This window comes from Oncorhynchus mykiss, chromosome 28 (assembly GCF_013265735.2).
Source record: "Oncorhynchus mykiss isolate Arlee chromosome 28, USDA_OmykA_1.1, whole genome shotgun sequence".
Lineage (NCBI taxonomy): Eukaryota > Metazoa > Chordata > Actinopteri > Salmoniformes > Salmonidae > Oncorhynchus > Oncorhynchus mykiss.
Window position 1 is genome coordinate 27,858,718 of NC_048592.1, and position 105,887 is coordinate 27,964,604.

The 105,887-nt window shown below is 43.4% G+C and overlaps 7 protein-coding genes and 5 non-coding genes across 25 annotated transcripts; 9 read left to right on the forward strand and 3 right to left on the reverse strand.

The window, feature by feature from the left end:
- Positions 1 to 27,660: 27,660 nt before the first annotated feature.
- cryz (crystallin, zeta (quinone reductase)) lies at positions 27,661 to 31,411 on the forward strand. 2 transcript variants are annotated; one of them, XM_036966720.1, is made up of 9 exons: positions 27,661 to 27,796; positions 28,078 to 28,188; positions 28,387 to 28,539; positions 28,797 to 28,960; positions 29,298 to 29,349; positions 29,497 to 29,685; positions 29,964 to 30,065; positions 30,171 to 30,266; positions 30,941 to 31,411. In XM_036966720.1, the coding sequence occupies exons 1-9, from the start codon at positions 27,794 to 27,796 to the stop codon at positions 31,100 to 31,102; spliced, it is 1,032 nt and encodes a 343-aa protein (XP_036822615.1). In that variant the 5' UTR covers positions 27,661 to 27,793; the 3' UTR covers positions 31,103 to 31,411. The 2 variants fall into 2 exon arrangements, with proteins under 2 accessions (XP_036822615.1, XP_036822616.1); XM_036966721.1 differs by having other exon boundaries at positions 29,536 to 29,685.
- A 15,412-nt stretch (positions 31,412 to 46,823) lies between these two features.
- On the forward strand, positions 46,824 to 50,503 carry fam151a (family with sequence similarity 151 member A). 2 transcript variants are annotated; one of them, XM_021589681.2, is made up of 8 exons: positions 46,824 to 47,147; positions 47,423 to 47,575; positions 47,862 to 48,011; positions 48,219 to 48,381; positions 48,579 to 48,803; positions 48,931 to 49,070; positions 49,445 to 49,579; positions 49,765 to 50,503. In XM_021589681.2, the coding sequence occupies exons 1-8, from the start codon at positions 46,982 to 46,984 to the stop codon at positions 50,388 to 50,390; spliced, it is 1,758 nt and encodes a 585-aa protein (XP_021445356.2). In that variant the 5' UTR covers positions 46,824 to 46,981; the 3' UTR covers positions 50,391 to 50,503. The 2 variants fall into 2 exon arrangements, with proteins under 2 accessions (XP_021445356.2, XP_021445357.2); XM_021589682.2 differs by having other exon boundaries at positions 47,030 to 47,147; positions 47,427 to 47,575.
- Positions 50,497 to 65,665, reverse strand: LOC110508834 (acyl-coenzyme A thioesterase 11-like). Of its 6 annotated transcripts, XM_021589678.2 has the most exons (17): positions 65,527 to 65,662; positions 64,684 to 64,792; positions 60,068 to 60,262; positions 57,241 to 57,310; positions 56,958 to 57,018; positions 56,723 to 56,824; positions 56,421 to 56,610; positions 54,328 to 54,481; positions 53,596 to 53,715; positions 53,196 to 53,334; positions 52,978 to 53,033; positions 52,798 to 52,864; positions 52,342 to 52,425; positions 52,018 to 52,151; positions 51,685 to 51,849; positions 51,429 to 51,555; positions 50,497 to 51,294 (listed from the first exon to the last, which is right to left on the reverse strand). In XM_021589678.2, exons 3-17 carry the CDS (start codon positions 60,231 to 60,233, stop codon positions 51,112 to 51,114), a joined length of 1,818 nt encoding a protein of 605 aa, XP_021445353.2. In that variant the 5' UTR covers positions 60,234 to 60,262; positions 64,684 to 64,792; positions 65,527 to 65,662; the 3' UTR covers positions 50,497 to 51,111. The 6 variants fall into 6 exon arrangements, with proteins under 6 accessions (XP_021445353.2, XP_021445354.2, XP_021445352.2 ...); XM_021589679.2 differs by lacking the exon at positions 64,684 to 64,792 and having other exon boundaries at positions 56,421 to 56,556; positions 65,527 to 65,665; XM_021589677.2 differs by lacking the exon at positions 64,684 to 64,792 and having other exon boundaries at positions 65,527 to 65,665.
- mrpl37 (mitochondrial ribosomal protein L37) lies at positions 65,050 to 71,379 on the reverse strand. Its single transcript, XM_021589683.2, has 7 exons — positions 70,869 to 71,379; positions 70,501 to 70,684; positions 70,188 to 70,303; positions 69,694 to 69,879; positions 69,413 to 69,567; positions 66,355 to 66,558; positions 65,050 to 66,142 (listed from the first exon to the last, which is right to left on the reverse strand). Exons 1-7 carry the CDS (start codon positions 71,248 to 71,250, stop codon positions 66,065 to 66,067), a joined length of 1,305 nt encoding a protein of 434 aa, XP_021445358.1. The 5' UTR covers positions 71,251 to 71,379; the 3' UTR covers positions 65,050 to 66,064.
- Positions 71,380 to 74,491: 3,112 nt separating this feature from the next.
- Positions 74,492 to 79,095, reverse strand: LOC110508837 (piggyBac transposable element-derived protein 4). 3 transcript variants are annotated; one of them, XM_021589685.2, is made up of 5 exons: positions 79,006 to 79,095; positions 78,227 to 78,323; positions 77,954 to 78,088; positions 77,310 to 77,648; positions 74,492 to 77,096 (listed from the first exon to the last, which is right to left on the reverse strand). In XM_021589685.2, exons 2-5 carry the CDS (start codon positions 78,298 to 78,300, stop codon positions 75,104 to 75,106), a joined length of 2,541 nt encoding a protein of 846 aa, XP_021445360.2. In that variant the 5' UTR covers positions 78,301 to 78,323; positions 79,006 to 79,095; the 3' UTR covers positions 74,492 to 75,103. The 3 variants fall into 3 exon arrangements, with proteins under 3 accessions (XP_021445360.2, XP_021445359.2, XP_021445361.2); XM_021589684.2 differs by having other exon boundaries at positions 78,723 to 79,006; XM_021589686.2 differs by lacking the exon at positions 79,006 to 79,095 and adding an exon at positions 78,826 to 78,993.
- A 24-nt stretch (positions 79,096 to 79,119) lies between these two features.
- LOC110508839 (calreticulin) lies at positions 79,120 to 86,029 on the forward strand. 4 transcript variants are annotated; one of them, XM_036965965.1, is made up of 15 exons: positions 79,120 to 79,219; positions 79,662 to 79,725; positions 79,899 to 79,945; positions 80,119 to 80,183; positions 80,384 to 80,449; positions 80,633 to 80,700; positions 80,876 to 82,192; positions 82,542 to 82,643; positions 82,974 to 83,177; positions 83,320 to 83,414; positions 83,497 to 83,706; positions 83,955 to 84,068; positions 84,234 to 84,377; positions 84,590 to 84,682; positions 85,045 to 86,029. In XM_036965965.1, exons 7-15 carry the CDS (start codon positions 82,105 to 82,107, stop codon positions 85,267 to 85,269), a joined length of 1,275 nt encoding a protein of 424 aa, XP_036821860.1. In that variant the 5' UTR covers positions 79,120 to 79,219; positions 79,662 to 79,725; positions 79,899 to 79,945; positions 80,119 to 80,183; positions 80,384 to 80,449; positions 80,633 to 80,700; positions 80,876 to 82,104; the 3' UTR covers positions 85,270 to 86,029. The 4 variants fall into 4 exon arrangements, with proteins under 4 accessions (XP_036821860.1, XP_036821861.1, XP_036821863.1 ...); XM_036965966.1 differs by having other exon boundaries at positions 80,884 to 82,192; XM_036965968.1 differs by lacking the exon at positions 80,633 to 80,700 and having other exon boundaries at positions 80,884 to 82,192.
- On the forward strand, positions 79,514 to 79,593 carry LOC118944901. Its single transcript, XR_005040305.1, has one exon. It is a non-coding gene; the product is annotated as a small nucleolar RNA SNORD74 (small nucleolar RNA).
- On the forward strand, positions 79,765 to 79,835 carry LOC118944908. Its single transcript, XR_005040312.1, has one exon. It is a non-coding gene; the product is annotated as a small nucleolar RNA SNORD75 (small nucleolar RNA).
- On the forward strand, positions 80,229 to 80,312 carry LOC118944903. Its single transcript, XR_005040307.1, has one exon. It is a non-coding gene; the product is annotated as a small nucleolar RNA snR60/Z15/Z230/Z193/J17 (small nucleolar RNA).
- LOC118944902 lies at positions 80,489 to 80,573 on the forward strand. Its single transcript, XR_005040306.1, has one exon. It is a non-coding gene; the product is annotated as a small nucleolar RNA snR60/Z15/Z230/Z193/J17 (small nucleolar RNA).
- LOC118944900 lies at positions 80,737 to 80,809 on the forward strand. Its single transcript, XR_005040304.1, has one exon. It is a non-coding gene; the product is annotated as a small nucleolar RNA SNORD47 (small nucleolar RNA).
- A 339-nt stretch (positions 86,030 to 86,368) lies between the features above and the next one.
- Positions 86,369 to 103,202, forward strand: LOC110508840. 2 transcript variants are annotated; one of them, XM_036965963.1, is made up of 10 exons: positions 86,369 to 86,721; positions 88,194 to 88,251; positions 97,187 to 97,348; positions 97,715 to 97,912; positions 99,245 to 99,436; positions 99,534 to 99,626; positions 100,112 to 100,247; positions 100,505 to 100,552; positions 100,663 to 102,287; positions 102,732 to 103,202. In XM_036965963.1, the coding sequence occupies exons 1-10, from the start codon at positions 86,660 to 86,662 to the stop codon at positions 102,789 to 102,791; spliced, it is 2,634 nt and encodes an 877-aa protein (XP_036821858.1). In that variant the 5' UTR covers positions 86,369 to 86,659; the 3' UTR covers positions 102,792 to 103,202. The 2 variants fall into 2 exon arrangements, with proteins under 2 accessions (XP_036821858.1, XP_036821859.1); XM_036965964.1 differs by having other exon boundaries at positions 100,115 to 100,247.
- Positions 103,203 to 105,887: the final 2,685 nt, after the last annotated feature.

Genomic DNA, 105,887 nt, shown 5'->3' on the forward strand with positions numbered 1-105,887 from the left:
TGCATAGAGTTGATCAGGCTGTTGATTGTGGCCTGTGGAATGTTGTCCCACTCCTCTTCAATGGTTGTGCTAAGTTGCTGGATGTTGGTGGGAACTGGAACACGCTGTCGTACATGTCGATCCAGAGCATCCCAAACGTGCTCAATGGGGGACATGTCTGGTGAGTATGCAGGCCATGGAAGAACTTGGACATTGTTAGCTTCCAGGAATTATGTACAGATCCTTGCGACATGGGGCGGATAAATGGCACGACTATGGGCCTCAGAATCTCGTCACGGTATATCTGTGCATTCAAATTGCCATCGATAAAATGCAATTGTGTTCGTTGTCCATAGGTTATGCCTGCCCATACCATAACCCCACGGCCACCATGGGTAACTCTGTTCACAACGTTGACATCAGAAAACCGCTCACCCATATGACGCCATACACATGGTCAACGGTTGTGAGGCCAATTGGACGTACTGCCAAATTCTCTAAAACAACATTTGAGTCTGCTTATAGTAGAGACATTTACATTCAATAATCTGGTAACAGCTCTGGTGGACTTTCCTGCAGTCATTATGCCAATTGCCTGCTCCCTCAAAGCTTGAGACATCTGTGGCATTGTGTGACAAAACTGCACATTTTAGAGTGGCCTTTTATTGGGGATAGGTGACTGCAGCCCAGGAGTGAATGATGGAACTCAGGAGTGATTGACGGAGCTGGCTAGCACCGGAACAATCGATGTTTGCTCCGGAATCGACGAAAGCCGACTGTCACACGGATAGCAGCTAGCTAGCTGTGAGATCCGGGTATGAATGTCCAGAGAGCAGTTGAAATCCAGGGACATGGAGAGAAAAATTGGTCCGGTATGTTCCGCTCCGAGCCGCGCTGCGCCGTACAAAACTGGCGATAGATTTTCGAGCTAAAGGATAGCTGATGACCACAAACCGTGGTTAGCTGAATACTAACGATTTGCCAGTAAAGAAGCTAACTAGCTTCTGATTAGCTTCTGATTCACGCAGTCTCCTCTGAACAGTTGATGTTGAGATGTGTCTGTTACTTGAACTCTGTGAAACATTTATTTCGGCTGCAATCTGAAGTGCAGTTAACTCTTATGAACTTGGCAGTCCTCATGAGAGCCAGTTTGATCATAGTGCTTGATGGTTTTTACGACTGCACTTGAAGAAACTTTCAAAGTTCTTCAAATTTTCCGGATTGACTGACCTTCATGTCTTAAAGTAATGATGGACTGTTGTTTCTCTTTGCTTATTTGAGCTGTTCTTGCCATAATATGGACCTGGTCTTGTACCAAATAGGGCTATCTTCTGTATACCACCCCTACCTTGTCACAACACATCTGAGTGGCTCAAACGTATTAAGAAGGAAAGAACTTCCACAAATTAACTTTTAACAAGGCACACCTGTTAATTGAAATATATTCCAGGTCACTACCTCATGAAGCTGGTTGAGAGGATGTCAAGAGTGTGCAAAGCTGTCATCAAGGCAAAGGGTGGCTATTTTGAAGAATATCAAATATAAAAATATATATATTTTGATTTGTTTAACACTTTTTTGTTTACTACATGATTCCATATGTGTTATTTCATAATAGTGAAGACATAAAACTATTCTACAATGTAGAAAATAGTAAAAATAAAGAAATACCTTTGAATGAGTAGATGTGTCCAAGCTCTTGACTGGTACTATATATACAAAAGTATGTGGACACACCTTAAAATTAATGATTCGGCTATTTCAGCCACACCAGGTGTTTAAATCAAGCACATAACCATGCAATCTCCATAGACAAACATTGGCAGTAGAATGGCCTTACTGAAGAGCACAGACTTTCAATGTGGCACCGTCATAGGATTCCATCCCTCCAAGTCAGTTCGTCAAATTTCTGCCCTGCTAGAGCTGCCGCAGTCAACTGTAAGTGCTGTTATTGTGAAGTGGAAGCGTCTCGGATCAAAAACGTCTCACAGAACGGAACCGCAGTGTGCTGAAGTGCGTAGCATGTACAAATCGTCTTTCCTCGGTTGCAACACTCACTACCAAGTTCCAAACTGCCTCTGGAAGCAAGGTCAGCACAAGAACTCTTCGTCAGGAGCTTCATGAAATGGGTTTCCATGGCCAAACAGCCACACACAAGCCTAAGATGATCATGCACAATGCCAAGCGTCGGCTGGAGTGGTGTAGAGCTCGCCACCATTGGAGTAGATGAAACGTGTTCTCTGACAGTCTGACAGACGAATCTGGGTTTGGCAGATGCCAGAAGAACACTACTTGCCCCAATGCATAGTGCCATCTGTAAAGTTTGGTGGAGGAGGAATAATGGCTGTTTTTCATGGTTCGGTCTAGGCCCCTTAGTTCCAGTGAATGGAAATCTTAACACTACAGCATATAAGGACATTCTAGACGATTCTGTGCTTCCAACTTTGTGGCAACAGTTTGGGGAAGGCCCTTTCCTGTTTCAGCAAGCCTATGCCCCAGTTCCCAAAGCAAGGTCCATACAGAAATAGTTTGTTGAGATCGGTGTGTAAGAACTGGAGAATTTCATTAAAACAACAACAGCGTAAGCTAGGCCTAATATAGTTCACTTAATAAAAATAAATAAAAACATGGGCTCACTTGCGCCTCGCTCCAGTTGTTGCCAGTCACTAGGCTACTTCAGATGCCAACCTACCTCAGTAGGCTAAATGTTGAAGCTGTCAAGGAATTGCAATGTCTTGTTGCAGCCAAGGACCCATCACTAACATTAACATTAGAGCAAAGGAAAGAGCGATGTTTTAGCTAAAATAGATGGAGTTGTCTTTGACAAGGCAGGAACTTGTAAAAAATGATGTGGTTTAATCAAAAAGGCTACCAACCAGAGAGCAGGACAAGTGGCCTGAAGCAGCATAGCTGCTCTACTCCTAACAACTTTACCTTCAAGCCCAATTTTTTGTTTATTTAACTAAACCTGTGCCTGAGGTGAAGAGTGAAATAAAAATGTATTGACCTATGCAGTACTGCCACTCAGGTTTTATTTTATTCTTCATGTTCATGTTGTAAATGTTAATGTGTTGTAAATGTTCATATGTGCGCAGTGCTCAGATTTATGCAGGAGCTGTGCTGAGCAGACCATCCTGCTGTGGTTTCTGTCTTCATCCTCCAGCGTCAGCCGAGTCAACCTCTAGTGGACTAGTACTGTAACGTGAGCGCTGGGAGTCGGGAACCAAGTTCAGGCATCATTTAATAAACAAATGAACAAAACAAGAAACACAAACAGTAAGGAAACTGACTCAGAAACAATGACGCCTGGGGAAGGAAGGGAGTGACATATATAGGGCAGGTAATCAAGGAGGTGATGGAGTCCTGTTGAGTCTGATGATGCGCAGGTGTGCGCCATAACGAGCAGCCTGGTGACCTAGAAGCCGGAGAGGGATCACACATGACAAGTACAAATAATCGCGGGACGATCTTGAGCGTTTGAAGCTATGGATGTTTACAAATGATATTAAAGACAACAAAATGGTCAGAGTGTTTCTGTGATTGATGCTGAAACAGATGGACTATTAAAGAATCTGATCACACCTGATACACTAAGTACGTTGCCCTATGACGAACAGAAACTAGTGTTGCTAGCTCACTACAAACCAAAACCACTGGTAATTTTAGGGAAAGCAAAAGTGGCTCAATCAGTAAATGCAGTGAATAAAAATGCTAAAAGATTTCCCAGGAGTGTAAAAGGGACAATTCAACAGCAGCAATGACAATTGAGAGAAAAAGAATCCAAGGCAAAAAAAAAGACAAAAGAATGCTGGTCAGCAACCATGCTACAGGAGTGGAGGAAAACATTCTGCTCGTGATTGCAAATTCAAAAATGAGAAATGCCATGTCTGTTCTGAAGTTGGATACATAACCCATGCATGTAGGAACCGCAGAGCAGGACAGACACAGCATGTTGATACTGCTGAGAGCAATGACAAGAGTAATGACGATGATTCAGAGTTGTTTGGGGTGTATTTAATTAACACTAATTCCAATGGGAAAAGGGGGCATTACAGTGAATGTCAAAGAAAACGCAGTTACAGCTGACTGCCTACTCAGGTGAAAAAATCCCTTTGGGCATGTTAAAGTGCCAGTGCAGTACAGGAAATAAAGAGACTTTGCCGTTGATAATTGTTAAAGGAGACAGACATGCACTGATGGGCCATAACTGGCTAGTGGAAATACAGTTGAACATCTTTTCATTGGAAAGGGCTGTGACAGACACAGACTGGCAGTCAAAGCTGTACTACAGCGCCATCAGGTAGTGTTTTCGGGAAGGGACACATTTCATAAAAGATTTCCAAGCAAAGATCAGAACACGTGCTGACGCTCATCACATTTTTCAGAAGGCAAGACCAGTGCCATACGCATTGAACAAGCAGTGGACAAAGAGTTGGATATGCTCGAGGAGACAAAGATCAACACCAAAGTCGAAAGGAGTGACCGGGCGCGCCAACAGTCATCGTTCCAAGGAGTGACAAATCCCTTGGTTATGTGGCGCTTGTAAGGTCACCATTAACCAGAGCGTGGAAGAGAAGACTTACCCCTTACCAAACACGGGGGACTTGTTCACTACACTAGCTTTAGGAACATCATTCAGCAAATTGGATCTCTCGCACACCTACCAGCAGTTCCAGTTGGACACAGTTTCTGAGAAATATCTGACAATCAACACTGTGGGTTGTACAGGTATCATCACCTCAGCTATAGTGTCTCAAGTGCTCCTTCAATCTGTCAGTCGGTCATGGACCAGATCCTACAAGGAATCGAACATGTCACCCGTTTCCTGGATGACATCCTCATCACGGCTGGTTCTAAGGTGGAACACCTGAAAAAGCTGTATGAAGTGCTCAAACGTCTGAAGAAGTACGGGGTACGAGTGAAACTCAAAGTGCACACTTTTACAAAACACCTTGGAGTACTTGGGTCATCAGATTGACAAGGAAGGACTGCATCACACAGACGGAAAAGTTGCAGCCATCATCAAAACACCCAAGCCAACCAACGTAACAGAACTTTAGTCGTTCCTAGGCCTGCTAAACTATTATGACAGATTCCTATCAAACCTGTCAATCTTGCTCCAGCCGTTGCACAAACTGTTGAGAAGAAGGTTGTAGTTGTTCTGCCGCATGCGACGCAGCGTTTGAGAAAAGCAAACAGCTGTTTCTACAGAGTAATGTCCTGGTGCACTGCGACACCCAAAGACCTGAGACTTGCATGCAACGCATCAACATATGTTGTGGGCGGCATGGTCTCCCACATCATGGACAATGGAGAAGAAAAACCCATTGCATTTGCTTCATGGATGCTATCAGACGCAGAAAATAATTACACCCAGATTGAAGAAGATTCAAGAAGTTCAAGAAATACCTATAAGGAGAAAGTTCACATTAATAACAAATCACAAGCCTTTGCTGGCTATCTTGGGACCCAATGGGTGGCCAAGTCACGTGACAGATGAAGACACGAGTTGTCTGAAGATCAAGGCTGTGCACTCTGGGGTTTGCGAGTGATCATACCCCTATCACACAGATAGAGACTGCTGCAGGACTTTTACCATGAACATCCTGGCATCTGTCGGATGAAGGCCTTAGCCCGTAGCTATATCTGGTGGCCAGGATTGGACAGTGACATAGAGAAGAAAGTACAGAGTTGTCAAATCTGCCAAGCAGTACAGAAGATGCCAGTTGTCTCACCACCTCATGTTTGGAGATACCCCAAAAAGGTGTGGCAGAGAATTCACATCGACTTCGCTGTAAAGGACAATAAGTACTTTTCAGTGATTGACAGCCATTCAAAGGGGTTGGAAGTTTTTCACATGACATCATCAAACGTAATTGAAAAGCTACAAAGCCTGTTTGCAGCCTACGGATTGTGCAAAGAAATCGTCTCTGATAATGGACCCCAGTTGGTCTATTCCGATTTCAAAATGAGTGGTCAACCCCAGAGGACATCCCCGATATCCCACGGACAGCTCTAGTCCTGACTGCTCACCAACGTTCCCAGAAAGCAACCTCAGCCCAAGTCAAGTTGCGCAACCAGCACTTGAAAGGTACCAAATCCAGATCCAGTAAACTCAAGGAGTGCCATAACGTAGACTGTGGAGCTTACAGTGCATTCAAAAACCTTCACTTTTCCACATTTTGTTGCGTTGCACCTTATTTTGAAATGTATGAAAATAAATAATTGAATCAATCTACAAACAATGCCCCACAATAACAAAGCAAAAACAGTTAAAAATGTATATATATTTTGGCAAAAGCAGAAATACCTTATTAACAGAAGTTCAGACCCTTTGCTATTAGACTCGAAATTGAGCTCAGGAGCATCCTGTTTCCATTTATCATGCTTGAGATGTTTCTACAACTTGATTGGAGTTCACTTGTGGTGATTGATTGGACATGACTTGGAAAGGTACACACCTGTCTATTTAAGGTCCCACAGTTGACAGTGCATGTCAGAGTAAAAACCAAGCCATGAGGTTGAAGGAATTGTCCGCAGAGCTCCGAGACAGGATTGTGTTGAGGAACAGATCTGGGGAAGGGTACCAAAAAATTCTGCAGCATTGAAGGTCCCCAAGAACATAGTAGCCTCCATCATTCTTAAATGAAAGAAGTTTGGAACCACCAAGCCGCTTCCTAGAGCCGGCCAAACTGAGCAATTGGGGGAGAAGGGCCTTGGTCAGGGAGGTAAACAAGAACCTGATGGTCACTCTGACAGAGCTCCAGAGTTCCTCTGTGGAGATAGGGAACCTTCCAGAAGGACAAACATCTCTGCAGCACTCCACTAATCAGGTCCTTATGGTAGAGTAGCCAGACAGAGGCCACTCCTCAGTAAAAGGCACATGACAGCCCACTTGAAGTTTGCCAAAAGGCACCTAAAGGACTCTCAGACCAAGAGAAACAAGATTCTCTTGACTGATGAAACGAGGATAGAACTATTTGGCCTGAAAGCCAAGCGTCACGTCTTGAGGAAACCAGACTCCGCTCATCACCTGGCCAATACCATCCATACGGTGAAGCATGGTGGTGGCAGCATTATGCTGTGGGGATGTTTTTCAGTGGCAGGGACAGAGAGATCCTTGATAAAAACCTGCTCCAGAGCGCTCGGGACCTCAGACTGGGCTGAAGGCTCACCTTCCAACAGGACAACAACCCTAAGCACACAACCAAGACAACGCAGTAGTGGCTTCTGGACAAGTCTCTCAATGTCCTTGAGTGGACCAGCCAGAGCCTGGACTTGAACCAGATCGAACATCTCTGGAGAGACCTGAAAATAGGTGTACAGCAACGCTCCCCATCCAACCTGACGGAGCTTGAGAGGATCTGCAGAGAAGAATGGGAGAAACTCCCCAAATACAGGTGTGCCAAGCTTGTAGTGTCATACCCAAGAAGACTCGAGGCTGTAATCGCTGCCAAAGGTGCTTCAACAAAGTACTGAACAGTTGTGTAAATATGATATTTCAGTTTTTTATTTGTAATAAATTTGCAAAGATTTCAAAAAAACTGTTTTTGCTTTGTCATTATTGGGTTTTGTGTGTAGATTGATGAGGGGAAAAAAATTATTTAATACATTTTAGAATAAGGTTTTAAAGTAACAACATGTGGAAAAAGTGTAATAGATTTGTCTATTAACATGGTAATATGCTTAGATACAATTATCACTTACCTGATTGGTTAATCCTGTGACCTATTAACTTTGATACTTTGATAGAACGTGCTGCCTCAAACATGCCCCTGTGTGGTACTACCATGTTTTGGATTAGTAAAGTTACTAAATGGAGCTCCCCTCTCCTTTCCAGTTATTAGTAGTTATTCTATATATTATAAAACCTAAAATACTACAATAGTAAAACTGCAAAACATTTGGCAAAGAAATGTACTTTATGTCCTGAATACAAAGCGTTATGTCACTGAATACCACTCTTCATATTTTCAAGCATAGTGGTGGCTGCATCATGTTATGGCAAGGACTAGGGTTTTTTTAGGATAAAAATAAATGGAATAGTGCTAAGCACAGGCAAAATCCGAGAGGAAAACCTGGTCCAGTCTGCATTCCAAGAGACACTGGGAAACAAATTCACCTTTCAGCAGGAAAATAACCTAAAACACAAGGCCAAATATACACTGGAGTTGCTTACCAAGATGACATTGAATGTTCCTGAGTGGCCTAGTTACAGTTTTGACTTAAATTGACTTGAAAATCTATTGCAAGACTTGAAAATGGCTGAAGAATTGTTTTAATAATGATGTGCAAATATTTTACAATCCAGGTGTGCAAAGCTCTTAGAGACTTACCCAAAAAAGACTCACAGCTGTAATTTCTGCCAAAGGTGATTATAACATGTATTGACTACTTATGTAAATGAGATATTTAATTTGCATAAACAAATGTGCATAAATAAATGAAGGGGGTTGAATACTTTCTGAAGGCACTGTAAGTCTTCACATTGCAGTGACTTTGATATAGCCAAAGTTCACAGTTCAACGCGCATGCACATGTGATTCTGTTGCTTACTCCGAACTGTGAGAAATATTTATTTTAGTATGAAAAAACTTTCATCTCATTTATCATGAGCTGCCATCTGTCTAAACAGTTTTGGGGAAGGGTGGCACGTCTGGACATGAGCACAGGAGCTGGCTCCCAGCAGAATGTTGGTTAGCTGTCAGAAAGGGATCATTTCTCTCCAGGACTCTTCTCAGATTCAAGGAGGCAGAGTGTTAAAATAGATAGAATTATAGAATTTATTTTTCAAAAGTGGTGATGTCACCAGACAGTCCAAAACTCTATCCCACCAAAAACCGCTTTCAAAACGCTCTTACACGAAAATGGCATTACAATAATTTATCACAATTTCACAGTATTATTCCAACCAAGTGTGGAAATAAAATCAGCAAAAAAAGAAACATCCCTTTTTCAGGACCCTATCTTTCAAAGATAATTTGTAAAAATCCAAATAACTTCACAGATCTTCATTGTAAAGGGTTTAAACACTGTTTCCCATGCTGGTTCAATGAACCATAAACAATTCATGAACATGCACCTGTGGAACGGTCATTAAGACACTAACAGCTTACAGACGGTAGGCAATTAAGGTCACAGTTATGAAAACTTAGGACACTAGAAGCCTTTCTACTGACTCTGAAAAACAGCAAAATAAAGATGCCCAGGGTCCCTGCTCATCTGTGTGAACGTGCCTTAGGCATGCTGCAAGGAGCCATGAGGACTGCAGATGCGGCCAGGGCAATAAATTGCAATGTCCGTACCGTGAAACGCCTTAGACAGAGCTACAGGGAGACAGGACGGACAGCTGATCGTCCTCGCAGTGGCAGACCATGTGTAACAACACCTGCACAGGATCGGTACATCTGAACATCACACCTGTGGGACAGGTACTGGATGACAACAACAACTGCTGGAGTTACACCGGGAACGCACAATCCCTCCATCAGTGCTCAGACTGTCCGCAATAGGCTGAGAGAGGCTGGACTGAGGGCTTGTAGGCCTGTTGTAAGGCAGGTCCTCACCAGACATCACCGGCAACAACGTCGCCTATGGGCACAAACCTACCGTCGCTGGACCAGACAGGACTGGCAAAAAGTGCTCTTCACTGACAAGTTGCGGTTTTGTCTCACCAGGGGTGGAGGATCGTCATGGTCTGGGGCGGTTTGTCACAGCATCATCGGACTGAGCTTGTTGTCATTGCAGGCAATCTGAACGCTGTGCATTACAGGGAAGACATCCTCCTCCCTCATGTGGTACCCTTCCTGCAGGCTCATCCTGACATGACCCTCCAGCATGACAATGCCACCAGCCACACTGCTCGTTCTGTGCGTGATTTCCTGCAAGACAGGAATGTCAGTGTTCTTCCATGGCCAGCGAAAAGCTCATTGAGCACGTATGGGATGGCTAGGGCCATTCCCCCCCAGAAATATCTGGGAACTTGCAGGTGCCTTGGTGGAAGAGTGGGGTAACATCTCACAGCAAGAACTGGAAAATCTGGTGCAGTCCATGAGGAGGAGATGCACTGCAGTACTTAATGCAGCTGGTGACCACACCAGATACTGACTGTTACCTTTGATTTTGAACCCCCTTTGTTCAGGGACACATTATTCCATTTCTGTTAGTCACATGTTTGTGGAACTGGTTAAGTTTATGTCTCAGTTGTTGAATCTTCTTATGTTCATACAAATATTTACAAATGTTTGCTGAAAATAAACGCATTTGACAGTGAGAGGACGTTTCTTTTCTTTCTGAGTTTATATATCAAACACAGAAAAATCATGTTTTTGACCTCACTGGGCCTTGAAGTATTATTGCTGCAAATTAATTAAAGTAAACCAAACTGTTGTTCATGAATTACTTACACAGCTTTCTGCAGATGGCAGGTTCACTGAATAGAAATCAGAGAAAACAACTAATCCACAAATTGACTATAAAGTGACGAATTGTAACATTGACTGGTTTAACATGCACCAGTTTTATTTACTGTTGTCATGGTATAGCAATGCACGTCTTATTGAAAAGCAGGGATGGGACCGAGTTACAATTTTGCAAGTCCTAAGCAAGTCTCAAGATTCGAGTCTCGAATCAAGTCTCAAGTAATAATGGGCAAGTCTCAAGTAAAGTCCACAGCTCAACTCACAAGTCCCTAATTTTGCGTTTCCAGTCCTCAAGTCAATGGTTAAATGTGTCATGCCAATTTCAGAGGAGGCACCACAGAGTTTTAATCTGCTAATCTGCTAATCTAACTGTGATTAATTAATAGTCGTTTTTACATGGGCAATGGTGGGAGTGGGACCAGATTTATATTTCAGCAGACCCTCTTATCCAGAGCAATTTACAGGAGCAATTAGGCGTAGCTGCCTTTGCTCAATCAATCAATTGTATTTATAAAACCCTTTTTACATCAGCTGATGTCACAACGAGCTATACAGAAACCCAGCCTAAAACAAGCAATGCAGAAAGGCACAGAGAGATTTTCCACCTAGTCAGCTCGGAGAGTTGAAACATTGACCTTTCAGTTACTGGCCCAATGCTCTTAACCGCTGGGCTACCAGCCCCCTAGATATACAGCTATTTTCTAAACAGGTCACATATAGACATTCTGGAAAAACTCCTGGCCCTAGGGAGGAAACCCTGTCAAACTGCAGCAACCTTATACTTGTCAATATTAATTATATTTTAAAACTAGACTTTCCTTTACACAGTCACAATTTGACAATATAACTCACAAGGCTGAGCTTGCATCATATAGGCCTATGCAACTGCAATTAAAAAGCAACTCACACAGTCTATTTATGTAATCCGTATCGTTGTGTTGTCGGATTAATTTCTGTTAATAATATCATTGAAAAGATCAAGGTAGCCTACTCAGCCAGACGCAGTTTAAATATAGCCTAAACCAAATTTGATCACGTTCATATTTTCTCCAAACACAAATAAATAGGCTACATAACATTACCACTTCATTCACCCTGGCCAGTGGGCAAGTGGGGACAGGGCGTTATCAGTAGCCTAGTTGATCAGGCTGAGAAATCGTCTTGTTTTCTTCCCAAACAGTTTAGTGTATGCTGCTGTAATATTTTTGTGAAGAGTTCTTGCTTGAGTATATCGGGAATGATGTGTTATCAAGTTTGCTACATGAATACCGGAGGACAGTGGAGCAGTGCACACTTTGCTAGATGACGTGCTTTGTGCCCTGCCTGCGCAACCTGTGATTTCCGTGAATCTGATTGGTCAAGAAACAGAACAGAACGCAAAGAACCTGCAGCACTCCGATATGAAGCACATATAGGCTTACATAGTGTGCGAGATGAAAAACAAGTCTTTCGAGTTATACAGCACAAGTCCAAGTTAAGTCACAAGTCATAGATACTCAAGTCGAAGTCAAGTGGCAAGTACTTTTTCTTTTTGCCAAGTCAAAATTTGAGACTCGAATAGTACTCCAGTCCAAGTCACATGACTCGATTCCACATCTCTGTTGAAAAGACTCAAACCAGGACCAGGTTTTCTTCCCTCTGAAAAAGACTCTGTGCAGTGGAGTGGGTCAAAAACATATTTTCTAACCCCTCATGACAACACATGGTAACCTCTGACCCTCTAGCCTGCGATCCTGTTCATCCATACACCTTCAGAGTCAACAGCAGCGTAGACAAACACAAACACCCTGGATATCTGTGTGTTCGTATTAATGGGTGTATCTGTCAATGTGTGTGCCTGAGAGTTTGCAGATATAGTCAAGAGGGTCTTCAAGTTCACCATGTAAAAAATTGCAGATAGACTCAAACAACTAACACACACATACCTGAAAGTACAAGCACAAACCCTGTACTTTAATCATATTAAATAGGCTACTCCATATGCTTTTGATCAGATTGGTCAATGTGAGTAATGATATAAGTCGTCTGGGCAACTGTAAAAATAGTCGACACAAAGACTTCCGAGTTGTGTTTAACTGACATTGTCCCCACTCCCGTTGACTGATGCTTTTGTTCAAGCAGCCATACACCCAAAACATTATTTGTGAGTAACCCAGAGGTTTACCCGATTATCTCAGTTTGTTTAGACCATTTGCCAGGCCTGAAATAGCCTGTCACTTAGCACCTGCTATTTACCAATTTCCTTCAATAGCGTGCCGGCAAACATTACTCCCTAGCTGCCGGGACAGACCAACGTAAAACAGGACAAAAATACAAAAACAAGATTTTACTGGCGTTACTCCATTTCAGAAATCAGAGAAAGCAGAATGACATGTCAAAGAGAGTCAGAGAGAGATGGGGGGAGTGAGAAAGAGACAGAGAATGAATGGACAAGAAAGACAAATTGACCTCCCTTCAAAGACATTCCTCTCCCACTGTTATGAGTTTATGAGTGATGAGGACTTAAGAGGAAAGCAGTTTAAGATATGATATGATAAACAAACAGTAACAGTGCATGAGCTTAAAAGATTACTGTGGGCACAATGGAAAGCATAACAAAGTTCTTAGGATGTGCCTTTTGAGCTTTTTCGTTTCTCGTAAGACAAGTGCATTAATCAATAAAATGACAGAAAGCACTTTGAAGCTACCCCTTAAAAATCAACACTTAAATTTGCTTGCAAGAGTAAATCCTGCTTTTGATGGATTATTAAGAGTGTATTTGAACACAGATTTGTAAATACATAGTTTTGTCTGTGTTAGAATTCTTTACTGGATCAATTTTAGTCCTTCTTAGCGAAGCACAGTCGGCATAACACAATCATGCACAACTACAGTGGCTACTGGGAAGCACAGTCGGCATACACAATCATGCACAATTACAGGAGCTATTGGGAAGCACAGTCACCATACACAATCATGCACAATTACAGGAGCTATTGGGAAGCACAGTCGGCATACACAATCATGCACAATTACAGGAGCTATTGGGAAGCACAGTCACCATACACAATCATGCACAATTACAGGAGCTATTGGGAAGCACAGTCACCATACACAATCATGCACAATTACAGGAGCTATTGGGAAGCACAGTCGGCATACACAATCATGCACAACTATAGTAGCTACTGAAAGTTGATCTTTGTTGAACTTTCACTGTTAGGATTTGTTTTTAAACACAGGTCTGTCCTATGAGGTATTTTTTTACGCATAGGAGCAGACACACACACAACACCACTCTATCACCAGCTGAGTCAAGGCAGGGATCTGTGTGTCTGAGTGTTGTCTGAGCAGTATGTCATCACACAACTCTCTGGAGAGCTCCTAAAGGTCTCCAAACAGTGGCATCTTCCTCACTGAGACTCACTTTATGTCAGTAACAGTGACTATTCCAAGACCTGTGGTAACATGAAGCCATGAAGCATTTTCCATCTGGTTTAGTCTGGGGCCTCCTGGCAGTTAGAAGATATAAAAAGCCTAGCGTGCCTGGCTCTCTTTCTGCCTCGTTCTGCCCCATGGAGATGAATGGCTGCTATCAGTGGATCCATCTGGCAACATGGCACTCCGCTCCCCATGCTTTCATCCCCACTCACAGGCCTGACAGCCACAGCCACCCGGCTTGCCAACAACAAGGACCTGCCAATCAGATCTTCCCCTGCTGCAATAACACTACTCTCTAGGCCAATCACATCGCTGGCCCTGTGGGAAACAACATGGAACTGTAGCATCCGTGCAGTTCTACAGTGCTGTAGCGATGTTTGGTTCTATCAGTAATGGTGATGCTGAGTGGACTGTAGGTGGAGTAAATGGGTGGTATACTGTAGATGTACTGTGTGGGGCCTCATAGTTGTAGGTAGCTTACCACTGTAGCTACATAGGTATTTCAATTCCATCTTTATTTATCCATATTGTATTCTCATTGAGCTAAAATCTATTTTGCTAAAGAGAATAGGTATGTTCCCCTCTGTTGCCTACTGTACTGTATGTACTGTACTAGCCTATATTGTGTAACACACCCATTCACTTAGCAGAAAACAGGCATATACAGTATGACCACTTGGATCTAGAGGCCTGTAGAGACCTGCAAGTTCTGTTAATTTGGATAATTTGATTAGTCTCCTCACCACAAAACAATTGTCACATCACTCATTGAAATCAAAGCTGTTAGTTGATTGAGTACACATTAAAAGTATATTACTTACTTATGTGTGCAATAAAGTGCATCCACCACAACTCCTCCTTCCCTCAAAATAATTTGGCATGATGACTTCACAATGTTTTGCTTTCATCAATATAATAATCTACAGTGTCTACAGTGCATTATTTGGTGAATAGTCAAGTCTACATGAAAAGCAACATCAGAGACTCTTTGTGTCTGTAAGGTCGGAATGACGGAAGGCCTAAACAGGTTTAAATAAACATCTTCACAGAGCTCCGGCATGCTGTTTAGCCTCGGTGAGTTGGTGTGTTGCTTTTGGAAGGATGACTGACTGACTTTCTTCAGCAATTAAGGATTTAAGCCAAGACGATTTAAACGTGTAGAAAAATGGGTGGATTTTGATAAGCCAGGTCGAAATAAAGTAAACTATTGTATTGATGTTGGTTAGTATTCTTACTTCCTTTATAAATCAGATGAGTCCGCAACTTCAAATACAGTTTGTTTTATTTATTTTTCCCCATAATTGAATTGAAAGAAAAGTTGTTTTTTTAAATTAGGATATTTTTTACATTTTGGATGGAATACCTTTATTCTGAATGAATTTCTTAAAGATATTCCAATTATTTCTGCCTGCTTTCACTAATTAGGGCTGTTTTTGGGTGAGCATTATGTAAAAAGTTGTAAATATTCCAAACTGGGAACGCTAACCGCTAACCCAACCTCTGACTTCATATTACAATGTTCTATCTACCCCCTTGATAGCTCTGATCAATTCAATAGTTGTTGATAATGGTCAACCTGCTGTTGATTTAGTTTTCTACATCTATCTCTCTACTTCCCATGTAATTGCTTCCTTTAGGCATTTCTAAATGAAGGTAAATGGAGACGAAGTCAGCTCAGCTGCTCTACTCTCTTCACCTCTATGCATGTACCCTCACCAAACCTCCATCCCCTCATCATTCCATTCCTCCTTCTCTGCCACCCCCTCTCCTCTATGTATCCCCTCAACACTCCTCTCTTCCTTCTCCCTCTCTTTAACCACTTCAGAGGGCTCCAGGAAATGACAGGGGAGCTGAATAACTACTGCTGGCCCACCGGCAAACAGGGAAAACAGCACCCTTCAAGAGAGGAGTGGGCTGGAGGAGAAGGTCAATTGGTAAAAGGTAAATTGACTAGGGCCCTGATAGAGACAGAAGTCCAAAGCTTATCATTTGACCACACAGGAACAGGTAGGGAAGAACAACTGGAATGGTAGTCAGTAACAGGCCACTTGTAAAGATCCATGCAGGAGCCTGGCCAACATTAGAAACTTGCAAATGTCAAGATACAAAACGGATGATATGTCTATTCTCATTTAGACATATACCATTCTAGTAAACTATGTGTATTTACTAATATTACTATATTTTACTGTACCACCACACCAGAGGTCACTGTACTAAATGGGAGCAATTTAGGTAACTAATAGTCTGGAGTGGACAGCATGTCCTTATTCAGGGCACTAAGATGGGCCGCCCTCAACCCAAATGAGTTCCAAAGCCCAGGAAAAGGCCAATTCATCCTGATGATGTCATTTCCACTAGTTACCAGCAACTTGCAGCCGGCCCTGCATGTGTCGGCCGGCTGAATAGAAAGTATCCGTCATTCACCGGCTGATTAATGAACTCCAGATGTGCCCGTCCTCCGATGTCAGGGCTCCCCGCCCCCTCGCTTTGTTGTGATAATGATACAGTACCCAGAGCACAACTGTTCATTTTATTTTCCGTCCATTTTCTCCAGGAGTGTAGCCGTGCAAGTCAGGGAGCCTAGGTTTGGGCTGCCTCCCGACAGCTGAGATGAAAGCAATGTTGAAGTATTCTACTTTCTCTGTTCAGTTTAATTCATTCATTCATACCACACACACACACACACAAGTGGAGGCTGCTGAGGGGAGGACGGCTCAAAATAATGGCTGGAATGGAGTGAATGGAATGGCATCTTCAATCGATCGCTGCCCACACCTACCCACCCGTCCAGCATCACTACTCTGGACGGTTCTGACTTAGAATATGTGGACAACTAAAAATACCTAGGTGTCTGGTTAGACTGTAAACTCTCCTTCCCCAGACTTACATTAAGCATCTCCATTCCAAAATGAAATTTAGAATCGGCTTCCAATTTCGCAACAAATCATCCTTCACTCATGCTGCCAAACATACCCCCGTAAAACTGACTATCCTACCGATCCTTGATTTCGGCAATGACATTTACAAAATAGCCTCCAACACTCTACTCAGCAAATTGGATGCAGTCTATCACAGTGCCATCCGTTTTGTCACCAAAGCCCCATATACTACCCACCACTGCGACCTGTATGCTCTCATTGGCTGGCCCTCGCTTCATATCTGTCGCCAAACCCACTGGCTCCAGGTCATCTATAAGTCGTTGCTAGGTAAATCCCTGCCTTATCTCAGCTCACTGGTCACCATATCAGCACCCACCCGCAGCACGCTCTCCAGCAGGTATATTTCACTGGTCACACCCAAAGCCAATTCCTCCTTCTGCTGCCTTTCCTTCCAGTTCTCTGCTGCCAATGACTTGAAAGACCTGCAAAAATCACTGAAGCTGGATACTCATACCTCCCTCACTAGCTTTAAGCACCAGCTGTCAGAGCAGCTAACAGATCACTGCACCTGTAAATAGCCCATCTGTAAATAGCCCATCCAACTACCTCATCACCATGTTGTTATTTATTTTGCTCCTTTGCACCCCAGTACCGCTACTTGCACACTCATCTTCTGCACATCCATCACCCCAGTGTTTAATGCTATACTAATAATTTTGCCACTATGGCCTATTTATTGCCTCACCCCCCTTATCCTACCTCATTTGCACCCACTGTATATAGACTTTTTTGTATTATTGATTGTATGTTTGTTTATTCCATGTATAACTGTGTTGTTGTTGTTTGTGTCACACTGCTTTGCTTTATCTTGGCCAGGTCGCAGTTGTAAATGAGAACTTGTTTTCAACTAGCCTACCTGGTTGAATAAAGGTTAAAAACAAACAAAAAACAAACATGGAAACCATGTGTTTTATGTATTTGATACCATTCCACTTATTCCGCTTCAGTCATTACCACGAGCCCGTCCTCCCCAATTAAGGTGCCACCAACCTCCTGTGCCACACACACTACCTCAGACATGGTTGTAATTGTAAACGGCTGCTGGTAGCTCTACTGTAAGCCGTGAGGTGGAGGGACCACCACGGGCCACTCATGTAGGCAATTCATAAAAATCATAGCTGTCAGGATCAAACGAGAGACACTTCCTGTTTGGGTCAGGTGACAACTTAAGGCATGCCGCGAGGAGGGTGGCTCTGTCTGAAGGGGACTGAGTAGGTAGAAGAAGTCGCCCCTAACCACTGATACTAGGGTCAGGTATTTTTCAACATCCTAAAGTTTAACTTTAGGATTGGAGTAGAGACATCTGATCCTAGCTTTGTGGTTAAGGGCGACTACTACTGTACGTCTAGCAAGTCAAACCCTGAACCTCACCCTAACCTTGACCCTCTGAAGCTCTGTAATTTACCTAGCAGACTAAAGTCCACTCCGTGGTGAAGGAAGTTTCTGATGACTCCACCAACGGAGTGGAGCAGAGACCAGGCATTGTGAAATCTAGCTCCGACTACATCGATTCACCCAAGGTCAATACTTTAAAAATATATATATTATGAAATGCCTGCCTTGTACCTATGTTTGTCCTCTGTAGTTGCGTGCCTTTCTTTGTTTGCTTAAATCCATACTTTTTCTATAAATGTAAATCAAATACAACCATCAACTGTTTGCTTATTACTGTTGCTCTAAGATGGCAGCTCAGCACAAATGTGCATGTGCCAATTGAATCTCAACAAGGAAACAGTTGGGTAGGGTAGGGTAGGGTTAGACATAATGGGTAGGGTAGGGTTAGACATAATGGGTAGGGTAGGGTTAGGCATAATGGGTAAGGTAGGGTTAGGCATAATGGGTAGGGTAGGGTTAGGCATAATGGGTAGGGTAGGGTTAGACATAATGGGTAGGGTAGGGTTAGACATAATGGGTAGGGTAAGGTTAGACATAATGTATAGGGTAGGGTTAGGCATAATGGGTAGGGTAGGGTGGGGTTAGACATAATGGGTAGGGTAGCGTTAGACATAATGTGTAGGGTAGGGTTAGACATAATGTGTAGGGTAGGGTTAGACATAATGGGTAGGAGAGGGTAGGGTTAGACATAATGGGTAGGAGAGGGTAGGGTTAGACATAATGGGTAGGGTAGGGTTAGGCATAATGGGTAGGTTAGGGTAGGGTTAGACATAATGGGTAGGGTAGGGTAGGGTTAGACATAATGGGTAGGGTAGGGTAGGGTAGGGTTAGACATAATGGGTAGGGTTAGGCATAACCCTACCCTTCAATTATGATCAAAAAGCACATTTTGTTTTCATTTATTTTTATGATATAGCCAATTTTTACTTTATGGCTGTGGTAACTAGTGACAACCGTGTTGAGGCTGATACAAGAGATGGTGGCCAAACAATCTCCCCCAAGGAGGTCGACAACACACACACTCACTCAAACACCACCCTCATCCTTTAGAGATAAGACTTGATGTGCCGTTCCCAAAACATAAAACGAAGCAAATCCTTCACTTTTTTAGGTTGTTTGTTAAAATGGTTCTGGAGGCTGGGGAAGCCAAACACATTCACATCTCTACACAAACAGAACTAGCTCATTTTTACATCACAAGCTGACCTCATAATGTTCCAGTGTTGACCTTTGATGAGATCCAGTCTTGATGCCAAGCCTAATGTAGAAGTACCACTGCTTGACTATCAGCTGCTCAACTCTCTTGACCCTTACCTGTGTGACTCTCTAATATTGACTTAAGTCAATCTGCTCCATTCAAAAATCTTATACATTTGACATAAAAACATTCACCTGTGGTATTGAAATGAGAGCTAATCGGGTGCGTGCATGGAAGGAACCAATTCTCTGCTCTACTCCACTTTAGGGGGCCCTAAGCGAGATTTGGTAGGGGGGCCCCTCCATCTCGCGGCAAAACGTTTTAGTTGACGGTGGAGAGAATTTTTTTGCTTTAAAGTTAATTTCCAGCAATTCCGCACATTTTGCCATGGGTGGAGAGATCTTTTTGCAGTTTTATAACTAATTTCATGCAATTCTACAATTCTAATTTTGCCATGGGGTGGAGCAATATTTGCAATTCTACACATTTACACATGACTTATGCCATGTTAATATGATATCTGAGTGAGAATGACTAACAAAATCAATGGGGGCCCACTGGAAGTCAGGGTCCCTGGGCATGTGCCCTACGTGCCTGGTCGGTATTCGGCCATGATTAATACAAGTTTAGACAGCTGTCTAGGCTAACTGCCAATTAAAAAATTGTTAGCTGACATGACTAATGGGGTGACTGTCAGTGACTGACATAAAAGAACAACAAATATATTTTTTTATTTTAAATTGGGGCGAGCACCCCCTACCGGCCGGGGGCCCTAAGCGACCTATTATGTTGCTTATGCCTAGGGCCAGCCCTGGAAGGAACAATGATAATTCTATATGCCCTTTGAAGTACCAGGCAATTTTCTCTCTTTTCTATGAGGGCCAATTTCTGTCAGACAAAGGGGGAGGAGATTTTCCAACTAAGGTCAGATTGACAGTAAGAGCAGTAATTACTTGGTGACTGAGGAGCAGTCTCCGCTATCCAATCAGCCACTGAAGGGACGTCCAGCAATCCAACCACCCGGCGTAGAGACACACTGCCAATCCTAATCTCTCACAACGAGCCACCCTGGACCTACAAGGCTCTATCAGTAAAGGGTGCATGCTGAATAATGATGCATGCAGGTGTCTACAATTTCCCCCTCGGTTAAAATCAATTACAGGTTATTTGTCTTATCCACCTTGAGGTCTGTGGCCAGCCAAGTGTTTATACTGCAGCATGCAGATTAAAAGGCACTCTAGCCTCCTCTTGAGGCCAAGTACAAACATGGAAGCTGCAGTGTGACCCATATCATACAGCTCTCTGCAGATTAGCAAAACACCCTCTAACATGTTAGTCATTTAGCAGATGCTCTTATCCAAGAGCAATTAGGGTTAAGCGCCTTGCTCAAGGGCACATCAACAGATTTTTCACCTAGTTGGCTCAGGGATTCGAACCAGGAACCTTTCGGTTATTAGCCCCACACTAGGCTATCTGCTGCCCCAAGCATGTTATCCACATTTTCTGAAACACTACCAAGGAAAATTTATTCAGACAGGTGGGCTATTAAGTTAGGCAGGGGGGGGGGGGGGGAGAACACCAAAATAATAGTAGGTGAAACACTGAACCGTAACTGGCCTTTGGCATCAAAATGTTCTATTGAAATATCTGTGTAACACTAGGGGAAACCCTGAAGTGAAGCTGGGCCTCCTGGTGGTTCAAAGCGGAGCCGGTGCAGTTCCTCCTGGTTAATGAGGCGGGTCTCCCTAATGAAGCATGCAAGAACCAAACGAGCCTGTACAGAACCTGACTGAATGGGTTCTGATCCGCAGGAAATGGGCTCTTAACCGCATGCCATATCCCCATCAGAGCCACTGTCAGAGATGAAAAAGGTGCTTGGTGGTCCATTGATGTATTTCCCCATAGTAATAATGAGTACTAACATCTCTCTCTTCACAGGCAAAGAGACCATCAGAGAGCAGCTGACTGTACTCAAATACAAAGCACGAATACATACACACATGGATGTGTGTGTTCTCCTGCACGCTTTGAGACAATATGGTGGGTGGTCTAAGCTAAAACAGATGAGGGAGTTGCACTGGAGGCAAAAGCAAAACACAAATGTGCACTTTGTTTTGTTACACAGGTGCCAGTTATCAAAAATGAAAGGGGTGGATTATTTAGTGAGATTAGATTTACAGTGAATTTACATCAAGGAAAAATAAGCCTTTGTCTTATGGCTAGGTTTGTGACTGACCTTGTCATAGACTTTCACTGTGGTTGGTAATGGACCTTTAAACTTCCTTCTGCTTTAGTCCACGAAAAACACCATAGTTGTATACACTCCACTCTTTGCTCTGTCTAGACTATAGAACAGAGGATTTCAACTCTTAAAGACAATTCATGGTTGATCCGAAATGTGGTTGGAGGGAGTGAAGCAATTGCGGAGGCCAAATTGAGCTCCGTACTGCATAGCCGTGCACCAAATTGAGCTCCGTACTGCATAGCCGTGCACCAAATTGAGCTCCGTACTGCATAGCCGTGCACCAAATTGAGCTCCGTACTGCATAGCCGTGCACCTCCCACATTTTGTAACAACGCGGCAGGCGCCGTGTATCTCCGCATTGACATGATTGGTTGACAGTAGGTGGGGGCTGGAGGTCCTGTGCAAACACAAACTCACTTGCTTGACAATAGCTCTTCTCAACAGCTCTGTGCTGCTCCACGAAGCACAACAAGTATGAATGCCCTGACTTCCGCAGAGTCCGTATCAGAGGAGAAATCTGTATACAAACGACGGAAAAGACGACAGACACCTGCAAAGACAACAGAGACATTAATCCAGTTGAGCTAAAGGACTGCTTGGACAATAGTTGGGCTTTGAGGTTCAGCTGGTTGCAAATCAGACTGTTGGTACTCATAGAACCTGTTGATGAATGAAAAGCTTTTACTATAGAGAATCGTAGGCTTGAGTTTTGAGTCAAGTAAAATGTTTATGTCACATGCACAAGTACAGTCAAATGCCTTTCTTGCAAACTCAAAACCCAACAATTCAATAATCAATAACAATGTAATACTACAAAAAACACGAGAAATAAGAAGAAATATTAAGAATACAATAAGTAAGCAAGCATACTATACAGTGCATTCGGGAAAGTATTCAGACCCCTTGACATTTTCCACATTTTGTTACGTTACAGCCTTATTCTAAAATGGATTAAATGTTTTTTTCCCCCTAATCAATTGACACACAATACTCAATAAGACAAAGCAAAAACAAGTTGACATTTTTGCTAATCTATTTTAAATATATGTGATAGGTTATATCCTTCTTGTTTGGCCCTGTCCGGGGGTGTCCTCAGATGGGGCCACAGTGTCTCCTGACCCCTCCTGTCTCAGTCGCCAGTATTTATGCTGCAGTAGTTTATGTGTCGTGGGGCTGGGGTCAGTTTTTTATATCTGGAGTACTTATCCTGTCCTATTCGGTGTCCTGTGTGAATCTAAGTGTTCGTTCTCTAATTCTCTCCTTCTCTCTTTCTTTCTCTCTCTCTGAGGACCTGAGCCCTGGGACCATGCCCCAGGACTACCTGACATGATGACTCCTTGCTGTCCCCAGTCCACCTGGCCGTGCTGCTGCTCCAGTTTCAACTGTTCTGCCTTATTATTATTCGACCATGCTGGTCATTTATGAACATTTGAACATCTTGGCCATGTTCTGTTATAATCTCCACCCGGCACAGCCAGAAGAGGACTGGCCACCCCACATAGCCTGGTTCCTCTCTAGGTTTCTTCCTAGGTTTTGGCCTTTCTAGGGAGTTTTTCCTAGCCACCGTGCTTCTACACCTGCATTGCTTGCTGTTTGGGGTTTTAGGCTGGGTTTCTGTACAGCACTTTGAGATATCAGCTGATGTACGAAGGGCTATATAAATACATTTGATTTGATTTGATATATCACAATTTACATAAGTATTCAGACCCTTTACTCAGTACTTTCAGCTTTGGCACCGATTATAGCCTCGAATCTTCTTTGGTATGACACTACAAGCTTGGCACACCTGTATTTGGGGAGTTTCTCCCATTATTCTCTGTAGATCCTCTCAAGCTCTGTCAGGTTGGATGGGGCCATTCTACGCTGCACAGCTATTTTCAGGTCTCTCCAGAGATGTTAGATTGGGTTCAAGTCCGGGCTCTGGCTGGGCGACTCAAGGACATTCAGAAACTTGTCCCGATGCCACTCCTGCATTGTCTTGGCTGTGTGCTTAGGGCCGTTGTCCTGTTGCAAGGTGAACCTTCACCCCAGTCTGAAGTCCTGGGTGCTCTGGAGCAGGTTTTCACCAAGGATCTCGCTGTACTTTGCTCCATTCATCTTTCCCTCGATCCTGACTAGACTCCAAGTCCCTGCTGCTGAAAACATCCCCACAGCATGATGCTGCCACCACCATGCTTCACCGTAGGGATGGTGCCAAGTTTCCTCCAGACGTAACGCTTGGCATTCAGGCGAAAGAGGTTTTCATCTTGGTTACATCAGACCAGAGAATCTTGTTACTCTAAGCGGGCTGTCATGTGCCTTTTACTGAGGAGTGGCTTGCGTCTGGCCACTCTACCATAAAGGCCTGATTGGTGGAGTGCTGCAGAGATGGTTGTCCTTCTGAAAGGTTCTCCCATCTCCACAGAGGAACTCTGGAGAAACATCTCAAGGATGATCAATAGAAACAGGATGCACATGCGCTCAATTTCGAGTCTTATACCAAAGGGTCTGAACACTTACGTACATAACACGTTTCTGTTATTATTTGTTTATACATTTGCAAAAATTTCTATAACCTGTTTTTGATTTTTCTTTATGGGGTATTGTGTATAGATTGCTAGATTGATGAGGATTTTGTATTTTATTTAAACCATTTAAAAATAAGGCTGTAAAAAAATGTGGAAAATGTAAAGGGGTCTGAATACTTTCCGAACGCACTGTATGTGCATATTATGTGTGAGTGAGCAGATGATGGAGTGAGTGCATCTGTGAGTGTAGGGCTCTGTGAGTATGCATAGACAGTACAAAAATAAAAAGTCAATAAAGATACAAGGTTAACTCTGTGTAGCTATTTTGTTAGCTATTTATCAGTCTTATTGCTTGGGGATAGAAGCTGTTCAAGAGGCTGTTGCTGTCAGACATGCACCGGTACCGCTTGCCGTGCGTTAGCAGAGAGTCTGAGAACATTGAGGCCTGAGAAGATTTCAATTCCAATAAATTCAGAGCACTTTTTGGAAATCAAGTCATTAACTTAACTTGGATCACATTTTTAGACATTGATATATGGCTAGTTGCTGTTGCTGTAGCTGGTAATGGACAATTGACCTCTATTCGTTTGAGATTTTCTGATTGGCTATTTCCATCAGAAAATGCATGTAGTCCTCCACCAGCACAGAGAGAAAGAGGAAGAGAGAGGCCGAACTCCGCGGAAAATTTGTCTCCCTCCAACAGGTGGCGATTTTTTATTGTTTCGCCCACCAAGCAGAATTTTTGTATGGAGGTCAATGAGATTGTCAAATTTGGTCAACACAAAGATTAATAGGTTACTTGCTAAGTGAGGTTTATTTGATTGAATAGAAGTTTCGTAATGCTTAAGTTGTTACTGATATAAGTACGACACGTGACATCCTGGCAAATTTGAGAAAAAAACCAATTGTCTCGAGGTGGCTATGCATATTCATGGATGAGACTATTAGCATAAAATACAGGCGGTTGACGTCAATAACCCTAATCAAATATTTTTTTAAAGATTACAATAATGAGATGTAATCCACCAATCCAAAGAAAGGATAAGCGGCGCTAGAGAGCACGCCGTGCCACTTTGTGGACAACAACTCCCACTGTTATGGCGGAGAGACATGTATCTTGTCAGTATATCCATAATCTTTGACCAGGACCTGACATTTGTGGCTCAGTTGAACCTCCAGACCATGGATACTTTGGACTGCGTAGAGAGATATCACACTGAGAATGCACTCTGAATTAAACACAGAACCACCACTGTTATACACAAGCATATCAGTAAAGCACTTCATACAGAAAAATGAATACATGAAAAACAAACTAAATTACAAACCAATATGATATTTCCCTGATTGCTGACAGTTAATCCAGAGTTTCTAAAGCCAGAATTTATTGCCACAGTGTACTGTAAAATTAAACATCAGCAGGGTAGCCTAGTGGTTAGAGCATAGGACTAATAACTGAAAGGTTGCAAGTTCGAATCCCCGACCTGACAAGGTACAAATCTGTCATTCTGCCCCTGAACAGGCAGTTAACCCACTGTTCCTAGGCCGTCATTGAAAATAAGAATTTAAATAAAGGTAAAATAAATCAAACATGAACAATCACAGCAGTGTTTTTCTGGCAACAAATGGAGGTCAATCCAAATGTCATGGTACAGTAGTTTCAATATAAGCAAGGATACTAGTCTGGAGAGTTTGATATGTTCAATGAGAACTAGAGCAGGAGGGTGATCTGACTTCCCAGAAACTGGGCTTCATCAAGCTGTCTGCATTAGACATGAAGCACAATAGGCTCGTGTCTGAAATAATGCAAAAGCTAGCAAAAAGCACACCCCATGGGTGGGTATAATTTGTGGAAGTTTCAAAGGGAATCGTTCCAACAACTTCGTAGAGGTTCGTCACTTCGTCACAAGGTTGCCAACAAACAACGCATCCAAAGATGTATAGCGGCAGAATAAAATACCGGGTAGGGAGTGCAATATTTCATTATGTTTTTCACTCACCACATTTATTCAAGGACAAACATTAAGAATAAGCTACGTGGCGAGTTGATGCCTATTCAGCAGCTAGGTGAATTGATCATGCTACTTTGTATGCGTTGTTTGTTGGCAACCTTGTACTTCACGAAATTTTTGTTACAGATTCCTGTTGGAACATTCCACAAATTATACCCACCCTGTGAGATGTCCCTTCTTGCTAAAAATATATTTGTTTAGACATAGTTTTTTGGATTGGATACGTGTATTTTCCATCCCAGCTAACAGATTGAGAGTATATTACTCCGTACCGTCTATAATGTACATCGTAAACTAATGCCAGCTAGCATGCTTGACTAATCATTCTTCTGCTATGGTATATTGGGGATTACACAATGTAATGTGCATCCCGCCACCTACTATGCGGGATGGAAACAAGATTCCCAAAAAACTGAACCACAAAAAAAAAAAAAAAATCTCAAGAGGAATCAGGGGGTGGGTCTTCCACCTCTTGCAAGTTCTCAGATGTAAAAAATCCTTAAATCCCACAAACTTCTCTGCCGCAGCCACAATAATGTCCAGTTTCGTAGACTTCTTTGAGACTTGTGCAGTCCATTTTATAACTGTGGCAATGAACAGAACAAAATCCAAATTTTTAACACACAGGTTATCTTTTGTCTGGCAGCAAACATTTACTACAGGCTGTGGTGTATCCACTACCATATTTTCACTTGCTTCACTTGTTCTCTCAATTATTTTAAGGAGATTCAATTGACCACTAAATTTGGCCACCTTCACAGGGCACTCCATGAACTCAGGATAATAATCCCCACCACAATTGGAACACTGTCCGTCCTTCTACACACCATTCTTCAGTATACGCTGTTCGTCTGCACTTCACTTGAAACATGACCAAATCCTTTACAAGTCTTACAGCGGTCTGGAAACTATAGCTCTTACAGCGTATCTTACATAACCAAGCTTCACATGCATAGGTATTTGTTCTTTATCAAAAAACAACAGGACTTCCAGACTTTCTTATTATGCGCCATTCACCCAGCGGGTCAGGCGCGTTTTACAGCATGACATCACAATCAGAACACGATCAAAACGATTGGGAACTATTTCACGCTGGGGAGTTTTACATGACACCGGGCAACAACCGCACCAGGAATTTTGAACATGAACATCCATCGTCACCCCTGAGATGACTCCTTTTATGGATGCTCTACTCCAAAATTCAAAACTTCTGTTGTCCGGATTATTTTGAGGCCCACTGCAATCTTCCTCTGCTCCTCAGAAATATATTGAATCAAGATAAGACCACTCCTGGTAACTCTCACAGACTCCACTTTCCAAGCGCATACCTTACAATTTTCGACACTTCAAATGGGTTTCCCACACATGCATCCAAAGAAGATGCGATTCCTTATAATTCACACGTAACCTTCACTGGAATCTTGGACAATTTCATGTTTGTTCCTGTTTCGATACCACTATCCGTCGCCAAATTTGCCTGACGCGCTGCTTGATTCGAACTCAACATCCACTTCCTGCTTAATGTTTTGAATGAAGTGCAATATGTATCAAACGAGAAAAGCGTTTTACGGTGGCGGAGAGTGTCAAATTCGGATGTTTATAATGTCATGTTGTCGCCACCGTGCGGATAGTTATTTTGAGACAGAAACCACTGACAGCTTCCTTGCATAAATGGTGAGTCCGTTTCGACTTTTATTGCCTTGATATGAAGTTTATGCTAGTTGTATTTTAGGAGCATTATAGTATTTGTACTCAAATGTCCTGCTGAAGTGATAAGTTAGCTTGGTAACCAGACAGTGCAGTGGCTCGTTTGGTAACGTTAGCTAAGTTCGCTAATGCCACTGCACTGTCCAAAGTCCACAAGCCACTCGTGTGTCTACTAACGTTACTACTTGCCAGCTAATGTAAGCTGCATGTAAAGGTTTTAGTTAGTTAGCTACTCCATTTGTGTGCAGATGGCAACAACACCCAAGTTAATGAGAGCCATTCGAGTGAGTGAGTTTGGAGGACCTTCCGTTTTGAAACTCTGCTCCAACATACCTGTGCCAAATCCAGGTCAGAAACAGGTAAAAATCATAAAATGATTCAAAAACGTTAGTAACTTACTATTGCAAACTGTAAAGTGCAAAGGACAATGGATACCTTTTACATATATTGTATTGCACTTCTTTCTACCTGTAGCTGTTTTCTAAGTTGTATTATGTTACTTAATTATAGTTCTGCAGAAGGTTCTCTATGTATGAAACAGCCTGTGTGTTATCCAGGTGCTAATCCATGTGCATGCGTGTGGAGTGAACCCCGTGGAGACCTACATCCGCTCTGGGACCTATGCCAGGAAGCCCAGCCTGCCCTACACTCCAGGGACTGACGTGTCAGGGGTCGTGGAAGCTGTCGGAGACAGAGTCCAACTCTTACAGGTGCTGATCTTACTGTACCATCCATCCCTAGGCTATCAGTAACATTATGATCACTGATGGTATTTAGTAACTATTCGCATGCGGCATGTGAAGTTTGTGAGAAAGTAATTGCTTACCAACATTTTGCTTTGAACACTCCTTGATTATATAGACTGAAATACTATGAGTAGTCATTCTGTGAATGTATTCATATTGAGTTTGTGTATGACTATACCATTAGTGGCTGGAGTGGAAGTCTGGTCTATTTTACCTTTCAGGCTGGTGACCGTGTGTTCACCACCGCCACAGAGACAGGAGGGTATGCTGAATACACTGTCGTGTCTGAGGACTGTGTCCACCGCCTGCCAGACCCCTTAGACTACAAACAGGGAGCTGCCATTGGGATCCCCTACTGCACCGCATACAGAGCTCTCTTCCATAAGTAAGAGACCAGCATTTTTTTGTTTTGTTTAAGGAGAACGGAATTCTGAACAGGTTATTTTTATGACAAGATGGGCGCAGAAGCAGGGAGACAGGGTTTAAGTGCATAGGGCTCACCGGTCCTACACCAATGTTTTGGTTGAGTTCTTTGGATTTGACATGGTTAGACAGACTCAGCATCACAATCGATATGATGTTCAATTAAGTTGAGATTCACCGACTCTCCTGCAAAAGAAGACTTATTATTATCTGTATTTACTAATAAAGTCTTTGATTGTGGGGTCTGTACAGTATAATGAGTGATTGAGTCTTATTCTCCATTGTGTCTTATGCTCCAGAGCACATGCTAAAGCAGGCGAGACAGTACTCATCCATGGAGCCAGCGGTGGGGTAAGATCAATGCTCTCTTCTGTTTAATGTCTGAGCTATAGTTATTTTCCCCCATTTTCATTTAATAAAGATCAAATGAATCTAAATTGCCTTTATTGCACTGCTTAATGACAAGTATTATTGGGGGGTTGATTTACTAGGGCCCAGTGTTTGTGGCCTTTTCCTTGGTGGTGTGTATCTTTTCAGGTGGGGGTGGCAGCGTGTCAGATGGCCAGAGCCTTGGGTCTGAGGGTCCTGGGGACAGCAGGAACCGCAGAAGGACTGGAGCTGGTCCTAAGGAATGGAGCTCACCAGGCCTTCAACCACAAAGAGGAAGGATACACTAGCAAAATCATGGTAGGTGGGAAGGAGTCATAGTTGCGGTCTCCATAGACCTGAATACATTTTAAGGACATTTTGTGTATGACTCTGTGGGTGACTGCTATTATGTTCTACTTTGACACCGATTAGCTTCTAAACCGGGGGGGGGGGGGGTAAAATAAAACACTTGTTATTACAGATAAAAATATTCAAATTTCTAACATGTTAGCCTAGGATAAGTTAAGAACTGGGGTGATGCTTTTGTAAACACAGGCTGTCTTAATGAGTTATGTCTGGGCAATTGTTTTTTACAGGATGCTACCAAGGGGCAAGGGGTAAATGTGATTGTGGAGATGCTGTCTAATGTGAACCTCAGCAATGACCTGCAGATGCTGGCCTACGGGGGGAGAGTGACGGTCGGTATATGTGTCATTTATTTGAGACTTTTAGAGCCACTGTTTTGAATATGTATTGGTTATTCATTGTTAATTCTTACTCAGTTTTCCTCTTTTGCTGTTTAGGTTGTTGGCAGTAGAGGCCCCATTGAAATCAACCCTCGAGACACCATGGCCAAAGAGTCCAGCATCATTGGTGTTGCCTTACCCTGCGCTACTGTTGTAAGAGTCTAGATTCCTAGTATAATATGTAGGTTCAGGCAGTGGTCGTTCTATAAATCATACATTCTGTAGTGTAAATTATACTCTACCCTTCAAAAGTTTGGGATCACTTACAAATGTTCTTGTTTTTGAAAGAAAAGCACTTTATTTTTTTCCATTTGAAATAAAATCAACTTGATCAGAAATACATTGTAGACATTAATGTTGTAAATGACTATTGTAGCTGGAAAGGGCTGATTTTTTTAATGGAATATCTACATAGGCATACAGAGGCCCATTATCAGCAACCATCACTCCTGTGTTCCAGTGGCACGTTGTGTTAGCTAATCCAAGTTTATCATTTTAAAAGGCTAATTGATCATTAGAAAACCCTTTTGCAATTATGTTAGCACAGCTGAAAACTGTTGTGCTGATTTAAAGAAGCAATAAAACTGGCCTTCCTTAGACTAGTTTAGTATCTGGAGCATTAGCACTTGTGGGCTCGATTACAGGCTCAAAATGGCCAGAAACAAAGGACTTTCTTCTGAAACTCGTCAGTCTATTCTTGTTCTGAGAAATGAAGGTTATTCTTTTAATTAATGGACAAAAATGCATTTTTTTTTCTTCAAAAATAAGGACATTTCGAAGTGACCCCAAATTTTTGAACGTTAGCGTATCTTCTGTTGTCTCTACAGGAAGAGAAAGCTGAGTGTGCCGCGGCCCTGTTTGCAGGGATGGATGCTGGATGGCTGAAGCCTGCTGTAGGAAAACAGTACACCCTGGACATGGCCTCCCAGGCCCATATTGACATCATAGACTGCCCTGGGGCTTCTGGGAAGATGGTACTGACCATGTGAATGGAACAGCTGTAGGATTACTGTGAAATGTTACTGATTTACATTGGGATGAAATTATGATTACTTTACATGTGTTTCATGCATATGGGATTAAAATAGCTGAAAATCTTGCCACAGACAAAGATGGTGTGGCTCACTTTTGGTGATCTTTGTGATTAATCATGTGCATTTCTAAACCAAGTTGTTGTCATTTCAATGCATTGGGTCAACAATATTTTTTGTTGTTGTGAAATAACTAATTGAATGCCATTTTTGTAAAATATTACAAAGAGAATGCCTCCTTTTCCAGATTAAATAATAGCGTTGAAGTGTGCAGTCTTTTACCTCTGTCAAGCACAAGTTAAGTCAGGAGTGAGTGTGACATCGTCCCATCCGGTGCCATCTCAGGTAACAGCCCTGCGAACTGAGCATGCTCAGAGAAGCACAGGTAACCTTACCCAGCCTCTCCAATACGAACACAGACAGTTGACTGTGAAACAGTAGAAGTGACTACCGTAACCTGGGCTGGTCAACATCGAAATGTTGAAGCACAATGAGTGCTGATGTTATATTGGACTGGTTGTAGAGGTATTCACCTGTAATAGAGTCACAGCTGATATGTGGATGGTCATTGATGGTGTATGGTTGGATTGGTTGGATTCTCTGGTCCATTTAGGCCTGCAGGTAAGACTTGATCTGGATAATGTTTATTCTATGCACAGTTGAAGTCGGAAGTTTACATGCACTTAGGTTGGAGTCATTAACTTGTTTTTCAACCATTCCACAAATGTCTTGATAACAAACTATAGTTTTGGCAAATCGGTCAGGACATCTACTTTGTGCATGACACAAGTCCTTTCTCCAACAATTGTTTACAGACAGATTATTTCACTTATAATTTACTGTATCACAATTCAAGTGGGTCAGAAGTTTACATACACAAAGTTGACTGTGCCTTAATTAAACAGCTTGGAAAATTCCAGAAAATTTTGTCATGGCTTTAGAAGCTTCTGATAGACTAATTGACATAATTTGAGTCAATTGGAGGTGTACTTGCGCATGTATTTCAAGGCCTACCTTCAAACTCAGTGCCTCTTTGCTTGACATCATGGGAAAATCAAAAGAAATCAGCCAAGACCTCAAAACAAAAATGGTTGACCTCCACAAGTCTGATTCATCCTTGGGAGCAATTTCCAAACGCCGTAAGGTACCACGTTCATCTGTACTAACAATAGTACGCAAGTATAAACACCATGGGACCACTAAGCCTTCATACCGCTCAGGAAGGAAATGCGTTCTGTCTCCTAGAGATGAGCATACTTTGGTGAGAAAAGTGCAAATCAATCCCAGGACAACAACAAAGGACCTTGTGAAGCTGCTGGAGGAAACGGGTACAAAGGTATCTATATCCACAGTAAAACGAGTCTTATATCGACATAACCTGAAAGGCCGCTCAGCAAGGAAGAAGCCACTGCTCCAAAACCGGCATAAAAAAGCTAGACTACGGTTTGCAACTGCACATAGGGACAAAGATTGTACTTTTTGGAGAAATGTCGTCTGATGAAAAAAAAATAGAACTGTTTGGCCATAATGACCATCGTCACCATCCCAACCGTGAGGGACGGGAGTGGCAGCATCATGTTGTGGGGGTGCTTAGCTGCAGGAGGGACTGGTGCACTTCACAAAATAGATGGCATCATGAGGAAAGAAAATTATGTGGATATATTGAAGCAACATCTCAAAACATCAGTCAGGAAGTTTAAGCTTGGTCGCAAATGGGTCTTCCAAATGGACAATGACCCCAAGCATACTTCAAAAGTTGTGGCAAAATGGCTTAAGGACATCAAAGTCAAGGTATTGGAGTGGCCATCACAAAGCTCTGACCTCAACCCTATAGAAAATTTGTGGGCAGAACTGAAAAAGTGTGTGTGAGCAAGGAGGCCTACAAACCTGACTCAGTTACACCAGCTCTGTCAGGAGGAATGGGCCAAAATTCACCCAATGTATTGTGGGAAGCTTGTGGATGAGAACCCAAAACATTTGACCCATGTTAAACAATTTAAAGGAAATGCTACCAAATACTAATTGAGGGTATGTAAACTTCTGACCCACTGGGAATATGATGAAAGAAATAAAAGCTTAAATAAATAATTCTCTCTACTGTTATTCTGACATTTCACATTCTTAAAATGAAGTGGTGATCCTAACTGACCTAAGACAAATTTTTATTAGGATTAAATGTCAGGAATTGTGAAAGCCAAATACATTTTAAGCTCAGGTTAAGGTGTATGTAAACTTCTGACTTCAACTGTATGACTCAGATAAAAACTCATAGGTAACATGGGTGAACTGAAAAGACTCCAGGGGGGTCATCCTGCATGTTTCATTCATCTCCGATTGTTACCATTACTTTCCACCCAGTTTGTTTGGTCTCTTAGCAACACAAGCTAAATGAGCAAAGTACTAAGGCGATGTCCTTTACAAAATAGCCTCCAACAATCTACTCAGCAAATTGGATGCAGTCTATTACAGTGCCATCCGTTTTGTCACCAAAGCCCCATATACTACCCACCACTGGGAACTGTATGCTCTCATTGGCTGGCCCTCGCTTCATATTCGTTGTCAAACCCACTGGCTCCAGGTCATCTATAAGTCTTTACTAGGTAAAGCCCCGTCTTATCTCAGCTCACTGGTCACCATAGCAGCACCCACCCGTAGCATGCGCTCCAGCAGGTATATCTCACTGGTCACCCCAAAGCCAATTCGTCCTTTGGCTGCCTTTCCTTCCAGTTCTCTGCTACCAATGACTGGAACGAACTGCAAAAATCACTGAAGCTGGAGACTCATATCTCCCTCACTAGCTTTAAGCACCAGCTGTCAGAGCAGCTCACTGATCAACGCACCTGTACATAGCCCATCCAACTACCTCATCCCACATACTGTTATTTATTTAATTTATTTTGCTCCTTTGCACCCCAGTATCTCTACTTGCACATTCATCTTCTGCACATCTATCACTCCAGTGTTTAATTGCTATATTGAAATTATTTTGCCACTATGGCCTATTTATTGCCTTACCTCCCTTATCCTACCTCATTTGCACACAATGTATATAGATGTGTTATTGACTGTATGTTTGTTTATTCCATGTGTAACTCTGTGTTGTTGTATGTGTCGCACTGCTTTGCTTTATCTTGGCCAGGTCGCAGTTGTAAATGAGAACTTGTTCTCAACTAGCCTACCTGGATAAATAAAGGTGAAAATAATACAAATTGTTACTGAGCTGAATGTGTTTTTATTTTTTTTTAAGTAAAAAAATTAGACTATGGTTTTTATATCTGTAGGAGCAGTATGACCAGACATGGGAAGGAGTTGAGACAAGATGATGAGGCCCTGAGACCACTTACATGGGAGAGGCAACACACCATGCAGCCTGGCCAGTAACAAACCATGAGAAGTATGTCTACCGTAACATTTCAACACCGATTTGTCAATATTCAACACATGAAAGGTATATTCTCTCTACACATGCTGTTCAGGTATTGGATTAATGCTTCACAATATAGGTCTATTGAATGTGTGAACAGCTAATATATTAAATATACTTGACACGAAATGTTGATATACTGTACCATTCCCCTCCCAAGCTAACCAGCTGTGTGTGTCCCCCCTTGGTGAAACCCAGGTGTTCTCCTGATGCTGATGCTATCAATCACACATACCCAGAGCCTCTCCTCATGTCCAGCCTCCTGTGTGGTGTGTTCTGAAGATGCTGTCATCTGTTACAAGCTCTCCAACATCCTAGGTAAGAAGGAGCATTGACTGCCGAGTTGAGATTAAGAAATATCATCCTCTACTAATGATCTATGATAGCATTCATTTGAACAAGATTTGTTGGAATGTCTTGTTCCACACTAGCCTATGGCTATCATAAAGACGCTGACTCTTTGTGCCAACAACTATCTGTGTAGCCAGCCCTATTAAAGCAGTAATGATTGACAACCAGGTTTGTGTTTTCTTCCACCTCTAGAGGCCCCTGAGACCACCAAGGCCCTGATGCTGACCGACGGCACCATCATGTCCGTGGACCGCCACTTCCTGTCTGACATGTCCAGCATGACCGTGCTGTCCCTCAGCCACAACGCCATCACCACCATCACCCACGACGCCTTCCAGAACCTCACCGTCCTCCACACCCTCCTCCTGGACCACAACCACCTCTCCAGCCAGGCCCTGGGGAGGGACACTTTTTCCTGGCTGCCCAGGTTGGAGATCCTTAAGCTGGGGAACAACGCCCTCGGGGATGTCAATGGCTCCTGGTTCCATGCCACCGGGGCCCTGCGGACGCTGCAGCTGGAAGGGAACCGCCTCTCCAGGCTGGACGCCACCACCTTTGCCTTGGCAGACCTCCAGGGGCTGGAGACCTTGGATCTGTCCGATAATCTGATCACCTATCTGGGGAAGGATAGCTTCCGGGGCCTGCTGGGGCTGCGTAGTCTGGATCTGTCCAGGAATCAGCTCCGGAGCGCCCCGCCAGAGGTGTTTTCGTACCTATCGTGGATGTCTAGTCTGAACCTGGAACTAAACTGGTGGAACTGTACATGTGAGCTGAGGAAGCTGGCGTCTTTCCTCACCAGCTATATGGAGGCTCCGGATAAGGTCTTATCTGCTGTTGCTTTTTTTCTTGTTTTCTTTTTATACTTTGATTTATTGTATTCCTTTTTTTACCAATATGTTTTATTATTTTGAATTAGGGCTAACACATATTTTGGCTGCCTGCAAGTATTATAAGAAAGGTGCTTTATGGTATATGGTATATATGGTATATAAACTATATTGTATAAAAGGTGCTATGTAGATGTGTGTTGTTATCATTGTAACAGTATGATTACTATAATAACATTCTTGTTCAGGTACTGTTCAACGGGCGTAGGATGGTGTGTGTGAGTGCTGACAACCCGGCAGTGAAGACAGTGCTGGAGCTGACAGAGGCCGACTGTATTCCAACAAATCAGAACATCACAGTGCAGGTTGAGGCTAAGAACGCCATCTCCTCTCAGCGTTATACCAGAGACCTGGCTCTGGCTGCAGCCTTCTGCTTTGCTGGTCAGTACCTCAGAAACTAGATCCTCCATGGCCACTTTCTAGCCACACGTAACTTTTCTCTACTCAAATAGTGGTAAATATATGAAATTGTATCGGACAATGTGACTTCTGTATCATGCAACTCCGTAAAGTGTATCAACAATTAAAGTAAAGCGTGTTTTTATCATTTTATCCCCATACATAAAGCTTAGGTCAGTCGGCTGTAACACATAACTATGCTAATAATGTACAGGTGGGGTTGGACTCACCCTAGCTGTGGTGTACATCGTTTACTGCAAACTGGGGATGAACAAGAGCCTGGAGGTCTGGAGAGACAGGACTGGAGCTGAGGAGGATGAGAATGGGAGGACAGCTCCCACCCAAACAGTCACCCAGTGGGATCTCAGCAGGGAGAATGAGGCCCTACGTATGGCTCAAATGGGACTGGAAACCAAGCTGATCATTCCCAAAATCCACCTTCAGCCTTGGGACAGGGAGAGAGCCATGTTTGACCTGAGAATAGGCAAAGATGGTGGCCATTTTACATGCCCCCATTGTGGCCCTGCAGTCAGTGGGTCTGCAATGGAACAGGGGGTAGGAGAAGGACACTTGGGGGCAGCCCTGCACATGGTCAGACAAGGAGGCCAGCCCAACAAGATGGAGAGTCTGGCCATGACAGAGGAGAGCGATGAGAGGAAGAGACATGTGCCCCAACAAGCACTTATATCAAAGACAGAAGGTGAGCATGTTTTGAATCAATATTTCACTGCATAGACTGATTAGGATTATATCAGTGATGAGAATATAGGCAGACACACACACACACACACACTGCAGATGTCTAACTCTCTTTCCCTGTTGTCATTCACAGATCTAAGCGGTCAAAGGTCATTGGTCGGGCCACCACAGGGTCAGAGCAACCATATTCTTAGTCAGGAGGAGTTACTCTATCACCAGCAGAGTTTAAATATAAAAAGCCATGATGGTTCTAATGGCAACAACCAGCTATTGGGTGGCAGGAGTTACTATTCACCTGCACATGGAAACATGCCTACACATAAAAGTCTAAAAGATGAGATGGTAAGACCTGGAAATCACATAGGCCCTGACAACAGACCGTCAAAAATGGACTTCCAATCAGAGCATGGTAGAACTGTACCTGACTGTCAATACCAAACCGTCAGCTGTGTGAACTGTTACAGAACCTATGAGTATGGACAGCCAGGGGAGAAAGTCAGAGATGTATTGTATGACATCAGTGCAAGAGAATCTGCTGGGTATGATGGTTCTCCCAACCACAACCCACTTACAAGTCTAAACACCCGAAGGAGCATGAACTGCAACCAGTCTAATATGGATATCTATGCAAAGCATGCAAGCAAACAGAGGAGTGTGACTTTTGACTTGGAAAGATCTGGAGTGCATGTCGTTGATGTACAAAGGATGAACCATGACAGGGAAGATAAACATGACAGGATTAAAAGTTCTAGGAAAGTGGAAAATGGTGATAAACAGATCCTGAGCTATGAAAGCATTGGACGATCTGTGAGGAGTAATGGTCTTAAAAGAGAGGACCTCTCCAAAAGGCATAAACATAAAGCCCAGTCAGATGGTTTACTAAAAGTGAAGCTCAACCTTAACCCTCTTAAGAAAAGCAAGGTCCATCCAAGGAAAAACAGCCACAAGAGACTAGAACAGGGCGATAGAGAAAGAACTGACTCCAAGAACCGAAAACAACTGCAAATGACAGGTAAAGATGCCAAAGACACTAAAGAAAAAACAGACAAATCCAATAAAGGAAACTTGTCTCACAAAAACAAAGCCAATCAGTCATCCAAAAATAAATCTACCACCAGCAAGTCTAAAGAAACGGATGATAATGAAGATCAAGAGGAAGAAGATCCAGTGCCACAGGAAAACAATGCATCCTCCAAGCAAAAAAAGACAAACTCAAAATCAAAACATCAGGAGGGCTCGAATAGTGACCATTCCAAGAAGAGTAGAGCTGATCCAGATCAGAAAATCAACGTCACACAAAATAAAACTGGAGGAGAAACAGAGGTCTCTGGTGGAGTACCTATACCAAGTAATGTGAGTCCTTACCAGTCATACATCAACGGAGCGGGTGGGAGTTCAGTCAATGGGCAACAGGTGGAAGAATACAGAAATGGACAGGGCCAAGAACCGATCCCTGAGGTGCCCCAACACCCCGGTTACCTAGGCGATGGAGTGACTCTTCAGAGGACATTGAGTAGCCCACAACTGTCAGCAGCAAAGCCCCTCAAAGGAATGGAAAGGACTTCCAGTTACAGTAACCTTGCTGTCCAGGGAGGAAACTCTAAACTATTACAAAACACTGTTGCACCAAACACCATTTATGGTGGCAACTCACAGGCTCAAAGTCTGAGTAGACAAGGCAGTTTAGGTCTGCCATCTTTACTGACTAACATCCCACCCACATCCTCACTATATACAGACAATGCAAGGAGCTCACCTGTAAATCCACTGATTCAGCTGTTGTCACAGTCAGTTCGAGGCAACTCCAACCAGGGGGCCATGATTGGTTCTCAGCCAGGCCAGTTTCCAGTACCCCAAAGAGTGGGAGATCTCACTCTGCTTGCCCAGGGTCCTGGATCACTAAATGGGCAGAATATCTCTCAGCTTGCCCAGGGTCCTGGATCACTAAAGGGGCAGAATATGTCTCAGCTTGCCCAGGATCCTGGATCACTAAATGGGCAGAATATGTCTCAGCTTGCTCAGGGTCATGGATCACTAAATGGGCAGAATATCTCTCAGCTTGCCCAGGATCCTGGATCACTAAATGGGCAGAATATCTCTCAGCTTGCCCAGGGTCCTGGATCACTAAAGGGGCAGAATATGTCTCAGCTTGCCCAGGATCCTGGATCACTAAAGGGGCAGAATATCTCTCAGCTTGCCCAGGGTCCTGGATCACTAAAGGGGCAGAATATGTCTCAGCTTGCCCAGGATCCTGGATCACTAAATGGGCAGAATATGTCTCAGCTTGCTCAGGGTCCTGGATCACTAAATGGGCAGAATATGTCTCAGCTTGCTCAGGGTCCTGGATCACTAAATGGGCAGAATATCTCTCAGCTTGCCCAGGATCCTGGATCACTAAAGGGGCAGAATATCTCTCAGCTTGCCCAGGGTCCTGGATCACTAAAGGGGCAGAATATGTCTCAGCTTGCCCAGGATCCTGGATCACTAAATGGGCAGAATATCTCTCAGCTTGCTCAGGGTCCTGGATCACTAAATGGGCAGAATATGTCTCAGCTTGCTCAGGGTCCTGGATCACTAAATGGGCAGAATATGTCTCAGCTTGCTCAGGGTCCTGGATCACTAAATGGGCAGAATATCTCTCAGCTTGCCCAGGATCCTGGATCACTAAATGGGCAGAATATGTCTCAGCTTGCTCAGGGTCCTGGATCACTAAATGGGAAAAATATATCTCAGCTTGCCCAGGATCCTGGATCACTAAATGGGCAGAATATGTCTCAGCTTGATCAGGGTTCTAGTTCAGGTCCAGGCTCACTAAATGTAAAGAGTCTCTCCAACAACAACAGTATGAACCCCGCAGTTGCCCCTGTTCTACAGGAGTACCTGTCCTCAGCAGAAGGCTCACCCAGAAGGATTAGACTGGTGCTGCCTGAGAGAACCACTAACAGATCGCCAACTGCTCTGGAGAGGAAAATCCGATAATAAGTGGATTTGAATTGTCCAATTGGGTTTTCTTATGGACTCAAAAAAGGATGACTCAAAAATAACACTTAATCTTAATGCTCAAGTGAACTTAAAATGATCCTGTCTATGTCAGTCCTAAGCATCCCTCTTCATAGTGTACATGGAACTCAACCTGCCTCCCTATTGTTAATACCTGACTCAAAGCGTTCTAAACTATTTCATGTTTGTCAAGTGTGTGGCTTGGTAGGTGACTTACTTGTATTTTTATAAAGTCAATATAGCACAGGTTTGGGTTACAGTTGGCGCAGGGTAGACAGGTGGCAGTATGGGTTTAGTTTGAAACCCCGACTGACCCCTAATTGCACTCCATTGGGTTTAGGCTTACACAAGTTGACACTTCATTATAAGGCTCTGCATTAGAGCAATGGGCTCTAATTTCAGGTTAACGATGAATGAGTAGAACAATGTGGTGAAGTTTATGGAATACAAATTCTAAATGTTGACCTAGTAACCTCTCAGCCTTGGTTGTGTGTAAATAATGAAAAATGCAGTCTGCTGTTGTTACCAGCTTGCACCTGAGCCTAAAACTGTAACGACAAGAGTCACTTACACCATTGTTTACTTGGCCCACTAATAAGGCCTAGATTCAATCAGATCAAGCGTTAACCGGCGATATACAACACCCGACGCCCGCATAACTGATGTTGTGGGGGAAACGCTCTTTTCATTGCACTTCGATACCGAAGTGAGTTTTTCGTAGCAGTTTAGGAGGATTAATGTAGCAGGTTAAGATATATTTTTTGTCGGAGGAGTAACTGTGTTGGAGCTGTCAAATCGGTGAGCAGCTGCACTTGATCATTGTCACGAAGCTACACCCATTCCACTCGCGTTAGAAGTTCAGAACGAGAAAGTGTATATATGGTTGATTTTGCAAATACAGGCACGTTTGGATGTTATATGTTTTTGAAAATGAAACCACTTGAAACTGATTTTTATCTATCTGAATATTTTCTTCACTCTGTCTGGAAACAAGATCAACTAGTGGCTGAGACCACACTATTCAATGTCATTACCAACATGCCATAAAATGTGCTATTTTAGTTGAAAAGGAAATTGCAGTAATTGTTCCTAAGGTATTTCTATAACATTAAAAAAAAATGTGTCAGTTTTTAAAAAACTATTTTTGAAATTTTCTTAATTATATACATTCGTCATTGTCATGTCTAAATGTCCATATATGCCTTAATGATACTCACATGTTTTCACTACATCAAAATCAGAATATTTGACATCATTTCTAAAATAATCTTAAGAACAAGCATATAAGGTTCACTTTTGGGAAAAATCATCAATATCAATTGTAATTGAATACACCTTTTCCTCAAAAATATGTACCGTGATGGTAATGACTTAGTATTGTGGTAATGACAGAGTGTGATGGAAATGACATTTCATATAAAACAACTGATTAAAAAAATTACCATTAAACATTTTAATATCACAGTTGTACATGTTTAATTTGATTGAAGACATAGAACACACCATTCAAAACCTCAAAACACAAAGGTTACTTACCTCAAGAACTTAAAGCATCTTTTAGAAAACAAATTGGCTTTCAATGCAATATGCAGAAATACATGTACAAGGTTGGAAACACTGGTTGACATTAAACAAATTATTGTTCACTGGCTGCAGTCTATTAATTCAGACTCATGAGACAGGTGTATGCTCACTCAAGATTAGGTTTGGCCCTCAATGCTCTCTATTGCTTAACGAGATAGCAAATTTCCTCCCAGACTGCGCCATCAAGCATCATATGCCATTTTGTCACTGGATGAGGCTGAGGGACAAGCCCAAGCACATTCTCTGGTTGGTACCATACAATGTCCTCTCTCATTGTCCAAAATATTTGGTTGTTTCCCACACAACTCATCGTCTTGACTAGAGCACAGCTCTCTGCATCAACATCTTGTATAATACCAGGATAAGGGTCTTCATCATATTTCACAACATACCACATTCCAATCAGTCCCTCATGTACAGTTGAAGTCGGAAGTTTACATACACCTTAGCCAAATACATTTAAACTCAGTTTTTCACCATTCCTGACATCCTAGTAAAAATTCACTGGCTTAGGTCAGTTGGGATCACCACTTTATTTTAAGAATGTGAAATGTTAGAATAATAGTAGAGAGAATGATTTAGTTCAGCTTTTATTTCTTTCATCACATTCCCAGTGGGTCAGAAATGTACATATACACTCAATTAGTATTTGGTAGCATTGCCTTTATTTTTTATTTTGGGTCAAACGTTTAGGGTAGCCTTCCACAAGCTTCCCACGATAAATTGGGTGAATTTTGGCCCATTCCTCCTGACACAGTGGTGTAACTGAGTCAGGTTTGTAGGCCTCCTTGCTCGAACACGCTTTTTCAGTTCTGACCACAAAATTTCTATGGGATTGAGGTCAGGGCTTTGTGATGGCCACTCCAATACCTTGACTTTGTCCTTAAGCCATTTTGCCACAACTTTGGAAGTATGCTTGGGGTCATTGTTCATTTGGAAGACCCATTTGCGACCAAGCTTTAACTTCCTGACTGATGTCTTGAGATGTTGCTTCAATATATCCACATCATTTTCCATCCTCATGATACCATCTATTTTGTGAAGTGCACCAGTTCCTCCTGCAGCAAAGCACCCCCACAACATGATGCTGCCACCCCCGTGCTTCACGGTTGGGATGGTGTTCTTTGGCTTGCAAGCCGCCCCCTTTTTCCTCCAAACATAACGATGGTCATTATGGCCAAAAAGTTATATTTTTGTTTCATCAGACGAGGATTTCTCCAAAAAGTATGATCTTTGTCCCCATGTGCAGTTGCAAACCGTAGCCTAGCTTTTTTTATGCCGGTTTTGGAGCAGTGGCTTCTTCCTTGCTGAGCAGCCTTTCAGGTTATGTCAATATAGGACTCATTTTACTGTGGATATAGATACTTTTGTACCTGTTTCCTCCAGCATCTTCACAAGGTCCTTTGCTGTTGTCCTGGGATTGATTTGCACTTTTCGCACCAAAGTACGTTCATCTCTAGGAGACAGAACGCGTCTCCTTCCTGAGCGGTATGACAGCTGCGTGGTCCCATGGTGTTTATACTTGGGTACTATTGTTTGTTCAGATGAATGTGGTACCTTCAGGCATTTTGAAATTGCTCCCAAGGATTAACCAGACTTGTGGAGGTCTACAATTTTTGTTCTGAGGTCTTGGCTGATTTCTTTCGATTTTCCCATGATGTCAAGCAAAGAGGCACTGAGTTTGAAGGTAGGCCTTGAAATACAGTGGGGCAAAAACGTATTTAGTCAGCCACCAATTGTGAAAGTTCTTCCACTTAAAAAGATGAGAGGCCTGTACATTTTCCTCATAGGTACACTTCAACTATGACAGACAAAATGAGAAAAAAAAATCCAGAAAACCACATTGTAGGATTTTTTATGAATTTATTTGCAAATTATGGTGGAAAGTAAGTTATTTGGTCACCTAAAAACAAGCAAGATTTCTGGCTCTCACAGACCTGTAACTTCTTCTTTAAGAGGCTCCTCTGTCCTCCACTCGTTACCTGTATTAATGGCACCTGTTTGAACTTGTTATCAGTATAAAAGACACCTGTCCACAACCTCAAACAGTCACACTCCAAACTCCACTATGGCCAAGACCAAAGAGCTGTCATAGGACACCAGAAACAAAATTGTAGACCTGCACCAGGCTGGGAAGACTGAATCTGCAACAGGTAAGCAGCTTGGTTTGAAGAAATCAACTGTGGGAGCAATTATTAGGAAATGGAAGACATACAAGACCACTGATAATCTCCCTCGATCTGGGGCTCCACGCAACATCTCACCCCGTGGGGTCAAAATGATCACAAGAACGGTGAGCAAAAATCCCAGAACCACACGGGGGGACCTAGTGAATGACCTGCAGAGAGCTGGGACCAAAGTAACAAAGCCTACCATCAGTAACACACTACGCCGCCAGAGACTCAAATCCTGCAGTGCCAGACGTGTCCACCTGCTTAAGCCAGTACATGTCCAGGCCCGTCTGAAGTTTGCTAGAGAGCATTTGGATGATCCAGAAGAAGATTGGGAGAATGTCATATGGTCAGATGAAACCAAAATATAACTTTTTGGTTAAAAACTCAACTTGTCGTGTTTGGAGGGCAAAGAATGCTGAGTTGCATCCAAAGAACACCATACCTACTGTGAAGCATGGGGGTGGAAACATCATGCTTTGGGGCTGTTCCTCAAAGGGACCAGGACGACTGATCCGTGTAAAGGAAAGAATGAATGGGGCCATGTATCGTGAGATTTTGAGTGAAAAAGTCCTTCCATCAGCAAGGGCATTGAAGATGAAACATGGCTGGGTCTTTCTGCATGACAATGATCCCAAACACACCACCCAGGCAACGAAGGAGTGGCTTCGTAAGAAGCATTTCAAGGTCCTGGAGTGGCCTAGCCAATCTCCAGATCTCAACCCCATAGAACATCTTTGGAGGGAGTTGAAAGTCCGTGTTGCCCAGCAACAGCCCCAAAACATCACTGCTCTAGAGGAGATATGCATGGAGGAATGGGCCAAAATACCAGCAACAGTGTGTGAAAACCTTGTGAAGACTTACAGAAAACGTTTGACCTCTGTCATTGCCAACAAAGAGTATATAACAAAGTATTGAGATAAACTTTTGTTATTGACCAAATACTTACTTTCTGCCATAACATAGCCCAGTCCATGTGATCGAAGCAATCTTGAAGCGTGGAATCCGATTGGTCGGACCAGCGTTGAACAGACCTGAGCTTGGGCGTTTCCTGTTTTAGTTTCTGTCTACAGGCTGGGAGCAACAAAATGGAGTCGTGGTCAGATTTGCCAAAAGGAGGGTGGGGGAGGACTTTGTATGCGTCGCGGAAGTTAGAGTAACAATGATCCAGAGTGCTGCCAGCTCAAATCGCGCATTCGATATGCTGATACAATTTAGGGAGCCTTGTTTTCAGATTAGCTTTGTTAAAATCCCCAGCTACGATAAATGCAGCCTCAGGATATATGGTTTCTAGTTTACATAGAGTCCAGTGAAGTTCTTTCAGGGCCGTCGAGGTATCTGCTTGGGGGAGGGGATATACACGGCTGTGATTATAATTAAAGAGAATTCTCTTGGTAGATAATGTGGTTGGCATTTGATTGTAAGGAATTCTAGGTCAGGTGAACAAATGGACTTGAGTTCCTGTATGTTGTTATGATCACACACGTCTTGTTAATCATAAGGCATATACCTCCGCCCTTCTTCTTACCAGAGAGATGTTTGTTTCTGTCGGGTGGCTGTACCGATTCTGATAACATATCCCGAGTGAGCCATGTTTCTGTGAAACAGAGAATGTTACAATCTGATGTCCTTCTGGAAGGCAATCCTTGCTCGAATTTCATCTACCTTTTTGTCAAGAGACTGAACATTGGCGAGTAGTATACTCGGGAGCGGTGAGCAATGTGTCCGTCTACGGAGCCTGACCAGAAGACCGCTCCATCTGCCCCTTCTGTGGTGCTGTTGTTTTGGGTCACCTACTGGGATCAGATTCATTGTCCTGGGTGATGGTCCGAACAGAGGATCCGCTTCGGGAAAGTCGTATTCCTGGTTGTAATGTTGGTAAATTGACGTTGCTCTTATATCCAATAGTTCTTCCCAGCTGTATGTAATAATACTTAAGATTTCCTGAGGTAACCATGTAAGAAATAATACATAAACAAACAAAATACTGCATAAGAATGCGAAGCGAGGCGACCATCTCTGTCGGCTCCATCTTGCATCAATTATCAAGACTTTTTAAAGTATAATACGTACCAGAATGTCAAAAGTGTGGGTGTAAGAAAGGACGAAAACTGCTCAAAACAGTGAAATCCAGACATCAAATGCTTTATGAAGTAAATGTAAAAAAAGTTTACGGTTATTTTAGTCTCTACTATGTGGATGTTTGCTAAAGCAGATCTGATTGAATAGAGGCATAACTCTGTAAACTTCTGTGTTATATAACCATACCAAACGTAACATATCATTCTAATTTAATTCTATTTAATACGTTTAATATGATACATCTAGTCTATGAGACCAGGCTGGTTTAGCATGGTCAAAATACCCACTGGGCACAGATGTCTATTCCACGTCTATTCCACTTTGGTTCAACGTAATTTTGTTTGAATTACATGGATACAACGTTGATTCAACCAGTGTGTGCCCAGTGGGTATGCTGTTGGTGCAGTATGGAACTGTCTGTCCTTCACAGGATTCAGCAGTGAAGCACTGGGTCATGTTCATTAGGCACCAAATGGAAGAAAATGGATTGAAACAGAGAGGGATTACCTTGACTAGTCCAGTTAGAAACGTACATTTTTGTTTTACGTTGCAAAATATTTTTACGTTTTCTGTTGCATGCCATAATAAACACAACCCTGTTGTCTGGACAATAACAATGTTGTTCTGATTAACTGATAATGACATTAGAATACGATGTGCTGGACAATCAACTCCATATCACACCTGTAGTTATCAATAAATATCTTCAGATAAAAGTGTATAAATAATTAATCCATCAGTTTGAGAAATGTATTTGGTTGTAAATCATTAGGCCACCACACGTTTATCTTTTAAGTTCATCCTTGACCCGTGAAAAAACTATAGGCTAGTTCTCTCGGAATCCAAGGGTAGAGCGTCATAAGAATGAGATGAGAGAGGTAAGATACTGCCCTGTATTCTCTTTATCTGCTCTGTGAAATCACTGTGATCTCTGGTCCATAGATAACACTCATTGGCTGGACTGTGTAGGAAAGTAGAACACACACACACACACACACACACACACACACACACACACACACACACACACACACACACACACACACACACACACACACACACACACACACACACACACACACACACACACACACACAAACGTGTTCACTCATTATAAAACACTACACTTTCTCTCACTCGACAACAGTCCAACAGTCCTTGTCTGCCTGCCTGTCTGCACTGAATCTGACTGCACTTGTCACAGCTTTGAGATCTCATTGAGGAGGAAAAGTCAGAGAAAATGTATGAAGAAGGAAAGAAGAAAGAGGAAGAAGAGAATGAAGACCTGAGGAGATATTGTCGATACTTTACTAAAGAACAGTTGATCATGCTGTGTGTCTGTATTGCTCTGCTTGTGCTGCTTCTGGTCATCATCATCACCTCTGTTCTCCTGACTCAAAATGGAGGTAAATAAAAAAAATACAATCAACAGTTATTTACCTACTGATCCCAGAATACAAATTAATCAGCATAATAATCAATTGAAATATATAATCTGTTGATTTTAACACTTTCAATATTTTTGTTAATAATGTTGAAATGGCGTTTGTATCTACTGTAAACCATGTTACGCCTTACTTGTATCTTGATCACTATAACTGCAGTTTCCATATCGATAAGGGCTACAGGTTACGATAGCTAATCATCTGTGACGAGAAGATAACTGTTCCTGTGCCTACTGGTAGGGCATCTGAAACGATCCTGCCGTTCCCTACTGATGGAGACATGCTGGACTTCCTCGTCCAAACTGGAGACATCAGGGAGAGAGACGCGCTGTACGCCACCTGGTATCACCGTGCCAACAACAAGTCAGAGATGAACATAGCACTGCAAAGTAATTTAAAAAAATAAAAGATGCATTGTTCTCAGAATTCTATGAATTCTATGTAACCTTAGCAGGTATGGTACAGAAAGTGTCAACATTAAGTCTACATTTGACAGTGTACAGAGGGGATTTGCAGTAGCATTCACTTAGGACACACCGTAGCAAAACATTTCCCAATGGAAAATTAAAAAGAGTGTTTCTTATTGGACACATTCAGGTAGTCCCTCACTGTTTCAGTCCGTTTGAATCCGTTTGGTGGATAGTGAACACAACCCTGTTCTGTCCCCCTCTCTAGGTTCTATCATGGTTTTGGAGGCTGATGTGACTGTGCAGGGATACGCTACAGTCAACGTGACCACCATCCCCATCATGGCTCATCCTCCTGCTGTCTACAGTGACAACACTCTGGACCAGTGGCTGGATGCTGTGCTCCAGTCAAAGAAAGGTATCAAACCTAGCAATACGACTTCAGATATCAATTCAACTCTAAATATCAGTTAGAGCCTCGTGAAACAGTTTCTTCTGGTCCTTTAGTACCAATCTATAAAGTCAATCAATTATCCAAAAGGATCTAAGCTATGCATAATCACATGAAATCTGATGTGCTTTCGTATTACGTACAACATGTCTGTAATACAACTGACTCCTTCAGGCATAAAGCTGGACTTCAAATGCATCCAGGCGGTGACTCCCTCTCTGGGCATCCTGAGCATGAAGAACCAGACTAAAGGCATCAACCGGCCGGTGTGGCTGAACGCTGACATCCTCCCTGGGCCAAACGTCCCAGCCTTCTGGCCTGTCATCGACGGACCTGAGTGAGTAGCAAGGAAAGAGCAAATCGTATTAGCCAAATCTCAGACCTGCATGTTTTGCTTTATGCTTCAGCAAACTCATTTTACAATACAGATCAGTGCTTTATTGCATGTCACTGTCTGACTTGGAGATCTAACAGGATCTCAGAGTTTGAATCAGTCTCATACTAATTATACCCAACTTTCCTGTCTCCATGCAGGTTCTTGGCCATGATCCAGCAGAGTTTTCCAGACGTGACCATCTCTCCTGTATGGGCAGTTCTGTATCTGCCCCAGTTCCCAAACGTCACCTACACACAGGCCATGGTGGAGGACATGTACGCCATCATCAAAAATGTCCCTCAGACAGTTACCTTCCCCGTCCACGCGCTCATGGCCAAGAACGGATGGCCTCACATCAGCTGGTTACTCAGCCAGTCACCAAAGTAACTAGAACAGCTCCTATACAGTAATTGATCTAGTCGTGACTTTCATATCTTCCAATCACACTGATGAAGGTTACACTTGTCTGAATGGTGGACAATGAGATAAGCTGTCTGTCCCTGTGTACAGGTTCAGTCTGACTCTGTGGCAGAGCCAGGAAAAGAACCCCAGTGTGAATGACCTGCTGTTCGTCAGAGACAACACCAACCCTAAGCGAGTCTACTATGACATATATGAACCTGTCCTGTCCCAGTTTAAAGAAGCTGCCAGTAAGTCAAACCCTGTGAAACTCTCCTCTGGGACCCCCAGACGTTTCAGAATTTTGTTGTAGCTCTGAACTAGTTAACCCGATTCAGGATTAGTTGACATGTTGTGCTAGCTGTGCTAGCTCTGGAATAGATCAAACACATGGAGCAGCTGGGGGTCCCTGAGGAGAGTTTTGAGAACCATTTATGACTTATGTACAGTCATACGAATCATTATCATTAGCTTATTCATTATTAGTATTACCATTCTACATTCCTGTCTTGAAAATGTATTTCAAAATCATTTTCAACAACAACTAGTAAAAAACAAATGGTATTTCCAACCAGTCCATCCTGATATTAATGTAAACAGGACTGAGTTGTTTGTGTGATTGTAGAGCAAAGAGATCGGCAGAGGAGGTTCTACCCTGGAGGAGACCTGATTGACTATTTCCAGCCGAAATATAGAGATGGCTTGTACATCCAGTGGAACACAGTCACAGACAGAGCCTCACTGCTTTCTCTGCTGTCAGGTAGGAGTGATGATGATGATGATGATGAAGGGTGCGGGTGTAACCCAAAATGGCAACCTTAGAGAATTGCAATGATAGGTTTTATACAGATATTTTTGTTTTTTGTTCAGTGACATTCATACTGTCTAGAGTTGAATATTGAATACAGCGGTCAAATCTCCTGATGGATTCATAATCTGTTGCAGACAGTGCCAGTGGCATGCTCATCATTCCAGTAGGATCTGGTTCCGCCCAGCCTGGGGTCCCAGTGGTGGATGGCTCCCGTCCAGAGTTCCTTCTCCAGGACTCCCTGAACCTGGTTCTGGCCTCTCCAAAACCCTTTGGTATCTATTTAAGGATCCAGTCCCAGAGCCAGCTGGAACCCTCTCTCCACCTGCTCAGCTCAGCCTACCACAGCGACCTCCTGTACCGCCCCGTCTGGGTCAACATGGCTCTGTCCCATGGAGCCTTCCAGACCCAGGGCTACATCTCTGGGAGGGAGTTCCTCCACACAGTCAACCAGGTGTTCCCCTATGTGACCCTGGCCCCCAGCTGGCCTCTTGAAGTCCTGAGGGAGGGGTATAACAGGGCCATGGTGGATGACATGGAGGTTTTACTGAAGGAGGTGTGGCAGGCTGTGTCCCTGCAGGTGAGGGCGGAGCCACTGGGGAGATCTGTGGAGGGACAGAGAAGGATTCGGGAGGTGCAGTCAAGGTACTCACTTACAGTGGAGACCGGGATAGAAAGTGGGATTGATGAGGAGGCAGGACCACAGGCAATCATGGCCAACCTCTCTGGGAGCAAAGACAGAAGCTTGTTTTTTTATAACTGAGAACTACTGGTCTAAGATGTGAAGACCTCTTAAATGACAGTTTGCTACATTTTCATCTAATCTTTTGTTGTATTTAAAGTAAATAAAAACCAATGAAAAACAACCATTCAATTTAATTGTAATATATTTATTGTAAAATTGTTAGCAATAATTTTGTACAATCATCTTTGTAGTTTCAATTGTTTTATATATATATATAAATAACTTGAATGCCTGTAGTTTAAGATATGATATTCTTATCTTATGTGTAACTTGGCTGAAACATTTGAATGTCTCGTCATAAAAAACATCATAAAACACATCTGACATCAAATGCAGTGTTACTTTCTGTATTCTGAAAATACAGAGCTCTTCTCAGTAAAAAAAAACATCTCGTTAGTATTCATTCTCTGGAAAACTTAAAATACAATTTACATCTCATAATTTTCACATGTTATAATTGGAGATGCAAAACATTGTTAAAAACCATCAGCGCCCCAAAAATGTTTGCTGTAGATGCTCCTCTTTCATTAGCCTGGTCCCAGATATATTTTACGGTCATTGTCAATGGCCATAGGAGTTGGCAAGACAGCACAAACATATTTATGAACAGGCTCCTTACATTATTCAGTCTAATAAAAGAAGACTTGAACTTCATCAGATCATCTAATGGCAGTCTGTTAAATCCATCAGCACAATACTCATTGAGGGTGAGGGGGTCAGGTGTGGTGAGGATAGGGGATTACAGTAGTGTACTATTCAGTGTGGAGGAGGGTGGTTGGTCTTTGGGGGTAGGGTTGTCCCTGTTGTCCTGGAGGAAGGTACTACAGGTGCAGAAGGTGCTGTAGAAGCTGGAGGAGAGCCCGGCGATGTCTGTGGAGATGTAGGGCAGGACCTCGGGAGACGCCTGGTTGAAGTAGGAGATCTAGGAGGGCCGAGCAGGATAGGAGTTGTCCTCATCATTAAAGTTGCCATCGGTCATGGTCATTGTACCAGTGGTAATTCAAGAGACTAAACACATTGGGCAAACAATTTGTTACTGGTTGCACACTTTCTTACCTTGGATACAGTGTTGGAGACCTCCATGATGCTGAAGCCGGCACACAGCACCTCCCCTCTGTTGTAGCCCTCTGTAGGAGGGTGTGTGGGTAGAGTGACCGAACGCAGAGCAATAACATAAGGGTCCCTTGAAAATAAAAATAAAAATATTTCTATCACATTGTCTCTCTATTTGTCTTGTCTTGTCTGGTCTGGTCTGGCCTGCCTGTCTGCCTGCCCGTCAGTCAGTCTGCCCGCCCGTCAGTCTGCCACTCACCCGCTGTCACACGGTGGTCTCCTGGAGGCCAGGAGAATGAAGTCCTGGACCATCCCTCCCTGATTGGCTGAAGAGCTGCAACTGACCCCACCCCGGCATATGGAGGGAGTCACCACGCGGTACAGAAAGTCATCATCGTCCACCCTACGAATCAGCTCACACCTCCTACACAGGGAAAGTCATGAAATCAGGAGAAGCCAGTGACACAGACTATGCAGTGCGGGAGGCTGCTCTGTATACTCTTGAGGCCTTATACGCCACTTAAGAGAGCGTCCTGTGTTTGTGTGTGTGTCGGTCTGTCTGTCTGTGCATACAGATTCCCAAGATACCCACTCGTAGTTTGGATCCCACTCCACTCTCTTGCTGAGGTCAGAGAGCACCATGAAGGCCCTCTCAGCCGGGACGTCTGCCTCAAACTCAATCTTAAAACTCAACACCTGCTTCTGCTCCAGGGTATACAGGCTCACCTGTGGGCCAGAGGGGGATTACATAAGCCATGATTAGTCCTGAATTTAACATGAGCCCAGAGTATTTCCTAGTTTGGCACTGTGATCGAGAAAAACTCTGGTCCCTCGAGGCTATAGCCTGTGTCCCACAGTGGCTCCCTATCCATTATGCCTTGTGGATGGCCTAAATAAAAGTCTCAACCCAGCTCACCTTGTTTTTCTCAGAGTTTAACACCCAGTTGTTTCTGGTAGCCAGCATCTTCAAAGCAGACACGTTGTTGTAGCTCAGGTACACCTGCAGCCATTCAAAATGCATTCAAAGTTATTGTTCCCATTTGACACTTGTTCAGCTTCAAACACAGTAAGCACAATGTGTTCATTGGGAGAGTTAGACATGACATAGCACTTTAGCACTCACGCTATCACCTGGCGATACATTTTATAATTGATTTCAAGGCCCAAGTGATTGGACAGTCCATAAAATGTATGACCTTTGGTCTTACTCGTGACTAAGATGTGCTAATCATTCTAGATCAATCTTGGATCTTAATCAACATTTCAACTCTAACCTATGTACTATTCTAAACTGTTTCAACTGCTATGTTGAGTGAGAACCAGAGGGTGTATTCAGTACTGTTTGACGTTAAGGTCTCTCGTCGTCCTTTACCTGGTTGCTGAGGTCCCACGGTACAGATAAGGGCACCTCGGTCTGCTTGCAGGATATTATGTACTTCCTGAATGGACACACAGAAATCTGTTACAATATTCTATTGTGTGCACCACACACTTTGCAGGCTACATTGCAGTCACAATTAAAGTTACTCAGAGGAAGTATCCTTCTCTTCACCTGTCAAGTCGTATTTTCTTTCTAGCGATGGCCTCCTGATACCGTCTCCTTCCCTCCTGTCAGTGAAAGAGGTTAAATAAGACAGGAGGACCATACTATGAAATAGGCTCCTTAGGTAGTTACTGTTCATTAACTGCTAATATAAATCTAAATAGGAATGTATATAATTTTTAAATCTAATTTCACTCAAATTTGAATGAGAACTGGTTGACTCTGACCAGGGGTTCAGGTTGTATTTTTGGCAACGTGCAGGGCTTGCCATCCCTGTCGCAGACCTCAAAGGTCATGAAGGCGCTGTTGATGTGCCTCAGAGGCTCCTCCCCCTGATAGGCCTCTGCACACACGCCCACCTCCATGCTGCGACATCACAGGGACACATGACCATCTCAGGTCAACTCAACATTCCAATGTAAGTTAATGACTGAAATTTGAATTATCCAAGATTAATCAAACAATTACTCAATAAATCAAACAATTACTCAATAAATCAATCAATAATGTGAGCACAAGTTCTCCCGATCCTTATCACCATTGATTTGAAAGACTCAAATACAGAAAACTGTCACAGTCAAACCAATTTATAGCCTTGCTTTATAAAGTATATGATTTAAAGCTCACCTGTTCTTGAATGCGTTGTTTACGATGGCTTTGAGGACCAGCCGGTCGCCCACTTGTGAGGGACCCCTGAAATGGAACATGTCAATGCTCCGCAGGGTGGGGTGGGCGTTACACAGACGACTGGAGAGGAGGAGGAAGAGGTGGAGGAGGGAGGGGGAGGAAGAGGTGGAGGAGGGAGGGGGAAGAAGAGGAGGAGTGAGAAGAGGGAGCAGAGGAATGAGAGAAGGAGGAGGAAGATGAGAAGGATGAAGACGAAGATGTTACAATACGGTGTAATTACATTCTTATCACACTCTGCTTGTGTGGTGTTTTCTGTTCTTGTTTAACAGTGTGTGTGTCAAATTTTAATTTGTCACATGCGCCGAATACAACAAGTGTAGACCTTACCGTGAAATGCTTACTTACAGGCTTTAACCAACAGTGCAGTTCAGGAAGAGTTAAGAAAATATTTACTAAATAAACTAAAGTTAAAGAAGTAACAAGAAAATTACATAACAATAACAAGGCTATATACAGCGGGTACTGGTACAGAGTCAATATGCGGGGGTACAGGTTAGTCAAGGTCATTTGTAAAGTGACTAAGCATAGATAATAAACGGAGTAGCAGCAATGTAAAAACAGAGGGCGGCGGGGGGATTTTGGGTCAATGTAAATAGTCCGTTTGGGGTGGCCCGGTAGTCCGGGTGGCCATTTGATTTATTGTTCAGCAGTGTGTGTGTGTGTGGGGGGTACCTAGCAGCGATAGTAGCCACGTTCTCCATCCAGGCCATGATCTGTCCTCCGAACGTGTTGACCTGGTGGTTGGCATGAGGAGGGAGAACCAACTCTACACTCTCTACCTGCGTCCTCTCTGCTGGCACTGCCTTCTCAGCCTCCTGGACCTCCACTAGCACACACACATAAACACACAGGTCATTACAGCACCTGTCAGCACACAAACTCAACATTACTTACAGTGCATTTGGAAAGTATTCAGACCCCTTGACCTTTTCCACATTTTGTTAAGTTACAGCCTTATTCTAAACTGTGTTTTTTCCTTTCATCAATCTACACACAATACCCCATAATAACAAAGCAAAACAGGTTTTTAGAAATGTTTGCAAATGTATAAAAAATGGATAACTGAAATATCAGACTTACATAAGTACTCAGACCCTGTACTCAGTACTTTGTTGAAGCACCTTTGGCAGTGATTACAGCCTCAAGTCTTCTGGGGTATGACGCTACAAGCTTGACACACCTGTATTTGCAGAACCTCTCAAGCTTTGTCAGGTTGGAGAGTGTCGCTGCGCAGACATTTTCAGGTCTCTTCAGAGATGTTCGATTGGGTTCAAGTTTTGGCCCTAGCTGGGCCACTCAAGAACATTCAGAAACTTGTCCCGAAGCCACTTCTACATTGTCTTGGCTGTGTGCTTAGGGTCGTTGTCCTGTTAGAAGGTGAACCTTGGCCCCAGTCTGAGGTCCTGAGCGCTCTGGAGCAGGTTTTCATCAAGGATCTCTCTGTACTTTGCTCTGTTCATCTTTGTCTTAATCCTGACTAGTCTCCCAGTCCCTGCCGCTGTAAAACATCCCCCCCAGCATGATTCTGCCACCACCATGCTTCACTGTAGGGATGGTGCAAGGTTTCCTCGAGATGTGACACTTGGCATTTAGGCCAAAGAGTTCAATCTTGGTTTCATCAGACCAGAGAATCTTGTTTTTCATGCTCTAAGAGGCTTTAGGTGCCTTATGGCAAACTCCAAGCAGGCGGTCATGTGCTGTTTACTGAGGAGTGTCTTCCGTCTGGCCACTCTACCATAAAGACCTGATTGCTGGTGTGGTGCAGAGATGGTTGTCCTTCTGGAAGGTTCAACTATCTCCTCAGAGGAACTTTGGAACTCTGTCAGAGTGACCATTGGATTCTTGGTCACCTCCTTGACCATGGTCCTTCTCCCCCGATTGCTCAGTTTGGCCGGGGGGCCAGCTCTAGGAAGAGTGGTGGTGGTTCCAAACTTCTTCCATTTAAGAATGATGGAGGCCACTGTGTTCTTGGGGACCTTCAATGCTGCAGAAATGTTTTGGTACCCTTCCCAAGACGTGTGCCTAGACACAATCCTGTCTCAGAGCTCTACGGACAATTCCTTCAACCTCATTGCTTGTTTTTTGCTCTGACATGCACTGTCAACTGTGGGACCATATGTAGACAGGTGTGTGCCTTTCCAAATCATGTCCAATCAATTTAATTTACCACAGGTCGACTCCAATCAAGTTGTAGAAACATCTCAAGGATGATCAATGGAAGCAGGATGCACCTGAGCTCCATTTCGAGTCTTATAGCAAAGGGTCTGAATACTTATGTACATGTTATCTTTATTTAACTAGGCAAGTCAGTTAAGAACATATTCTTATTTACAATGATGGCCTACCACGGCCAACCCTAACCTGGACGACGCTGGGCCAATTGTATGCCGCTCTATGGGACTCCCAATCACGGCCGGTTGTGATACAGTCTGGAATCGAACTAGGGTCTGTAGTGACACCTCTAACACTGATATAGACCGCTGCGCCACTCAGGAGCAAATAAGCTACTTCTGTTTTTTTTGTTTTATAAAGTTGAAAAAAATTCTAAAAACCTGTTTTCGCTTTGTCATTATGGGGTATTGTGTGTAGATAAAAATACATTAATTTTGTCATCTTTAGAACAAGGCTGTAACCTAACAAATTGTGGAAAAAGTCAAAGGGTCTGAATACTTTCCGAATTCACTGTGGCATAAAGTGTCATACACCATTACAGGTCCAATAGTGATAATAGTCCTCTTGCAGAGGTCATTGCCACGGCGACTGACCTTGTTGAAAGGCCCTGTTGGTGAGCAGGTCCTTCATGATGTCAGCGTGGACCAGCCTCATCCTCCTCCTCTCAGCTGCTAGGCTGTGCTCCACCTGCTCCGCCTGAGTACGGGGGACCAACGGACGCAGCTGCACCTGTGGAGTGAACACACGCGCACACACAAACACACACACAAATGCACGCACGCACTCACCCACACACACACAGTCAACTCAACATTACTCAACATCAACTCTTACACACCATCTGTATCCTTTCATCCACGTTCTTCCACACACTATGTCCCCAATCAAATCTCACCTTTCCTCCCATAGTGCGCTGGGTGACAAACGTGGCAAATGCCTGACACACCCTCCAGTGGCTATCGCTGAACAGGTCCTCACAGTTCACCACGATGCCAACCTTGAGACACACACAAAGCATCACAAAGGATAAAAATCACAGGAATTCAACTATTTGTCCAGCCGGAAATCCATCCGTTAGGATAAAACTCTAGGTTTTATTAAGGTGTTATAGGGTTTGAACATGGCCTGACCTCCATGCTGGTGTTGAAAGCTCGGTTGACTTTGGCCTTGATGTTGACCACCTGTCCAACCCTGAAAAACACACACACCCATTTCCACTAGTGTATTATGTCAACCACACTAGGCATGGTAAAAATAACAAATCCAGAATCTAAGCTGTGGCTCCAGTTCTTTACTGTATGTCTAATGTGTAAGGGTATACCACACAGACCAAGGCTTCTTGTCAAAGAACAAAGTCCAGAACGACTTTGATGACTTATAATAAGGAAGGTGAATCAACACACAGACACTTACCCAATAGTGTGTTCAAAGTGGATGTCATCGACCGAGGCGGTGACACAAGGACACCCAGCATGCCTTTCAGCTGTTGTGAGTAAGAACACAGTGACTTGTCACTTTCTGTCGCCTAGAGGGTGTATGTACATAGCTACTTCAATTAGCTCGTACCCCTGCATACCAACTTGGTACTGATATTCCCTCTATATAGCCATGTTATTACCTCGTACCCCTGCATACCAACTTGGTACTGGTATTCCCTCTATATAGCCATGTTATTACTTCGTACCCCTGCATACCAACTTGGTACTGGTACTCCCTGTATATAACCATGTTATTACCTCATATCCCTGCACATCGACTCGATACTGGTACTCCCTGTATATAACCATGTTATTACCTTGTATCCCTGCATACCAACTTGGTACTGGTACTCCCTGTATATAACCATGTTATTACCTCATATCCCTGCACATCGACTCGATACTGGTACTCCCTGTATATAACCATGTTATTACCTCGTATCCCTGCATACCAACTCGGTACTGGTACTCCCTGTATATAACCATGTTATTACCTCGTATCCCTGCATACCAACTCGGTACTGGTACTCCCTGTATATAACCATGTTATTACCTCGTATCCCTGCATACCAACTCGGTACTGGTACTCCCTGTATATAACCATGTTATTACCTCGTATCCCTGCATACCAACTTGGTACTGGTACTCCCTGTATATAACCATGTTATTACCTCGTATCCCTGCATACCAACTCGGTACTGGTACTCCCTGTATATAACCATGTTATTACCTCGTATCCCTGCATACCAACTCGGTACTGGTACTCCCTGTATATAACCATGTTATTACCTCGTATCCCTGCATACCAACTTGGTACTGGTATTGCCTCTATATAGCCATGTTATTTTTACTCGTTATTGTTATTTTTTATTCACTGTGTATTGATTCCTCGTGTTACTATTTTATTTGAAAAAATAAGTTTTACCCCCTTTTTCTCCCCAATTTCGTGATATTACGATCTTGTCTCATTGCTGCATCTCCCCAACGGGGCTCGGGAGAGGTGAAGGTTGAGCCATGAGTCCTACAAAACATGACCCACCAAACCGCGCTTCTTAACACCCGCCCACTTAACCCGGAAGCCAGCCGCACCAATGTGTCGGAGGAAATTTTCACACCCTGGTCTGTTTCACCTTTCTTGTGCTTGCCTCCACCCCCCTCCAGGTGTCACCCATTTTCCCCATTATCCCCTGTGCATTTATACACCAACTACTTTGCAGACAGAGTTCAGTGTGTCGAATCGGAGGGCCTGTTGTCCGGACCTCTGGCAGTCTCTATGGGGGTAACACAGGGTTCAGTTCTCGGGCCAACTTTTCTCTGTATATATCAACGATGTGGCTCTTACTGCGGGTGATTCCCTGATCCACCTCTACGCAGACGACACCATTCAGTATACTTCTGGCCCTTCTTTGGACAGTGTTAACTAACCTCCAAACGAGCTTCAATGCAATCACAGCGCCATCCGTTTTGTTACCAAAGCCCCTTATACCACCCACCATTGCAACATGTATGCTCTAGTCGGCTGGCCCTCGCTACATATTCGCCGCCAGACCCACTGGCTCCAGGTCATCTATAAGTCTATGCTAGGTAAAGCTCCGCCTTATCTCAGCTCACTGGTCACGATAACAACACCCGCTCCAGCAGGTATATCTCACTGGTCATCACCGAAGCCAACACCTCCTTTGGCCGCCTTTCCTTCCAGTTCTCTGCTGCCAGTGACTGGAACGAATTGCAAAAATAGCTGAAGCTGGAGACTTATATTTCCCTCACTAACTTTAAACATCAGCTATCTGAGCAGCTAACCGATCGCTGCAGCTGAACATAGTCAATATGTAAATAGCCCACCCAATCTACCTACCTCATCCCCATATTGTTTTTATTTACTTTTCTGCTCTTTTGCACACCAGTATCACTACTTGCACATCATCATCTGCTCATCTATCACTCCAGTGTTAATGTGCTAAATTGTAATTACTTCGCTACTATGGCCTATTTATTGCCTTACCTCCTCACTTGATTTTCACACACTGTATATAGACTATTTTTTTTCTATTGTGTTGACTGTATGTTTGTTTATTCCATGTGTAACTCTGTGTTGTTGTTTGTGTCGCACTGCTTTGCTTTATCTTGGCCAGGTCGCAGTTGTAAATGAGAACTTGTTCTCAACTAGCCTACCTGGTTAAATACAGGTTAAATAAAAAAATACCTGTGTTTTCTGTTTGTCTGTTGCCAGTTCGTCTGGTCTCATCAAGCCCACCAGCGTGTTTTTTCCATACTCGGTTTTGACCATTCTGCCTGACCTGACACTGAGCCTGCCTGCAGCTTACGGACTCGGCCCTGTATTACCAACCTCTGCCTGCCCTTGACCTGTCATTTGCCTGTCCCCGGTTTTGTAAATAAACTTCTGTGGTTTGAACTGTCTGCATCTGGGTCTTATCCTTAGCTCTGATATAAACACTGTTCAATTGACAACCAAAGTCAGCCTTCAGGTACCCGGCCCGCTACTGCTCAACATTACAACACACTTAGCCTTGTGTGCGAAGTGTGTTGGTTCTAGTGAGTGTAAGAGTCAGTGTCACAAAATATTAGTGTTACATTGTGTTCATGTTTCATAGTGAAAAACTATGCCATCTCCGTCTATGCAAAGGCCTTACTGAACATGATGCGGGTGTGTATGAGATATCGTTCAATCCAAAACTGGATCAATAGGCCATTCCCACAAGCCCATTGTGAGTGAGAACACAGACACAGACAGACACACACACCTGAAAGACAGGCTGTAGAGTCCATCCATTTGAGCAGCTGACCCACACTGAGCTCCTGCCGGTGGTTGGCATGGCAGGGCATCACTATCTGGCTCTTCTTTACCTCTGTAAGGTTCCTGAACACCTCCTCCCCCTCCTCTGCCAACTCATCCTGTGGTCTGCTCATCTTAGGGTCTCAGATCTTATGTCTCCTCTCTAGGAAAGGTAATATAATGTTGGTCAATGAAAATGCATTTCATTTGAGTGACTTAGTGACCAACATGTTATCCATGCAAAATTCGGCTATAGAATAATAATTTTTTAGGAAGAATACAGAGCAATAGCAAAGAAAACTCTGTGGCAGTAGTCCTTGCCTGCCCCATGACATACCCAACCTCAAATCTACACAGGAGATGTGACAGATTATTGCACAGTGATTGCAAAAATCTTGTTCTGGTATAGGAGCTTCCCCTAACATAGCTGACTAAATAGCAACGCTAGTTCATTCTATTTTACAGCTTAAAGTACCGTCGTATAAAGTTAAGCAGCATATTTTCATATCAAGACTATAAGTGTATAGCTAAACTATCTGAGCTACCAGCATAAATGGGCATAGCTAAGTATCTCACCTCTACGATGATTCCACGTACGGAGTTGAGCGTAGACTATAATATTTTTAATGAACCTCCGACTCCGAGGCACCATGCAGTCAATACCGAAAACATTTCCATTCTAAAACCCTTACTGTGTACCTGTTTGTCCTCTGTAGATGCATGCCTTTCTTTGTTTGCTAAAATACCTACTTTTTAATAAAATGTTAATCAAATACAACCGCCGACTGTTTCACCTTGTTAAGATTCAATTGGCACATTTGCGATGAGTTGCCATCTTAGAGTAACAGCAATGAGGAAACAGTCGGTGGTTGTATTTGATTCATGTTTTATTAAAATGTATGGATTTCAGTAATCCAAGAAAGGCAACAGAGGACAAACATAGGCTTAAGAATTGACAGATTCTGGTCTGCACTCAAATAATTATTGTGGATTTGAGGTACTTGGCTAGAATGGAAGTTCACTCGGGGTGCCAGTTTGCTACCTACAGAGAAAAGTTCACTCCAAAGTACCAGTCTGGTCTCATAGGCTAGATGTAACATAGTAAACTAAAATCTGGGACACTCAAATTAGTATGATATACTATTAATACAAAAGTATGTGGACACCACCTTCAAATTAGTGGATTTGGCTGTTTCAGCCAGACCCGTTGCTGACAGATATAAGATCGAGCACACAGTAATGCAATCTCCATAGACAAACAATGGCAGTAGAACGGCCTTACTGAAGAGCTCCGTAACTTTCAACGTGGCATTATTGCCGCCTTTCCAACAAGTCGGTCCGTCAAATTTCTGCTCTGCTAGAGCTGCCCCGGTCAACTGTAAGTGCTGTTATTGTGAAGTAGAAAAGTCTAGGTGCAAAAGCAGCTCAGCCGCAAAGTGGTGGGCCACACAAGCTCACAAAACGGGACCACCGAGTGCTGAAGCGCGTAGTGCGCAAAAATTGTCTGTCCTCGGTTGCAACATTCACTACTGAGTTCCAAACGGCCTCTGGAAGCAACGTCAGCACAACAACTGTTCTTCGGGAGCTTCATGAAATGGGTCTCCATGGCCGAGCACCCGCACACAAGCCTCACAAGGCACAATACCAAGCGTCGGCTGAAGTGGTGTAAAGCTCGCCATTATTGGACTCTGGAGCAGTGGAAAAACGTTCTCTGGAGTGAAGAATCACGCTTCACCATCTGGAGACAAATCTGGGTTTTGAGGATGCCAGGAGAATGCTACCAGCCCCAATACATAGTACAAACTGCAAAGTTTGGTGGAGGAAGATAAATGGTCTGGGGCAGTTTTTCATGGTTCGGGCTAGGCCCCTTGTTTCCAGTGAAGAGAAATCTTAAGGAAACAGCATACAATGTCATTCTAGACCATTTTGTGCTTCCAAATTTGTGGCAACCGTTTGGGGAAGGCCCTTTCCTGTTCAGCATGAGAATGCCCCTGTGCACAAAGCGAGGTCCCATGCAGAAATGGTTTGTCGAGATTGGTGAGGAAGAACTTGACTGCCCTGCACAGAGCCCTGACCTCAACCCCATCAAACAACTTTGGGATGAATTGGAACACCAACTGCGAGCCAGGCCTAATCGACCCAACATCCGTGCCTGACCTCACTGACGCGCTGGTGGCTGAATGAAAGCAAGTCCCCGCAGCAATGTTCCAACATCTTATAGCAGCAAAGGGGGGAACCAACTCCATATTAATGCCCATGATTTTGGAATGAGATGTTCGACGAGCAGGTGTCCACATACTTTTGGTAGTGTATGTTGCATTCGCTGTGGTGACAGAAGACATAGGTTTACTTGAAAGGAGAAAATGAAAGGAGGATGGATGGGTTTTGTGTACAATTCAAACATCTAGCAACCCAAAGGTTGTGTGTTTGAATCTCAACTGAAAACTAGATCTTTCGCTAATTATAAACGTTGCAACTCCTTACTACGTTTTAGCTACTTGCAACTACTTAGTCTTAGGATGTTAGCTAACCCTTCCCTTAACTCTCTACTGCCCATCTTTTCCCTTAGGCAGCAAATACACTTTTTGGCCCTCACATCCCCCATATTACTATTTTCAAATTCCTACACATGAAAATATGTGATGACATGTCTGTAAACAATCCAATGAGGTGCAGAAGTTGGTATGATGCTTCAATTGGGGCAGGGGCCTTCGCAGAGCGATGTAAGCACATGGTCTGAGCAAAAGGTCAGATACATTTCATTATTTTGCATGTTTAATTAGAGATAACATGGCAATAAAAAAAATATGTACATTGTGTAGAAACCTCTAAAGAACCATATTTGATAGGTTTTTTTGTTTCCTCAGTGCAACGTTGTGCAGTTAGGCTACCATTTTTTTTTGCCTCAGGGCAACGTTGTGCAGTTTGGATACCTTTCAGGGCAAAATCATGCTCAATGAAAGATGTAAAATAATGTAAAATGATGGCCTTAGTCAATGTTTTTGCTAAAATATCCACTGACATTCACAGGCAATAGACACAGGGACTTTCTATAGGTGAAAGTAGTCTAATGGAGCATACTCTCTGATAGCGAGGACAATGACCCCTTTAGGACACTGACAGCGAGGAAGAATGGACCCCAGAATCCGGTGTGGCGTACAGCAGGTCAGCCACCAGGGGGAGACTCGTCAAGGCGTGGTGACAGACGCAGTGTACATCACGAGGCGATGGGTCCATCTGCTGGACGTGCCAGGTCTCGACGGGCTCTCCGGTCAGGACTAATTGGGGCTGATTGGGAGCTGGTGAGTAACCAAGGGCTGATTGCTCACCAGCTGTGCAAGGCCCATAAAGCTACCAGAAGGACAGCACACAAGGGGGAAGAAAAATCTGTCATTCTACCCCTGAACAAGGCTGTTACCCCACTGGCTGTCATTGTAAATAAGAATTTGTTCTTAACTGACTTGCCTAGATAAATAAAAAACCTTAACCCCTAACAATTAGTGTTTGCCTGGTCATTCCTACCATGCGGTGCCTTTTGGTCCTCAAGTTTTTCAGGAAAAGTATATATGTACCAGTCAGTAGTTTGGACGCACCTACTCATTCAAGGGTTTTTCTTTATTGTTACTATTTTCTACATTGTAATTGAAATGCATTCCAGATGACTACCTCATTAAGCTGGTTGAGAGAATTCCAAGAGTGTGCAAAGCTTTCAAGGTAAAGGGTGGCTACTTTGAAGAATCTCAAATATAAAATATATTTTGATTTGTTTAACATGTGTTTGGTTACTACATGATTCCATATGTGTTATTTCATAGCTTTGATGTCTTCACTATTATTCTACAATGTAGAATAATCTATGGATTTCATGTGACTGGGAATACAGATGTGCATCTGTTGGTCACAGATACCTTCAAAAAAAGGTTGGGATGTGGATCAGAAAACCAGTCAGTATCTGGTGTAACCACCATTTGTCTCATACAGCACAACCCATCTCCTTCGCATAGAGTTGTAGAATGTTGTTCCACTCCTCTTCGATGGCTGTGCGAAGTTGCTGGATATTGCCGGGAACTGGAACACGCTGTCGTACACATCGATCCAGAGCATCCCACACATGCTCAATATAATTGTGTACAGATCCTTGCGACATGGGGCCATGCATTATCATGCTGAAACATGAAGTGATGGTGGCACGACAATGGGCCTCAGGATCTCGTCACTGTATTTCTGTGGATTCAAATTGACATTGATAAAATCCAATTGTGTTCGTTGTCCGTAGTTTATGCCTGCTCATGCCATAACCCCACCACCACCATGGGGCATTCAGTTCACAACGCTGACATCAGCAAACCACTCGCACACACAACACTATACACGCTATCGTCTGCGCGGTACAGTTAAAATCGTGATTAATCCGTGAAGAGCACACTTCTCCAGCGTGCCAATGGCCAGCGAAGGTGAGCATTTGCCCACTGAAGTCGGTTACGACGCCTAACTGCAGTCAGGTCAAGACCCTGGTGCGGACGACGAGCATGCAGATGAGCTTTCCTGAGACCGTTTATGCAGAAATTATTAAATTGTGCAAACCCAGTTTCATCAGTTGTGGCTGGTCTCAGTCAATCCCACAAGTGAAGAAGCCAGATGTGGAGGTTATGGGCTGGCGTAGTTACATGTAGTCTGCAGTTGCGAGGACAAACTGATAAAAAAAAAGAAAAAAAAGTTTGAGGCTTATGGTAGGAAATTAGCATTCAATTATCTGGCAACAGCTCTTGTGGACACTCTTGTGGACATTCCTGCAGACATCTGTGGTATTGTGTTGTGTATCAAAACGGCACATTAAAGAGTGGCCTTTTATTGTCCCCAGCACAAGGTGCACCTGTGAATTGTTTACTAACATGGATGTAAACAAATTTGTGCAGAACATTTTAGAGTAATACGCCTTGTGTGTGTATGGAAAGTTTCTGGGATCTTTTATTTCAGCCCATGAAACATGCGACCAACACTTTGCATGTTGCGTTTCCATTTTTCTTCAGTGCATTTAATAGCTAATATTTTTCAGAAATTGATGAATAGCAGCCGGGGAAATGGTAAAAACGCCGACACACACTAAAAACAAAATGCATACAATTCACTTCGACATCCATGTATTTGCGTTTTTATAGTAAAGGACACCTAACTTGATATTTAAAGCCCTTCGGCATCCACATTTTACACTAAATAAGGTGATATTTCCTGGGGGCACCGGGCGATAGGAATGACCCAGGCATCTAGCTAATGTTAGCCACAACAAATTGGAAATCGTAACATATACGAAATGGATGGACATCCACAAATTAATATCATACCAGACCAAACGTAACAAATCAACACAATGGCAACAGAGCAGCGAGGACACAAAGAACGGTCTGGTGCTTTTGTCGATGAACTTACCTCAAAGTTATAACACGCACAGGAATATCGCATTGGGCTTTTTAGATTGTGCACTCTACCCATGTACAGTGTAGACTATCTCGGGCGCGTTTCAGCTTGTTATGACAGCGTGGTAGGACAAGGTGCAGCATGAAATGGCTACTGCTGCCAACACCACCTCCCACCCAAACCACATTTTAAGGCGGAAGGGATCATTTCAACAGCACATTTCATTGTGTGACATCTGTATCCATTTAATCAATTCTGGAAACAAATTACGCATCTCAAAATAATGAGTTTGTCATAATGACATACATAGCTACATTTCCACATTGCTATTTTGGTCATTTTCTTAAGCAATAAGAGATATGGATCACAATCCTCTTCTACAGATGTAATTCAAAACTGAGCCGAGGGTAGAGAAACGCAATGAAACGTTTGACTCTGATGAGCTAGAGTATCTAGGGTCACTTTTCAGATATTACAGTAATGCCAGTAGAAAAAGGAAGGTTATGAATAGTGGAACATTGTTGTTTTGGTGCCGTTTAATGTAGCTAGTTCACACAGCTCCATGCAGATAGAGGGACAGGAACTTCTGGAAGGTTTCAGGCTTGTACCCAGATAGACCTGGTGGAATCTGCAGGGGGAAAGCAGAGAGAACAAAACCTGGTCATATTGATGTTTGAAATACCATTTGTATAAAATCTAAGCTACTAAGTAAAATGGATTCCCTGTTACTATCCATTTCAGATGTGGGACCCTATAAAGGTGTACAGTGTATTTTATAACTGTTTGATTATATAACTTTTGAAAAGAGACAAAGAAAGAAAGAAACAAAGTATTTCTTACCTGCACCACCCTCTTCTTGATGAGGGGGCGCACCTTGGCGAAGTCGTACAGCAGCTGGTCATTCTCCACCCACACCTGGTTCTTGACCCCCTCGTCAGCCTGCAGGTCTGTGGTGTTGAGCTGGAACACCACATACTGGAACATCCGGCCGTTGGTGGCCACCGACTGGACCACTATGGGCTGCTCCAGCACCCCAGGCTTAGTCTGAAGGGAGGGGGAAGAGAGGTTAAACAATAGTGCTGAGCGTTTGGTTTTGGTTCAATTATATTTTAATCTTTTTTTTATGCACTATGCATTATGTGGGATGAATGCTGTAACACAGAATAAAACAATTAATACAATTTTCATGATGGTAGTGACTGCTTCGAATTGTATTGGTCACATACACATGGTTAGCAGACGTTAATGCAAGTGTAATCGAAATACTTGTGCTTCTGGTTCCAACAGTGCAGTAATATCTAACAATTCCCCAACAACTACCCAATACACACAATTCTAAAGGAGTGAATGAGAATATGTACATATAAATATACGGATGAGCGATGACCGAGCGGCATAGGAAAGGTGCAATAGATGGTATAAAATACAGTATATTCATATGATATGAGTAACGGAAGATATGTAAGCATTATTAAAGTGGCATTGTTTAAAGTGAATAGTGATCCATTTATTAAAGTGTCCAGTGATTGGGTCTCAATGTAGGCAGCAGCCTCTGAGTTAGTGATTGCTGTTTAGCAGTCTGATGGCATTGAGATAGAAGCTGTTTTTCAGTCTCTCGGTCCCAGCTTTGATGCACCTGTACTGACCTTGCCTTCTGGATGGTAGCAGTGTGAACAGGCAGTAGCTCGGGTGGTTGTTGTCCTTGATGATCTTTTTGTCCTTCCTGTGACATTGGGTGCTGTAGGTGTCATGGAGGGCAGGTAGTTTGCCCCCGGTGATGCACTGTTCAGACTGCACCACCCTCTGGAGAGCTTTGCGGTTGAGGGCGGTGCAGTTGCCGTACCAGGCTGTGATACAGCCCGACAGGATGCTCTCGATTGTGCATCTGTAAAAGTTTGTTGGGGTTTTGGGTGACAAGCAAAATCCCACAACTTTTGTGTCGTCTACAAACTTGATGATTGAGTTGGAGTCGTGCATGGGCACGCAGTCGTGGGTGAACAGGGAGTACAGGAGGGGGCTTAGCATGCACCCTTGTGGGGCCCCAGTGTTAAGGATCAGCAAAGTGGAGATGTTGCTTCCTACCTTCACCACCTGGGGGCAACCCTTCAGAAAGTCCAGGACCCAATATTGCACAGGGCAGGGTTGAGACCCAGGGCCTCCAGCTTGATGATGAGCTTACAGGGTAGTATGGTGTTGAATGCTGAGCTGTAGTCAATGAACAGCATTCTTACACAGGTCTTGTCCAGATGGGATAGGGCAGTGTGATGGCGATTGCATTGTCTGTGGACCTGTTGGGGCGGTATGCAAACTGAAGTTGGTCTAGGTGATATGATCCTTGACTAGTCTCTCAAATCACTTCATGATGACAGAAGTGAGTGCTACAGGGCGGTAGTCATTCAGTTCAGTTATCTTGCCGTCTTGGGTACAGGAACAATGGTGGCCATCTTGAAGCATGTGGGGACAGCAGACTGGGATAGGGAGAGATTGAATATGTCCGTAAACACACCAGCCAGCTGGTCTGTGCATGCTCTGAGGACGCGGCTAGGGATGCCGTCTGGGACAGCCTTGCGAGGGTTAACAACTTTAAATGTTTTACTCACGTCGGCCACTGAGGAGAGGGCGCAGTCCTTTTTAGCGAGCTGCGGCGGTGGCACTGTATTATCCTCAATGTAGGCAAATAAAGTGAATAATTTGTCTGGAAAAGTGACGTCGGTGTCCGTGACGTAGCTGGTTTACTTTTTGTAGTCGTGATTATCATAATTTATTCACATTACTTTAATAAAATATTTCAGTTCTGTATATTTGTTTTATTTGATGACTTTATTATTTATTTCCAAGTCATCATCTCTATAGAGCTGATGCCTACTGTGTGCTGTCTGAAATATGACTATTTTGTAGTTGTTCATAGTAAATAAGGCATACTTATATGACTCCTGAATACCAACTATCAATCATTTCGATAATGTATTTTCAGGTAGAGATACCTCACGAAGCAACAGCTGCTCTCTAGATCACCTCACGATCATGCATTCGGTCTCTTCTGTAGTAGGTGTAAAAGAAACAGACCGGACAAGATGTGCAATGAATTATGGTCATTGTCGGTAAACTGTGAAAAATATTGGCCTGTTGGAAACTCCCTACTACATTGCACAGTTAATCTCTAGAGAAACTGTGCAATGTGCGCATTGAGCTAACAAAAAAAACAGAATGAAATGGATTTCAAATAATTGAACAGACATCGGTCAATTGGTTGTTAAAACAGAGAAGAAAAATCACAGAAATGTAGGTTAATCGCTCAAGACTAGACACGTGACCCACATACAAAATCAGTGACGGGAGAAATCGGTGGAGGATGTGTTCATTGTTGCAGCTTAATTTCAATGAAAGTCACGTTTGCAATCATATTGTGTGGAACAATGCATGGGAACTCTGTCAGGGTGGAATAGTCCATTATTATGAACCAGTCCGTGGGTGATTAATGGCACTTGTTTCTACTAGTATAAGAAAAACTAGAATTGTATTAATATTGATATGAAATATATGTATGGAAATAAATTATTGATATTTTATGAATTATTTTTCGTCTGTATGAATTCATAAACTAAAGCAAGAGAGAATGAGAGCGATGAGCTGAGCAGCCCACGACAGCGGGTCTCGGGTTGGGGGGTCTCGAGCAGAGCATGGGGGGGGGGGCCTTGCTGATGTGAGGCCTGTCGCAATTGCCTCTTCTGCCAAATTGTAAGTCTGCCACCGTAAGCAACCATCAGATCTCTTTCCCATTCAATCACTTTTTATCATTTCTGTTACAAATGTGTAACTACTACCCCTGTGTAATAAAGTATTGGACATTATACCATTATGTAATTAATTTACGTGTAAGGTTACAAACAGCCTTTACCCCGTGGAGTGTGTGAGCACGAGCCAGGGCGTTCCCAAAGGCAAACATGATCATCTTAGCACGGAGCTGCTCAGGAAGGAGAGTGACAGGGGTGTCTCCTGCCTCCAGGAGGAAGAGGGTGTGGGCATGAGGGTAAGGGTAGTCGTCCTTGAAGCCTGAAGGAACAGAGGTTTTATTGTGAGTTCATTCCTGACCTGAATTCAACATTTCCATTGTTCTACATACAAATTGTATGGATCTGTAGCTGTAATGACTGGTTGATTGACAAACAGTAGTATTGCCTGTATGGTTCTGCTCCTCGTAGACCTGGACACTCTGCAGGTCGATGGTGGGAGAGATTGGGTAGAACGTCTCCAGGACATGGTCGGCCGTGCTCTGGACCTCCTCTTTCCCAGCAAGCACTGGGAGAGGGGCCATGCTGTTGAGCAGCAACCCATTCTGCCCTCGCACCTGGAACAAGTCTTCACCTGGAGGACAGGTGGCCAGGAAGAGTTGAGATAAAACAGCTAAGCTTTTAGTCAATGGTGTGTAGTAGTAGCCTATGTACTGTGGCTATCCTGTCTATCTCATAGATATTAAATAATGGGCCCTGGACACGTTACCTACTAGTGGGGCTTAGGGGTTGATTTTGGACTGGGTACAACTTGATGAGGAGATGGGCAATAGTGTTATTTCAGTAACACTAAAACAACAAATACATTCAAAGTCCAGTATAATACTGTATTTACCACTATTGCATAATGCTATTGAATGACATCAGGGGTCACGGGCCTACCTCTGCTCCATGTGGCAGCCAGACTGTATTTCTCTGCCAGGATCCTCCTGCCAAGCCCAGGATGACTGACCTGCAGGCTCCCACACAGGTGGATCAGGCTCCTCAGCAAAGCCACGCTAGAGACAAAGGACAGAAGAGAGATGCCACATGTCAGCACAGAGACAGTGGAATTAATGTTCAGAGACCCAAGCTGGCCCAGCCATGTATTTTATGATTCTGATGTGAATGAAAACCTGTGACACCAGTCAAAGACAATTATGGGTCATGGACTAGTTTGTTTGCGTTCATCTGAGTAGTGGTAGACTAGACTCACCAGAAATTGTCTCTGGACGGTCGTTCCTCTGTGGTGTCCCAGAAGCGAGCATGCCTGATGGCATTCTGAACTCGCTCATCCTGGTTTTCAATCTGATTGGCTTCATTCTCAGCCAATGACAGAACCTGGTCCGGAAGTCCATTTGTCAGCTTGGATTTAGTGAGCCACAGTGCTTGCCTGACACCTGTAACATAGGAATAAATATTAAAGAGAATACACACAATTGATTCATTAGATTTATTGATTTCTATATGTTGGCCTCCAATTTACATTTAGTGGCATCTCTTTTGTTGACTGATATCTTCCTTTTGTCTAATACAGGATCAATAATAGGAGCCAACAGTTTATAGAACTTTAATATAAAATACCTTCAAGTGCGTTTGTCCTTTGGTTAAATATGAAGCAAGACTTCTCTTTATGGAGTGGCATTTCTTCCTCTTTCGGCGCATAATAATGAGAGGGGTCGTTCCAGTCTCGCACCCAGGTAGGGAAAGAGGGCTTTGCCAACCCAGGGACATAGTGCATTCTATCGCCATAGGTAATGCGCTCGAGTCCGGGTATGTCCACCTTGACTCGCGGCTTTTTTCTCGGCGGTACCTTCGCACATAAACTGCAGGTGACATTGAAATATCGATGCCCGTGGACACTGCTCCCTCCATGTGTCGAGCTGATTCTTACTTCTTTCCAAAGCGTCGTTTTTGCAAGCAAAGGAGCTGCGGCCTTAAAACGTTGTGCAGTTTCTTTAAACATGTTGCTAAGTATTATTTATCTTTATAAATTAATAATTATCTAAAGCATCTTCTCGTTACACGTATCACCGTAGGGCGCCGCCATCTTTTTCACCAGCACTGAGGTTCAAAGCAATTGGTAAACGACCGGGGTGGTATACTACCGCCTCCAGCAGGATGGGAGTGGAACCCACATGCAAAATAGGCCTTGTCCAAAAATGAAAGCGTCCTTTTTCTACTTTCACAATACTTGGTGGTAGGAAAATGCATTTTGACAGGTGAGAAATAGTGTATTCGTTTATCTGTTCAATTATATCAAATATGTGAATACTTTGATGAGAAGTATGGCCTTTTCATATTTTTGGATGGAAATAGAGAACTTCATTTGATCTAAGTCTGGTGACATTGTACTGTCGGAATTGTCACATTTGATAAATGTAATTCCAGTCATGATGTCAAACACAATCAGAGTCATGTATGTTCATGTTCTTTAATTGAGATAACAAAAATTAAGATGATTTTTTATTTAACCTTTAGGTTAAGTTTGTATTATTTCATATAGATGGGCAAGGCTCAACCTAGTTTTTATGCTTTTTACAGACACACAATATCAGGAAATCAGGAAAAAATTACTGCTTCAGAACCATCTGTAACTTTTCAGACAAAAGTAACACTGATATCACAAAAATATAAACACAACATGCCACAATTTCAATGATTTTACTGAGTTACAGTTCATATAAAGAAATCAGTCAATTTAAATAAATAAATCAGGCCCTAATCTATGGATTTCACGACTGAGCAGGCCCACTTGGAAGCCAGGCCTACCCACTGGGGAGCCAGGCCTACCCACTGGGGAGCCAGGCCCACCCACTGGGGAGCCAGGCCTAGCCAATCAGAATGAATTTTTCCCTACAAAAGGGCTTTATTGCAGACATAAATACTCCTCAGTTTCATCAGCTGTCCAGGTAGCTGGTCTCTGACGATCCCGCAGGTGAAGAAGCCGAATGTGGAGGTCCTGGGCTGGTGTGGTTACACGTGGTCTGTGGTTATGAGACCGGTTGGACATACTGCCAATTCTCTAAAATGACATTGGAGGTGGCTTATGGTAGAGAAATTAGCGTTCAATTCTCTGGCAACAGAACATTCCTGCAGTCAGCATGTCAATTGCACACTTCCTCAAAACTTGAGACATCTCTGGCATTGTGTTGTGTGACAAAACTGCAGACTTTAGAGTGGCCTTTTATTGTCCCCTTACAATGTGCACCTGTGTAATGATCATGCTGTTTAATCAGCTACTTGATATGCCACAGCTGTCAGGTGGATGGATTATCTTGGCAAGGGAAAAATGCTCACTAACATGGATGTAAACAAATTTGTGCACACAATTTGAGAGAAATACGTTTTTTTGTGTATATGGAAAATGTATGTGATCTTTTATTTCAGCAAATAAAACATGGGACCAACACTTTACATGTTGTGTTTATAATATTGTTCAGTATAGTTCCGATTATGACAATGGAATGAATGATGGAATGACATAAATAAGGAGAACCCAATAAGAGTCTTCTTCAGATTGTTCACCTCCATACTGTACATCCCTGTTTTGTGCCAACAAGAGGTGGGAGGCAGAGATGACCAGGAGGGAACAGAAGGCAATGAAGGAGAGACTGAGTGATATAGAGAATTTTAGTGTACAAGGTAAGAACACAAAGGCAGACAATAATGAAAGAAAAAGAGGACAGAAAACATGGGGGAACCCAAATATGGAGAGTGTGCAGCGGGACAAAAAAAGGGTCCAGAGAAAGTGGGTGCCTGCTGTCCCTGTTCCTGTGCCAAATGGCAGGGCCATCGAGTGCAAGTCCAGGCCAAAACCAGACCTGACACCTGAGTATGGACTCGAGCCTAAGGCTGACCCAGCACCAAGGCACAGGGCTGACAAGGAAAACATAGAGCTGCTTGACATTGAGAATGAAGAGTGTGAGGATGAACAGTTGCCTCACAGGGGCAACAATAAGATTATGTCTTCCTCAAATTTGGAGGAAGCTCAGCATAAGTTTCAGAAGAAGGCTGAGGAGGCCAGGCATAGGGTCCAGACCAGGGCCAGGGAAAGTGATTGGCTGGGGGAACGAAAAAGTAAAAGTGAGAAATGAGAGAAAGATCGCAAGAACATACTGGAGGGAGGAGACTCAAAGTGATCAGTTCTACATTAACGGTGGAGTGATTTGCAGCCTTGCCCAGCGAGAGAAACAGAACTGGGCAAAACTGCTCAAGGGTGAGAAAGCAAGATGCAGGCCGGAAAGACGCTGGCAAGAGTGGGAGGAGATAGCCAGGAAGAAGAATACACTGAAGAGAAGCGAGAGAAATGGGCTCTGGTACAAGAAGTTGGAGAACAAACACAGCAGCCAGGGTAGTAATGAGGACAACTCGCTGCCTGAAGAAGCATCTGAGGCTGAAGCTGATGAAAGCTGCAATATGTAACTTTTTGGGCGACCTGTCCAAATTCACATAGAAATGTGAGTTATAAATCTGTCATTCTCATTTAAAGCAAGTCTAAAAAGCAGTAGATCTGTTCTGTGTTATTTCTATGCTTCCACTTAAGTTTTGTTTTTGTGTATTTTTCTTTCGGTTTTGTACACCAGCTTCAAACAGCTGAACATAATTATTGGTTATAGAAAATATATTTCATTGTGGTTTCGATTGTACAATGATTCTCTACACTATACTTGTTTTTTTGTTGAATAAACTTAAATTAGGTGAACTATTACAATTTTAGCAACCAGGAAATGCCAGAACAATTTCTGAATAGTGCATCTTTAACATACTGGCCCTGCTGCTGCCGAACTCAGCAGGAGGGCCAGATACAAATGTCTCTGGTACAGTTATGACACAGAGGAAACACTCCAAGGAGGCGAGGAGCAAGAGGGCGATAATCATTTGGATCAATACAAGAGTCAAAGAAGATGGTCTCAGGAGAACTGTGAGAAGTCCAGCTCCAGAATGGTCATGTGAAAGTTCTCTCTAATTAAATATTTGGAAGCCAATCATACTATTTGTGTCCCAACTGAATCAATGATATACTGTTCCTATCAGATTCTATTAATTGATCAGATACTATTCCCCCTAATATGGTACATTATTGGAGACATAAGATAATATGTCAAAACAAGACACCTAAAAAAAGAAACATAGTTCAATTAGTTGCGTACATTTCCAAATGTAATTTAATGAAACAATTAAATCAAATGGAAAGAATACAGAGGGAATGTTATAGATGTTTTTATTTATTAACCCAAACCCTGGTACCCAAAGCAGGCAAGCTGAGATGTTCCCAAAGTGGCAATTCCAAAGCATAAAGGTGAACAACAAATTCAGAATGATCTGAAACAATTTCCAAAATGATCAAAAAAAACAGTTGCTAATTCTCTAATGGACAGCAAAATGTCTTCCAATCTGTTTTTGTTCAGCAATTCCTGATATGTGATATAGAAATCATTGTTGAGCTTTTGGCAGTTATAGCAAGCCATGTGTTTACCGCACAAATCTATTGGCAACCATAAGCAAACATTTGTGGTGAACACATACATTTGAATAAAAAAAATAGATTTGTCATCACATCCACCGGATAGGTGCAGTGAAATCTGTTGATTTACAGGGGCAGCCATAGTAGTATGGCGCCCCTGGGGCAAATTAGGGTACAGTGCCTTGCTCAAAGGCACGTCGACAGATTTTTCACCTTGTCGGATCAGGTATTCAAACCAGCGACCTTTCGGTTACTGGCCCAATGTGTGACAATATATAGGCGCAACAATTCCCTATACATCCCACAAATTCAGAAATCCTGTAGGCCTAACCCCTGGAATGAAAATAAACTGTTAACTTGAATCTTGCTTGTCATTGTCTTTTTTCACATGCCATATTCTGAAGCAGTTCCTATCTGGTATTATGCAGAGTGCCACCTTGCAGGACTCGCACTGCCAAATGGTCTTGTGCTTACACAAATGACACTGCCTCCTTCCCTCAGAAGCTTTATTACACAACGCAACAGTGATGGGATCTTTTGTGGGCACAGGACAGCACAATAAACCAACTTCCACCTCTTCCTCTTCTTCACCCTGCTTTTCATCCTGTTTTTCACCATGCTTTTCACTCTGCATTTCCACTCGCTGTTCGCTCGGTTGTTCCTTCTGCTCCTCGTCCCTCTCCTCCTGAACATCCCCTTTCAGTGCAATGTCAGCAAGCTGCGAACAGAGCTTCTCCCTGAACTGTTTTTGGGCCATGGGCTTTGTGTTCTTAGTCACAGCCATGTCCTTGTGCATGAGCCAGCTGTTCACCACAGCAACATCTACAAAGTGATAGAAGAAGGTCTTGTACCACTTCATGGTTTTCTGGGCCACACTGTAGCATTTGATAAGGGAATCAGACAGGTCCACACCCCCCATATACTTGTTGTGGGACTTGATCGGCGCTGGGGCGGGTACAGGCTCTGTTGTCCAGGTGCCATCCTCTAACCTCTTGCGTCGTTGCACCTGCTCCTTTGCAAAGGCTTTATGGATGGTGGTACACATGATGACTGGTCGTGCGTCCATCCACTTGGTGAAGAGCAGCTCCCCGTCACGAAGCCAGCGGATGGTCCCTCTCTTTGCTCTGGGTGGCATACTGTTCTCTTGAACACCAGCAAGGCCCACACGGTTTTCACGTATGGTTCCACAAGCTCCTAATTTGTTCTTGTACAGGTCACGGAAGAGAGTTGTGCTGGTGAAATAATTATCAACGTAAATGTGGTACCCAGTGCCCAAGTGAGGGATATTCAACAGGTCAATGACAGCGTCATAGCTCTCCCCTTTGCCTGAAGCTGATGGATTTTTGCTCATAAAGACTTTGAAGTCGCACGTGTAGCCATTTCTTGAATCTGCTAAAACATACAGCTTGAATCCATACCTGTAGGACTTGGATTTAATGTATTGTTTGAGGCTGTGGCGAGCCTTGGAGTGCACCATGCGCTCATCAATGGAAAGGTTCTGGAATGGGTGGTAGAAGGCCCTGCATGCATCCAAAATCTGGTCTTTTAGAGGTTTGATTCTCATGAGCCGATCATAGTCTGCAGTCCCCTTCTTCTTGTCGTTTTCCTCATCCTCTGCTGGGTCACTCATGTGCAGTGAATAGGTGATTGCCCGAAATCTTGTCATAGTCATGACTGTACGGCAAAAAGGAATACCATACAACCTGTTCGGGACCCAGTAGTCTGATACAGTGTGCACATTCAGCAGACCCATATAGATTACAATGCTGAGGTAGTTGTACATTTCCTCCACAGATACAGGTTTAAATCCCTGTTCATGTCTTCTCTTGGCATTCTTGTTGGTGTTTGAGCAGAGAGTATCAACAATGTCATTACTGAAGAAGAGCTGGAAGAGCTCTAGAACAGTGTAGTTCTTTGAAGTGTCTAGCTGGGGTCCAGGAGTCCTAGCTGGTTCGAAGGGGAACAGTTTAGGCTCTTGGTCTGGTTCATCCTCAGTCTTCCACCTCCTCTCTGACCCAATGATAAGAGGTGTGGCTGCATGAGTGTTCCTTCTGGATTTGGCAGGGCTGGATAACCAGAGGGGAGAGGATGGAGGCCTGGCCTTCTTTTGCCCCTTTTTCTGTGTTCCTTTAGGGCTGGAAATGGTTTTTCTCTTTTTTGAAGCTCTGGTCTCTATGGCTTCTGTCTCAAAGGAAAAGGTGTCTTCATCCTCCTCACTGGACTCTGAAGCCTCAGTGGAGAGAGGGGAGGAACCCCTTACTCTGGGCTGTGAAGAGTCTGTCCCATTGGACGGGGAATCATTCCCGTCTACCGTCTCTGAATGTTCTGTCCAACCGTCTTCATCTCTGGAACGTATCAAAGACAAAAAAGGATAAGAGTGAGCAAAATCTGCTAATTGTGACATCCCTAGTACATGTAAATATATAATAGTCAAGGAACAAATGTATGTGTGACAAAATAATAATCATACCATCATTTGAAGGCATAATATCACATGTAGTGGTCAAGGGATGGCATTTTATGAGACAAGTTATAATACTGAAACTGATTCAACTCACTGGTCCAAAAGTTGATCCAACTCTTCTTTGAAATCGGAATCTATTAAGGAGGAAGACGAGGGAAACCTTACTCTGGACTGTAAAGAGACTGTCGCTTTGGGAGGGGAGTCATCCCTCCCTCTAGTCTCTATAACTGCTGTTCCATTGGACAGGGAGTCATCCCTCCCTCTAGTCTCTATAACTGCTGTCCTACAGGGAGGAGAATCACTGCCCACTCTAAGCTCTATAATTTCTGTTCCATTGGACAGGGAGTCTTCCCTCCCTCTAGTCTCTGTAACTGCTGTTCCATTGCAGTCTACAGTCTCTGAAGGTTCTGTCCAACAGTCTTTATTTTCCTCTCTGAAAACAAATCAATGAAAAAATTTAGTCAGGGTGAAGCAAAATCAGTTTATTGTGACATCCCTAGCACAAGTGAATAGCCCTTCATCTTCACTAATCAAGAAATAAAATTCTGTGATTTAAAAAAAATCATATATAATATCACATGCTTACTGTGGATGAGTGGCCCAACACAAACACATAATTCAAGGTGTATGCTGCATTCCATAAGATTTTACAGCTAGCTATATGATATGTATCAGTACTGTAGTCGTCAAGGAATGACATTTGAGAGAAGTCGAAATAGTGAAACTTATTGTACATACGGGTCCAAAAGTCGATCCATCTCATCTTCGAAATATGATATGTTGCTGTCACATTCATAGTTTTCATCCCAGTCATTCTCTTGTACTTCCCCTCCATCCTCGTCAGTGCTGTTTTCTCGTTGCCTTTTATCCCCCCTGTATGGCATTTTAATCAAATATTCAATCAAGGGTGAGAAGATCATGCCCAATTTGTTGAACAGTGATGAGTGACATGGTAATGATTTTGAAGAGCACTAGACAATATCTATAACGCAGTCATTAGCACACACTAACCTCTTGTTGTTGCATCCAAAGAGAGAGTGTCTGGCCTGACTAATTGTGTCCGGCACTTCCTCCAGCTCCATCATTACCCACTGGCTATCTCCACAGCCTGAAACCACAAGTTTAGATCATTGAGTTATCCAGCTAACAATACCATTTCGGTTGGTACTGAAATCGGTTGGCACTGAAACTTTCTCCAACATATATAGATTTTTTATAACTTTAGCTAGATTTCTGAGTTCATAAATACAGATGACTTGAAATGGTTGTCTGACAATAGACTACACACTCCTAATATTAGGCTTTTTAGGGATTTAGGAAACAGCAATTCAAAACAAGCTATTGTTTATCTGTGAGCTAGCTGGCTTGGCTATGATTTTCATTTGTGGCCGTGGTTAGGGTTATCAGGTCTGTCAAGCAATGCCCCCACAGTGGGACCCCATGCAGATTTCTAACCAGCTACCCCACCTAGCTAGCTAACACATTTACTGTCTGTTTACTTAGCTACCTGGTTAGTGCTGAGGGCTTGCAACCATGTATTTCGTTTCTCCACGTTTAGGTGGCTAGCTGTGTTTAGGTATAATTATTTCATTACATGGTAGACGCCATACCAGAAGCACCATAAAGGTTATATGATGGAACGAAACACTAGCGAGTGGAATGGCGGGTGACTAGCTACAAAAAAATGGTTTAAGTCCATCCCGGGATCTTTGGAACGTCCCTACTCTAACCTTAACTCCTGCTCTTACCCTAACCATAACCCTTGCCTAAACCCTAACGTTAACCCTTACCTTAACGTCAGAGTTGGTACGTCCCAAGGATCCAGACTAGCATTCAACAAAGCATAAATAACAAAGCGCACTACGTCATGTAATGTGACGCCAATTTTACCCACAAGCCAGCGGGGCCACAGTACAAATACCAACGTCACCCCTTCTGAAATTCTTTTCCGCGCTGAACTCAGCAGTTGAAATGTGGAGGTCCTATTGTTTGCTTCAAAAAAGGGTAACTATTCGATTATGTTTTTACAATATAGTTTAACTTGAAATCAGGAACTATATACAGGTATCAAATAAAAACGTTAACATTTTGCTTGGTGGCCAGCTTTGGTATTAGTATTTGACTTGCGTGTAACGCTAAGTCAAGGTGCATGCGTGGCCTGCCATGTGTGCAGGAACTTGCTAACACTAACTACTATAGCTTGGCTACATCTTTCACACAACAGCCGACTTTAATTTTTTACTTTACTTCAGAATCAACACATTCTAAATATATAAGTAAATTGTCTGGAATTTAATCCGTGTCTGATGTGATGAAGAACATGTTGGTAGGGACATCTGAGAACTCTGAGGAAACGCCAACTTTACTGACCAGACATGGATTGGATTTGAATTCTTCATTCCACTAAGACTTTGCCTGTGATATCTAACCGTCCCTCAACTTTCAGATTATGATGTACAACACGCGTGATCCTGGATGACTAATGTATCTGCCTAATGGTTTACAATCAGGTATGGCACACTGATGATAACTCATTGTAATTAATATTTAGCCTGTGATGAATATTTGAATAAGAGTAGTGGACAGAAGTGATTTCTGACACATTTTCAAACTGATGGCCATCTATTAAACTGATTGACATTTTATGACCTGACAAATTTAATAGTGAATGTTTTCCTTTTAGAGTAACTTCTTGCTGACCCTGAGAAACCGGGAGATTGCTCAATCCTGGTATGTTTTCATGGAAACCCTTAGCTGTTATGGAAATTTACTAGCTATGCTGTTTATTAAAGTATCATTGGGAATCTCTGAGACTATGGAGGATCTTCGATCACGAAATGGTCTGCTGATATAAATTTCTAAAATGCCACCCCTCTGAAACAATATTGATCAAATTGTTTCAGGTTTGCCTCCAGCGGGAACGCCATGGTCTGAACTTCCAGCCATAATGATCAAGGAACCATTGATGGTGAGTCCTGTTTACTTTGGCTGCAAGCATCATTTTCAACCATTGCTGATACAATGATGACTGCATAGTTCAGCAGATTAAACATGAAGAACTATCAGCATTGTCTTTCGCTCCTATCTGATGTATCCACTGTTAAAAAAGACTGTAGGATTATTTTCGCTCTGAATCCATTTTATGAATCAACTTTATTTGTTCTTCAGGTGGTATGCCTGAAGTTGGGGTCACATGGGTGGAACCTTTAGTGTGACTCCTCGTACCAGTTGCTGGTAAGTAGTGTTTACTGCAGCTGGAACACTCAACTGTTGCTGATACAAATGATGACAGCATAGTTCAGCAGATTAACCATGAAGAACTATCAGCATTGTCTTTCGCTCCTATCTGATGTATTGGCTATTAGATTAGATTTTAAATGTGGCTTCCTGCCCATCCTGACAAATTCTCAATTTCAGGCATGGTGAGATGGGAGTGTGACTGATCCTGGTTCTCGATGTAAAAATTGTGACAAGATGAACTCAAAGTAAGCACTTGCACAACGTTGTCTTTACATTTCATCAGCCAGTGATGAAAAGATTCTGCCATATGATTACACTGCTTATACTCCAACCGGTCCATTTATTTCTGGGGGTTTAATGGTGTGAATATATCTGTTTTTGGTGTGCTGCTCCTGAACCCTTTGCTTATTCCCATTCCAGGTTCCAAGGGGGTGTTGGAAGATGAGGTGAATATGCAGTAAATTCCCTCGCCACGTGAGAATCAACTGAGTGGGTATGTTATTTTACGCATGCAGAGTATTTTCCATTATATGCCACTGGCTTACTGATTCAGTATCTTACCCTTTACACGAGGGGTATATTTCAATGGGTTGGTCTGCATTCTTCCCTAAAATATTCATACATTTACTGTGCCCATTTCAAGATCAGCTTGAAATGGACACAGTAATTGACTGCAACCAAAACCCCATATTAGGTTTCGCTTGCTTGATGGACCTGTCAATATAGTTGTATCAATGTTAGCTGGCTAATGTTAACTTGCTGATCCTGCTTTGTAGTATGCCCCTCTGGTCTGTGAGTTATAGTTATATTGTGGGGTTAGAAAATGATGATTCAATTCTTGAACTCTCTCCCTGAGATCTTGATGACAAGAAAGGATACTGATCTCTCCCCAATGATTCCTAGTGTTTCAGCCTACCAGTGACTATTTGGCTCACTTGTGTTTTCTTCCCTCCGGTGTTTGGTCAGGAGGGTGTGCAGGACCTGTCATTTACCACTGACCTACAGTTGTCCTGAAGAAAGCAGTGCATCACCGGCTTGAATTTATAATTCAGCAATTTGTTTGGAGACATGATGGGGGGGGGGGGGGGGACTTCATTAAACTGTACATGTGTTCTAATTTTAGCTTGGTAAATAAAACTAGTAAGTGTGTAACTTCATTGTCCAGAACCAATAAAGGAATTTGTACAGAATTTGTGATATTTTTTTTTAAATATTTGCTACATTAACTATTAGATGTGGGTGTTTTTTTCCCACCTTTTATTTAACCAGGTAGGCAAGTTGAGAACAAGTTCCCATTTACAATTGCGACCTGGCCAAGATGAGGCAAAGCAGTTCGACACGTACAACAACAGTTACACATGGCGTAAAACAAACACAGTATAAAGTGACTTGAAGATGGTTCCTATATATTCATGGTGGGTGCGGTTTGATGCTACCAATTTGAGGTTCTGGCAAATTTGTGTTGCTGGTTTCTTGGCTACAGTATGGTACATTAGCTGTACCACAGCATCCAAAGTCTCAGCTTCCCTGTCAACCAATGAAAATCGGACATTTGTTCAGGGTGGACTGATTGGCCAGGCGGACAGGGAGTGGGGAAACTGCGTTTAGCAGGGTGGTCAACTATCATTTAACATTTAGCAAGCCACGTCATGCGAGGGTCGATGCTATTCAGTGCACTGATTGCACTAGCCAGTGCCGAACCATCGCTGTATTTTAAAGAGCAGTTTGAAGATGGGGGTGAGTTCCATTAATTTCGGCTAGGCTGCCGTTATTGCCAGATTCAACTGAATTTCCAACTAGCCTAGCTAGTATACAGCTAACTGTTAGTGAGCTAATCAACCATAACGATGAAACGACAATAGCTAGCTATGCTTCGTTAGATGCAATAATGCATGTTTAGTTTGCTTTTTAGCCACACTGAGTCGCTTATAACGATGGCTGGCATGTTTGCCAGCTAATTAAATGTACCTAGCCAACGGGTGACGCTAGCCTAGTGCTTGAATAAACCTTTAACGTTAGCTAAATTTGTATTCACCTATGCCAATATTGTGGCCTTTCTAGTATTTGATTCTGTTTTTGCTGTCAGATTCTTGGACTACCCGGTGGGTTGAATCCAGCCATAGGTCTGACTACGGGGAATTTGTCCTGACACCTGGGAAATTCTATGGAGATCCAGAGAAAGACAAAGGTAGATATCGTGTCATGAACCTGAGGCTTCATGTAGTTTAAAGTTTGCACGCTAAAGATAAGCTTGTCCAATATTATGATTATTCTGACGTTAAGACCATGTGATAAAATATTTGTATTCAACTTTTAATCCAGAGAAAGTCAGTTAAGAACAAATGCTTATTTTACAATGACTGCCTACACCTCATCTGGTCAGTCAGTTTCGTGACCCCACCATTGTTCTGAGAATTTCAGAATCAGTCTCATACACATTTCTGCTTTTCCTCTCGACTGTGGAGCAGGAAGCAACTCCGAATTTGAAACGGTCTAAAACATATCTTATTCCCCTCAGGTCTCCAGACCAGCCAGGATGCCCGCTTCTACTCTTCTTCTGCTCGATTTGAGCCCTTCAGCAACCAGGGCAAGACCCTGGTGATCCAGTTCACTGTGAAGCACGAGCAGAACATCGACTGTGGGGGAGGCTACATCAAACTATTCCCCGCTGACCTTGATCAGGCAGACATGCATGGAGACTCCAAATACAACATCATGTTCGGTAAAGTCCATTACCAATGAGATAATGATGGTACTAGCAAAATGATTGATAACCACTTAGTTACACTGTATTGTGTAGGTTGTATTGTTTAGGTTGTATATTTAATTTGTACAGTTAATCATAATGGTTTTCCCATATCCAGGTCCAGACATCTGTGGCCCAGGCACCAAGAAAGTTCATGTCATTATCAACTACAAGGGCAAGAATCATCTCATCAACAAGGACATCAGGTGCAAGGTAAAGCATATGTCACAAATGAGCTTTTTCGACGTGACGTCCACATTGGGTGGATCAAATCAATCTTTTTTTTGTTTTCCAGGATGATGAGTACACTCATCTGTACACTCTGATCCTGAACCCTGACAATACGTACGAGGTGAAGATTGACAACAAGAAAGTGGAGTCTGGAAGTCTGGAGGAGGACTGGGATATTCTGCCTCCTAAGAAGGTCAAGGACCCAGAGGCTGTGAAGCCAGACGACTGGGACGAGAGGGAGAGGGTGGAGGACCCAGAGGATAAGAAACCAGAGGTGGGTAGATAACGGTAGACACCTTTTCTGTCTAGAGACCCATGGCTGTTTCTGCATTCAACAATGCTAACAAGCCACATTATTGTATTGGCAGGACAATGGCAGAAACTGACTGGCCGACCAGGAATCTAACCAGCTACTCTTGATGCAAAAGCAATCCCTTCTGTCAATATTTTATGAGTAGAATGTCTTTCATGATTTTCACTTTGTTAATGTGGGGTTAATGATTCAATGTTGTCATTTGTCAGGACTGGGATAGGCCAGAGAACATTGCTGACCCGGACGCTAAGAAGCCTGAGGATTGGGACAATGAGATGGACGGTGAATGGGAGCCACCCATGGTCTCCAACCCTGACTATAAGGCAAGCAGTCAGACACATAACTGGGGCTAAGGTATTTCCTGGCCCTATACACATGACAGAACCACATTTTGTTTTTTGATTGAGACATCGAGTATGACAGTAGTTTTCTCTATTGCCACTTCAGTCATATGAACAGCTGTTTAATTGATTTGTTTGCCTTCTCAGGGCGAATGGAAACCCCGCAAGATCGACAACCCTGACTACAAGGGCAAATGGGTGCATCCTGAGATTGACAATCCAGAATACAGCGCAGACTCTGAAATATACAGATTCGACAGCATCGGCGTCATTGGCCTGGACCTGTGGCAGGTACTGTGGAGGACCTTATTCAGTTGTTTCAGTACCTTAATTATTGACACGTAATGCTAAAGAGTGGAATCTTATTGAAAAGTATTCTGTTTGTGATTATTTAAAAAGGCTATATTTTTCCTTTTTAATTGAAAAGAGAAAATGCATCCCTGAAATAATATTTTTGCCCAGAAGTATTTGGAGTAATTCAGACATGTTCATTGCTGTCACAGGTAAAATCTGGGACCATCTTCGATAACTTCCTGATCACTGACGACACTACGCTGGCAGAAGAGGTTGGCAATGAGACCTGGGGTCAGACTAAGGTCAGTGGTACTCACCTCTCAGGTTCAAACTTTAATACATACCCACTGGGCACAGACGTCAATTCAACGTCTATTCCACATTGGTTCAACGTTATTTCATTAAAATTACGTGGAAACAACGTTGATTCAAACAGTGTGCCCAGTGGGTATTCACACTGGTGTCTCTTGAGTCGCATTCCCCTAACCCCAATTTGTTATCTGACAATTTGTTACAGGATTATTTGTCTGAATAAATTCACTAGTTTGGTTTCAGATCTTTATGAAGACATATTTGCAACGTTGCCTAACAGCACACTACAAACTGTAAAAATGCTAATTCCTGTGGTTTGTTAAAATGGCTGTCTCTGTTTCATGTTTTGTAGGATCCAGAGAAAAAGATGAAGGTGTCCCAGGAGGAACAGGAGAGGAAGAAACTAGAGGCGGAAGAGATGGGGAGGAAAGAGCAGACAAAAGACGAGCCTGAAGACGAGGAGGAAGAAGAGAAGGAGGAAGAGTTAGAGGACCGTGAAGAAGAAGAAGAAGAAGAAGAAGAGACTGGAGCAGAGGAAGAAGAGGAGGAAACAGACTCTATAAAGGATGAACTTTAGAGGACTGACTTTCTCATTGGGGTGAATCTTCCGTTGAGCCTGGGGAGGGATTATGCGTCATTTCTCTTTACCATCCAGTCAGTCAGGCCTCAAAGTAATGTTGAGAGAAGGGGCGGTGAAGAAGTCATTTAGATTTTACTGCAAAATCTGTGACATTTTTTATTTTATGTTTTTTATTTAACTTATTAGATTTTGACTCACTGGTTTACCGCCTTATTAATTAAGGCAGTGAACCAGTGTGTCAAAACTAACCTATTTCTTGTAAGTATGCATTTAATTGTCTGTTTCTCCACCAAATATCACAGATGAAGTCTAATTGATTGAAGCTTGTGTGTTTTTGTTTTCTTAATTCACATTGAGTGAATATGTACTCCATGTAAATCCTACTCAACCTTGACATGCATAGCGATAGTTTCCCATTCATTCAATGTCCATTTGCTAACTAAATGCAGTCACATACTGACATACTATTAGGTAGAAGTATCATCTATAACCTCACCAAGGCCAAATTCATTCACCAACCTCTAATTCAATTGACATTCAGCCATGAACTACTGTAGCCAAGTCAGACGTTTACTCCATTGTGAGTTTTCACTGTTGTATTTTGTCTTGCACAGTAACCGCATACTTCCTAATGTAGCCTATTGCATTTGTTCCCCCTTATTGTTTTTGTAGATATTTGGAATCTTATTTGGGAAATTATGACGATTACAGATATTGTTGTGCAAAAATACTGTACAGTAGTAAAAAAAAAAAAAAAGAGGGTTGTTTGGATTTTACATGTGTAAAGTGTTCCTTTTGTTACAAATCATCATCATAGCCTATATAATACACTATTTAGGCTACAGGCAATTAGAAGCCAAGCTAATTAAGTAGCACCATATGCTTCCAGACATTTTTCTACAGACCAGAATTAATGACAAACATTGACTTTCATAAAATCTCATAAGAAAGTTTTTTTTCCTGTGTTGGGAGTTATTGCCTTGTTATTTATAGGATAATGAGAAAGGCACACAGTTTAATTTATTCTATTGCATCCACTGTCACTCCAAAGTGCATTTTTGTATCACCAACATTCAGCGCAAATCAATTATGTTTGTACGGCGCCTCTGAACTCATCCAGTCTCAAGGGTTGACTCCCCCACGTGATGAAACAGCAGCTACTGTACCTCTCAATGATGGAGTCGGAAGAGGCAAGGATAAATGGTCAAATGTAGGAGCAGCGCCAGTTTACTTGAAAACAGAGTCGACCACGGTTATTTCAAAGTGGATAACCGAACTAGCCAAACCTAATCGGATAATCGCTTTGTGATCCCACCTTGTGCACGGGACCGCAGCCTAGATCTAGTCGGGTACCTGGGGATGCGATGGGAGAGCGAGTACCGCAGAGATGATGCGTTTTGTACTGGATTGCTTGCGGACGCCAAGGCAACGGGCACCCTGCAGTGAAAGGTTGGTAACGATAATAGATTAGGAAATGCTTAGTTGACGAAAATTTCCTTGTAGGCCTACATACATTGACCCATCATCCATAATAGAGTGAGTTCGTGTTCATTTCTGACCCATCTTTGCAATTTCAGTAATATCATTTTTGAAGGGATGCTTTTTTATGAATGGCCAGTAAGAGGCAATAAAGCAGCGAGTGTTTCACCTCTTCTCAATGTACAGTAGCTGGTCAATGCATGCAATATTCACGGACATACACGAGCAATAACATGTATTTTAGACGGACAGGCAGCAATTGGTTAATTTAAAATTGACTGGAATTAAGGAAATTCTAAAATGGAATTCTTGACCATTAATAGGATGCACATTTATAGTAGGCTAATGAATAGCCTTTTAACTGCACATTGTATTATTTTTTGTAAACCTGCCATTTATGATGATCTTTTATATAAGCCTACTGTATACTACATTAAAGAAAAGTTGCAGTGTAGAATTTGCATTGGGCCAAATGTTTAAACTCTTTCATAGGACTGTATTGTATTGAACTGCACAATTGTTGAGAGTCATCAGGTGAGCCAATAGTGTTGCATTAACACTGCAGTCCTATTTATATTACAGTCATTCTCAAACAAGGCTATTTTACTACAGCCCTCTGAGCCCTGAGATGTTCACCTAGTAGTTAGGCTTCAAATTGGAAAGTCACAGCACATAGGCATGGCCCATACTGCAGCTTGGAGAAAACAGTCATTGGCATAGAGAGACAGCGGGGTTAAGTGTAACACAGCACTGTGATATTAACTCTGCAATGACAGATACATTCGGTGTCATGGAAATGGTTAAGGAACAGCATGTCCTTGAGGAATGGCACATTCCCATTATTTCTTATGATTGTTAACCTTTCACGTGTGCTAAATCAGGTATGGTAGGGGGAGAATTACGGTGTGAGAAGAGGAGGAAGAGGTAGTTCATTCTCCTGTCAAGGATGGGCAAGCTTTTTATGTCTTCCCTGGAAATACGACTGCACCTCTCTTTCATGTCCTCTCCTTCTTCTCTCATCCCTCTCATCCCTCCCTCCCTCTCTGACTTTACACGCAACCCCTTTGCACATGCTCAGTTGGTGTATTATCACTCTCTCTCCCCTTCTCCCTCCCTCTTTTGCTTCTTGGTGACCACACACACACACACACACACACACACACACACACACACACACACACACACACACACACACACACACACACACACACACACACACACACACACACACACACACACACACACACACACACACACGTGTTCACGGACAGCCTGCCTCTGGTTCCATATGCTATGTCTGTTTGACTGACATACTAAAGAGAATGGATGGAGTGGCGATGGAGGATGGGGAAGAGGGAAGGGGGAGGTGGAGATGGAGGAAAGGGAGGATGGTTAGGTGCAGCCCTCGTCAAACATTCCTGTCTTCTCTGCCGGTCCCCCAGGGACCAGGACTTTGTGGAACAGGACCAGGGTGTCATTCAGAAGACTGGAGAAATCAAAGTAAGGCTGCATGTTTCATATATTGTCATCTGTGTGTGTGTGTGTGTGTGTGTGTGTGTGTGTGTGTGTGTGTGTGTGTGTGTGTGTGTGTGTGTGTGTGTGTGTGTGTGTGTGTGTGTGTGTGTGTGTGTGTGTGTGTGTGTGTGTTTGTGTGTGTGTGTGTGTGTGCGTGTGTGTGTGTGTGTGTGTGTGTGTGTGTGTGTGCGTGCGTGCGTGCGTGCGTGCGTGCGTGTGTGTGCGTGCGTGCATGTTTGTGTGTGTTTGAATGTGTATGTGTGTGTGTGTGAAAGTGCATGTGCATTTGAATGTGTGTGTGTTCGTGTGCGTTTGAATGTGTGTCTGTGTGTGATGCATGCGTGTGAAGGTGTGTGCGTGCGTGTGAAGGTGTGTGCATGAGTCTGTGCATGTGCTCTCATGTTTCACTGCATAAGTTGTATGTGATATGTGCGAGCCTGATTATATTCTCCTGGACTGATCAAAACACCTCCCACTGGACACAGATATCAGTTCAACGTCTAATTTTGATTTACATTTGATTGAGTTGTCAACTAACGTGAAGTCAATGTGAAATGAACAACAAATGTCACCATGTCATTGGATTTAGGTTAAAATAACAAAATGCCCTTACATTGATGACACTTTGTAAATCCAGGTTTTCCAAGTTTTTGCCCAGGGGGATGGCTTTACAAATGGCACCACACATTTTATTAGTAATTTTTTATTTAACTTGCCAAGTCATTTAAGAACAAATTCTTATTTACAATGACGCCCTACCAAATCAAATTAAATCAAATATTATTGGTCACATACACATGGTTAGCAGATGTTAATGCGAATGTAGCGTAATGCTTGTGCTTCTAGTTCCGACAGTGCAGTAATGTCTAACAAGTGATCTAACAATCCCCAACAACTACCTAATACACACAAATCTAAAGGGGTGAATGAGAATATGTGCATATAAATATATGGATGAGTGATGGCCGAACGACATAGACAAGGTGCAATAGATGGTATAAAATACTGTATATACATATGATATGAGTAATGTAAGATATGTAAACATTATTAAAGTGGCATTATTTAAAGTGGCATTGTTTAAAGTGACTAGTGATCAATTTATTAAAGTGGCCAGTGATTGGGTCTCAATTTAGGCAGCAGCTTCTCTGAGTTAGTGATCGCTGTTTAGCAGTCTGATGGCCTTGAGATGTTTTTCAGTTTTTTCAGTTTTTTAGTCTCTCGGTCCCAGCTTTGATGCACCTGTACTGACCTCGCCTTCTGGATGGTATCGGTGTGAACAGGCAGTGGCTCGGGTGGTTGTTGTCCTTGATGATCTTTTTGGCTTTCCTGTGACATCAGGTGCTGTAGGTGTCATGAAGGGCAGGTTGTTTGCCCTCGGTGATGTGTTGTGCAGTCCGCACCACCCTCTGGAGAGCCTTGCAGTGCAGTTGCTGTACCAGGCTGTGATACGGCCCGACAGGATGCTCTCGATTGTGCGTCCGTAAAAGTTTGTAAGGGTTTTTCAGCCTCCTGAGGTTGAAGAGGCACTGTTGAGTCTTCTTCACCACACTGTCTGTGTGGGTGGACCATTTCAGTTTGTCTGTGATGTGTACGCCGAGGAACTTAAAACTTTTCACCTTCTGCACTGCTGTCCCTTCGATATGGATAGGGGAGTGGTCCCTCTGCTGTTTCCTGAAGTCCACGATCATCTCCTTTGTTTTGTTTTGTTGAGTGAGAGGTTGTTTTCCTGACATCACACTCCGAGTGCCCTCACCTCCTCTCTGTAGGCCGTCTCGTTGTTGTTGGTAATCAAGCCCGCTACTGTTGTATCGTCTGTAAACTTTATGATTGGGTTGGAGGTGTGCATGGCCACGCAGTCATGGGTGAACAGGGAGTACAGGAGGGGGCTGAGCACGCACCCTTGTGGGGCCCCAGTGTTGAGGGTCAGCGAAGTGGAGATGCTGTTTTCTACCTTCACCACCTGGGGGCGGCCCGTCAGAAAGTCCAGGACCCAATTGCACAGGGCGGCGTTGAGACCCAGGGCCTCCAGCTTGATGATGAGCTTGGAGGGTAGTAGCTTGCTGAGCTTGCTGAGCTGTAGTCAATGAACAGCATTCTAACATAGGTATTCCTCTTGTCCGGATAGGATAGAGCAGTGTGCAATGTGATGGCGATTGCATCGTCTGTGGACCTGTTGGGGCGGTATGCAAACTGAAGTGGGTCTAGTGTGGCCAGTAAGGTGGAGGTGATATGATCCTTGACTAGTCTCTCAAAGCACTTCATGATGACAGAAGTGAGTGGTAGTCATTTAGTTCAGTTATCTTTGCCTTCTTGGGTACAGGAACAGTGGTGGCCATCTTGAAGCATGTGGGGACAGCAGACTGGGATAGGGAGAGATTGAATATGTCCGTAAACACACCAGCCAGCTGGTCTGCGCATGCTCTGGGGACGCAGCTAGAGATGCTGTCTGGGCCAGCAGCCCTGCGAGGGTTAACACATTTACATGTTTTACTTACGTCGGCCACGGAGAAGGAGAGGGGGGGGGGGGGCAGTTCTTGTTAGTGGGTACTATATTATCCTCAAGTCACTGGTACATCTAGTCACTGGTACATCCTGCTTGAGTTTCTGCCAATAAAACGATAGGAGCAATATGGCGTCATGGTCGAGTTTGCCGAAGGGAGGGCTTTGTAAGCATCGCGGAAGTTAGAGAAGCAGTGATGAAGTGTATTACCCCAGCGCATAGTGTAATCATTATGCTGATAGAATTTAGGTAACCTTGTTCTCAAATTTGCTTTGTTAAAATCCCCAACTACAATAAATGCAGCCTCAGGATATATGGTTTCCAGTTTACATAGAGTCCAGTGAAGTTCCTTGAGGGCCGTCTTGGTGTCTGCTTGAGGGGGAATGTACACATCTGTGACAATAACTGTTGAGAATTCTCTTGGTAGGTAATATGGCCGGCATTTGATTGTAAGTAATTCTAGGTCGGGTGAATTCTAGTTCCTGTATGTTGTTATGATTACACCATGAGTCGTTTATCATTAAGCATACACCCCCGACCTTCCTCTTCCCAGAGAGGTGTTTATCTCTGTCGGTGCGATGCATGGAGAAGCCCGGTGGCTTCATATCCAGAGAGAGCCATGTTTCTGTGAAAGAGAATGTTACAATCTATGATGTCTCTCTGGAAGGCAACCCTTGCTCAAATTTAATCTACCTTGTTGTCAAGAGACTGGACATTGGCGAGTAGTATACTCCGGAGAGGTGGACGATGTGCACATCTACGGAGCCTGACCAGGAGACCGCTCCGTCTGCCCCTTCTGCGGCACTGTTATTTTGGGTCGGCTTCTGGGATTAGATCCATTGTCTTGGATGGTGGTCCAAACAGAGGATCCGCTTTGGGGAAGTCGTATTCCTGTAATGTTGGTAAGTTGACGTTGCTCTTATATCCAATAGTTCTTCCCGGCTGTATGTAATAAGACTTAAGATTTCCTGGGGTAACAATGTAAGACATAATCCATAAAAAACAAAATACTGCATAGTTTCCTAAGGACTCGAAGTGAGGCAACCATTTCTGTCGGCGCCATCTTTACCCCGGCCAAACCCTAACCCAGACGGCACTGGGCCAATTATGCACCGCCCTATGGGACTCCCAATCACGGCCTGTTGTAATACAGCCTGGAATCGAACCAGGGTCTATAGTGATGCCTCTAACATTGAGATGCAGTGCCTTAGACCGCTGCACAACTCGGGAGCCCTAAAACATGAGAATACAGTACTGTATGTAATATGTTTGTTAGCTCAGGGGCCTTTGTGTTGTTGTGTGATTCTGTGTATAAGGATTGAGGAAGGCGTGCCTGTCACGCCCTGACCTTAGATATCTCTGTTTTCTATATATTTTTGTTTGGTCAGCGTGTGACTAGGGTGGGTACTCTAAGTTTTGTATGTCTAGGGTTTTTTATATGTCTAGGGTTTTTGAATGTCTAGGGGTTTTGTATGTTTATGTTGGCCTGATATGGAGAGACAGCTGTTTATCGTTGTCTCTGATTGGGGATCATATTTAGGCAGCCCTTTTTCCCACTTTCCGGTGTGGGATCTTGTCTACAGTTAGGTGCCTGTGTGCACACTAGTAGCTTCACGTTTCGTTTGGTTGTTTGTTGTTTTGTTGTGTTTCAGTTCATAAAAAATATGTGGAACTCTATTCACGCTGCGCCTTGGTCTCATCATTACGACGATCGTGACAGAAGATCCCACCAAAAAAGGACCAAGCAGCGTGTTCAGGAGGAATGGACCTGGGAGGAGATCCTGGATGGAGCAGGACCCTGGACACAGGCTGGGGAGTATCGCCGTCCGAGGGAGGAAATTGAGGCAGCGAAAGTGGAACGGTGACGTTACGAGGAGTAGTACCAATGAGGCAAGCATGAGAGGCAGCCCCAAAATATTTTTTTGGGGGGAGGCACACAGGGAGATTGGCGGAGGTAGGGTTTAGACCTGAACCAATTCCTCATACTTACCGTGGGGAGCGTGTGACTGGTCAGGCACCGTGTTATGCAGTGATGCGCACGTGTCTCCAGTGCGCATTCATAGCTCGGTATTTGCCGCGCTAGAGTGGGCATCCAGCCAGGACGGGTTATGCCGGCTCAGCGCTCCTGGTCTCCAGTACACCTCTTCGGACCAGGATATCCTGCGCCGGCTTTACGCGCTGTATCCCCAGTGCGTCGTCACAGCCCAGTGCTTCCTGTGCCAGCGCCCCGCACTTGCCGGGCTAAAGTGAGCATCCAGCCAGGACACGTTGTGCCAGCTCTATGTTCCAGACCTCCAGTGCGTCTCCACGGCCCAGTATAGCCTGCGCCGGCCTTAAGTACTGTGTCTCCAGTGCACCTCCACAGTCCAGTACGTCCTGTGCCGCACTCGCCCTGAGGTGCTTGTCATTAGCCCGGTGCCACCTGTACCGGTCCCATGCATCAGGTCTCCAGTGAGCATCCACAGTCCAGTTCGTCCTGTGCCTCTTCCCCGCACTCGCCCTGAGGTGCATGTCATCAGCCCGGTGCCACCTGTACCGGTCCCACGCATCAGACCTCCAGTGCGCCTCCACAGTCCAGAGCTTCCGGCGACAGTTTCACAGTCCGAAACCTCCAAAGACGGTCCACAGTCCGGAGCCTCCAGCGACGGTCCACAGCCCGGAGCCTCCAGCGACGGTCCACATCCCGGAGCCTCCAGCGACGGTCCCCAGTCCGGAGCCTCCAGCGACGGTCCCCAGTCCGGAGCCTCCAGCGACGGTCCCCAGTCCGGAGCCTCCAGCGACGGTCCCCAGTCCGGAGCCTCCAGCGACGGTCCCCAGTCCGGAGCCTCCAGCGACGGTCCCCAGTCCGGAGCCTCCAACGACGGTCCCCAGTCCGGGGCCTCCAGCGACGAGCTGCAGTCAAGAGTCTTCAGCGACGATTTGTATGTCTAGGGTTTTTTGTATGTCTAGGGCTTTTGTATGTCTATGTTGGCCTGATATTGAATGGCCCTTTTTCCCACTTTCCGGTGTGGGATCTTGTCTAGCAGTAGGTGCCTGTGTGCACACTTGTAGCTTCAAGGTTTGTTTGGTTGTTGTTTTGTTGAGTTTCAGTTCATTAAAAATATGTGGAACTCTTCATGCTGCGCCTTGGTCTCACTCATACAACAATTGTGACAGTGCAGAGATTAAAGTGCAGGTATTTGTATTCCTTCGGGAAATCAGTAACCTTTAATGAGCAGATTCCATTTTCCTTTACGCATTTCTTATTGCCAGTTTTTAGAGAAGGCTATCTCTGTATTTCAGAGCCAAATGCATACACCGTACTATCAGGCCATTAGAACAGAGATCATATCTACTGGTGTTCTTCAGCATCATAGGAAAGACCATTATGTTAACTACTATACACTTTGAACGCTTTCAGTGCACCGCTGCCTGCTGGGATGACATTGTGATGTATGATATTTTATTTTTGTAACCCAGCACTAACCTGGTATGGAGCTCTATATCCCCCAGCAACAGCATATCTCTAATTTCCGAGAGGTGGCCCAGATATGATCTCACCAAAAACTGATTTCCTATCTCTCTAGTGGTATTATTAAAAAATATTATTGTTGCAGATGTCTATGGTACTGTGCCCGTATTAAAAAAGCATACCGCACCAACAGATCCACAGATGATGTAATCTCTTTTGCAGTCCACACTGCCCTTTCACACCTGGACAAAAGGACCACCTATGTGAGAATGCTATTCATTGACTACAGCTCAGCGTTCAACACCATAGTCCTGCCATCCAGGCGGTGTCAGAGGAAGGCCCTAAAAATTGTCAAAGACTCCAGCCACCCTAGTCATAGACTGTTCTTTCTGCTATCACATGGCAAGCAGTACCGGAGCACCAAGTCTAGGTCCAAGAGGCTCCTATATAGTTTCTACCCCCAAGCCATAAGACTCCTGAACAGCTAATCAAATGGCTACCCAGACTATTTGCATTGCCTCCCCCTCCCCTGGTGCGCTGCTGCTACTCTCTGCTATTATCATCTATGCATAGTCACTTTAATAACTCTACCTACATGTACATATTACCTCGACACCGGCGCCCCCACACATTGACGTTAACTCTGTACCGGTACCCCCTATATATAGCCCCGCTATTGTTATTTACTGCTGCTCTTTAATTATTTGTTATTCTTATCTCTTACTTTTTTTCTTTTTTTTGTATTTTCTTAAAACTGCATTGTTGGATAAGGGCTTGTAAGTAACTATTTCACTGTTGTATTGGCGCATGTGATAAATAAAATTGGATTTGATTTGAAAATGGCTATGTCTCTTCACAGTTCTCTTTGCGCAGTAAGGTGTTGTTTTATCTGGTTTTTTTTAAACTGGTTTTATTGCTACCTTGAGTTACCTGGGGTGGCAGAGTGAGCAGTAGTCCAGGTGCGACAAAACTAGTGCCTGTAGGACCTGTCTGGTCGACTGAGATGTCAAGAAGGCAGAGCAATGCCCTATCATGGACAGACCTCTTCCCATTTTAGCAACCATTGAGTCTTTATTTTTTGACCATGAACGCTTGCTAACTAAGCTTACACCCAGCAGTTTAGTCTCTTCAACTTGCTCAATAGCCACATTATTCAATAATAGATCTAAATGAGGTTTAGCATTGAGCGAGTGATTTGTCCCCAAAATAATGCTTTTAGTTTCTGAGATATTTAGCACCAGCCTATTGCTAGTTACCCTTTCTAAAACTGCCTGGAGCTCTATGTTAAGTGAATCAGGTTTTTTTTTACTGTTGCAGCCAACGTGTATACTGTTGAGTCATCAGTGTACATAGACACAGGCTTTATTCAAGGTCAATGGAAGGTCATTTGTAAAACAGAAAACAATAACGGCCCTAGCCGGCTGCCCTGTGGTACACCACACACAACTGAATTAGCATGAGAGAGACTTCCATTAACAAAAACACTGTTCTATTAGATAGGTAACTCTCAATCCATAATAAGGCAGAGGATGCAAATCCATAACACCTAAGTTTTTTCAGAAATAGGTTATGATCAATGACATCAAAAGCTGCACTGAAGTCTAACAAAACAGCTCACACAATCTTCTTACTATCAATTTCTTTCAGCCAATCATCAGTCAGCTGTGTCAGTGTTGAGTGCCCTTTCCTATAAGCATGCTGAAAGTCTGTTGTTAATTTGTTGTCTGTAAAATAACTTTGAATTTGTTCAAACACCATTTTTTTCCAAAAGTCACAGTGCAGAATGAACTGCTTCTACATGCATACATGGTAGTAAATGCATGATAGATGCATCGTAGCATTGTGAAGGTTACTCAAGTTAATTAACTTCCCCTCATCCAAGATAGCAACTGACATTAGGTACATTTCAGATTTGGTTGGAAAGATAGCAAGTTGGCCTTGAATTTTTTCTGTGTCAGCTTGCTATCTGGGATAATGTCCCAAAATTATTAGAACTTGATCCCCCGTTGTTAACTCTTAGGGCCTTGAGCAGAAGGGCTGAAATCCATTCCAGACATTAGCCAACTGTCAGGATGAGCTGTGCATATTGTGCCTGAGTGAAGCAGCGCTCTAGTGGCATATACAGTACAGGTCTAAGTCACTACAGTGAGATTTTCTCTCAGCTCTACTTCTTTCAGTAGTTATAAAAATACTACATAGCTCTTTAGTCTTTAGTCTGAAAATAGAACCCTCAAAGTGTGACACGCCAGAGGTTGAAGTGTTGATAGTGCCTGTGAATATAAAGTGATTTATCTGTGTTAGTACAGCACATTGTCATTCATAACACCTCTTATTCTAGTGTATTGAGAAGCTCATTATCAGAATACTCATGCGTGTAGAGCCCTTGATAATTTTTAGGAAAGTCTGAAGTGTCTCTCTCTCTTTCTCGCACTACCCTCCTCTCCTTCCCACTGCCCTTGCTCGTTCTATTTCTGCTCACCTCCCTTTTCTTGGCAGTTTTCCCTCCCGCCGGTTTATTTTCTAGTAATTTCTCTTTTTAGAATGGAGATCACGTTTGATACTGCTTTGTAAAATTAATGGAAAAGGATCGCCTCAAGTAAGCTTTATTTCTGCAGTGAAAGGGACTTTGCATAGTTATCTGTCTCTAGCCTCTATTTCCTCAGCTTTTCAGTAACTACTGATATCTTCTCTCTCTCTCTCTCTCTCCCTGTCTCTTTCTCCCCTCCCTCCTTTCTCTGTCATTGCTGCCTCTACTCCATCTACCCCTTTTTTTAAACTCTCCTTCTTCTCTCTCCATTCCCTCTCTACATGTCCTTCCGTTATTACCATCCCTCCACTCTCTCACTACTTCAACTCTATCTGCCCCTGCTGTCCCTCCATCGCTCTCTCCTACCCTTCATCCCTCCACTCCATCCAAACCTCCATCCATCCCTCCCTCCACCTGCCTGTGTGTTCCACCCCACCAGGACCTGCAGGATGCAGTGCAGCAGGAAGTCATTGAGCTGCAGGAGCAGCGGGGCGACCGCCAGGAGCTGGAGGAGACCCTGGAGAAGCTGGAGCAGCACAGGGTGGAACTGGAGGAGCAACTCAAACTGACCAGGCTGGAGTGCGTCCAGGAGAGCCAGCAGGTCAGACACACACAGAGATGACAGCTGCTATGACTACTGTTACTGAATAAAACATAAGAAATAACAATTTTTATGCATGATGATCATTTCTATCAGTGAATGTTTTTTGCATGTTTTGTAATTTGTATGCAGTCATCTATGCTGTGATGGTGAGACACTGAACAATAAAGACATTTACCAACCATAGACAGACTTGGTTGGTTTGTGGTCAGTTCAGACCTCTTCTCCAATCTTCAAATGAATAAAGATTTGATTCATGCAAATGATTCTTGCTACCCTTCATGGCTCCGAAGTTAGGTCCCTCTGACTCTGCTGTCTACTCCTGCTCTCCTCCTTTGTCCCCTGTCCCTACTCTTCCCAATACAGATCCTGTCCTTGCAGGCGGAGGAGGTGGCCAGGGAGACAAAGGTGGAGGAGTATGAGCGGGAGCTGGCCAGGGCCAGGAGGAAACTCAAACAGCTGAAGATGGAGGTCAGAAAGGCCCAGGGGAAGGTGGAGGAAGCGGGTGAGCGCACCATTCCTCTGGAGGAGTCCATCAGCCAATCATACGAGGAGATTTTACAGGTGGGTATGTCTTTATATGTCCCACTCTGGTTACCCTTCAAAATGATTGCTATAGAAGCACTGGATTGATGACAGCCTTCCGACAGGCTGGTCTTTCATGTATCCAGTCAATAATCCAGTCTTGCAGTTTTGAAAAGGGACAGTCGTCACATAAGACAGCATACATGCCCTGGGCTATGGTCACAAGGGAGAGCATTCAAGAGAGCATTCAAGGTTAAAAAGCCCATTAAGCGAATTGGACCAAGGCCTCAGATTTTTCCTGCCACTGTGTCTCCTGCTGTACTCCTCACATGGCAGCTGGAAGCCTGATAGCAGTAGCTAATAAGATAGTCTCGCTTGCCAGGCTTCTAGGGTTCTCCTAGAATGCCAAGATGCAGAGCGAATATGAGAATATGGTATCACAGGAGGCTGGTGAGGGGAGGATGGCCCATAATAAATAATGGAATGGAATGAATGGAATGGTTTCAAACACATGGAAGCTATGTGTTTGATGTGTTTGATACCATTCCATTGATTCCGTTCCAGCCATTACTATGAGCCCGTCCTCCCAACCTCCTGTGTAATCAGGCTATATGCGTGTGATAGACTGGGGTTCAAGGTCTCCTGCGACTGTGTTAGCGCGCTGAGCAAAGCTTCAGGTCTCAGGCAAAGGTTCTCATTACAGGAGCAAGGTTCCAAACCACCCCAGTTACATGACACTACTAATATAAAACGGTTCAGTCAGACCAGCAGGTAGTGGTGGTGATTCTGTGTCATTTCAGTCCCCTGCTGACAGGTGATTCATGTGTAGCCTTCATCATGCCTCCAGTGTATTGATCTGTGTTGTCATGGCAGCTGCACCATGCAGACAAGCTCCAAACCCCCTGTGGAACTGGAAGGTGAAGAGGTTGGTCACATTGATCCATTATGTGTGCCATTAATCCTCCATGTTGATTTTTGCTCCTTTTAATCATACTGCGACTTTAGAGAAAAGCCTTCAAGTTGTAAAAGCCTTCAAGTTGTAGTAGACCAATATTTAATATCAGCTGGATTTATTTTGTTTGCTGATGATGTACCAGAGATCATCTTTAAACAGACAACTGTCTGGTTGGTTCAGAGATTTAAAAAGGTCTGTGTTATTGGGTAGACAAGCATAGTGTCTTTCAACAGCTGTGTGTCTGGCACTTAGGGCCAACCACTTACTTACTTGGCCTTCCCCGAGCCAAGTGGAGCATGAGGCTTCCCTCCATCTCTTCCCGTTCCGGGCAAAGATAACACATATATAGACTTCTCTGAGATGTATCATATGTATTCGACGAATAGTGGCTTTCGTTGATGTCTGCTGTGGATTAGGAGGAGCAGACGTTCAGTACACTGAGGAGTGAGCGGACGGGAGATGCAACACTGCCAGACCACCAGCAAGTGGAGTCAAACGACACATCTCCCAGCAGCCTCAGGACAGAGGATGGAACTCTGGATGTGCCCGATGTACCAGCCAGGTCATGGGGCAGGAGCCAATCACTGCCTGTCTACGCTGAAATCCTGGTATGTGTCATACAATTGGGTTTAAATCCCACATGATGTCCATCATAACCATACAATTTGGGATAGCTTGAATTTTGGCTATTCTCTCTTCTCACAGGCAAACCTTGGGTGCGCAGCTCGCGCTAAGGACGGATTATCTTATACACAAGAAGAGGAGGAGGAGGAGACACCTGTACCAAGCACACCAAAGGTATGGCTACCAACTCAGTAAAGTTTTGTAAAACAATAATCTATTGGAGAGACTGGCAAATTACTAAATTAATCTTTCACTGCACTGGGCTGTATCAGGGTCACACAGAGTGTTTCTTGGTAGTCTTAAACAAATCTACTTTGAAACGAAAGTATACACCTCACATACATGTTATGGGCTTAAAAAAGAAGACACCTGTACCATGTCAGATATACAGTTGAAATGTATTACATTTTGAGTTTGCATCACAACATTACACTTTATATACATCACAGAGGACTGAACTATAACAACACTGTTTGACATAAAAACACCAGATTTTTTTAAATAATGTTTATTAATTATGAAATTATGAAAAATATTAATAACATTCCACCCATGAGGCCACTAGGTAATTTAACTGCAGGAAAGCACTACAGTGTATGCTGGATGTATGAGGAAAACTTCCTTCATCTGTGAGAAAAGTTTATCTTATACCTCTTTAGCAGATAGATAAGGGAGAAGAGGAAGAGAAAGTGGAGGAGGAAGAGAAAATTTCCCAGACACGATCCACCAGTAGCATAGCAGTCGAAGATCTAGACTTCTACCACCCCGACCCCTTCATTCACTGTGAATCTGAACGTGAGCATCTGTTCTCTCTTCCATATGCTTTGACGATGATCATGGTACAGCTAAAGATGATGTTGGTGATGATGATGATGATGATGATGATGATGATGATGATGATATTGGGGGTGGTGGTAGTGATTATGACAACAGTGATTATGATAATGAAGATGATGGTGGTGGTGATGATGATGGTTGTTGTAGTGATACTGAAGATGATGATGCTTGTGATGATAATGATGACGATGATGGTGATAATTTTTTATTTGCAGATGACCTTTTCAAAGATGACGACTTCTTTGCCAATACAGATAAATCTGGTGAGTGACGTTCATATGTAAAACTTTGACAATATGATTGATTGATGATGATGATACGCTACAGCATTATCCAGGCCTCTAATTCTGTTGCGACTGATCCTTTCTCCTAGATGATGACCCATTCAAAGGCACGGACCCCTTCGCTGCAGACATCCTCTTTCCAGAGGGGACAGAGGAGCCATATCCATCCACTGACCCTTTCCCAGACACCCCTGCATGCCTGGAACCTGGATTTAACGAGGACACAGACAACAGCCTCTCCTGCCCTGAAAACAAAGCCTCTACCGGCACCCAGTGCTTTGAGTCTGAGTTCCCCGACGAGGATGAATCCAGTGACATAGAAATAAGTTACAGCAGGGAGGATCTGGACACTGTTCACACGGACGCTGTTGAACTCTCCTTCGTTGAGCCCAAAACCTTGATCATGACCGAACGCTTGGGTTTCAAGCCCATCTACACAGCTCAAACCTGTTCTTTGGACACTGAATTAGATGACGCAGATGAACCCGGCTTAGCTTTGGGACGCCAACCCTTCAGTGAATCATCCCGGGCCAACACCTGGGCTGCCGGGCCCAACTTATCCACCGAATCGGACCCTAATGGATACGAGTTTAATATCAACGCAGTATCCCCACCTTCCGACATAGAAGAGATTGACATCACTCTTGGATCTATACAGGTTGGCTTTGGCGTTGTGTGTGACTCTGTGGAACTCAGCTACCCTGTTGGGATTCAGGCCTGTGACTCAGAACCTGCCGAAACAGGTGGATGCGACCTTCCTGAACCCAGCCCTCCTGTGCCCATCCGCCCGGTCCGTCCACCTAGACGCCTCAAAGGGGGAGCGTCAGCTGTCCTTGTAGAAGAGCCAGACACACCCAAAGCTGAACGCTGTGATCCAGGTTCTTCCAACCGCTCAGCTGATTCAGAGCTGGACAGTGCTATCGGGATGGACCCTCTTACCAGCTCAGCTGACCACAACAGTAAATTCAGCTTCAGCAAAAACAGTCTCGAGCTGAACTATGAACCCATTAGTCAAACTTCGTACAACTATGGATTCAAACTCAGCCCTGAACACCACAGCGAAGAGATTCTCGATCCTTTTGGCACTGAACTCAGCGATGAAGAGGCCGACAACCAAGCCTCATTTGATCCGTATGAATTTGAGCCTACCGCTCAACCTGAGACCCAAGACAAGTTCGACCCTTACGAGTTTGGACAAAAGCCTCATGCCACCAACCAAGACACATTTGACCCCTATGGTTTCAAACTCGTAAGTTTTGAGACTGACAACCAAGCTATTGTCGACTTACACAGCGGCGATGGTACCAACCTTAAAGACAACAATAACAGAACCAAACAGGACCCCTTTAGCTTTGATTTCAGTAACGCAGCATCAATGGACCACTATAGTTCAGACCCCAGTAATACTGCAACAATGGACCTTCTAGGTCTGGAACTCAGCAGAGCCAACAGTGTTGCTGAGTCAGACTGTAACAATCCTACAGTGTCTGACCCATTAGGAACAGTACAAACCATGGCAACTGGAAGCAACCTGTTAGACCTGGACCTTGTGTTTGGAAGCAGTAGTTATGGAAACCCTGAGGTCGCCCCTGAGCTCGACCCCTGTGAGCCTAGACAGGGAAACCCTGCTGGTCCAGACAACTTTGCGTTCAGAGCGAGAGACACCGCCCACTCCGAGTCTGTAGACACCGTTTCTGACTGGATGACTGTTAAGGTCAGTGGCTGTGTTGTTTGATACTCTGGGGACGTGTGTACTGGATGTGTGAGTGTGTTTGCTGTATGGTTGTGCATGTGGTGTACTGTAAGCAGGTGTGTGTAGCTGTGCATTCGTGTAGAAGAAAGGCATGTGTGTGTGTGTGTGTGTGTGTGTGTGTGTGTGTGTGTGTGTGTGTGTGTGTGTGTGTGTGTGTGTGTGTGTGTGTGTGTTTCTTTGTGCATGTCAAATCAAATCGTATTTGTTACATGCGCCGAATAGTAGACAGTAGACCTTATAGTGAAATGTTTGCTTACAAGCCCTTAACCAACAACACAGATAAAAAAATGTTTAAATAAAAAAAATAAAGGTAACAAATAATTTAAGAATCGGAACTTGCATGTGTGCATATTTGACTGTTTACGATCCAGAGACAGTAACTTAATTTGTATTCTTGCCTCACAGACCAACTCCAGGGAGTCTTTCGGCCCAGTCAACTCCCGCACACACAGCCTGGACAAATGAACCATTCCCTGGGAAGAAGTCACCAGTCTGGCCATGAGTCTACTGCAGTACAACCCAACAATGGGGAAGTAGATGGAAAGATAGCAGGTGAAGGAAGGAATGAGAGAAAGGAGTCACTTTTCTCCAACCTGGCATGATTCACCTTGACTCCTAGTCAAGGGTTGCAACATTGCATTGATTTAAAAGGGATTGATATGTTCATTGAAAATCATAATTTGATCATTCTAATTTATGAGTTATTAATTGGTGATGGTTGTTTTGCAGCTGTAAGGCGTTGGTTCATTCTATACCCTGTTATAGGTGCAATATAGTATTTCATCTTGGTCAAGATTTACAGTGCCTTGCGAAAGTATTCGGCCCCCTTGAACTTTGCGACCTTTTGCCACATTTCAGGCTTCAAACATAAAGATATAAAACTGTATTTTTTGTGAAGAATCAACAACAAGTGGGACACAATCATGAAGTGGAACGACATTTATTGGATATTTCAAACTTTTTTAACAAATCAAAAACTGAAAAATTGGGCGTGCAAAATTATTCAGCCCCCTTAAGTTAATACTTTGTAGCGCCACCTTTTGCTGCGATTACAGCTGTAAGTCGCTTGGGGTATGTCTCTATCAGTTTTGCACATCGAGAGACTGACATTTTTTCTCATTCCTCCTTGCAAAACAGCTCGAGCTCAGTGAGGTTGGATGGAGAGCATTTGTGAACAGCATTTTTCAGTTCTTTCCACAGATTCTCGATTGGATTCAGGTCTGGACTTTGACTTGGCCATTCTAACACCTGGATATGTTAATTTTTGAACCATTCCATTGTAGATTTTGCTTTATGTTTTGGATCATTGTCTTGTTGGAAGACAAATCTCCGTCCCAGTCTCAGGTCTTTTGCAGACTCCATCAGGTTTTCTTCCAGAATGGTCCTGTATTTGGCTCCATCCATCTTCCCATCAATTTTAACCATCTTCCCTGTCCCTGCTGAAGAAAAGCAAGCCCAAACCATGATGCTGCCACCACCATGTTTGACAGTGGGGATGGTGTGTTCAGCTGTGTTGCTTTTACGCCAAACATAACGTTTTGCATTGTTGCCAAAAAGTTCAATTTTGGTTTCATTTGACCAGAGCACCTTCTTCCACATGTTTGGTGTGTCTCCCAGGTGGCTTGTGGCAAACTTTAAACGACACTTTTTATGGATATCTTTAAGAAATGGCTTTCTTCTTGCCACTCTTCCATAAAGGCCAGATTTGTGCAATATACGACTGATTGTTGTCCTATGGACAGAGTCTCCCACCTCAGCTGTAGATCTCTGCAGTTCATCCAGAGTGATCATGGGCCTCTTGGCTGCATCTCTGATCAGTCTTCTCCTTGTATGAGCTGAAAGTTTAGAGGGACGGCCAGGTCTTGGTAGATTTGCAGTGGTCTGATACTCCTTCCATTTCAATATTATCGCTTGCACAGTGCTCCTTGGGATGTTTAAAGCTTGGGAAATATTTTTGTATCCAAATCCGGCTTTAAACTTCTTCACAACAGTATCTCGGACCTGCCTGGTGTGTTCCTTGTTCTTCATGATGCTCTCTGCGCTTTTAACGGACCTCTGAGACTATCACAGTGCAGGTGCATTTATACGGAGACTTGATTACACACAGGTGGATTGTATTTATCATCATTAGTCATTTAGGTCAACATTGGATAATTCAGAGATCCTCACTGAACTTCTGGAGAGAGTTTGCTGCACTGAAAGTAAAGGGGCTGAATAATTTTGCACGCCCAATTTTTCAGTTTTTGATTTGTTAAAAAAGTTTGAAATATCCAATAAATGTCGTTCCACTTCATGATTGTGTCCCACTTGTTGTTGATTCTTCACAAAAAAATACAGTTTTATATCTTTATGTTTGAAGCCTGAAATGTGGCAAAAGGTCGCAAAGTTCAAGGGGGCCGAATACTTTCGCAAGGCACTGTAGGTAGAGGTGAGAACATACATTTCCATATCCCTAAGAACCTCAAGTTTTAATAGCATGAAAACGAAAGGATTTATTATCCTGTTTATCTTGAAACTCTTTAACCATCCATCCTTTATCAGAAATATATGAGATGCCAAGGGATAGGGTAAAGGGTGGAGTGAATCATTTGGAATTGAGCTTTCTGGAAATACAACCAATCATTTTTGATGGAGGTGAGCAAACCAGGTTGGTAGAATGCAGGGTATGAGCTTCTTTGTGTTCATGCTTTATGAGTCAACTGTAAATAAATAATTGAATAGGTTTTAAGTAAAGCCAACTTTGTCCAATACAAATTGTTAAAATCAAATCAAATGTTATTTGTCACATACACATATTTAGCAGATGTTATTGCGGGTGTAGCGAAATGCTTGTGTTCCTAGCTCCAACAGTACAGTAGTATGTAACGTAAATATATTAAACATAAATATTTAAAACCCCTTGGACCTTGCACGCCCAATTTTCCCTCCTGGTTAGCTATTTAATATTCTACCTACCAATGTGACATGGCGTGAGCCATACCTTAAACAAATGTGTGTCTGTGTATATAAATGTAAATCCATATGTACTTTCTCAGACGCCCTGGGCCAGTAATACATAGATAAATGTAGGGAACTACAAAGTGAGTGAGTGTCTGATCTTACACCCATACTTATAATAAAGGGGCTCTACTCATTCAGATCCGCTTTAGCCAACATCCACATAGTGGTTGTTTTGGCGGTGTCTGAGGTAGAACTGTGTTAGAGCTGTCAGATCCACAAGCAGCTCCTGGCATTATACCTAAAGCGGACATTGCCATTGGCTGCACAGAGTCGCATTAAGATAAATTCCATGCAGCCTTGTTTACAAGTTTCAAACACTAGAACGTGAGACGTAATCTACACCTCGATTAGGCTGGTAGAAATCCTAATTTTGTTTAATGATTTTGAGCATCATTATTTCTAGATATACACTTCCTTGTTCTGAACGTCTAACTCGAGTGGGACAATGATCAAGAGCAGCTGCTCACCGATTTGACAGCTCCAACGCAGTTACTCCTCCGACACCGCCAAAACATCAACTGTGTGGGTGTCGGCTATCGCCGATTAATGCTTGATCTGATT

Excerpts from the sequence above, each read along its gene's own strand:
- LOC110508834 (XM_021589677.2), bottom strand. The coding sequence starts at position 60,233 with ATGAGCAGACCACAGGATGAGTTGGCAGAGGAGGGGGAGGAGGTGTTC. Across the intron at positions 56,825-56,957 it reads CTTTCAACACCAGCATGGAG|GTTGGCATCGTGGTGAACTG; the intron begins GTCAGGCCATGT and ends GTGTGTCTCAAG. Across the intron at positions 53,034-53,195 it reads AAATACAACCTGAACCCCTG|GAGGGAAGGAGACGGTATCA; the intron begins GTCAGAGTCAAC and ends TTTCACTGACAG.
- LOC110508839 (XM_036965965.1), top strand. The coding sequence starts at position 82,105 with ATGCGAGGGTCGATGCTATTCAGTGCACTGATTGCACTAGCCAGTGCC. Across the intron at positions 82,193-82,541 it reads AGAGCAGTTTGAAGATGGGG|ATTCTTGGACTACCCGGTGG; the intron begins GTGAGTTCCATT and ends TTTTGCTGTCAG. Across the intron at positions 84,683-85,044 it reads AGACCTGGGGTCAGACTAAG|GATCCAGAGAAAAAGATGAA; the intron begins GTCAGTGGTACT and ends CATGTTTTGTAG.
- mrpl37 (XM_021589683.2), bottom strand. The coding sequence starts at position 71,250 with ATGTTTAAAGAAACTGCACAACGTTTTAAGGCCGCAGCTCCTTTGCTT. Across the intron at positions 69,568-69,693 it reads CGAGGAGCAGAACCATACAG|GCTTCAAGGACGACTACCCT; the intron begins GCAATACTACTG and ends CTGTTCCTTCAG. Across the intron at positions 66,143-66,354 it reads TCAAGAAGAGGGTGGTGCAG|ATTCCACCAGGTCTATCTGG; the intron begins GTAAGAAATACT and ends TTCCCCCTGCAG.
- cryz (XM_036966720.1), top strand. Across the intron at positions 29,350-29,496 it reads TCCATGGAGCCAGCGGTGGG|TGTTTGTGGCCTTTTCCTTG; the intron begins GTAAGATCAATG and ends ACTAGGGCCCAG. Across the intron at positions 30,267-30,940 it reads CCTTACCCTGCGCTACTGTT|GAAGAGAAAGCTGAGTGTGC; the intron begins GTAAGAGTCTAG and ends TTGTCTCTACAG.
- LOC110508837 (XM_021589685.2), bottom strand. The coding sequence starts at position 78,300 with ATGATGGAGCTGGAGGAAGTGCCGGACACAATTAGTCAGGCCAGACAC. Across the intron at positions 78,089-78,226 it reads TTTGGATGCAACAACAAGAG|GGGGGATAAAAGGCAACGAG; the intron begins GTTAGTGTGTGC and ends AATGCCATACAG. Across the intron at positions 77,097-77,309 it reads TTGGATCAACTTTTGGACCA|AGATGAAGACGGTTGGACAG; the intron begins GTGAGTTGAATC and ends GATACGTTCCAG.
- fam151a (XM_021589681.2), top strand. The coding sequence starts at position 46,982 with ATGTATGAAGAAGGAAAGAAGAAAGAGGAAGAAGAGAATGAAGACCTG. Across the intron at positions 47,576-47,861 it reads GATGAACATAGCACTGCAAA|GTTCTATCATGGTTTTGGAG; the intron begins GTAATTTAAAAA and ends CCCCCTCTCTAG. Across the intron at positions 48,382-48,578 it reads CCTGTCATCGACGGACCTGA|GTTCTTGGCCATGATCCAGC; the intron begins GTGAGTAGCAAG and ends GTCTCCATGCAG.
- LOC110508840 (XM_036965963.1), top strand. The coding sequence starts at position 86,660 with ATGATGCGTTTTGTACTGGATTGCTTGCGGACGCCAAGGCAACGGGCA. Across the intron at positions 86,722-88,193 it reads CGGGCACCCTGCAGTGAAAG|GGACCAGGACTTTGTGGAAC; the intron begins GTTGGTAACGAT and ends CCGGTCCCCCAG. Across the intron at positions 97,349-97,714 it reads GCGTCCAGGAGAGCCAGCAG|ATCCTGTCCTTGCAGGCGGA; the intron begins GTCAGACACACA and ends TTCCCAATACAG.